Here is a 144,050-nt window from a genome sequence, read left to right as displayed (position 1 = left end):
GCAGCATTTTTGACTTCTTTGAAGAGCATCTGGGTCACTCTGTGGTCGGGGAAAAGCTCCAGCTTTTGTGTTAGATGCATTCTGAAAACACACACACACAAAAGGTTGGATAAAATTCTATAAACGGCACACGGACCACGGTGCTTCACGTGAAGTCTCTACACGGCGGGGGGAACCATAACACGGTGACACCGCGTCAGAGGAAATCTCCTCCTAGGAGGAAAAAAAGGATATCACAAGGTAGTAAAACGGCAGTCAATAACATAATCATCCAAAATAAATCATACATATATGTAAGGCAGATATTATTCGACAGATAATCCCACGCTAAAGTATTTAGCATAGTACCGGAACCTATGGTTTTACACGAGTTTCCGTACCGAGCCTATTTCTGAATCGGACCGCCAGCTGTCAAAAATCACAAAAATTCTTCCGTTTAGCAACGGTGGACATGTTTCAGACAGTTTTCCTCTAAATTAACGTTTTCCCGCGGTTTAAATTCTCGAGTCTAGTCGTTATGCGAGATACTCTAAAGTCTAACAGCTAGCTCTGGTCTGAACTTTTCTGTTTTACACCGTGTTTCGTCGTCAAACATGGAGAAATTTGAAGGCTACATGTTCACTGCTCTGTGCAGCACCAACTTCTTAATATCCTGCCTGCTGTTCTCCAGAGTGACCCGCGAGCAAAGGGAGCCCTATATGGACGAGATCTTCCACATCCCCCAAGCTCAGAAGTACTGCCAGGGAAAATTCAACGAGGTAAAGTGTGAGTGATGAGGGTGAGCCCGCCATTATCAGGCGGATTAAGGTTAGCTAAGAGCAGCGGGGCTTTCGATTAGGGTTAATCTCCACACTGGGCATATAGGGCTGTATCAGTATGGTATGCCTGTCTGGATGGGTTATATTTGTTGATGTCACGTGGGCCAGCTTTAAAAAGAGCAAGGGTCTTTGTGGTGAAGTGAAGCTTAACTTCTCAGATCTGTATGAAGCTCTGTAAACCTTACATTACTAGACTGGTCACTGGCAGAGACTGACAGTGAAAGCAGGGTGTGTGTTAGAGGAAACTAGGCTAAACGATGGTGTTTTAGTCAGGGATCCATGAGAGTGAGAGTTTTCTAAAAAGTGTTAAAGCCTTGCAGAGAAAAGATTGGGGTGGTTATCATTCATCACAGCCCTGCCTGGTTCATATGCAGCAGAGTAACATGATGCCTGGGTCCTAGCAGATGCCTGCGAGGCTCCAGGAAAGTAGGACAAGAGAGCAGTAAACGACCGCCTTGGCAGCCCAAAAATCCTTGTGGCTTACAGCAACCACTAAAGGAATGAAATTCACATTTTCATTGGCTAAGTGGTTGTCATCAGGGAATACACTTTCCTCCTAGCAGCCAGTGGTTGCAAGGGAGTTGGCAATCAGTCTCTAGGACTGTCTGACAGGGGGTTGTCCTTTCCTACAACCAGACTCATGTTATGCCTGCAGTCTACTGGAGCCTCTTTCCCTGTCTAGGGCTAAATAGATAAATAATTGGATACAAGCATAAAAGTAGTTCTCCTATAACACATCGTACGCATATTAATGCATGACGTTTTATTAAGTTCAAGATAAAATGACATGTTTAAGTGTGTTGTATAAACTGTTTTGAGCTGTCTTTGTTTGGTGAGGGGGACGTTAGTGCCCGTAGTGAATCTGGGAGTTTTGGATTTTACGGATTGGTAACGCCTACCCGGAGTCAGGAGTTCAAACAGATGGGGACTTGGATGAGAGCAGTCTTTGATGATGATTTGGGGCTGTTCACAATGTCTGTGAGGGAAGGAAGAGAACAACAGTGTTGGTGATTCTCTGGAGGGCCTTTTTATCTGCTGCTACGAACCCCATGTACCACAGTGTAATGAACTATGCTCTCAGCGGTGGCTCTGTAGAAGCACAGCAGGAGGAGCATTTAACTGAGATGATTCTTCCTGGGTATCCTCGGGAAATGCAGGTCCTGCTGGGGCTTCTAAATGATGGCTGAGGTGCCATTGGAACAGGAGAAAACATTAGGCCCATGGTGGATGAAATTTAAATGACTTTATTTCTAAATTTGTGTCGTCACATACTCCATTGGACGATATTCATATGTATCAACAGACTGCTATATCATTTGGGCTGTAATTTTAAGATAGCATATAGGTGAAGTTTCTAAAAAAAAAAATGCTTTTGTCTTGTGGCTCAGGAGCCAGAGCAGGTCGTCTACTAATTGAAAAGTTGGTTGTTCGATGCCTGGCTGTAATAATGAACTGTGAGTGCTGATGCAAACACAGGGGTTTTTTCTTAAATACTTGTATCACAGACTAGCCAAGAAAACTCTGACAGTGCTATGAAATATCCCTGTGGAGGGCCACAACAATAAGATTATAAAGGGATACAATTAATATTGAGCACCGTGAAGCTCAGCTTATTGGTGTGGCCCTTCACAGCAGAAGCCCCCCCACTCCCCACTCAAGAGCCATTATCCGCTCACTCCACATGATAAGTGAACTTTACACCTTGTGCCGTGTTAACATGTTTTTAATTCATGCAGTGGGACCCGATGATCACCACTCTCCCAGGGCTTTACCTCGTCTCAGTGGGAGTCATCAAGCCTGTGGTCTGGCTCACCGAACTGACAGGCGAGGTGGTGTGCTCCACGGCCATGCTGCGCTTCATCAACCTGCTCTTCAACTGTGGCAACCTTTACCTGATCTATCTGCTCCTCTGCAAGCTGCACCTCAGGGAGAAGGTAAGTCCAGGACACGAAGACAAGACCACAAGTGACTTATTTTTTTTTCTGATGTCACATTAACTTCTCTTCTAGACGCGGACAACCTCACGCCGAGTCCTGTCAGCGCTGTCTCTGTCCACCTTCCCTGTGCTCTACTTTTTTAACTTCCTCTACTACACCGACGCTGGATCTACTTTCTTCATCCTCTTCACCTACCTCATGACCCTGTACGGCTGCCACAAGGCCTCTGCGCTGCTGGGCGTCTGCTCCGTGCTCTTCCGTCAGACGAACATCATCTGGGTGGCGTTCTGTGCAGCCACTCTGGTGGCAGGGAAAATGGATGACGCCTGGAGGGTGGAGCATACAAAAAAGAGGGACGAGAAGTCTGCACCGTCTCAGATCCCGCTGTCATTCAGCGGAGCTAAGAGAATCCTGCTTTTCACTCTGGAGTTCCTCACCTCACCCAATCACGTGAAGGCGGTGCTGCTGGTGGCCTGGCCTTACGCGCTGGTCGGCGTTGGCTTCCTGGTGTTTGTGGCACTCAATGATGGGATCGTGGTTGGCGACAGGACAAGCCACGAGGCCTGCCTCAACTTCCCCCAGCTCTTCTATTTCTTCTCCTTCTCCCTCTTCTTCTCTCTCCCCGTCTCGCTGTGTTACCACCGCGTCCTCCGCTTCCTGCAGGCTCTCAAAAAGCAGCCTTTGTTTTTCCTCCTGGTCACCGGCATCTCTTTGCTCCTGGTGTGGAAATTCACCTTTGTCCACAAGTACCTTCTGGCTGATAACCGCCATTTCCCCTTTTACGTGTGGAAGAAACTTTTCCAGAGGCACGAACTGGTGCGTTTCCTCCTCATCCCTCCGTACATCTTTGCCGTGTGGAATTTTCTGGACTCCTTTAAATCACGCTCTCTCTTTTGGAGTTTGGCTTTTCTGGCTTGCCTCGTGGCCGCCACAGTCCCGCAGAAGCTCCTGGAGTTCAGGTACTTCATCGTTCCATACCTGATGTATCGCCTGCACATGCCCCTTCCCTCCCTTCCCAGACTCATCGGGGAGTTCCTCCTGTACACGGCCGTAAACGTTGCCACCATCTACATCTTCATCGCCAAGACCTTCCACTGGCCGGACAGCACAGCAACGCAGAGGTTTATGTGGTGAGGAAAAGACTAAAGTAATCATTTCAGGATTTTCTCCTGTGTTACAGGGGACCAGAACATCTTAAAAATCAAAGCAAAGCCTCTGTTACATCTCAGTATCAGACCGACACGGTCATATCATTTTTATACACTCTAACCACACGGCTTTGTTCAGAATGTGTAGGGTTTTATTCTCCCTACAGACAGAATCAGTATCTCCAGTTTGTATTTGACTGGCGAAAAAAAGTACTTTTCAATGACACTCAAAACACTCATAAGTAAATCCAGTCAGTCAACTGTGAATCATTTCATGACTGAATGAAATTGATATTAACAAAAAATGTTAGTAATAATAACAGTGGGAGATCTCAGTATTGTAAGAGCGCTGGTGCAGATCTAAATCATAATGAAGAATTTTTAATATACTGTACTCGCATGTTGTTTTTACCCCAAACAGCTTTTTTCCCCCTTAAAGCACTGATCCTTGTCAAGGTTAAAAAAAAATAACATTTCAACCTTGGAATAAAAAAATCTGGCTCTCAAATAAATTAGCTTCTTTTGAGATTCATAATTCTGACATAAGAAATGTAACTGATTCAGGAAATCAGAAGATTTAATTTGTAAATTTAACAAAATGTTTATTTTGTTGTGTCAAGTCTACTTATTAGGCTTCCTTGTTTTTGTACGGCAGTTTTTTCTACAGTACTTGTAAAATGCAGTACAACAAAATCACTCTTTTGCAAGTATAATTAAAGAGACCAAAAATGATATAATCGTAATGTAAAGTTTAGATTTCTTTTGATGTGGGATGGTTTTTTTAAAGCATTTTGTGCCAGTGATGGATGCTGACAGAACTTTATAATAATGGGACTATTTGAAGATGTACATACATTTTTACCTCGATATTCACTATGACCAAGCCATATGAGTCCACTGGAGGCGACTAAGATGTGTGTCGAGATGTTCACTGTTAATTTAGACGTTTTTGTTTCTGCTCTTCTGTATGTGCCCTCGTGCTCGATTTGTGGATGTGGTTAATTTTGCTGCTTATTTGTTGTTGTTTTTTTCTTTATATGCACGAGATTTCAATCATAAAATTCATCCTAACGAAAATCCGATCACGTTGGTTTGTGACTCACGCGATCAAAGTCAGTCAAATCTGAATGTGTAATTTGTCGTGTTTAGTTTGAATGCAGTGTGACCTGCGTGTAGGTGTGAACACGAGTAAACGTTGTGCATTGATGCTGTAAGTATGCTGCTCCCATCTTCATTCAACTGTGGAATAAAATATTCAAAATCAAGTCTGTAGAGCACTCGTTTGAGTCTCACGTGAAGATGGACGATAGCATTATATGTGCACTTGATGGTCACTTTATTAGGTACACCTCCCTACTTCCTTGTTGAAGCTTCTTTTGCCTCCTCGAGATGATTTGAGCTTTTTAACATGCTGCGTTCTCCTGCTGGAAGCAGCTGTCAGAAGATGACTACACTGTGGTCATAAAGGAATGGACACGGGTATTTGGGTAGGCAGAGTTAAAACTAAGGGGACTAAAGTGTGCTGAGAAAATATCCCACACATTTGTTAAACTACCAGCAGCAGCCTGAACTTTTGCTACAAGCCAGGATGGATCCATGTTGTCATGTTGTTCATGCCACATGCAGACCCTACCACCAGGTAACGTTTCCCAGTGTTCTGACAGGCGTGTGACCCGGTCTGGCCATTCTCTGACCTATGAAATCAGCAAGACATCTTCTCTGCTGCTCGCTGGACAGTTTCTGTAAACCCTCGAGATGTTTGTGTGGAAAAATCTCAGTCAATCAGCAGCTTCATCCAGACCAGCTGCCACCAATGTTGTTCATTGGGCATTTTTTCTCCCTCTACTTCCTCTGTGTTTCGTGGTTCCACAAAAATGTATGATGAAAACAATAAACACCTTCATTAAACACTTCGTTATGTTGAAGGAACACAACCGAACAGAACTCAAGTCCTTTAGAACTCAATCTAATTAATACTGTGACTATTTCTCCTTATTGACATCAAGTGCACAGAGTTTGTCTCAGTCTGACTCACCGAGTTAACAGATTAGCCAGAGTCAGCCACTAGGAGGAGCTATAATGCAGCGCTAGAGACCCCTCTGAACATGAAAGTGCAATTCATCATGAAGTAAATGAATTCAACATCTGAGTAACACTGGAAGGTACTCAAGCATTAATCACTAGATGTTTTGTTTGAAGTCGGCCTTGAGGAGAGATTTTTAAGGTTTAAACTGAATCAGTGAGTTCATATAAAGGGCCTGACTCTAAGAAACACACTTTTACAGGTGAGCATTGTTATTGTTTTGCTCAAAGAGTATCTGTGATGTAAGATTCCTACTTTTACTAAATGTAGCACCGAGTTTGAGGGACGCTTTTGTCCTATTTCATGTTTCCTGCATGTAATATTTGCAGTGGGTGACAGACTTGGGCTTTTCTACAGAGCCATGCTGCTGTAATAAGTGCAGAATGGTATGGTATTGTCTTGCTGAAATACTAAAGGCCTTCACTGTTAGAGACACCATGTGGATGGCAGCCTATGTTCCACTGTGAGGTATATTTTACGCAATACAAATTCTAATCATTTCTATACAAAGTGAATTTGTTGAGACTTTCTGGGATGTCACCTTTGCACATGGTCATGTTATCAATTAACTGCAGCAGTTGTGCAACATTCAGTTTTCTAACATTACACATCATTTTAATAATGAGTACCCGGGCTAGTAAATAAAAATACAGCCTTTAAATGATTAATGCATTGCATCTTTATGTTTTTACGCACACAGGGTCCTGACTTTTTGGAAACACTGTGGTAACATTAGGGAAAAGGTCAATGCTAATTTAGAGCAGTATTTTAGAAGTGCAGACTCAACTGTAAGAAAGCAGAAAAAACGCATGGCGATGATTGCTCTCCATGTCACCTGTGTCGTTACTGGATTCTAATTACAGTAAGAAACACGGGGCCAGCTCACAGCTCATAAAAGTCACACTGGGATGATTACACAAATGTTGATTGCACAGCTCAGCCAATCTGAGCCTGCTGAAAGGACATACTGTATGTACTGTTGTCTTCAGAGCAGCATTCACCACATCTGCTCGGTCACTTCATGGTTTATAATTGAGTTTTGTTTTTTCACTTTTTCAGGTTTGTCCTCCTTTCACTACGTTGATTTTTTTTTTAAGCCTGCCAATTAATGAAAGTACAGATTGGTCTTTCTCACCAGGGTGTTTGGGCATTTTGAAAATGACAGTCTCAAAGTGATCATTCATATATTCGATTAATTTCCTGATGCAATCAATCAAAGTTTGTCCTTGACGATGTGGAATATCTTATTCATCACTGATTGTGTTTCAGGAAGACCTGACAAAATAAGAAAAAGGTTGGAAATGATTGACACTTTTTTTCTGTCAGGAAACAGAAAAAAAATATAAATATCAAAGTCAAACTGTGACCATTCACCTTTTCCTGCCAGTAAACCTGACTTGTACCTTTTTTCCTGAGTAAAATCTTGACACTGCACATGTGCAGTAGAGCACATGTGAGGATAGTGTGTGGCAAACATGCAAACACTCCTATTACGCTCTCTCCCAGGAAAGGCCTGGAATTTGTGTGACCTTCAAAGTTTACTTTCAGTACTGGAATATATGACTTTGGTAAGTTTTGTGTTTTTATGTAACGTTTCCCAAGTTACCAGATTGTTTGCTTAGACTGTGTTTCACAAACTAAATACAGCTTCAGCTCAGTCTCAGTGCAGCCTAGCAACACACAACTTGGTTCAAAGAATAGGTGTGCATCTGTACACACATATCAGTGCTGCTATTATCTCTCAAGAAGCAGTTTTTAAAGAAGGTAAACAGGTTTGAGGTACAAAAAAAATTACACAAGGACTGGAATGGAAATCACTTTTATGGAGTGATGAATCCAAATTGGACAGTTTTGGTTTAATGATAGAGATAAAGCACTGAGTGTCTATAGCTGTTAAACATTTTTCAGCATCACAATGACGCAAACAATCAATGCAGCAAAAGCACACCAGGAAAGAGACAAACGCACAGTGCAACACTAGGAGTCATGGATTGGCCTCCCCAGAGCCCGGACCTCAACATTACTGAAGCAGAGCGGGATAATCTCAACAGAGAACAAAACAAAAGGGAGTCAACATCCAAAGAAGAGCTTTGAATGTTCTTCGGGAAGCCTGGAGAAGCATTCCTGAAGACTGCGTAAGAAATGACAAGAAAACTGCCCAAAAGAGGCTGTGTTGAAGAATTCACAAGCTTGAAAAACTGACTTTCAAGCTTGTTACATACAAACGAGGGATGACTCAAGATTTTGACAGTATTATAAATAGTGATAATTTTAAAGGTGGGCACCAAATGTGGAAAGTGGACGATATCTCTGTTATTTTATTAAGGACACAATCTCAGTGGCTGGAAAACAGGATTTTTTTCCATTTACACTTATAAGAAGATATTTGTTGGATTGTACACTCAAAATATGCATTTTCTCACAGAACAGAGTTTAAAATTAGTATCAGTAATGAACCTCTAAACCTCCACTGCACTACAAAACGAGCGCAACTCCCCTCAAAGTGCAAAGACTTCACTAACGTTGATGTTTTATGGCGTTTTTATTACAGCACGCTGTGACATCGTATTGAAAAATCTAAAAAGTGTTTTGCACAGTTCTCCCCATGCCTTTTCATATGATAGCCTATTACTCTCTTTTTTTTAACATCGACTATGATATAGAGGTCAAATGCTTGGCCAGCTGAAGGTCTCATTTATCGCTGCGAAGTTTGACGATGATCCATAAAAAGTTGTGGGTAATATAAAGTTTTTACTGATTTTCACATTTGGTGTGACTTTGACCTCGACCCGATTTTCACCAAAATTGAATCAGCTCGAGCTGTTATTGGTATCTACCATCAAACAACATTTGAAAATGATATCTTGAGCAACTGTCGATGCTAGGCTGCTAACAAACAAAAAGCACCTCCCACAGGACAAATGTGCTGCTCGCAACAGTCTTTGTCTCACCAAAAATTGTCTACTTATATGGAGATTTCAGAATCCTGAGTTTCCTCTACCCGACCAAGCTCCTCATGAGAAATTGTTCTGTCTCTTCTGAGACAGAAACACAAGAATAGCAGGAGATAAAATACACAGAGCTGAGACTTGAATTTGATCACCAAGACGATGTTTTGGTATCGCTGAGGTCTATTTATAAGCCCATCAAGTTTTCCATTGTGTCCTCTACTTATTCCAAGAACCCATTACTTGTTACAAATAAGAATCAGTGCAGTCCGAGAAAACTTCTCTTCTTTTTCCAGGTGCTAAATTCAAAAAGTATGAAGCAATTAGAGGCAGACCCTGAAGAAGCTATTAGTATTTAAAGTCAAAGGTGAAGATAAGACAGTTTGCCACTTGTTGATCTGTTACGGTTATATAAAAAGTTAAAACAACAGTAGAAAATAAATAGAGCGAGAAATAAAGGGAAAAAATAATAGGCTTAAACAAATCATGACTAATTCTAAGACCTAAATAAAAACATCGTCTGTCTTTTATTCAACAAGGTCAGCGTGACACAGAGAGAAGTCTGAACATTTTCCATTCCATGCTCACACAAGTACATCACATTTACTGAAAACTCTGAAAATACAAAGCAATCATTTGGAGTAAAATGCAGCTGAAATATGTGAAATAAAAGGTTTATTTATATTAAGATTTAATCATTTACAGACAATAGATGCTCAGTGAAGAGAAGTGAATACGGATGAAATAAAACGAAAAGACAAAACATTCATTTTACTCTGAAAGTCAAAATAAGGTGGAATCCAAGCAGGTGGAGTTGAGCACACGGGTGGAACCAACTGAACCAACTGGGCTGACAGAGAACGATCAATCAGCCTCACTGGCATGAACCTATAAGGTAGTACTACTCAACAAAGAAAGCATTAAAACGCCAAACACAGTTAACACTGGACATACATGTGATGGGATATTAACTTGTCTTTCATGTTGGGCTTGGTTTGCATCCATCGCATCGCTTGGGTGTGACAAATGAATCGTGGCCTCCTTAATCTGTGGCTCTATTAGGCATTTGAGGGGCAGCACATCGCTGCTGGGTGTGGATGGCTGTGGGAGAAAAGGTGGAGGTGGCTGTGGTTTCTGATGAGTGGGCTTGATGATGTAAAGCCTCCAGTGGTAAACGTGCTGTGGTCAGAAATGAGTCACCAGAGTTTTCCAGTGTGTGCTGTTCATCTCTGTTGCATGGTGGCGGGGGGAGGTCGTGATCCACTCTGACACACTGAGGCTGTGAGGAGGGATGCAAAGAACCTCTGTGAAGATTTATCTGTTTCATCCTCATCACTCCTTTTTTTTCTTGAGCTCTCTGTCTGTCTCTGCATTCGTGCTTCCACTTAATGCTCTCAGGTGATTTTCTATTTCAACAAACTCATCTCTTTCCACTCTTATCTCCTTTATTCTGTGATCTATTTTCTCTTCCAGCTGCATTAGCTGTCTTAATGTTCCTTCTTGTGGGAAGCCAAAATGTTTCCCTAAACATGCATAACACTCATGGATCCTTCTCCATGCTTTTCCATCATATAGACCACATTTGGAGACATGAAATCCACCACTTTGGAGCTGGGGATCGGTCCGCCAGGGCCTCACTCCTCGCCGCCGCCTGGCACACAATGCAATACTGCACCTCTTGTGAGTGTTGGGCCTGACCAGCCGGGCCCATGGACTAAGGCTCAGCCACCAGACGCTCGCCCTCGGGCACCCTACTTTGGCCTGGCTCCAGGGCGGGGCCTCGTTAACCCTATCCTGGGCAGGGTGAACTGTTTCCTTGATGTTCTACTCATAGGGGTCTTCTGAATCGCTCTTTGTCTGGTCCCCCACCCAGGACCAATATCCCATGGGAGACCCTACTAGGGGGCAGAATCCCCGGACAACTTAGCCCCTGGGATCCCTGGGACACACTGGGAGGAGGCCCTGGGGCAGAACCAGGACATGCTGGAGAGATATCGCTCGGCTGGCTTGGGAACGCCTTGTTGTCCCCGGGACAAGCTGGAGGAGGTGGCTAGGGAGAGGAAGGTCTGGGCTTCCTGCTTAGGCTGGTGCCCCTGCGACCTGGATCCTGTGCTCATGGATGTGAGCACAGGGAAAGAATCATATTCCTGTTTTCTTTCTGTTTTTCTCTCTTTTTTGCCTTTTTTGGTTTTTAAGTTAGAACAATTTATTTTAGAACTCTAACCATTTGTGCATCAACGTGGTGCATTAGCTGGATATCCAAGTGTAGGTGGTTTGGGGTCCAAGAGGTTAGCTCTCTTCGTGTTTTACCATCTCAGACCACAGATCCCGTCAGCCGTGGGATCCCACTTCTCTGACACCAAGCTTGTTGTGGAAATTAAGACACACACAACCAGGTGGTCTTTGTGATTTTTATTTGCTTTGTAAACAGGTCAAACAACAGTACAGACAGCATTTGTTACCCTGAGGCACTGTAACCATAGAATATTTATAGAGAAACAAACGCCGGATAATAAAAGAAAACTATGAGATCAACATGCAGTCTGTCTGAAAGAACACAATATGGAACCTTTCATCCGACAAGGTCAGCTTGACATTGTCTGCTGTCATGGCTATGTGTTCCTTTTTGATTCTCCTAATTACATATATGCTAGACATGCAATAGTAATGACAGCCGTTTATTACTTTCCTTCACAGTCTTCTTTACATTTATGAGTCTGGAAGGATGCGGTTGTAAATTGCCAAATAACTAGATGGTAAAGACACAGAAACGTTAGAGTGGTCACTGTCACCGAAAATATCTCAAAGACAAGCCGCGTGCCATTCTGGATGATTATCATCACCCTTACAGCAGATGGTTACAAGAGACGTTTCCCTTTTCCACTCTGCTTGCTGTGGGGAGAGCACAGAGATTCAATGGGTCTGAATTAGGAATAATAATCTCTAAAATTTTGGGGTGTTTTTTTTAGTTTGTGGTGATGTGATGAAGAAACACAGCCGACGGTGTGATTGAATTCTTGTCAGAAATGCAGTAAGTGGCAAGAGAGCCAAAACATTTAACTCATTCCTCCTTAGAAACAGCTCAAGGTACCTAATGCCTTCATTCCCAGGTCATCCTATCAGTTCTTGTCTTAATCATCCCATAATCTGGAGATATTAGGCTTACTTTTGAAGTGATTGCCATCTAATTAGCTTCTTCTGTGGATTGAAAAGCACATTACTGGAAACGTGCATAAGTTTTCTTGAGATTGTGACTTAATTAGAGAGCTAATAGCATTTACTCGTGTCTAGAAGGGGTCTTAGAATACATGACCAGCGACCCATTTCACAGTTTTAAAGCCATCTGGATCAGGACCAAATTTCCGTGGGTCCACCTCTCTAACAAGTTTCATGAAATTCGCCTTGGCAGTTTGTGCGTTACTAATTGACAAACAAACAAATGGCACTGAAACCATACCTCTGCCTCGGCTCGCATGCTGGCACACTTAGAGCACAGGAGGCACAAAGAAACAGATGGAGTTACAGAGGACACCATATGCTACCACGTCGTGAAGGAGCACAGGCACGTCTCCGTTCTCTCACAGTGGAAACCGTGCTGGGAAACTTTGCCGTTTAAATTTATAGGTGCGTTGCAAATTAATCTCAGAGTAGGACAACAGCAAGGCTGAGACTGGATGGCAGCTGTGTCAGGCTCTACTGTTGCTAAAGCCTAGATTTTTGGCACGCCACCACTTGCTTGTTATCGCTTATATAAAGGCCAGATGATGCTGGGGAGAACGCCATTATTGCGAGTAAAGAGGTAAAAACAGAAACAGCAAAGAAAAGTAATGAAACCTTTTGGGATCACTGCTAACACTAAAATAACTTGACAGTGAAATAAAAAGACGATTTCTCAGTTTCTTTTTGATGAACGTCAAACATAAAACAACTCTCATAAATCCCTTTCACTAGGTCCGTTCCTTCTACAATTAAGTCATTCTTCCAACAGCAAATTTGGTTATTATGAAGGTTTTGAGGCAATCATGTACTCGTTTGTGCACCACAGATTGCTTACGGTATAAAGATGGACATGGAAACCTATGACATCCACTGGTTTTGAAATTTGAGCCTAGAAAGCAGTCAGGATCTTTTAAATCCTGTACAGAGTATAGAGAGTACAGCATGGATGGAAAACTTATTTTACATCGTGGGCTACATACAGCCCACTCTGATCTTAAGTTGGTTGGACGTGTAAAATTCCACTTTATGTCATTTTATGACATTTAACTGCACAATTAGTTCCTGAGACGTCTTAATACAAGATAAAGAAGTTGAATTTTAACAGCACATCTCAGCTTTTTCTATATGATAAATGAGTAAAATTATAGAAAAAGTTCTGGCAGTTCACTGCCCAGACTGTCCCATTCTTATTAAACATGACGTATTTGTTGATTCAAAGAAAATTCGGTGAAAAGTAGACTGTGAAAAACGGTCACAGTCTGGTGGAGGCAGACTGCATGGAGTGACGAAGTGGACCCAAAATGCAGACACATAGAACAAAACTTGAATGTTAACAGAAAGCGAGCTGTTTATTAAGGCTGGTAAAAACTTTACAAAACAAAAGGCAGAGGTGACGCTAAACAATAACCTAAACTGGGGAAACTAAACATAAAAAACCAAAACATGAAACCTGACGTGGATACAAAGATACCTGGAGCATGGAAACATGGCACAAAGGACGACAGACAACCTGACAAAGACTGAATGAGAAAACACAAACCGAATACACACAGGAGGATAACGAGGGGATGGGGAACAGGTGGGAACACAGCTGGGACAAATCAGACCTAACAAGACAAGGAAAAGCAAAATTAGACACACTGCACATAAGAGAAGGACTTTCACAATAAAACAGGAAACAGAATGGAAAGCAGACACGACAACACAAACTTGACAACATAAGACACGCGGCATGAAACACTTAGAGGATGAGGGAAACTTAAATACAGGGGTAGAAAACACAAAAGGGAATCTAATAAATAAATGAACTTAGCTAACCTGAAGAACTTAAACATAAACATCAACATCTAAATAAACTAAAAACACTGGGTCAACAGACCCAGGAACGTGACAAAAACAGTAACCTTTCTGTCATGTAACTGTTTATTCATTACTTAACTACTTTGGTGTAGCATGAATGGCTGTGGGGGAGGTCTTTATCAGCAGGAAAAGCCCTAAAACGTATAAAAATAAGTCCTTCATATTTTCCAAAGCTGCCCGGTGGGCCATTTGGTCTTAGAACCGAAGGAGCTTCGAGGATGAGAATGTTTTCAAGAAACGTGAAGATGTCCAGTTGCTTTTCTTTCCAAGCTCCTAAGATGATTGGACTAGAGTGAGAACAACAAAATGGAAGTGATGGAAAATGCAGATTAGCAGCTTAAATACCCAGAAATGCAGGCAGAAGAGTGAATACTGCACTTCCTTTATTACCCTTACATGTACTCTTTATTGTCTTAGACAGCTGACATAATACACATCCTACTTAATGCTAGACGTTGCAAAATGCAATTGAAGAGTTGCATTTTGCAAAGTTTAGCGTTCCTGTGAACTCTAAACTCCACTGTGAGTGGAAATATCTTTCCAATTCCAGCCAACAAACAACAGTCATTATATCACGAATGATATGAATGAAGGCAGTCTGCGTGTGACTAAGACTTACTGGTTAATAAGTCTCCGAGCACGCCTTAAAATGGGCTGTCAGCTACTTCAATCATTCCAGTCCAGCGACGATTTTGAAGGTGGGCAAGTGGGGGCCAACTGCCCCACTGCTGCCAACTTTTTTGTCCTTAAAATATTTGTAAAAACTAATTGCTTGTTTGTCCAAAAGCTTCTTATAGTCTTTGTTTTCTTAGACAGGATGATACATTAAATAATTATAAGTATTTTTGTGGATATTTTGTTGATTCACTTTACATATGGGAGATTTTCACACACTTAACTGAAGAGATTTGTGCCACCCTGGCAAGACCTCTTGCCCCTCCTTTGGCCTCCCATGTAAAATTTTCTAGATCCACCACTGGATTGCAGTCACACTTTATATCTCTAATATTTACATAATATTTGGAATTTATCTCAATGATTTAGAAGGGAAGAGCTTAGCAAAACAGGCCACAATGAATTATGCAAACCATTTAAAGACTTAGCATTTGTGAATGCTGCTGGAAGAAGCCCCTGCACCTGCATCGCATTTAGTCCTAAGCTTTGGAAGGAAAGCGTGCTTGCACAGAGAAGAGTGTTGGTGTGCCCTGTTCACTCTGCAGCTGGAAAAGTGTTGTATTCTGTTTCTCTATTAATGTATCCATATTTAGAATGAGACTTCTCCGTCTCAAGGCTCAGCCTGCCTGTGTAGTGGTTAGACCGGTGGAGACCCAGCGATGTTATTCTGATGGAGAGGCACTGAGCAAAAGGGTGAAATAGCAACACCAAGTCAACAAATCACACCAATACACGAGAACTACATTTGAAGTATACTCAGGTAAAAGTAGCTCTCAGTGGAAGCAGCTACTTGCTTACACTGCTAAATAAAAACTCACTTAAACATTACATATGCTGCAGGAAAATTATTCTATATTGCAAAAGCTTATTAAAACTTTATAACAGGCACAGAGCGCATGAACCTGAACACATCAGCTACAGTACGTGCCGTCTCTTTGCACCTTAAAAAAAAACAATTAAAGCACATGAAGAAACAGTTCTATTTATATAAGAACGGTGGGAGTTCAGTGGGCGGAGCGGCCAAAGCATGTGTTTTGTTTTATTAGAGGCACGCAGTAATTATGCAACCTGCCCACATTCATATGAGTGGCGTGACGTCTGGAGAAAGTTTGATGTCCTGCGAGGGACGCGTGGGAGACGCTCAGGGTCATCTGGAGCCGTCCTGATGGCTTCACGTTTGCAAAAATGCAGCTTCGCCGTAAATATCGCACTGAACACCTGACTGTCCTTCTCTTTTTTAATTTTCTGAGGGATATTTAAATGAGATCCAACTTTAGCTCTGTCTCTGTGCCAGGTTGCTAAGCTACAGCCTGTGTCAGGAAGTGACAGGCGAACATAATTACGACCCTGGTTGACAGACATCGACCACAGTGTTCATTAGACATACTCAAGCATTAAGACATCAAGTCTTTTTAAAGGACAAAATCCTGACACGACCTTTTGTATCAACTAATTACCACATTATCATTTGGTGAATAAGTATTTAGACAGTTAAAGACAAAGGAGCTGGCTCTGGTTTGATGTATGGACGGAGTTTTGTACTTATTTCTGCTTGAACTTTCTTGCATCGTGACCATTTTTGTGGCATCATCATCCAAAAGTGTTGCATTTTACTGTATTTTTTACAAATAAATATATAAAGGCTTTATAATGGGTTTACTGCCACGCTTCTCAATTTCTTAGACGTGTCCTCCTCTGAATTCATGGTCTTGATATTTTGCTCCGTTGCTGCTAATGAGCTGTTTGTGTATGTCGAGTGTTGTTTCCTTGCAGTCAGCATTGTGATGTGCTCTCGCTCTGTCTCATTCTCTCTCCATGCTGCCCTCGCTTTGACTGACAGTGATATTAGCACCTTTTCTTTCTCTGCCTCTCTTCAGACTTCAATCATTGCATCTCTTCCTTTGACCTCAAGAGACACTGGCAAAATAAAGCTATTTGTAACAGGCGATGTGCAGGAAAATAGATACAAATGATTTGTACTACTCAGAAATATTCACCTGATTTGGAATCAATCAAATCGTAATGTGGAAAATGGTTTTGTCAGAAAACAATAGCTTAGGAAGCTGTTGAAGCTCAGGGAGGTTCAACAGGTTCAAGGTTCTCCATGAGGTTTAGGAGTGTGTTTATGGGACTTTCTGACCATTCTTCCAAAAGTGCATTTAAAAAAAAAAAGTCTGCCTTGTAGTCTCTCTAATTCATTCAAAGGGTGTGCTGTTGGGTTAAGGTAAATTTGGTCAAAAGAAGATCTGCCATCTTGGTTTGTTCTAGAGACCAGAAACGACAAACAAGCCTGATTGTTCCACTGCCACGAATGTTATGTTATTGAAGCTGTGGTCAACAAGATCCCAACACCACAACCACGACATGACTTATATAGGGGTCAGTGCATCATACATCACTCATCTACACAGGGTGCAAAATGCCACAGCTCGTCTTGCTGGCACTCGGAAGTTTGAGCACATTTCCCCTATTTTAGCTTCACTTCACTGGCTCTCCATTCCTTTTAGGATTCATTTTTAAATTCTTTTACTTGCTTTTAAAGCCCTCCATGGCCTAGCCCCATCTTATCTCTCTGAGCTGCGACAGCCTTATACGCCTACCCGCTCTCTCAGGTCAGCTGATCAGCTGCTCCTCACTGTACCCAGGACTGAGCATAAACGTAGAGATCGTGCTGTTGCTGTAGCAGCTCCAAAACTGTGGAACGATCGCCCTTCAGAGATTAGACAGGCTTCTTCCCTACATGTTTATAAATCACTCTTTACCCTGGCCTTTGACACCACGTGAGATGTTGGTTTTATTTTTAGTTTTATTTTAGTTGCTGTTCTATGTTGTTTTTTAATATAGGGCTGTTTTTATTTTTTATGTATTATGTGTTTTATTTATTTATTTTTGCTGTTTTCTGTTATTCTATTGTTTTTAACTTATTTTCTGTACAGCACTTTGGTTCTGTGCTGGGTATTTTAAAGTGCTTTATAAATAAAATTGGATTGGATTGGATAGCCTCCACCGTGTTTTGTTTTTTTGCCTCTTTTCACTAGCACCTACTCGGCTCAACTCAACTTGACTTGGTTTTGGTCATTTTTTGTCACAGCTCAGCAGCCTTTGTGTTTAAGGAAACGGACCCAAATGCAGACACTGAAGGAGACAAAAACAAGGCAAAGGCAAACAGGGGCAAGAGCTAACTGAAAACTAACTGGGAAAACTAAAAAACTAAGAAATCTGTGACAAGACTGAGGTAACTATGAAAAACTATGAAACAACTATAGCGACTATGGCGACTACTAGGACATGATGTGTGGATTGCACAACACTGGACATTATATTTCTTCATTTCCATTTAATACTTGTACAGCTGCTGTTATTGTGTATATATATATTTATATTTCTTCATACATTCTTATATATTTCTATACTGTGTATTTTGTTGTACAGTTATTTTATTTTCAACTTTAATTTATATATATTTTATCTTATTCTTTCCCAGTTAAATTTACCCTTCATTCTAATTTGTGTTGTACAGTTATTTCATTTTTAACTTTAATTTTTATATTTTATTTTATTCCTTCCTAGTTAAATTTACCCTTTTTAATTTTCATATTTATTTCCTATCTTATTCATAGCCTTTTCTTTTTTCTTTAGGTCACGAGCAGTTGTGTAAGCATTTCACTGCATATCGTACTGTGTATGACTGTGTATGTGACAAATAAAATTTGAATTTGAATTTGATGTGGAGGGAAAATACACAGACGACCTGACTGAATGAAACAGAGACTAAATACACACAGGAGTTGATCAGGGGAAGTGGAAACACATGGGGAAACAGCTGACACAGATGAACATAACAACGTCACAGGGGAAGAGTAAAACTAAACACTGAACAAAGAAACACAAGACTTTCAAAATGAAACCGGAAACATGGAGAGACGTAGACATGACAACACAGGCTTGACAACATGAAACACACAGACAAGAAATCAAGTCACACTGACACAGAAGACAAGAACAGACTCACACAAGGGGACATAGAAACTAAACTAGAATAACACTCAACTAAATCCTAACTGATAACACCAACACAAGAAACAAAAATACAAATTCATGTTTCATGAAGGAGTCGCTCCCATGAGTCATTCTCCCACAAAATGCTACGTCCAGATGAACAGAATCAACTTTTTGGAGATTTACTTTCCTGGATGATTGAGAACGCATCAAGACGAGTCATTCAGTGACTCACTCTTTGACAAATCAGTGCCGTGCAGCCTGCTGACATCACATTTTCAGCTCGAATCAGCTCGCTTGGAACCCTGGTCCACCAGGAACAAAACAAAAGTACCTGGGTACAGGTGTAAAAGAAAACCCTAAAAACCGAGTAGATTCGAGTAATAGTAACAGTGTGAAAAAGTGTTTAGAGGGGGTTGTAGACACTTAGTAATGTATTGCTCTCCTGACCGTCTCCATACATACTAAAAACGATTTGAATAAAAAAACTCAAATTAGGATTCATGACTCCATAAAACCTGCCGATTCAACTCAAGAACTAGGAACAAATTATGCGTTTTTGATCATTTTTGCTATTTTTATTTATGTAGACACAAAACTGATTCATCCCTTGAGTTAGGTCTTTTTTAAACTTGAATGAAAAATCAAACTAATAAAAAAAACAAACCAAAAATCCAAAACATTCCTTTGAAAATATTCAGGTACAAGTACTGCTGTTGAGGCATTTAATGCAAAACTTCAGTAATGGATTAATATAAAACTGGATAAGGGGAAGAATTTGTTGGATTGATGGTTTGCGACTAGATGAAAATAAGCTGGAGTCATCTGTTGTACTTTGTTCCAGAAGAGTTAAAAATCATCTCAATCCCAAAATGTAATCAATTAATACACTAATTTATGGTGGCCATGAGAGGCCAAACGGACTACAACTTAAGAAAACACCAGCAATAAGAAAAACGCTGGAAAAGCACACAAAACACAACGGAAATAGGAAAAAACAGATTTCCAAAAGCACCCGACGGACCAGTTGCAGGAACCAAAACATGGTAGGCGTGTTTTATCATGATTTATATAATACTGATGACGGGTTTTTAGGCTAATAGTTAGGCTAACACACTTACCTCTCATCTTTTCTTTCCTCATAAAACCAATAGATCCTCCACTTCTTTTAAGTGTCTCCCAGCGCAATTCGTAGCATATTTTGGTTCCTGCAACTGGTCCGTCGGGTTATTGTCTCCCCAGAAACACTTCCCTTGTGCTTTTGGAAATCTGTTTTTTCCTATTTCCGTTGTGTTTTGTGTGCTTTTGCAGCGTTTTTCTGGTGTTTTCTTAAGCTGCAGTCCGTTTGGCCTCTCAGGGCCACCGTACTAATTAGCTGTATTTTGAAGTTCATTCAAGGCATAATCTCTTGATGAATAAGTAACACGATGAAAAATATACTGAAAAAATGTTTATCTTTTAATTTGGCCAGACTGTGGGCGCAACAGTAGCATTTAAACAGACATCATTTCTTCGAATTCTTTCCATCAATCTGACTGTCCATCAGATTTTAACCTGTTAAATCAAAAACACAGATTTTTTCCCTTTCATTTCCTCTTTCGCACATAAATATTGAAACTTCATCTGCGCTATATAATTTGACTTCACTTCATGCAGCCAACCCACAATTTCAGGCCTGATTTTTCCACAGGCCAAATGTGAAGCCAACTGAGTGAATTTGTTTTGCAAATATATGCAAATACGGTCTGTAATAAGGAGAATCCATCAGCTAATTTTGTCCGCTTTCTAAATTTACGAGTGCATTTATGGCTAGGGCATAGATGGGCCTACACCTGACATCTATCTCATATACACAAGAGGGTTGATGATGATTGAGTGGGGCGTCTGTGGATAGCAGAGACGCCGTGTGCATGCTTGATTATATCTGTCACCATCAGCCAGCTTTATTATCAGCATAACGCTGACATATTTACAGTGGATGTCTTACTTTAATTTGCCCAAGACAAGCCATTTTAAAATGTCAGTGATGTGTGCAAGGGTCATCTATCTCTGTTGTACCTACAGGTATTCACTTTTTTGTTCTATGTCCCGCTCAGTTATTTCTCACAAGTCCCAGAATGCCTTTTAACAATCCCAGGAGGGAGGGAGAGCAGTTAATATGACAGCACACAGTGAGATATCGTCTGTCAGCTATGAACTTTTATTTTATCCATGATAATTAATTTTTATACTTGGTCTCACTTTTAAATTTTTTTAAATTTATTTTTGCTTAAAATGATGAACACTGATGTATGCTATGTGTCCATATGACACAATATTGTCTGCTGATCTGTACTGATTATTACTTTATAATTTCAGTGTTAACACCCTCTGTGCTGCTTGTCAAGAAGATAATTGGTAATGAATCTACTGTGATTGTTTTATCTGATAGAACATGCTGTTTACCAAAGCGGCAGACCAGAAGGTGACAGCCTGCCAATATACAGACTGTTATATGCCTGATAATCCTCCCAGCACAAATGCAAAGTTAATGGAGGTTTAAGTGAACGAATAATGTTAATCAGGGACAGGAACAGCAAAGTTGCCATGCAAACAGTAGCTCACATGTACGTCCACGTGAATGCAAAGCGAATGCAGCGATTACATAGTTGTTGGATGGAAAGACAGTGAGCAAAGCTGGATGCTGACCTTAAATTCAGGTCAGCATCAGTGGATTTTGCTTCAAGACATGATAAACAGAGAAGTTTTTTGCAAAAGGGTCAAACAATGCTAAACTCTCTTGATGCTTTGAAGCGAATTTGTTTTTAGCCAATCAGTATTATTGTAGGGTCTTTACCTTACAATATAAAGCACCTTGAGGCGACTGTTGTTGTGATTTGGCGCTATGTAAATAAAGCTAAATTAAATTTTATTATTGTCTGTGCAACCAGCTACCAACAGATACCGCTTTAGAGATTTATGAATGCAAAGTAGTCATGTAGTGTATTTATAGTCAATATAAATGCAAACAAACAATATTGTGTTGCAAAAAAAGTTGCAGAATTTGTGCATCTTGCAAGGTACAAGTAGTTGCTATGCTACAGACACAGAGAAATGACTGGAGACTGCAGCACAACCGAAATGACTGAAACTATGTGAATAAACCCCTGTCTTCAAAGTGGTTGCTTTACTTTGTTGTTAGCAAAGAAATGAGATCAAGCTGACAATTAGGTGCAGTTTATTTGTGGTAATACTATATTGAACTGCTATTAATTGGTAAGCATTGCAAATCTATTACTGTGTGTTGCAAACCTGTCACCATTTATGTACAAGAAATTCACATTAAACAGAAGTTCACATTAGCTATAAATTTATGAATTTGAAACAGGAATTCATAAAGTCATTGACAGTTAACTTTTATAGAGGAATCTAACCAATTGATTTCCAATTGGGAACCAGTTGAGTCAAGTCCCCTATTGCAAAGACAATCTAGTTTGCAATGTGTCTGCATTTATAAGTTAGACGCTGAAGCTCCAGCAATACTTTATTGCTCTTCTTTGACCAGTGTATTTGACCAATAATTTATAGCTTAAGCCTAAAGCGCTTCAAACTCTCAAGACTTTATGTTTTTCTCTGTGCACCTTGGAAGTAGGTGACGTTGTGCCACGAACCTCAGCTCTGTTTAAAAACCAGATGAAAACCTTCCCTGCTCACTGCGCATCCATTCATCCTATTTTTATTCTAGTGTGACTGAGCCATTAGCTAGCTATCAGCATAAAGGTTGGAAACGGTGTGGAAACCTTGGGTTTCACTGTAGTAAAGCTAGTAAAAAAGTACAATTCGGTACTCTGAAATACTCTTTGTGCTCTCAGAGTGTTAACTAGTGAACATTAAAAGGGTTACAATGGCAGATGTGTGAGCCCTAAGACTTTAATCAGTGTAATGGGTGCAAAAAAGGAAAAAGAAAAACAATTCATATCTCATTTTATTCATGAGTTTAGTCCATTTTTAGATATTCTTAACTGAGCTGAAATTTGGGTGTAAAAGCCAGGTTTAGTGTAGCCACATCACCAAATGTTCTGTATTGATGGTGTTCTGATTGTTGATAAATAATAATAGAATGAAAAACAGTAGTGGTCCTAAGATTGAACCCTGAGGCACACCCTTGGTTGCACTCGTAGAGCTAGAAGTAATAATTTCTGTCTTTACATACTGAGCTCTGCTGGACCATTTTCAAACCATTTCAAACTGTTTATTCAGACAGTCTGCGTGGGCAAGTATTTTAATATTGTATGACATGTGTGCCAAAAGCCTTTGAAAGGTCAATTTAAAAGGACTGCAAGATTTGTTTTTTAAAAATACACATGGCACAAATACATTTGTATTACGCTGCTTGTTGCATGCAAGGTGATGAGCACCTCGACCATGAAAATTACTGGAGAGTTACAGTTTTGATGGTGTCAGCTAGAAGGAAAGCCAGGCAGTACACACACGTATGAAACCAGCAGTCATATTTATTTCGCAGTGAAGGTGGTGGAACACTGCATTCTTCTTCAGTGCCACTTTTCCCAAAAATTTCACACTGTTTCTCCAAGGTTAAGTAACATCTCTGTTAACAGTAGGAGGAGAATCACTCCTCCGGCTGTAAACAGCTGAGAGACAATCACTTCTCAGCATAACTGCATAACCCCTCTGCTCTCTGAAGCTGACAATATCCGAAAACGCAAACAAAAACAAGCTGCTGGAAATCAGGGATCTCAGCATCTGTCAGAGTGCTTGCAGAGTTACTGGGTGCTGCTGAAGAACAACATTAACCCCCAGCAGATACACACCGCACGGTTGTGTACTTCTGTGTGTCAGGGCATTGATGATTTTGCTGATTGCCAGGTGAAAATACAAACTGAGAAACATTTTTTCATTTTACAAGAAATAACTGCCACCAATCAGAAAGATGACTCAGTAATGGCAACTTTCAAAATAACACAAAAGTTCTTCATGTTCTGCAGCGGTGCCTAGTTCAAGATTAGTGGCCATGTGTCTGTGTGGTTTGTGTGTTTGTGGTGTGGGTAGACTTTCTTGTACTGTAATTATCCTGTCAGATGGAGCAAACCTGATATTAGTCCTAATAGGCCAGGGCTTGAAAAACGACAACAGGGAAAAACACGGAGCAGAAATCCAAACATACAGTCATGTGAAAAATTATACAAGTATACATACACATCATAACAAAAGCTAAACTAATTTCCCCTTGTGAGACAATAAAGAATTTGAATTGAAATTGAATTGAATTGAATTGAAAAATCATCTGGGCCCTAGTAGGTCTTAGAGTTAGGTAAATACATGAACAACATATGAGACATTTAAAAACAATAACTTGGAGTAATGGTTTTCTATATGACTTTATCAGTGTCTCACATAACTGTGGAGGAACTTTGGCCCACTCTTTTTCACAGCGTTACTTTAGTTCATGAAATGTTTGTGGGCTCTTAAGGTCCTACCACAACTTTTGGATTTTGACGCCACCTTGATTCTTTTCTTTTTCATCCATTCTGTTGTAGATTTGCTGTTGTACTCAGGATCATTGTCCTGTTGCATGAGCCAAATTCAGGAAAGCTTTAGGTCAGGGGTGGGGACCTCCAGGCCTCAAGGGCTGATGTCCTGCAGGTTTTAGATATCACCCTGGGTCAACACACCTGAATCAAATGATTAGTTCATTACCAGGCCTCTAGTGAAATTCCAAGACATGTTGAGGAGGTAATTTAGCCATTTAGATCAGCTGTGTTGGATCAAGGACACATCTAAAACCTGCAGGACACCGGCCCTTGAGACCTGGAGTTTCCCCACCCTTGCTTTAGGTGTTGCACAGATAGAGCAGATTTGACTAGAATATGCTAATATAGTAAGGAGTAAATGCCTGCAAAGTGCCCAGGTTCTTTGGCCGCAGAACAAGCCCCAATCATTACCCCTCCACCACCGTGATTGACAGTTGGTGTGAGACATTTGTGCAGACATGCTGTGTTTGGCTTTCACCAAACACGGTGCTGTGCAATATGGCAAAACATCTCCACTTTGGTCTAATCTGTTCAAAGGACACTGTTTCAGAAGTGTTGTGGTTAGTCAGATGCAACATAACAAATCTATTTAAATATGTCAAGTGTTGGAGAGATCCTAATTTGAAGAGGCAGACTGTTTCAAACTTTAGGCGCAGCAATCGCAAAGGCCCGGTCTCTTCTGTGTTCTAGTCTGCTTCTAGGAACAATCAGAATCAGCTGACCTAAGATTTCTAACATTAGTGTAACATACAGACGATTTGTCACGTCCCGAGGCATCCCTCAGGAACGCAAAAGGTAACCTTCCGATAGATTGATGCTCCCGCCGGTAACACACGTTCCAGCCATGTATTCTAGCCCTAAACCTAACCTTAATCCTAACCCTAACCTTAACCACAACCCTAATAGTGTTAGATTGTCTTTTCCAAAGCAATTAAAGTAAAATAAATGTACATGTGCAGATTGAGTGAAAAACGGTTCTCTTGTTTCCTCCTTTTTCCAAACGCGTAACATAAAAATGTGTTGGGTGGCTGAAAGCGTAACATACCGACGATTTGTCACATAGCATACTATGTGAGTGAGAACGTGTTGAGCATTAACATTAACATGGTAACCGAGGCCTGAGATATAAAGTACCAAATGTATTCTGCAGCAGGACACTGACCCCAAACACACAGCCAAAGTCATTAAGAACTATCTTCAGCGTAAAGAAGAACAAGAAGTACTGGAAGTGATGGTATGGCTCCCACAGAGCTCTGATCTCAACATCATCGAGTGTGTCTGGGATTACATGAAGAGACAGAAGGATGTGAGGAAGCCTACATCCACATAAGATCTGTGGTTAGTTCTCCAAGATGTTTAGAACAACCTACCAGCCGACTTCCTTCAAAAACTGTGTGCAAGTGTACCTAGAAGAAGGCAAAGGGTGGTCACACCAAATATTGATTTGATTTCGATTTCACTTTTGTTCATTCACTGCATTTTGTTGATTGATGAAAATAAATGATTAACACTTCCATTTTTGAAAGCATTCTTTGTTCACAGCATTTTTTCCTCAACTGCCTAAAACTTTTGCACAGTACTGCAGCTATTACAGACCTGAACAGACTGCACCTCTCCTTGACCAGAACAACTGCAGTGTGCTAATTATTATTTTATTTATTTATTTAATTTAATCCAACTATTTAAACTTTTGTGTAAATAGGTATGTATGTTTGAATGTGGGTGCTCTCAGTGAAGCACAAGCAAATTTCATTGAGCTGCAGTTTTCACCACACTGTGCAATGAAAATAAAGGTGATTCTGATTCTACTTGTACAGAGGTGGTCACACTTGCTGACGATCAGCTAATCACCTGCATTTGATTGGGATTGCTAGCATCTGGCTGAATTTCTTAGTTTTTCACCCACTACTTCTGCATTTCAGTATATCTTTTACTAAATGAACGGTGCTATATGGGGTGTTGTTGTTAACGTGAGGGTGTATTTACCTGAATTTAAGAGCTGTCGAAGACTACGTTATTTTTTAAATTATGCTTTGATATATAAAACCTCTGAACAGAGAGAAGGTATGCTTTCTTTTCCATAATTGTGGGGTAAAAGGAGAAAAAAATGAACTTTTAACCTTTGACTGGCTCAGAGGGGAAAAAACAACTCACAAAATGTCGTTTAATATGAATATTTATTTAAAAATCAATAGTTCAATACAGAAATAGTCATCTGTTATATGTATTATCAGACAGTCAGTACTTCAACCATGCTTTCTCTGATTAATCACGGTCTCAAAAAAGTACAAGAATTTTTTTTCCATTATTGAGCTTGTGCAAAGAAAACACACTAGAAAGCAATAGAAACACTGACACAAAGTAGATAACGATCAGTTCCTTTGAACAGTTCATTTTCCAGAAGAAGGCATCGCACAATTCCAAAAAGATCAGTCAAAGATTTAAGGCCATTTTGTACAGTTAATTTTCATATAGATTCGTATATTTCAAAACACTCAGTTTTCAACAAAAGGAACTGGTGCATCCTTTGTAAAACTGTACATGCAAACATAGTGCACATTATTAAGAAGATATGACGAGCATACGATACATTATTTGGATATCTTTAGTAAACAAAGATCTTACGTGTGTTAACACCTCACATGATCTAATAAAACACGCTTAGAAAAGGCGCCTCACAGGCACACGCGCGCACACACACAAACGCACGCTCACGTTCGCGCAGTATACATCAAATGCGTTCACACATATACACACTTGTGGCTTCACGAGGCTTGTCAAAGTTAGTGAGCCGTGGCAAAACAAAAACTGTATGGAAGCTGAGAAAGGTCCGAAAATATGATCCTTACTTACATATTATTCCAAAGTAAGAAAATGAAAAGTAAAAGTAGTGCTTAATTTGAAATATTGGAATTTGAATGGCTTGAATTTGTAGTTTTCTGTTTTTTCAAAGTCTAGCAAGAAAATTTCAAGTTTTCCAATTTCCAGAGCTTCAAATTCAATTCTACATTCAAATGTCTGCGTTTCAAACCTGGTTTGATTTTAAAAAGTTGAAAGTTTCTATCCTGAATTTCACTAAACCAGGTCCAGCAACTTTTTGTTGGGTTTTGTTGTTTGTTCATCAGTAAACAAACAACGAGAAAAATGGCCTAAAATCCTAAAATCAGAGAAAAAAACAAGTTTAACTATAAATGAGGAATTTAAATGACACATTTACCTGAATTTCATAACGTTTTAGATTATGGTGACAACATCAAGTATTTAAATCAGCTCATAATTGACAATTTTACCCATATTGGCTGGTCTTTTCATGAAATTTGGTGAAATTAAAATTAGGGAACAGATGTATTTTCCAACCTGGAAAGTTTTTAATGATGAACGTGTGACTACAAGAGGTAGTTTGTTGTTCAAATAGCATGGGTTTAAATCTGGGCAGCCAACTGAAATTGGGATTAAAGCCAAGCTGTTGTTGTAGTCTGCAAACAATTCAAGTTGTAGTTTACATCCATGTGTGTCCAGACTCATATTATGTACAGCCTGTAGCATATCTGCAAGGAATCTAACAGGTGGGCAACTTCTATTAGGATCATCAAATCAGTATCTGACTCATCATCTCCCTGTTTGGCACTGAATAATGGTCAAAAGTGTTTTTGCTAGAAAACATTATATCACAATAAAGTTGACTTTTGACACTTTGGATATAAAAAATCATCATTTATTCCCATTATGAAACATTTGTTGTTGGTGGTATTTTTTAAGTATGAATTATATGGCCAAAAGTGTATTCACAGGTCACAGTGTGTTTGACCTTTAACCACGCAGTTCCACCTTAAGTCTAAGTGGATGTTTGTGTGGAGTTTAAAGAAGCAATATTGTTTTTTTAAAATTGCTTGGTCCACAGCTGTCACCAGAGACAAGGCAAAAAAAAAAAGAAAGAAAAAAGAATGGAAATATATAAGTGACCTGTTGAAAAGGTTTATTCACATTTGCCTCTCTATCACTCCTTTTAGGTTAGATTTTTAAACCGTAGTGTTTCAACTACTGATGAAAAGCTGTATTTATAGGCAGTCCTGGTATTTGCAAAGAGCGTTTCTTGCTCTAGTAGTTCAGGGAACTTTTCTGTCTTTTCAGCAACCGGCTATAGCAAACAAATTCTATCTGCTCCAACAGCTTAGTCCAGGATTTTGCAATGTATCATGCTGTGATGACCTTGAGGTCCACCTAGGGTTTGATCAGGTGCTAACTATGTCTCTGTTTGCTCTGCAGGGACTGATTAGGTGACATAGAACGAGCATAGAGGTGCCCTGTCTAGGCAATGAGCTCTTAATGTTGAATTATTATGCTTATTTATGCTTTCAACTGAGCAGTTGGCCACAAGAAGCCTAAACCAGTACACACACATTCATTTGATAAATTCAGCGAAATGGAGTTTCTGCTACGGTGACAATACATGGGGAAGACTGTAAAAAAGAAAGAGAAATGTGAGAATGCAATAAGAAATGCAGCAATGTACAGTCCAGTCTCACAGCAAAATGTAAAATTGTCACAAAAAATAGTTTGTTCATGTTCCTAGACACAAACTATTTTCTTTTGTTTCGTTTTTGTTTTTTTGTTTTTTTTGAGTGATAAACTGTACGAATTATGTAACTATTTTGCGCCTGCAGCACCTGTGGTTCAGACAACTTAGTAACAATTGTATTTTAATGCAAACTCGTTTGCCTTTTAAAATTAGTAAATGAAAATTTTCTTTGTATATATGTCACTGGATACAAAAATAATATTGTGAAAAGTCCTGTTGGGGAACGTGAAACAACCGTAAAATTAGTATCCAGAAACACAAATCAAAAGAATTTGTGACTATTTCTCAAACTACCGTGAGGCTGCGGTGCAATGTATAGTATTCCAAAGTATGTAAAAAATTCCAGTTACAATTTTTTATTTATTTATTTTTTAGTGTTGCTTTCATGGTTACTCCTTTTTACAAGGAGATGGAGATAGCACATGAATATTAAAATGTTGCATTCCCACTTAATTTAAATATTGTATCTACTGTTGTTTTAAAAGGTTATTTCAATCGACATCCATATCTCAATCCAAATCTCCGCATTCACACACACTTGTGACAAAAATAGAAGACTTTAAATTGGAAACTTGTCGAAACGGTGAATACAACTTGCATGCGTCATCCTCGTTCATATGATTAGCACATATAAATACACATCGTAAAAACAAAGCTGTATCAAAGCTAAAGGTGTAATAAAAATGCACTCAAGTACAAACACACTACACCCACGCAAAGAAAAAATATAGGGAAAATGTGTTTTTCTCTGCATTTTTGACCACTGGGCTCTTTTTGCTCAAACAGTATTTTGTTTGAGAGCAGCTGCTATTGTTTTACACATTGGGCAGGAATATGTGACAACACGATGAGACAAAACCCCTGGGCACGTGCGCATCCTGCTGCCAAGGCAGTTTGTAGCGGAAAGACAGACACAGAGAGACAGGGTAGCCATGTTTCCATTCAACTCTCAAGTAGTGCTACATAAACAGCCAAAAGGATCTTCATTGAGCTTGGATGGGGGATTGATAAGTAAAAAATAATAGGGTCAAAATATGTAAAAACCTAATATGTAGCTAATATTAGCCACATTTTAATTTTTTGTTGACTTCACAGTCATGCTAACAGCATCATTCTTTTAAAATGCTAACATTAAGGCTGCTAGCATGTTCACAATGATAATGCTAGCATGCTAATGGCTAGCAATTAAGCTATTTGAGATACTCACCGCCTTGGCGTGTAAGCATATTAACAGTCACTAATTGGTGGTAAATATAATTTGTTTTTAATGATACTTTTTCTTTTTTTTGTGACTTTAAATGTATAACAACGTTACACGTTAACATGGGAGTTTTCAATCTTTATCAAAGATGCGTGTTAGCTAACCAACTGTGCTGTTCCTTGAGTATTTAGCGTACATTTCTTTAGGATGAACAGAGAGTCTAGGTTTTTTAAATAATTTCCAGTCAAGTTAAATCCTGTATGAAGGTCATTATATTACTTGAACAAAAAAATAAAAAAAATAAATAACTAAATAAAATCCTTCTTATTTCTGATTAGCATAAAATTCTGTTTTTTCAATTAAACTAGCTAAAAAAGGCTGGATGGAAAGACAGCTAAAAGTGACAAATGTAGAAAAGAAAGGATTGAGAGAGATGGACAGATAAGGTTGAAGAAGATAGACGAATGAAGATACTGGCAGACAGACACTCATCCCCCACAGACAGACAGATGGATAAAAGAGGTAGTGCAGGGCCACTATATGCATGCAGTTGACTGAGGCTACACTCATGCAAAAGTTTAATACAAACACTAGAATACAGTACGGTACAGTACAGCACAGTACAGTACGGTACAGAAGGGCTACCAGGACCTGCACTGCTGCTACCTGGCATGGATGCCAGGAGAGAGAAAGAAAGAAAGAGAGTATTACAAGCTTCATATTGAAACTATATAAAAGTATCAACAGTAAAAATCCTCGTTAGCATTTACTGTAAACAATGAGTGATTTGGAGAGAAAGAGAAAGAAAGAAGAAGTTGTATATGTCCAGTTATTTACAAGTGAAATTACTGCTCATTTAAGATCAAGTAACTCTTTCATTTGTCTGGAGACATTCTCTTTAAAAAGTAAGATCAGCCGTTTTATACTGCTTTCCTTCATTTCTTTCTTATTTCTGCCACAATTTGAATTGAGACTCTCTGAACTTTCTTCAAAATCTTTCCAAGCATAAAATAAGCAGGTAAAAAAAAAAAAAATCCAGACAATAACAGGAATGCTTGACAGTGGAAGTAAACAGACTCTCATTTTCTTTTCCTGCCCTCAAAAGCATCACTCTCCTGGCCCGGCATGCAGCTTTCTGAACACAAGAAAGACCACTGTGATCCACAACCACAAGGCATGGAGAGCGGCTTTAAGGAAATGGAAGTATTTCGCGTGACAAGTTCAGCGAACCCCTGACTCCAAAACCTTTTCCAGCCTTGCTCCTCAGATCTGGGTTTGGATGGGTTGCCCAGGTGGTGTGTATGGAGGCGGCGCCGGTGAAGGCTTTATCCCACGGGTCCGCATGTAGGAGAGGAACTGGTCTGGAATCTCAGCCAAGACATCTTTGGCGAGCCGGGCCATGCTTAGGATGTGGTTCCCCGTACGATCGATGTAGTCCCTGAACGGGACAAACTGAAAGGTAAGAGGAGGAGAGAGATGTTAAAAAAGCAGCAGGAAACAGATGTTGGGACAGGAGTTCGTTTGAAGAACAATGCGAAATCAAACATATATAGGTTTTATAGGCACTGCAGGCTTGTCAGGCCATTTCCTCTTGCATGATTCTACGCGTCATAGCCATAAACTCTTAGCTAGCTAGCCAGCTAAGTCAGCATCATAGGCAGTGTAAACAGTGAACCCATTTTGAAGCTTTGCCATTAGCACTTTAAAAATATTACAGTTATTGTTAACCAAGCAGAGCTGATTATTTCCTTATTGATTGTTGGTCCTGTTGTAATTGAATGTAACCCTACCAAATAAATGACTACTATCTGATTTCCATGTGGTTTTACTGTATTTGATGTCGTTCTGCACGGAAACTGACCAGTTAGTCATGTGACCAGAGCTCAAACATCTGTCTGTCGCTTCTAAGACTTTCTGAAGAAAAGCAGTCATAGAAAGTTCTGTCTGGATGAACAAAACTTGCACTTTTGCCATTTCAGGCAATTCAACAGCTGAAAGCTACAAAGCTTTTACCGAAAACGCTGCTTTAAAAATAACTTTATGGAAGTAGGACCAGCCAACTGATAGGACTTACAGAGGTGAAGATATCGGTGAAATGTGTGGGAAGACAGTTGGGTTTTGTAAAGAGGGGGAAAATGAGAGAAGTCACAGAGGGGATAGACGGCAATAAGGAAGAAAAGCGCAGATGGAGAAGAGATTGGGTGAAAGGAAGAGAAAGGGGGGTGAGACAGAAGAAGGAGGGTGAAATATGGTGGGGTGGGGGGGAGGGGGGGAGCAGTGGGAAGAGCCACACAAACGAACGAAGAAAATGAAGAATTTGAATTAAGTAATACTATTCATCTGCTTTTTGTTACAAGTGGGAGATGTACTTGTGAACTGCAAGATTATTTTTGTAAAAGTACAGCTGTACAGCTCACCAGGCTAGCAGCTGCCTGCGAGAAGAATCTCGCAGCCTAATTAAGACGCTGCAGAATCGCCCGGGCGGCTGAAACTCTGGCGTGTAGCTGTGTGCCGATCGGGCTACAGCAAATGTAAAGGTTTCGCCTCAACTGGGGTAAAGAAAGGTCCGAATCTGTAACATCACCTAGCTGAGCAGAACATGTAGAAAGACGAAATGTGCATTTTTTCATCCAATTTTTCATATTTTTCTGAGACTTTTAGGTAATAGAGTCTCCTGACACCGTTTGGGGCTGCTGGAGTGAGAAATTGAGCAGTTGGAAGCTTTGAGATAAGGCGAAAATACAAGCCAGCAGCTACATAACAAGCACCAGTTAGCTCTAGGAAAAGTCAGGGATTACTGGGATCAAATATTAGGCTGCATAATTTATAGTGGTGCTGAAAACATACGTGTATCCTAAAACACCAGTCACCGTATGATCACTGAAGTTGTTTCACTTTGCTGAAATAAATCTTGTGAATCTCTCTCATAATGTCCCTCCAATGGAAGACAAAGTCACATTTTATATTTACTTAATGAGATGTTGTCACCTGCAATCACAAGATCACAAATGGAGACAATTTGTGCTGGAAACACTTGCTGCAGAAGTTAAGCCTCACCATGACACTTGGGGTTATTAGCTTTCTGATAATGAGATCCTGCAGGCTGAGCTGGTGTAATGGTCCCGTACAGAAACTTAGTTTTACACTGCCACCAGGTCTTTTTCTGCATGGAGCGCTTGTGTATGTGTATGTGTGTGCTTGAGCTTGTTAAAAAAAAAACCTAACTAATGAGCGTGGCTCTGAGAGAGGGTGCGAGAAATAAGAGTACGACAGCGGCGGCATAAAGGTCACGGAGGAGGAAAACGTGACTTCTCCGTGTTGCAATCAAACAAGTGGTTTGCTGTGAATGTTCGCTTTTCTTCTACTTCTTTTACTTCGATGCTAAGATTAAAGCTGCTTTGGGATTACCTGCAACCGTGAAGTGATCCCCTGCAGCAGCACAAACAGGAATACAAATAAAAGGGAAGGCAAAGAACGCCTGGCTGAACTGGATGATTGAAGGGATGGGTGAATTAATACTGCACGAAGTACGACTGTGACTTTATACATTAAAAGCACATCTATGTGGCTCCTTTGCTAACCTAAATGACTTTTTAAGAATAAAGAACTAAAGCACACAGGCAGCCGCTGTTGTGGCTATGTCGAAGCCACAAGGGGAAAATTCTGATCTTTCTGCGCTGCACAGGTCCATCTTACATGACTACCTGCAGACCCCACAATGCCCTAGGCTTTTTAAAATGGGCATTAGGCCAGGGGTTAGAGCTGAGGTTCACTGTTCATTCACTTTAATGAGGAAATGAGACTGAGTAAAAGATGGAGGGGATGGTGATTTGGCTCCTCACTGTTACTGGGGAGCCTGCCATTATCTCTTTGTGTGTGCGTGTGTGTGTGTGTCTATTGCCATCTGGGGTCTGCTGCACCACATGGTTGGTTCTGTCTGCTCATACCTCCCAAGCCCAATAAAAATGCATAGGCCCTGAGTTTGGCTGGAACTGGAATTTTGTTGGGAATGTGTACTGCTAAAACATCAGCTCCTGGTTTGTCAGGTGTAAATGAAGTACCTCGTAGCACAGGTATTGTCTCTATCTGAACTCAAGAACTTGATGCTTAAAAAATAAATACAAACTTTTGCCGACTCGGTGACAGAGCTCAGTTGGAATACTGGACTGGGTTAAAACACAATCTCAGCTTCATATAAAGGAATGCGTGGAGTACCAGGGGCACGGAGAGAGGCACTTTAGCTTTGCTGGGTCAGTGTGTGGGGGTTTAAGTGTAGGTTCCCAAGGCCTGCTGGAGGTCAAGGTTCCTGGTGGTTAGGAGATGGTTGGTTGGGCCAGGTCTGGGTGTGGGTTCCAAGGGACCTGTCGGGGGTCTTGGTGGTCAGGAGGTGGTGTGGGATCCCTGCTGGAGGTCCATTCCCAGGAATGGTGCCTGTCTCTGCATGTCTTTTATCCTGTCTTCCTTCTCTCACCCCAACTGGTCGCAGCAGATGGCCTGGTTCTGTCGGAGGTTTCTTCCTGTTAAAAGGGAGTTTTTCCTTCCCACTGTCGCCAAAGTGCTTGCTCATATGATTGTTGGGTTGTTCTCCTTATGTATTATTGTAGGGTCGACCTTACAATATAAAGCACCTTGAGGCAACTGTTGTTGTGATTGGCGAAGTATAAATAAAATTTAATTGAATTGAATTGTCTCGTGGGCAGTTCTGCTCCGTGAGGATGGGGCTGGCTCACACCAATTTGACTCAACTCCACTTTCCAATTAATATTCACAGGCTTTATTTACAAACAATCATTTGGCATGCAATCCCAGTCAGGGGACACCTGTATGACCTGCATTTAATACCCTTAAGACGTCTGTATACTCACTTTAAATATACTGTCACAGCAAAGCCGTCAGAACACAGAATGGACCGAAAACGCAGACCCAAGACAGTGACACAGGTTAGTGTAATGAGGATGAGTAACGATTTAAGAGACTGAAGGCAGACCGCACCTGAACGATGTCCCTCTCGGCGTATCTTCCTCTAGAAGAGATTCTGACTTCATCACCGTCTAATTCAACCATGGCTGTAAAGATTAAAGACAAAACTAAGCTGGCAGCATTTTTTCCTCCAAAAAAATCAAATCAAATCAAGTTTTGTTTTTTTAACCCACATGTTTCACGATCTTGTTGACTTACCATCAAATTCTGCAGGCCCTACTCCCACAATGATAATTGACATCGGCAGGCAGGAGGCCTAAACGAGAGCGAGAGGAAGAACAATTAATATTTCAAAACATTCAAAGCTGTGAAAATCTTTACTTGAGTGTAACACCATGCGTGTTCACCCGTGTTGGACACTGTGGAGGTTTTTCTTTAGTAAACAAATCATGTCACATTCATGTCTCGCAGAACACATACAATATGTGTGATCATGTGTGTTTTCCACCCCCGGAGCGCTGCGTGGGTTGAGCCATCACTGTAATTAATATTAGACATGAGACACTCAACTCGCTGACAACTAACAAATGACATGTGCTCGTGTTGTACGTGGGCGCATTCGTTCAAGTGTCACAGAGTGTGTATGCAGTCCATCGGTGTGTGAGTGTGTTCAGTGAGTAATGTTATGACCTCAGGCTGTAGAAAGATAGATGATGTTATCAAAACATCTCGCTTATTTTTTTTGCTCCCTGTGGTAGAGGTCCTCATTGGGTTTCTAATTCTGCTCCGCTCACCCCCCCCTCATATCTCGCATATATCTGCCCCCTTTTTTTTTTACCCAAGCCTTCTATTTCTCTCGTCAAACCATCAAACCCCCTGTCCTTTGTTGCTTTCACAGGCCCTGAGATGGATCAGTGGTTTCAGAAACATGGCTTACTGTTCATTTTGTTTGCATTCTGTGCGACTCTGGAGCTGGCTTGGACTTGACAGCGATGGAGAGGATGGTGCGAAGGTGAACAACATGCTGGCAAAAGCAGCACAGCAAACACACACTATAACAGAAGGAACTGCTGCCAGTCATGGACGTCATATCAAATGCGAAATTCTATTTTTTATTACATTCCCCTAACTGTGCACAGTTTACATGAGTTTTCACACCTCTGCTCATTTGCACACAGTTTTGTCTCGACTGTAAATGTTTACAATCCAGAGTATTTTTTTATGTTTAAGATTTGGTACACACTTATATCACCAATAACAACAGAAAACTCTGTGACTGCTACCTGTGCACTATAGTGCACTAACTCTGATGTGTGAAAAGCACAGTGTGACTTGATGTACATGCTAACCCAGTATAAAAGAAGGATGCAGCCATGGCGATGTCACCCGCTGGGTTAGATCTCTACATTTTGAAACTTCAAAATTAGTGTTTTGGGAGCCACCACACAGATCTTATTGATGGTTTTTTGAAGTTACTATATTTGGACAAAAGTGCTGAATTATCTTGGTTTGCAAGCTGTCTCTACAAAGTGTACAGACATGCATTGCTCAGTAATAGTCTAATAGTATATTAGAATTTCTCTCAACCGAAGCACAAACCACGCAGCTATAACATTAATCAGATAATCCGTTAAAAATGCCCCAACAGGCATAAACACAGTAGAGAGGTCTACTTCAGTGAGTGAAATTAATAGAGGTGAAGCCTAATAAACACATATCAGAGCCAGCTCCCTGTGTTGGGAAACCTGTCAATTAAAACAGCCATGCTCCCAATCCAATTATCCAGGTGGATGAGCTTTAAAGAAATCATCCCACTCAGAATTCTAGAAATGAGGAAACTATCCACAGAGGCCAAAACTTATTCTTGTATCAGGCTATAAATATGCTTTTTAATGCTATAAAGTTGGCCGTTTTAACTTGAGATTCCATGGATATGGACTCGAGAGGATCTGCAGTTTTTGCCACTTCTGCATTTTCCACTCAGCAGGTTTCCCCCTGTTCTAACCCTCAGTGGTCAAAACTTCCATGATACAGTAATCATCGAGCACAAAGCAATTTTCATCTATTTAGGGATGGGAACATCATCAGTGCTAACAAACTATCTAGAAGTGTGAGAATTAAATTGTTGCACCTTTAGCTAATCAGGGTGTGTTTTGATGTTTGATGGTCGTAGTGTTGTGAATATATGCAAAATGGGGCAGCTAGCATGATGGTCACGGTCAAATACAGCAATAGTTATTAGCAATAGGTGCACACTTGCTGTTTTCGATCCAGAAATTCATGCACTATACAAGAGAGCTGATAATCATGTGGTGTACTAGATGGTGGATTATGAGTATGTATTATATATACAGTTTGTTAGTGAAACAGCAGTTATCTTTATGGCAGCCATAAAGTTTAATTAAGGGATGAATTGCTTCCTTCCTTGTTTGTCGTTCATGTTTTCATTATTTCCTCATTCCTTCAGCCAGTCTTTGGTTTTGAATGGCGTTGGCTTTATTTATCATTATTATAATGAAACTTTTGCAACTAATATTTCTTCAAAGAGTGAACTTTCTGAGGTGCAGGCTCAGGTGTTCACAGCTGCTCTGCACGTCCTTACATTGACAATAGATTCCTTGGTCTGGGCCATGTCTGAGATGACCCCGTCTGTGATGATGAGGAGCACAAAGTACTGAGAGCCATCCTTCACAGATGCTGCGTATCTGTACAAAAACACACAAAGAAACAATTTGTGGTTATTTCTGATCTCCTTACATGTTTTTGTTACAAATACAGCTCATTACTTGAGTAGATTATGCATCACACTGTGTAGTTTAGCGGCTTTATTTAATAAAGAGCAGAAACAGATCTGTGAAAACAGGGTGGTATTGATGCTCTGGATAATAGGATAACCTCATAATCTGTCAAACACATCTTTATGTCAGTTTCACAGATCCTTGTCTTATTAAGAATTTTAGCCTCTCTAGTGTTCCCTTTCACTCCTGTCTGAGTCGTGACCTGATATTATTCCAACTGCTTCAGTTCCTTTCAAGCATCACCTTTCTGTGCAGCAAGCTACGTCTCCATCTCCTAATAACTTTCACTATAGACCATCACAACTCTGTAGATAGAGGGATGAAATATAGCAAAACAAGTCGAGTCAGAGACAGCGAGAGACCAAGGAAGACAAAGTTGATAATTACTAAGCTGTATGGGGGAGTGGAGTAAGAGATAGAAGAAATGATAAATGGGGGCTGTGTTAGCAAAAAAAGAGATGCAGAGGCTGGACTGGACTTAAAAGAACTGCAAGCCTAAAGTTGATAAATAGGCCTTACAGCTGCAGAAAGATGTTACGTGTCCCCATAACAACTAGAGTTTAAAGTTTTTAATGAGGTTATGAGGAGGAATTTATGCAACGTGTTCTGATTAGTTTGGTTCTTATCTCACACAGTTGAACCAGGTCTGAGAGTTAAAACTTTTAGAGCAAAAACAAAGTTAATGATCTGCAGTCTGGCTCGGTGGAGGACAGAAGTTTATGAAAAATGCAGCCTTGTTTACGTCTCTGAAACGCTTAACATATTTATGTTTAAAGACTTGGCGATAGATTTTATGTTTTGAGCTAGAATACATATATATATATACATATATATATATGCATGCTGCAAGCATACATGCTGCAGTTTTGATTGGGTTTGTTATTTGAACTGAGGAGAAGAATATTTCAGGCACAGAACAAAAGCAGCAAAATGAACAGCCTCTATTAAATATTGAGTTATAAAACAGAATGTCAGCTTCACTTTGTTTAAATAACTGGCCTGGCTCTGAGTCAGGGGTAACAGAGCTGTGCTGTTTCTTATTGTTACTATTCAATTCAGTTAAATTTTATTTATATCGTACCAAATCACAACAACAGTCACCTCAAAGCCCTTCATCTTGTGAGGAAAAGATCCTACAAGAAATACAGAGAAAACCCCAACAAACTCCCTTTTCACCCGCTGGGCCCATGTCCTCATTTGAGGTTTGACAGCGGTTTAGTAGATAAAGGTGAAAGGCTTGGACATGAATTGAGCTGCGGTTTGGGGACTGGCGGTGGCTCACGGGCCTGGCAGATCCCCATGTACTACATAGAAGTGAAGAAGTGAAAGAATTGAAAAGGGGAGGGAGGGTGGGGCATGTAAACGAGAACAAACAGCTTGTAGGACTTGGGGAACCTACATAGACGAGAACCGGAAGGAGTGTGTTTGGAGGCGTGGTCCCGCTCCTAAAATTCAGATACTTTATCTCCAATTAACAAGAAGAAACCAGCAGAACCAGGCTCAGGGAGGGACACAAGACACAAAACATGCTGTGGAAATGCAGAGTGGTGTATAAAAATAGAGTAAGTGAAAATTCCAGCGTAATTACGGGGGGATTTAGGGTCAACTGATCCAGCTCTAACTATAAGCTTTTTATCAAAAAGGAAAGTTTTAAGCCTAATCTTAAAAGTAGAGTGGGTGTCTGTCTCCCAAATCCAAACTGGGAGCTGGTTCCACAGAAGAACGGCCTGACAGCTCTGCGTCCCATTCTACTTTTAAATCCCTACAAGCAATCCAGCAGTCAGAGAGAAGCGCTCTATTTGGGTGAAATGGTACTATGAGGTTTTTAAGATAAGTTGGGCCTGAATATTCAAGACCTTGTGCTGAGTTTTTGACTTTACATGAATCTAAAGAAGAGAAGCCACTATGGGACAAACATGCTCTCTTTTTCTAGTCATCGTGATATCTTTGTTCATGACTCCAAATCACTGAAAGGGGTTCAAAAGCTGACTCTTCTAACAGCCTGGGGACAAAATTCTGTCAAAAATTGCGAGATGATCGTCTCACAGTGTGACTGCTGCTACGATCTACAAACAGCGAACAGGAATACAGCATGAAAGAAAATGTTTGTCCAACAAAGAAGAAAATCTAGTTGCGTTGTGGCAGCAGAAGAAGCCTTGTGATTGTGTGATGTCTTCTTCAGATGTCCCTTTACTTTAGTTTGGTAATAGGTGTAAATGAGAAGAGGGGCAGAAAAATGCTTTCACCTTTCATCATCAGTCTACATTGTTGGCGTTTTTCAGAATATGGCAAAACCAGAGTGCGGGGGGTGTGGAGCTGCCTCGTGAGCATACAAATATTTGGAGATTGGCAAAATAATGCGAAAAATAAGATAGTGAAATAGAGAATTTTATGCTAAAAGAAACGTTTGGAAGAGCGAGTTCTCTCAGACTTTTCTATCACCGATACAGGCCGTCCTAGTCGATGTGTTTCTTCACAAGTTGAAATGACTGTGGTTCACGTTTGTGCTGCGTTTCCACAGATAATTTTTTGGTCTGTGGGCTGGGCAGGCCTACTTTTACATGAAAGGTAATGACTATCTAGAAATAAAAAATGATATTTTAAATGAAATATTTATAGAAATCTCCTCAAGATAAACACAAGTACAACCCGTGACACGCAGCTGGATTCTGCTGGACTTCCAGTTCCACGGAGCGTTTACTTTACAGCTGTGTGCGTGTTTGAGGTTGCTCACGCCTTGGTGGAGAGGACGGTCTTTGAATCATTTAACATGTCTGACTTGTTCTCTTTTGCTTAGTGGCCAGCTTCTAGACTTTGGTGTGCTGCTCTTCCTCTTGATGGTAAAGGCGGTTTGTCTGTTTCCTTTAGTTTAATCAATAATAAATACCTTTTGTTTTATTGCCAACTTTGCCACCTTGTCTCCTCTGAACACTTTTTTCTTCCCAACAATCACTGAATATTTTATATGACACATGGGTGTATAACCTGTGACCAGCTGCATCTCCGTGTGGTTCGGCAATTGCAGAGTCGGCGACCTCAGCCAGCTACAACGGATTGTTAAAGCAGCTGCCAAGATCATCGGAACATCTCTCCCTCTGCTACGGGACTTCCATAAGCGCTGCATCAGTAAGGCCTCCTGGATCGTGCTTGACCCCTCACACCCCTCACATGGACTTTTTTCTCTCCTTCCAATCTTCAGACGCTATCGCAGCATCGAGGCCTGATCCTCCAGACTGCGAGATAGCTTTTTCCCACAAGCCATCAGACTCTTGAACTCACTACCGGCTCTCCCACTCCCCCCACCTCACACACCCACACAAACGCCTTTGTAACCCAGATGCTGCTCTATGGACAATCCTGCTCTGAAGAATCCTGCTCATGGTCACTTTAAATCATTCAACCTGTAAATTGTAAACTGTTATCGATCCTTTTACCTTAGTCTTATGTGTATATATATATATTTCTCTTCTTATATTTATTGTTGTCTTTTGCACTGAATGGAACTGAAGCCTCATCGTCTTGTCTCTCTATATTCGGTACTGTATATAGCAGAGATGACAATAAAGTTTACTTTGACTTTGATAACACACACCACAACCTGGTGACAGGCAGTGCTTTTGGGCTAACTATGGAGTTTTCCTGCTGTACTTGGGCACTCAAAACACTTTATACAACATGCCTCACGTAACCTTACAGGCACCTTTTTCTAACATTCACACATCACAGAGCAACTTGGGGTTCAGTATGTAGCCCAAGGATACAAAGGGATGCAGAATGGAGCGCCAGTGATCGAACCGTCATGGCTTTATGCTAAGCTAAGCTAATCAGTTGCTGTCCAGTGGGTTGGAAAGGGCTCAAATACTACATCAATCAGTAATCGAAAATGTGCAAAATACTGAACTCATTACAAGCTGGTTAGGTATCTGTGTTATGCTCTATTTGTATGTGTAAGTACACTATTAAGATGTGAGTAAATTATCTCCCAGATATGAAAAGCAACCTGACGAGAGACCTCGCTATAATTACATACTTGCATGAACAGCTTCTTAATGTATTTTTCTTTTGGAGGACTTTGTCTTGATCGTCCAACTGCTCGTCTTCCCCCGCAGCATAAATTACGTTTCATCGGTACACAGACACAAACAAACACGCAATCATCCGTCAGGCACCTTCTCTGTTTGTGTCCCGAGGTTTTTCTCCTGCACTCTAACTCTTCTTAGCTACATTGCAAACATCTGCTTCAGAGAGCTCATTACAGAAAATCTGAGAACACATGTTGAGTGTCGGAGTGAAATGTACTCTCCGTTCTTTCACGCGTACTCAAATGATATGAAGTTCATTTTAAAGGAAGTGATGACAATTACGACAGCGTAAAACAGCGCGCTCAGCGTACAGAAAAGAAAAACCGAGAGATGTAAATCAGACACTTAAAATCACTGGTGCACGTGTATTACCTGGCCACATGGTTGATAACAGGAGAGAAGTTAGTGGGGCCATAAAGCTGAACCGACTTAAGACTCTGGTAGTAGGCTTCCATTACACCATCAATCCCTGCACAATATGGGTTCTGAGGGTTCCCGTTCTGCAGAGGAAAGAAGAAGAGGGGATTACCTTCCATGATTGACTCGAGATGCATTCAGCAGGGCCACAGGAAGAGGAGAAGCAAGTGAATCATTTATGTACTCTCTAGAGATGGATGTTTGGGGAAATCCCATCCGTTTGGCAACAACAACCATGCCACAAGTAATTAAAATCACCTTTCTTCCTCATTCTGATGCTCACTTTGAACTTCAACAGGCTGCTTATCCGCATGACCAGGTGTACCTAACAAAGTGGCAGGTGAGTGTATCATCAGTCATGACCAGAGATGGGCAGTAACGCGTTACTTGCGTTACTGTAATCTGATTACTTTTTTCAAGTAATGAGTAAAGTAAGGGATTACTATTGCAAAAAAGGTAATTAGATTACTGTTACTTTCCCGTAAGCATGCTGCTTTACTGCGTTACTAAACCGTGATTTTGTTTGTGAGTGTCACATGACAATGACGTAAGCATGTGTGATGCCCGTGGCAGCAACAGACGTATGTAGATCAATAATGGACAATATGGAGTGCAGGAGAGAGGACGACCATGCAGCGTTCAAAGCTTGGAAGTACTGACATTACTTTGAGTTTGATTCTGTAAAAAGTGACAAAAAATATTAGCGTCCTTCATTAGTATGGGAAGAAAACTTCTTTCTACAGCGAAAAATTAAACTTCGAATCTGAGCAAGTTTCTAGCACGCTGCCACGGAAATGTGAAATTCGTAGAGAAACCCCCGGATTCCCCCACTGACATGATCGCTGTGGCACTGGGCAAAGTTCCAGCAGTCCCAATCCTGCTAAACAGGTGACAATAGATTTAAGAGCGACAGGACTCAGTGCTGCTGAATCGTTGATTTTATTTAATTTTGCTGAGTTTTACCTGCATCTTTTTGAAAGAGTGAGAGTCAACACAAAACATTATTTTATTTTATAAGCTGGAATATGCAGAAAATAGGTTTAAATGTTAAACAAATTTCTTCAAGTCAGAGACAGTTGCATATAAAATTTTTGCTTGATGCATAAAGTTAAACGATTACAAGTTTTAAAAAGAGACTTTTTCATTTGATTCAATTTTATATGACGGATTATGCATAAAAAAAATTCGGCTGAAAGGTCTATTGCTTTATTCAGGTTGTGTATCATGTTTTTAAAAAGTAACTAAGTAAGAAAGTAACTAATTACTTTGAAAATTAGTGATCAGTAAAGTAACAGGATTACTTTCTTGGAGAAGTAATCAGTAATTAGTAACCAATTACTTTTTTCAAGTAAATTGACCAGCACTGGTCAGGACCTGCAGTTTATCCATTTTATATCAAGGAACCTTTAAGACAGCGGGATTTACTTTGAGACTGTTGGTTGCAACAACTTTCATTGTCAATTACACCATATATACACTAAAGACATATCTGATATTGCTTTTGACATTTTGGCTGGTTGTATGAAAAACCTTAGAACAGATGGTTCAAAGGTCACAGTAAATAAATGCAACCCTCAAAGGCTAGAATGACCCTCGAGTTATTCAAATGTAAAGCATAACTGAACATTTCCCACAACTCCAAGCTGAAGTCTGACTTTTCCGTGTGACTGGGAACATTTGAGACTCTCGTAAATGAAGACATTTTTTTGTGTTTTTGTTGACAGGAGCTGCATTAAATTCCACAATGTAAAAGAACTGACATTAAAACCTGAGCCTGTCAATTAGCTGGAAAACTCCTCAACTGCTGTGCTACAAATATGCAAATCTCCATAGTACCTGTCAAGCGTATAAATACGTAACACACCACTAAGCAGCAAATGGACCCGGAGATTAAAGAGCATCTACGGTTGTTTACCAGTACAGTGTTGTCGACTACGTTAGAATAATGCAGGCAAGCCACGAATCTACCTTTCAGCTTTGTGAAGTGAAAACCGTTCAGTGTGAATACAAATGAATAGAATGAATTTAAAAGTGTTTATGTAATTGTTTTAGGGAAATAGTAATTTTCCTCTCGTTCCCTCTCTTGCTCTCTCCAACACTAATCATAGGTCACCTATTATAAATGACTCTCTATTAACTGCAAATGGCTGCTAATTGCAGGGTACAAGTCTCAGTCCTTTACTTACCAGAGCAAACTCATGGGACACCCGTCCATCAGGTGGCAGTTTGGCTCCAAAGCCAAGTGCGGGGAACATCTTATCACTGTCGTAGTCCTGAATTATCTCTCCGACTGCCTTCAGAGCCATGGCGTAGGCATTCAACTGGTAGGGGCTCATGTAGTGGAGTGAGGTGGGCTGGGCTGGGTTACCTGTTGTGGACAGAGACAGAATCTTCAAAATCACAAGTAAGTTAAGTCCAAATTTGGAGATTTCCTTCCAGCAAGCACATAAAACAGACCAGGCCATCATGGATTGTCAGAAGCTGCCTGAAGTTGTAAATGATGTTTTACCACTTCTTGATTTTTCGCACTTCTTTGTCACAGAGAGCCCGTCCAAAAATAACCATCCAATAAATCTCTAGTGGTTCATGATGTGTAAATTTGTAGAAAAACACTTGAGTCATGATAGCTTCAGCGATGGAGTTAAATTAGCTGCTAATTACCTTACAGCGGCAAGAATGTGTTGCTTATTTTTTTTGATTTATCTATCCGTATGCGACTTTTTATATCAGTACGTGGGTTGTTTTTAATAAACTGTGGTGGCTATTGAGGGTTTTGTAATCGGCTGACAAGATCAAGTGCACCTCAGCCTCTAACACATTTATTACAACTACAGTCGAAGAGTTTTTATTTCATTTAATAGGACCGGCTCAACAGCCTCAATCGTCCAGCTACTACTGAGCTCAAGGGTAGATTGATAACACAGCCCTTTAATCACGGCCATCATAGCACGTTACCGCCAGGTGTGATGGAGAGGGCTATTAGGAAACACTTGATTCCCCCATCTGCATATATTTGAATAAATGCTCTCCAGGCATTCAGGGCACTCTGTGTGTCTAAATGTGTGTTTATGAGAAGACTCACCATTGGAAGCTGTGAAGTCGATGGCCACGGTGAAGTTAATCTGGGTCCTTGTAAGACAAAAACACAGAGATAGAGATAGTTTAAAAACGTCTGACCAGATTATGGCACTGGATCACCAGAGCTCCCATAATTCAGAGGCTTCGAATTCCCTCATACTGGCACTCAAGCAAGTAGCTGTGATATTTCAGTGAACAGTCGGAAAGCTGCGGATTACCAAAAAACATTAGGATTCATCCTTTAGAGATCATGAATGTCTACTTCAAAGTTAAAGTCGCTGGATTAGTTTTGCGAACAACTGGGAAGTTGTTATCTAAGAGAATGCGGAAGCAGTGAAGATGGAGGAAGACTGAACAAGACCAGGAAAAACAACACACCTCGGCACCCGGGATGAGAAAGTGGCACATCTCGCTTCATCAAAACATTTTTAACTTGTGAACCTGCAGGAACAGGATGTGGTTAGGAGCTCTGCAGGCCCACTACAGGTTTTTTCCACAGCAATCCTCACCTCGCTGCCGCACACACAAACACAAAAGACCCTTTGTCTACCTTACACACGTCTTAAGCACCCAGCAGCTCATCATCTTTGGCGCTGCGCGGGGGGGGGGCAGAAGAAGAGTGAGCGAGCGACGAAAAAGTTCATGACACATTTAATGATCAGCCGACACGGCAGGGGGGCTCTGTAGCTTTTTGGAGCACAGGACAAGCAGGGCGTGGAGCTTGCCCTGACATGTGTACAAACAAGTTTTAGTAACGAAAAATTACCAAAGAAAAAAACAAAATTTTCCCTCTTTGGGCTTAAAAACTACCTGGAAAAGCAAGTTCACTCTGATTTTTCTACGAAGGGAAAAGATCAGTCGCTGCCAGTCAGCTTTTATTAATTAGACTCTGTAGATGGAGCTGATTGAAATCATTGCGTCTTTGTGTGCTGTGATATATGTCGTTATACTTGCTAATGCTAAGTGTCACACTGCTAGCATGAAAGATTGAAATGATGGTAAGTCCGTCATTTGCTTACCTGCTTCACACTTCTGTGCTGTGAGCCTATCATGATGACTTTAACTCTTAGTCCTGTTTTTCAAGAAGCATTCAACTTTTTAAGGACTGTTTCTTACTGTATACATTTTTAACTGCTGCAGGTCAAACCTAGCATGAATGCCCAATATTAGCTTATCACAGATATATCAGTACAAAATGTCTAACATGAAGTTTTACAGAATGAAATCGATATTTGGAGCATTGTAGAAACTATGTAGTAACATAGTCCAGCAAAGTAGCTGCAAATCACATGTAGCTGAGTAGTATAACAAGATGAGGTGGTTTACTCAAGTGCCTTCACTGTGTATTGATAACTAGTTTTTGACGTGTAATATTTATACTATATTTAACCCAAATTAGTAGGAATATCAAGGAAAAAGTGCCTTTTTTCTGATGCAAGTACAGGAAGGCAGTGCCTCCTAAAGGCAAAGCACCAGACCACCAGCTTAAATTATGTTTTCTCTCTTTACTGCCCACCTTATTTCACTCTGTGTCACAAAAATCTGAAAGAGGAAGTCAAGTTTTGTCCCAGTAAACAGGCAACCGGTAATAATAAATAACAAAAAGGGAATGGCAGAAAAGGAGGAATGCAATCCCCAGTTTAACACATCTCGGTGAAACATTAGCGGAAGAAAACAACAATGCCATTGTTGCATCAGATGAGTCAGAACTATGATGTGCAATTTTAAAGCTGCCAAGAAAATAACAACAAAAGCAGGGACAACATCAGAAGCTCCAAAATGGGGAATATTGGCTGAGTCCTTTTCAGAAGTGAGTTGCAATTGTTGAGTCACTCTCATTGATTAGCATTATCAAACCTCCACAGTTTGACTGGGATTATTTTGTGCTGCTGGGTTGCAAAATCTACAGTTAATAGCAGGATACGAATGACGTCAGAGTTTCTGATTTAAGTGGAAATTGTGCTTCATGCTCAGCATCTATTAACCAGACACAAATCTGAGCAAGACTACGGTTTAACTGGCTTTTGATGATATTTCTGGATTGCAGTCTAAAGTTATAAATCTAAATATGAAGACATGAAGGTTGTTAGGCAACATGCTGGTTTCCATGGTATATTTCTTGGTCTAGACTTACATTCTGTCTGTCAGTGTCAGTCGACACACAAATAGTTTTAAACACACACACTTCATAAATAGGCCCTTTTTCTTTGTGCCAAAAATCAGCACACAGCAACTGCAATAAATAAATGATATAACTAGTAGAATATTTCCAACTGCAGTTATCAGCCATTTTTGCACTGAAAGCAAGCAAATGGAGATCTGCAGCAGAGCACTGCTACAGAACAGGTTGAAAAACAAGATTTTCTGGCAGTCATGATAAGGGATTTTCACAGGCAGTGGTCTTCACCACAACATCACATCACTGAGTTTCAGCACAGGGAGAAGAGCTGTGAGCTTAGCCTGTCTTATAAACTAAACCTTATCATTCACACTTCCCTTAACCTTTTCGAGGCTGTTAGCAGCTTTATCAAGTCATTATTTATTTATTTTTATTGGGCAGTCTACATGCCCACCTCTTGTCAGATTCCCCCAAAACTTCAGCAGACGTCTTACTTTTGGGTTTACTTGCTAAAGCAGAAGAGAACAAAGATCCCCTGTTGTATTTGTTCAGTCTGACTTTGTGATAATTGCACAATTTTATTGATGTAATTGTTACAGGGGTGCATGTTTACTTTTTGTATTTTCTCTTTTTGCGCACTACAGGTGGGATGTGGAAAGGTGAGGTGAGGCAATATTCAGGGATAGTGCTTTGTTGTTTTTTGTTTCAGTCAATGCATTATTTAATATTAATGACGTGTACACAGCTACGCACAGCAGATGGACAGTACAGTATGAACAAATACACCTGACAAACATCTGGGAATATTTATTCAGCAGTATTGGCACAGCAGTGGGTTGTGGGTGTTACCCATGCACAGTAAAAAAAATAAATAAAAATAAGATACAATGTATTGTTTTAAAATAAAGGAATTTTCCATATTAAAGTCTTAAGCATGTTTTTTTAGCCAACGAATAATGTACTGACTGAAAATTACAAAAACATTTTTTGTTTTTTTTAATGTATTTGTTGTTTAATTTATAATGTAACAGGTTAAATCACTAAAACCCTTTGTTTATCCTGTCATCCTGTGACAACAATGCAACGGTTTCTTCTTTGGACACGATGTTCTGTTAGAGTTCAACAAGTAATAGCTATGGCTATAAGATATGTAGTATGTCAGCAGCATTCAGGGTAAAGGAGGAATGCCTCTTTACCAACTGGTTTTCTGTCCGTCAGTGATCTTTCCCACAATGACGGAACTAGAAACAAATGTGACAAAACAGCGCACAGCAGGGGGAGCTAATGAGGGTGTCGCGCTTAACATTTAAATAAGATTCCTAACAGACTGAAAGAAGACTGCTTTTCCTCTACTAAAGACATTCAAGGTGCTCGCTGTAAATTATGTTTTTCAGCCTTTAAAAATGATAACAAGAGACAACTCCTATGACAAAATGTCCGAAAATGTTACGTTTTTGTCTTTTTTTTATTGTTAAGGTTGCCGTGAAACTTTATTTCTAAGGTGCTGGCTTTTGTGTAGTTCCACTTTATATCACATGAGAGTATAGCAGGTCAATGTGGCCTCCAGTCTGCCCTGAATCCAACTGAAGAAGAACACTAAATAAGCGACGGAAAGGCAGATAAAATTGGACAAATGTTGTAGTGACTCGGACAACAAACGGTGGCTAAAACCAACAGAAATGAACCTAACTGCCACTGAAGCAAGCCTGTAGAAATTGTACTTGGTCACAAGACAACGTAAAGATTAACCAAAGAATTAAGGCTCTTGGAGAACATAACAATGATGCACTGACAAAGTTACTTGTAGATTGGAAACATCAAAGCTGCATTAGAGAGCTAAACAAGTAAAAAGGCTTAAAGTAATTACATTTTCCTTTGTTCTTGATTCCTTTATTAATGTCTTTGTTCATTTTTAAGCTGTTTTATGTGTAAACAGAATAACAGTGGACTAACAAGATGCATGACAGTATATCTTTACATTAAAAGGTCTATTTAAAAAAAAAATCCCCACTGCAGGAGTCAGCAAGGGTCAGCTTACAATAATAATACAATAGCTGTATGTGATTAGCATATCATAGCTATCTACCAAACTGTTAACTGGAGAGTTTCAGACCATCTATTAGTTTTTTTTAAGTCCTTCTCCAGTGCAAAGTCACAGGGCTGGAGCCTGTCCCAGCTGTGTAAAGGGCAAGAGGCGGGGCACACCTGAACAGGTAATTGATCCATCACAACCACACACATAATTAACAGTTAACTTAACAAGCTTTTCTGTGGACGCTGGGATGTGTAAACACTCACTCCATAGAAATGTTTATTCATTATGACACACCTACTCTAAACCATATTTTACTTACAGTGACCTAAAATGACACCACGCTTCACGAAGGAAAGAAATAACATGTCCCGTCTCTATTAACAATACAACATTATACAGTACATAACACACCCACCCACTACAAACAATAATAATTTAGAACCTTTAAGGGTCAAAACACAGTCCTGCCGAGGGTGTCAAACTATGTCCTTGATCCACTCATGGTAGCAACACGGCAGGAAATGCAGGAATGTGGCTGCAAAGGCTGAGATGCATTTAGAAGTCTGACACTAGCAAACACAAGTGAAACAATAGTGAGATGTACGCAGTAATGTACGCTCACTCATTGCAGATTCAGCACAGACTGCAGCCAGCAGCACTGCAAACCACGCTTAAATTCTGGCAGCTACGGGGCTAAAAGCCACCAACGCTCATTAGCGTTTCTTTTTAAAACCCAGAAAAACTTATAAAGTTGAGGAAAGTCATACAGTTACTGGAACTTTTTTATCTAAAAGTGAGAATGTTCCAACATTTAAAAAAAATGTCCACAGAAAGACTACTTTCCTGTAATACCCAAATGCCAGTGGGAACCATGTATGCATGAGTGCACTGAGTGGCCTAAAAACAGCATCAGAGGTTGTGTGATGTGACTTCTCCTGATGATATGCAAACAGATGTTGCTGGTTGGACAGTATCCATCTGGCTAGAGGAGAGGAAAAGAGGTAAAGCGAGTGAGATGAGAACAGAGATAAACAACCCATACTTGCATTAAATCTGTTAAATTAGCCAAACACAGCTATTGGCAAGCATATTGTACTTGTTCATCTGCAAGGTGCATCGCCCAAAAGTCAAATGTTGGCATCCCTTTCAAGGGTTTTTAATACCAATCTTTGTCTTGATGTCTGCTCTTCTACCTAATGATAACCTCTCAAGCAGAGCCCCCTCCTGCTTCTATTCTGGTTTCAATGTGCAACTCACAAACCAAAACAAGGGGAAACAATATCTGTCACTATGAGTGACAGGGATGCTTTCAAAGACACAACTCAAAATGAAAGATACAGCCAACAATTCATCATTTTATCTTTGTGGTCACAAAGAGAGGCCTCTTTGTTGAAATTCATGGGTGGCACTAATGCTTTATCAAAAGGATGAGGAAAAGACTGAGAGCAGCAGTGCTCTGGAATGAGTTGAAGCTTTCCCTCCCCAAAAAGAAAATCAGTCATTTATGCTAATGTTGCCAGCAGATCAAGTTCCTAATTAGGTCCAAATGAACAATTAGCTGATTGGGATGAAGCTGCAAAAAAAGAGCTATCAATCAGAAGATGAGAGCAGTGGGAATAGAGACGGAGGGAGGACTGAGGCGAGATACGGGAAAACCAGATGAAGAAATTCCTCTGTAGCCAGTCGATCCAGCCCGAGACACACAAAGGATTTCTAGGAAATGTGCGAGAAACTAGCTGTGTGTCCTGCGCTTGCACACATGGGTGTGTTTACATTTTTATGTTTGAGTGTGCATGCTTGAGTGTGTGTCTGTCCACAAAGACCTGGTCTGCCCATTATGCAACTGGAGTAAGTGCAACTGGACCATTACAGTCCATTTAGGTTTCAAACAGTGAGACAGCACTTGGCACTTAATTTAGCCACACAAGCGTGTAAGAGCATCCAGCTCATGCTCCCAAAGCACTGCCAAGTTTCAAAGTGCTCTCTGACTTGCGGTGCTGCTGGGAACACGGTCTTGTTTGTAGGGAGACTTGATGATGCGATTTCTCCATTAGCGGTTTAGCGACAAAGCAAGTAAACATGCGGTATGTGCATCTAATATGGATCTCGTCCGCCCAGCATTCAAATATGACTAAACTGTCTCCCGTTACACAAATATGAGAAATACAGGGATTATACTTACTACTTCTGAATAATCATTTCCACATGTGACTGTAACCAGAACTCAGTTGTGCATATGGTTTGTACAGAAGAATTCTAAGTGTTGTGGGCACGTACAGTCTTCAAATGTATTAAAAAGTTCAATTACACTTGCTGGCTTCTATCAAAGGTTTGGAATTGTACCAACTCTATCACTTCAGCAAGGTCATGTTGTTGAAGCACTTCATATTATAAGGTAAAAATCAGACAATAATAGACAAAAAAACCCCAAATATCAGTTGATCCTATGAGCAAGCCCTTGCGACAGCAGGAAGGAAAAAACAATAAAAAACATGGTAGTCTGGTGCATTTTAACACTAAGAGACCTTTGGCTTGTGCTGTGATCGGTTGACAATAACCAAAGGTTAAATGCAGAGTGGTGTCTGTTGATGCCAATGCAATTTAGATGTCTTTTGGGGTGGAGAATGCATATGTATGAACCAAAAAAGCCACAAGCTTGCTTAAAGCAATTAAACTGTACTTTTAAATTTAACGCATACACCAATAAACTCAGCTGCCTTTCAGACAGACAGACTGGAAATCCACTGCTTTGCACTGCAGCTGGCACTCTTTCTTCTGCTCTGCTTGGTACATGAATTACTGCATGGAGCAGGTTCTGGGTAGTGTGACCCCCAAAAGCTTGCGGTGGATCTCTGGAGCAGAAGACAGTGCCAGCTGCACAGCTGCAGTCCAAGATGACAGAGTTGAAGTCCCTCTGGCTGCGGGACAATATCGTCTCTGAATTAGCAGCTGAATAAAACCGAGGACAATAGATCTATTTTCAGATCCAAGTCAGCCGGTGTGGAAACAGGTTATGGTAAGGGGTGGAGCCACCTGGTTAGCAGCAACTGAACTTTCAAAATAAGAGTGTGAGGATCAGAGTCAAGAGGATTCTTTTTAATGCAGAGAAGAAAAAAATATATAGAGAAAGACTTACCAAATATAATTAGGCATCTGTTAGAATCTGTTAATGCATCACAATTTGTGTGGAAACTCTAATTGTGCAAATAATATTCCACAAACTGCCAAAAATTTCACAAACTGACCAAAAACAAATGTCTAAACTGGTCAGATTTTGCAGCATTGAGTCAGTATAGCGTATTATAGCCAGCTAATTAAAAAGTTAATGAATAAACATTATACAGAAGAAAAAACCCCTAATTTTACTGCAGAAACAGGAGTAAGCAAAATCCCGCGGGGTAGTCCCGGATGGAGGGAATGGATCCATGACAGGACCCTTTTTCCATGGCAAAGAAGTTTCAGCTCATATGATAACAAAGCTACATAGCACACACTGAACTTGGGGAAATGATGCAAACAAGAGCATGTAAAAATAAAGAAGAAGGTGAATCTAGAAAAGAGAAGAAGGAAGTTTGGGATAAAGACTAGCAGCCCATTCACAAGGAAAGGGAGAAATGAAAGCCTGATTGGCTAGAGGCTGTCAGAGAGTGTATGGGATATATGAGAGCTTGTGATTGGCTATACATTGCCGAAAGCCAGAAGAAAAAAAAAGGAAATAAGGTGCTATGATTGGCTCAGTGCCTTAACAGGCTAGACGGAGAGGTACGAGAGCATGCAACTGGGGAAATGTGAAGGCCTAAAATTGGATGTGGAGAGCTTTGAAAGACTGAGATTGGCTAAAAGATTATTGAAAGTCAAAAAGAGGGAAACGAGAGTCTGTGATTTGCTCAGGGCCATTGAAGACGAGATGGTGAGAGATGCGAAGATCTGACATCGGATAGTGAGAGGTACGAGAGCCCGAGACTTGGTATAGGAAGTTATTAGAGCCTGAGATTGGCTAGAAGCTAAGAGCACCTCAGGGTCCTTAAGGCTTGAGGTACAGAGAGGATGACATCAGAATTAAGTCTGATATGTAAAGCATGAGAATCAAATGACCATGGCCCAGTGGCTAAGAGAGGAGGATGAAAAAGAGAGGTCTGAATAATGCTGAGGGATTAGACAGCACAGGAGCGGTCCAATTCTGAATAAATTTAGACACAGAGGGATTGACGTAAAACTGAGAGGAGGCAAAGAGTCTAAAATGTATCCAACTTCAGAACTTTTAACAATAAAACATAAAAAGAGAAACGAAGAGCACTTACTTAAGGTTCTTTTGGCTTTGGCATGATTCAGAAATTAACAGCAGAATTGGGTAAAATCAGATCCGGAAATGCCAAACTGAGGATTGAAACAAGAAGCACTCAGAGAGCACAAACCACCCCCAGCTCACTCTTGGTATTCCTAAGGGAATATCACTGCATTTTCTGAAAATTCCTTTTCTTTCTTTGTGCTTTTTAAATGTAGTTTTGTAGTGCAGTAAAAACAAGCAGACTTTTGTTGTTTGCACATAAATAAATAAATCTAAACCTGCCATCATGTAATATCTTGCAGACTGCAGAAGACTAAAAGAAATCAGACCTGAAAATAGAGAGGTGGCTAACGGGAATGGACTGGCACAACAAAACAAGGATTCTGTACTTGGCTGTGATGTGTGTTAGTAATCACTGTGACTGGCTAATTTTATTATCTTGATGGCATTTTATGTGTTATTTTTATAAGAGAGCTTATTAGAGTAAAAGAATGATTTGCCTGGAATCAGGGCTGTTGATGCTCCGAAGAAACAGATCAAAAATCAACTCGGGTCAGTTGAGTTTCAATTTATTGGCTTTTCCCAGAAGCTGCGTCTCTCACAGCAGAGTGTAAATTGTGGTAGACAAAAACCTTTCTAATAACACCAACACAAAAAAATCCCTTAAGACTAAAATGGCTAAAAGTCCATTTTATTTACAAGAACATTTTGATTCTTTCTTTCCCCACACAGCTTGGTTTCCTGTCTGCGAATGGACCCGGGGGGAACTCTCAGGCAACAAGGCATACGAAAGAAGCCGTAATTCAAATGAAAGCAAAAGTTACCGTTTAATAACTGTGAATATGTCTGTTGTAAAAACTAAGAAATTGACACTGACAGCTATTTCCTTGTGGAGTTTAAAGGGGGGGAGCTGCTAGAGGGGTTGAAGACAAAAAAATGTGAAAAGCAGGCACCACAGAGGATCTGAATGGCCAGATGTTTATGGTTGGGATTATTTCATTAGAAGGTCATCAAACCACAATACAATCAGGGAGGATTCATACCAGTCAAACATGTATTCATGCAGTATAACAATGAACTTAAACATGCATCCAGTCTGAAAGTAGTCTCGCGACGAGAACAAAAATGAGGTCTTGCAACATTCCAGTATTTTCCCAAGTTAGTAGTAAAAGATGACTTTTTAGCAGATAAATACCCAACCACCACCACCACCAGCTAGTCCGTCTGCTATTTACTGCAGCACCAGACAGGCAGCTTCAATGAGTTCAGCGTTACTTTAACTGATGGCGTGAGAATAGTGAGAGTGAACTAAAGCAGCTAAGTTTTATTGTCAGAAAACAAAAACAAGGACGAATCGATAAAGGAGGGAATGAAAAATGCAATGGTGATGCTTTTAAATATGCAACTGTAGAAATGTCATCTATTGTTACCCTTGAGTGTGGCTGCTTTAAAGTAAGCTAAATGTGTCCCTTAGGGAAAAGGTTTCTCTTTGGACATTGGCTGCTTTTTTGTGCTAATTGTCCATCTAGTCTTTGTACCTGACCATTTTTTCCCCTTTGTTAAGCCACTTTACACTGACTTATGAATCATTTAAGCATAAAAAAGAGAGTAGCTCAAGGCACAATCCAGTGTTTTGTCCACTAATTTGCAATTAGTTTAGAGTCGTAGCAAAGAACCCATTTTGAATTCAAAAAGTTTTTAAGAAACTGGACAAGGAAGAAGTGACAGATCTAAAAAAAAAAAAAAAACTACCAACAGATGGTTAATATATTAAATTTATGCCCTTAAGAAATAGGAAAGAAATCCACCAAGTCAACTGATCTACTGTTCACTGAGGCCTCACTGGAAATGATCTCAGTGGAAGAGTAACTGTCAGGAAGCATTTTTTGGGAAAGAAAACAGGGAGAAAGCCATCAGACAGTCATCTGGTAAACACAGTGAAGGCTATGTCAAGGTTTGGGGATCTTATGAGGATTGATGGAATTATAAACACAAGAAAGTACCATCAGATTTTGATCCACCATACAATACCATCTTGGTAGCTTCTGATTGGCAACAACTTCATTTTTCAGCATCACAATGATCCCAAACACACTACCAATGCAATCAAAGCATACCTGTATAGAAAAACTGGCTTTTATTGTGATAGCAATGTCCCCAAAACAATAGTAAACTTCCTTTATATTCAGTATTTGGCCCATACAGATTACATTACCCTATGTTTGCTTCTCTCCCACTCCCTTATGCTCACATGTACTAAATTTTAATACACTTGAGTTCCCAATAAAAGTGCTCTTATTTCCATATTTTTCTGTTTCCATGTCAGATGAAATGACCATGAAGCAGTGACACAAACACAGCCATTAGGACTAATATAAGCCAGCTGTCACTTTGAAGCCCTTTTTCAACCCTTTTTGCTACTCTGCTCAGCTAAAATACTAATGTTATAACAGCGATGACGTCTGAGAAAGAAATCACCATTCATTAAGTTTAGGCAAATGGCTCTGCTGTGATTTCAGCTATATTTATATGTAAAATGATCCTTCTACAAATGGTAGGGACAAAATGTCTTAAGCTTTCTGTTAGCAGCTGACGGCTCGTGGAGGGCAAAAGAGGCAGAAAAGAGGCGCTGCAGTAAAAGTTTTACATTTTTGAACATTAAAGTCTAATTGGGCTACTTTAAACTTTGATTAAAGATTTCTGAAGTTTTAATGAGAATGAAGATTTTAATGTAATCAGGGTTTTTGGGGAGTTGCTACTAGTTGTACTGTAGTTGAAAATACATTATAGAGTTTTGTGCAGAAGGGAAAAAATCTATTTGTTTCCCCACCCACCCAAAAGAACCTCCCAGAATTCCAAGGGCAGCAGGAAAAGAGGAATACACGGAACTTTGCACACACACACACACTTTTCTCTCCATTGACAGTGAATCTAATGTCTGTGTCTAATGTCCTCTTGTCTGTGAGTCTAATGAAAGCAGAGTGTGTGGGCGAGCATTTCCATCACGCCTGGGTGCACGCGGTCAACCCTCCTGAGCAACATACATACACAAGCACATGCACAGAGACACACAAACGAGCACACACGATGGCACGGGGCTCAGGCAAGTGCCGAAACACAATACAAGATTACACACAAGGACACACACGCGTGCACTTCAGAGCCTGAACTCTGTGTACTTGACTTCAGGTCAGCCCATCTGTCAGTCTCTCCCTCTCCACCTTTCACTTTCTTCCTCTCACATGCAAATGCACTTTTTTTTCCATCTGATTCACTCACACTGAGGGATCATTATCTTTGGCACATTGCAGACACTGAGCAGTGATGGGGCCGTTATCCTAGCAGCGACGAGCACACCCAGCATGTCAATTCTCATTAAAAGACTGCAAAACCCGCCTCTCAGCGTGGGCTCGGTGATTGCATAGTCATTGACCTACCCTCCTTTGATGTAGTCCAGGAAGGTGACTTCAGTGTCCACCAGGAATGACAGGAGGGTTACCTGTAGGTGATAACACCTCAGTCAGCCCAAGCGCTGTCGATGATGTAACAAAGTTATTCAGTCTGACACAATAAGAATCTGAAGAAATCATTCCTTACTGTTCCAGAGTTGAGGTATTTTTTCTTCTTTCCTTTCTTCTTTGGATTTACCACCTAAAGAAAGAGCACATTTTCTCCATTAACTTCAAATATACTTTGTAAATCCATCCCTTAATTTGAGTGTAGTTTATAAGTTTAGAAATGGTAACGTGTTTTAAGTATTTTTGCTTTTTTTTAAAAAAAAAACACAAAACTGTCATATTGTCTAGTGCCAGACTGATATAGGATTTTTTTAGATAGATAACAATATTTGGTGATTTAGGCGTCAGTTTTGGATGAGAAGGCGACCAAATGCCACATAGCTGAGAGCAGCCGGCCTGGGTTCGAGGCCGGCCCTTTGCCGCATGTCTTTCCCTCCACTTTCCTGTCAATCTTCACTGTATATGAGTAATAAAGCCAGAAAAAAACCCCAAAAATATTTCACTAGCTGGGCTCACGTCCCATTTATATTTAACAGCGTTTTAGTAGATAAAGGTGAATGGCTTAAACATGAATTGAGCTGCGGTTCGGGGAAGGCCTCAAAGGGGACTGGTGGCGGCTCCCGGGCCTGGCAGATCCCCATGTACGAAATAGAAGTAAAGAAGTTAAAGAATAAAAAACGGGAGGGAGGGTGGGGCACGTAAACGAGAATAAACAGCTTGTAGGACTGGGGGAACCTATATAGATGAGAACCGGAAGGAGCGTGTTTGGAGACGTGGTCCCGCTCCTGGAATTCCGATACTTAATCTCCAACTGGTGATTTAAAATCAGATACTATCATTTTGATTTACTGTCCTTTATAAATGTGATACTGTAACAAACCCATAACAGATTCGACCACATCTCAACACTTTTCAGCATAATTTATTACTGGTTGCTGGATCCTACACACGGCTGCAGTTTTTCAGCCGCCACACACAAACACCAATAACAACAACAGGAACCAATTCATCTGTTTTAAGCTGGCGAGGCGTGATTGCCACTCAGGTGCGTCCGCCTCTCCTGCAGCCAGGCAGCACACCACGCCCCCCCGCCACAGATACCAATAGATCAGCAAACAGCCAATATCATCCAACTACTAAATCAGTCAAGCTTTAATGGTTACACCTTGTAAGCAAACAGTAGCAGATACAGAGAAATGTTAACATTACTTTAAAATAATGTTTCCAGCCCTCTGATAAAAGTAGGCATAATAACTTCTCGCCAACTCCTGGTGGAATTATCCGGCTCTTCAGTTGCTAAATCTGGTAAGAGCTCCATTATACTCAGCAGCTATTTTTTAAATATTATTTTTAACTTCATCTGTGCACCATCTCCTCCTGTGAAAGTAACATGCAATGGACTTTTAGAGTTTCTTCTCCAAAAATAATTTAGTGTCACAGCCAAAAATGCTGTTAAACCATCTCAACAGAGTTTTGGGAAATAAAGGGGCTGATAATTCTCTTCTGATGCATTCCTACGAGCAACAAGCTTCCTCAAATATGACAAACTGCTCATAAAAATACTCAATAGTCTACTGCATGTGACTTACACAAAGGTCAAGGGAGATGTCTTCACTTTATATGCAAACATAACAACATCCTTAAGTGTAATCCGAATTACATTCTGTAAAATTAAAGCATGCTTGGCCCTAAATGCTTCAGTTTATGGGGATAATGTGTGATAGCTGAGGTGACTTTGCAGTATACTTCATATTCCCTTCATCGGTCCTCAGCTACTTCCTTCCCTAAACCAGCAGCTACCATGCTAGGACCATTGCCTTTGAACAGTGCTCCTAACCCACAAAGCCACTGAGCACAGTCATTTCACAGATATCCTTCTTACAATAAACATATTTTCGATGAAGCTGAACCAGCTTTACTTACTTTTTAAGAAGAAGCTTTTCATAAAGAAGAATTTTAAAAAAAAGAAAGAAACACTTTTCAGCTGAGTTCAAAGACTTGTGTGATGAGGGGACCAGACACAACCTGAACTCCTTTTGAATGCCAAACAGTGGATATTAAATCTGAGCTTTATGGTCTAATTTAGCTGTGCCAAGGTTAAACAGGAAGACAGAAGGCCTCGGGGAAACAACATACAAATGTGTGGATTTATGCATTTCTCCTTGGTTCACTTTGGACTGGTACCCGCAAGGACGCATTTGGCTCTGGAGGTGAATTGAAATGTGATTGTGACACAAACACACACACAGACACACGAACAAAATGCATTTAACACTGCAAAGTCTTTGTCTCGCTTGCTGCAAGTCGAGGATTAAGCAGTGTCACGAAAAAGGCCAGAAATCCCAAAATGACTTGTGTGTGTGTGCGCACATCTGAGGACTATTAGGCAAACAGCAGCTGTTTAAAATGACACTCCCCTGTGTGCGTTCCTCTCTGTGTGGCGCCCTGTTAATCAAGAAATGTTGACTCTTCCTGGGAGAAGACAAGCCAGCGATCCGTCATAACTGTCAGAGATTTTGTGTGTGTGTGTGTGTGTGTGTGTCACAGACAGCCAGGCAGAATGGAAAGGAGTTTCGGCTTAGTTTTGGTTCACTCTGTCAGGAGATATTATTATTTTATTATTATTATTTACACTTTTCAAATTTTTCAAGCAAGTAATTTCCCCAATTATTTCTCTACATAATATATGTGGTCATATGGTTCAGTACTTTCTATGTGAGTACCAAACAATCTCAATCCTCCCATTTTATTGCAAAGATATTTTTCGATATTTGCTGTTGCATTGCCTCTCAGTATTATTCAGGATGAAAGGCTGCAGTTGTAATAGAAACTTTTGTGTTTGGCAGCATCCAACAGTAAATTATGGTCAGAGGTTACCTTGTTTAGGTGTAGGCTATTAGCTTGTCTAGGCCACAACACAAAATTTTGCTCTACAAGGGCCTGATATCCACTTACGAGGGCATTATACTGCCACTGTTCTATCAAAATTTAAAACGAATGTCCTCATATGTGGATATCAGGCCCTTGTAGAGCAAAATCAGGTAAAAAGATAATTCTTTGTTTTTACATTCATCAGGTCCCAATCAGCCCAAATAGCAAAGAGAAATTAAAAATGCATGACATGAAAGAGTTCAGGTCTCAGGAGGTTAACATTCAAAGTACTATCCTGTGTTTGAGACAGCTGGCATTATTATTGTGAAATCATTCACGTTCACTAGACAAAAATTTTAGTAATGGCTAAGATTATATAAATGCTTAAGCTAACATAGTGTAACTAATGTTATATCCTGTAGAACCATTAGAAGGATACTTGGTAGCCATTCCTGTTACCAAAATATGACGTTGACACTTTCTGCTCTGTACAGTTGTTGCTCTTATTTACTGTTTACATTATTTAAAGTTCAAATGCTTCTGATAAAGGAGTTTAAGTGTATTTTATTGCAGTACAAAATTGGGCATTGAGAATGCTGTAAATCTCCTTGGATTGGAACTAACTACATTTTCGGTATCATGACATCACACACAGGTTAAATACTTCAGCAGAAAGGTACCGGACAAAAAAACAGAAAACAAGGAGTGAACACTGTAAAACCTGTACACTGGTCTTCATAGGAGCTTCAGCTTTGAATTTAAATACACTAACATTCCTATACATGCAGGAAACACTCACCTCATAGACGTTGAACTGGCTCTGTCCTCTGGACAGTTCTCTGTAGCTGGTGCTAAATTCTCCAATAAAGTCATGACTACAAACAGAAATGAAGAAGAAAGGAGAAAAGAAAGAGCTTGAGAAAAACTTCAATCTTGTCATTTAAATTTAATGTAATTTTTCTAGTTTCTAATCCAGGGATCATTAAAATGCCAAAAACCTAAAAAAGAAGAAGTTAATTAACAAGTTGTTATTTTGTGATTTAACAAGATTCCATTTTGTGTTTTAAGTTTTAAAATCAATATGAAATGATAAGAATCCCAGAAAAAAAACAACATCATATACACCTCAGAGCAACAATTAGGAGGTTTGTTGTTACGGAGGATTAAAGCAGGATTAAAACACTTTCATGGACAAAAATCACTGCCAGCATTTCTTCCCCACTGAAAAAAGATACACTATGGCTCAGATTAGGAGTCACACTGAATAGATTCCAAAGTACAAAGAATAGAGAAATAACTCCCTGTTAAACTACAGCTTGACAAATGTCGCTGCGTTTTCTTTCTGTCTGAATGCCAGCAGCCAGAATCCAGACTCATCATTAAGCAGTCAATCGCTGACGATCGTGTACTCAGCTTTCTTACCTACTGAAAACATAGACTCTGTTAATTATGTGTGACTTAGGGATTAACTGGGTGCAGGAAGCTGACATGTTGAATGTTAATGCAATCAAGACACGAAGTAATAAGGAGAGGCACTGCTGTCTGTTTATCGGTGATTACTAGCACTGAGGTTATCAGCGCATATCAGATTAATATCTGTACAATAAGCCCTGCAAGCCTTACAGTCACACTCAGCAGTTCTGGAAAACTGTCCTGAAAAATGTAAAAATGTAAAAGTAAAAGTAATAACTTTAACAGTTATTACTTTGATCTTTTCTGTCTTGTTCCTGATCAACTGCTTGTGCAGAACATCTTATTAGATATTGATTTGTAGCCCATCTTTACACCAATTAAGCTAATCTGAGCCCAGTTAATCACCTTAGACGACCATATTAAAATGCTCAGCTTAACAGGAGAAATAAACAAGCTTGCAGCTTGAGAAGGAATCAAAAAGTTTTGGTCTCTATAGCTATTTTCTACAGTGGCCCTGAGAGGCCAAACGGACTGCAACTTAAGAAAACACCAGCAATAAGAAAAATGCTGCAAAAGCACACAAAGCACAACGGAAATAGGAAAAAACACAAGGGAAGTGTTTCTGGGGAGACAATAACCCGACGGACCAGTTGCAGGAACCAAAATATGGTAGGCGTGTTTTATCATGATTCATATAATACTGATGACGGATTTTTAGGCTAATAGTTAGGCTAACACACTTACCTTTCATCTTTTCTTTCCTCACAAAACCGATAGATCCTCCACTTCTTGTAAGTGTCTCCCAGCACAAGTCTTAGCATATTTTGGTTCCTGCAACTGGTCCGTCGGGTTATTGTCTCCCCAGAAACACTTCCCTTGTGCTTTTGGAAATGTGTTTTTTCCTATTTCCGTTGTGTTTTGTGGGCTTTTGCAGCGTTTTTCTTATTGCTAGTGTTTTAAGTTGCAGTCCGTTTGGCCTCTCAGGGCCACCATAATTTTCCCCTCTCATAACGAGTATATGGAGGTGGAAATGTGTTTATAACTCATCTTAACATTAGGGACATCCAACTTAGACTGTCTGCAGTCACTCTCAGACCGACTGGCAAATGTTTGCAAATAATTAACAACAATAATTAACAGAAAGCAAAAGATAGCAGACTGACTCCAACTTATTGCCATTTTATCGCAATAGCCACTTTGAAAATAGCAACTGGCTGCGAGTGGCTGCAGACCTGTTGCTATTTTCAAAGCAACGATTTCAAAGGAAAAAGGATTGACGTTCACTGCAAAATGTAACAATAAATGTGGTCATCTCATGGTCTCCAACCACCGTTGTCTCTAGTATGATTGTTGTCATGGTACAGGGTCGTGTGACCCAGTGTTTGAGTTTTATCGTATTTTGTTATTCATTTGTGTTCTAGTTTCATTTTGGTTTATCTAACTAATTTCTACGATGCCTACGTTGCTGTTCTAATCACTTGTTTGTGGATCCTTTTGTGTCTTCTCCCTGTTCTAACTCTCCCTGCTTTGTGTGTCTACCTGTCATGTTTCATGTCTCTGTGGTTCTTGTTGTCAAGTTCGTGGCGTGTCTGCGTCTCGTCATGTTTCCTGTTTATTTTGAAAGTCTTGTTTCCATGTTCTATGTGCTTAGTTTATGTTCATTCTTGTCAGCTGTTTCCTCATGCGTCTCCACTTCCCTGATCTCCTCATTTGTGTATTTAAGTCCTCTTTCTTCCTGTGTTCAGTGTCACGTTGTCGGTGTAACCGTCCCAGTTATGTCTCGTCATAGTCGTCACAGTTTTCACGGTTCTCATAGTCACAGTCATAGACTTAGTCTTCAGTGTCATAGCTTAATCACTGTTTCATAGTCTTGTATAGTAATTAGTATCATAGGTTTTCATAGTGTGTTTTCCAGTTTAGTTGTCTTGCCTGCACTCGTCTTAGCTTTTGTTTTGCCTTCTGACATCAGCTATAAAAGGCTCACTTTTTGTTTAAAGTTCAGTCCCGTTTCCTCGCCTGTGTCTGCTCTTGGGTCCACCTCACTCACACTCCATACGTGACAATTGTAGCATTACACAACTACATATCCCCGAAAAAAAATTCAGTCCAACAGGCCTTGAAGTTTGTACCATTTGAAAATGTTCATAGACTATATAGCAGCAAAATACATGTCTGTAAATCAGATTTTAAAAGCAATAGCAGCAGCACAGGAATGCCAGCATTTATTATTTTAGCTGTAGAGTATTTACACCTTACGTGAGCTGAGTGAAGTGAGCTTCTGGAGCCTGTAATGTAAAAGCTTACATGACAGATGACTTATTACTATAACACTGTAAGTATTTACCTGCCGTCTCTGTCCCAGTCGTACACCTCGATCTTGATTGTTCTGTTAGGAGAGGTGCAGATTAGAATCAGGTTAACAAAACAACTCGTTTGTTTTTTCTGCTGGTGTGCAGCTAAATTTTATACTCCTGGAGGCATTAAAATGCTTATTTGCACCATGCAACATATTTAAAAAGTAAGACACAATGTTGCAAAATGATGAAGTACACCGAGACCAGAAGAATGCCAATTTCTTTCATCGATGTTGTCATGGAGCTTTTAGTGGAAGCAGATCCATTCTGCAGCTTATCTTTATTCCAATACACTGTTTGCCTGTCACTGTACACCTCATCTCCAAATACATCTATTTTCTGCATCCTATTGTAGCTTATGAGCAAACTGGGAGAAAAATAAATAAAAACAGAACAGTCTGCAGGAGGCAGATAATGCTGCGCTATCATGCCATCAACTAATATCTGCAATATGAGGGTTATTTCTGCCTGACAAAAGAGAGTGACACATGGAGGGTGTGTGTGTGTGTGTGTGTGTGTGGTGGGGCATAAAACAAACAGCAAATTAAAACAGAGGAAGCAAAAAACACTCTGCTGGAGAGAATGAGTACTCATATAATCCCAGTCGATTAAGGCTGTTGTTTTCACAGTGAAAAGCAGTTTGGGAGCACGCATGCTGTACGACTTTCTAAACTTGCAGTATCTAATTTGAAATCAAAGCCAAAACTGCACTTTTTCCATCCTTTTTATCTCCCAGTATGAGAAAGAGTGGAAATGCAAACCATCATTAATGGGCCTTAGAGCTGCTTAGTGAGACAGATGGACATTAAAGGAAAGAAAGCTGTAAAGATAAGGAGTGGGAATGGGCTGGCTGATAATGATGAGCACTCTGATGATGAGTGTGTTTCCTGGCTGGCGTAACGTTGTCTCCTGGAGAGGTACAAGTACGTGCTGATCTGTCTGGCATAAATGTATTTTCATGTGTTTATATAGGCGGGTGTCTTATTAAGTCGGTGTTGTGCCACAGCTCAGCAGGAAACATCCCGTCACGGTGAGCTTTGATGATGTGATGAGAAACTGACAGCAGTTTCACAGCCTCAATGTACATGTTTGTGTGTGCGTGTGCGCGTGTGTGTGTGTGCTTGAGTGAGAGTGAGCAAGTGATTGCAGGCCGACCACAGCATCTATGCACAGACAGACACAGTTCCCTATTGTTTGCCAGCCTGAGCTCCCCGTTATCTCTTTTCCCAGACTGTAGAAACACACACTCAACTCCTGCGTGTCTGTGTTTCTGTGTGCGAGTCCACTGAGCTTCCTGACTCTTCTATTGATAAGGCACGCTGTGTCTCACCTCATCCAATAAGCTTACTGGACCAAACTTCAGATCGATGCTGCTGTCTGTTAGTTTAGCTATGTTAAAGCCTGTTGTGTGCCCTTTTCCCACACAGCTGCTATCGACACAGGAGACGGGACTCACACGGCTGTCATAAGAGAGGCACACACTTTTATCTGCTTTAATCTGCTTTCTCACTTGGACTTGGACTTCTGCTGAGATGTAAAGTAAAACAGATGTTGCACAACAAATAATTACACATAGCGATGTTTCTTTAATATATTCGAGGATATTATGCAAAAATCTGTCTGCTTTGTCTTTATGCCTAAATTGTAAAACTTTTAAAGGGGACCTATAATGTTCCTCCTTATATTCTGTCATATATTTACTACTAATATGGTGTAGATATTAGTGGGCAGCATGGTGACACGGTGGTTAGCACTGCTGCTGCACAGCAAGAAGGTCCTGAGTTTAATTCCACCATCAGGCCGGGGTCTTTCTGTGTGGAGTTTGCATGTTCTCCCCGTGTTTGCGTGGGTTCTCCCCGGGTACTCTGGCTTCCTCCCACCGTCCAAAGACATGCAGTTAGTTTGGGTAGGTTAATTGATCAATCTAAATTGCCCATAGTTGTGCATTTGGGAGTGAATGTGAGTGCGAATGGTTGTCTGTCTCTCCCTGCGACAGACTGGCGGCCTATCCAGGGTGTACCCCGCCTCTCGCCCTATGACAGTTGGGATAGGCTCCAGCGCCCCCTGTGACCCTGAAAAGGATAAGCGGAAGCGAATGGATGGATGGATATTAGTAGTTCAGAGTGCTGTAAATGCTCACTTTCAGTTTTTCTCCTCTTGGCTGTGCAAGAGACATGCTCATCTTTGGCAAAGTTCACAATTTCTTAAAAGAAAGCTGAATTAAATGCTGGGTAGCCTTTTAAGAAGAGGACTTAAAACAGCTTGTTTAAAGATTCAGAGGCCTTGAGACCCACTAGCCCTCTTGGGTCGCCAGAGAAAAATGGATCTCCAACTGGTGGGTGAGTAGTTGCTGGCTGTCACCAACAGGGTGATTGCTGTGACGATCCCTGTTGTTGCTTTAGTTGCTTACAAACTGCCACAGTCACCCAAGCTTTATATAGAAGACACCGTCAGCAAAGCGATAGTTACAAAATCTGAAGCAAAGCAGAAAAGGAGCAAAAGCTTTGCCTTACTACTACAGTTTTAAGGCTTTCATTGCACTTTTCACAGATTCACCTGGTGACTCCAAATGCAATCAAAGTAATCCCCTGAAAGTTTTTGGTGCATCACTGTAAACCACTTTGTGACCAATTTCACACTAGCCACTGACAGCAACCTCCAGCAATGCACACTTTTCCCTAAAATCAGTGTTTACCAGCAGATCACTGACATTTCTCTAAGCCTGCATCCTGTAGCTTTAGCGGCTGCTAGCAATTATTCACCGACTGATCAACATTTTCCTCTAGTGACCACTGGTTGCCAGATACTTGCAAGCAGTTCTCTAGGCCTGTGTGACAGGAACAAGACATTACATTAGATGCTTAAAGCTGTCCCTTCCCTGCAGAGTTGCTTTGATTCAAACAGATTACATCAACATGAGCAATGTCATTGCTTGCCTGAAATTTTAACAAACATCTAACCAAAATATGTAGATATCTTAAGGAGTGGACTCACACATTTTTGCCTCCGGTCGAATACGTATTCCTGCCATTTGTTCAAATAAGCTCATCTTTAACCTGTTAGGCCCCCGGGGTTTTCTGAGCTTCCTGCTCGAAAATAAAATGCCCAAAATAAATGGAGTATTTCTCTGCAATTACAAACTCTGTGTATCAAAATAAAGCTAACATTTGTGAGATTTCATCAGAGGTGTAAATATTACTGCAGATGTTACTATGTCAAAGGTACTGTGACCCAAACATAGAAACATTTTAATTTCCCTCGCCTAATTTTTAAAAGTATTTTCTAGCATATAACACCTTTGAAAATATGCTTTGGTTCACATTTAACTCCAGAAAATCACGTAACTGTTTGGTGTCTTCGCTTTGTCTGGTGGTTGTAGAAATGGTTTATATGAGATTTTAGCTGAGATTCAGATGTTTCTGTGGATGCTACACATGTCGAGACTTATATTTCTGACCTTGTGTTATAACCGATTAAATGCGATCTCGTCCCTTTTGCCCCCGGTACTGGGGTGCTTAACTAGTTAAACTGTTTCATCACCAGTTGTTTTGCAAAGAAAAAACAAACATCAGTTTCTAAATCAATGGAAAATTGTAACATATAGTGTGTGTGAGTGTGTGTGGGGACTGAATTGTACAAAATAAATGCTGGGGGCAGACAATGAAGAAATGCTGCTCTCTGGATCTTTGCTTCACTTAATCCTGGTATGACAAGAACATTTCTAGCAGTCTGTTTCTTGTGCATTGACCCCACTAAACTAAATATAAACCCGACCACCAGAAAATAATATGTTCTTTCTTCCAAAGGGACTATGAAGCATATTTCTGAAAGCATCGTTTGGATGACACATCAGTCACTGGCTTCATTTAGAAGTCAAACCGCTACGCTGCTTTCAAATGTATAAACATGAACCGACTTTGATGAAGTAATCTTACTATAAAACATGACAGTCAAACACTTTTCCAGAGGAAAACTAAATCATGCATCTACACTCATCAACTTTTCCCTCCTGCTGAAAATGACAAATGTAATATTTAAGCTTGGCAGCTGCAAATAGTTTCATGCATTATTCATTCACACTGTACACAATTTAACAAATGCAAATTTCCTTACAAAATACAGTAAATATATTTTCACTGTCACATTTATTTACATCAATTTCAGGATTATTTCCAAAATAATCTTACAATAAGGGACCTCACAAATTAATCATAATGAAAACGCTCTATGATGGGCAGCTTCTGTGATTTAAAATGAACCCTAATAAAAAAGTGACACAATAATGGACGCTAATTAACCCCTATAGATAATATTGTTCTAATATAAACAGATGGGAGAGAAAGTAAGGCACAGACACCCATGTAATGTATTAGCACTACGCAGCCTGAAGAGGCCATTAGACAGTGAAATCATCAGAGGTGCATGTATTACTGAAAATGGCATTTTGCAGTGTCTTTCATACTGAAAAGAACTCCCCTGGATGATTCAGATGGCCGTCTTGGTCGCTGCATTGTACTTAACCTGCCATAATAGCTGCTGTCTAAAAAAAGAGACATACCTGTCATAATCACCGTTGCAAAGAGCACGAACGGGGATTTTAAAAGCCTGCCAAACGGGGTTCAGTGTATTCTTCACCACCTCTGTCTTATGGCAGATGGTAAACCTGCAGAGACAACAAGGAGGAGAGGCAGTGAGGAAAGTGCAACACCTGTAAAGCCAAAACAGCTTAATGGTGTTTGTCCGAGTAGTTACGATACTATTTCCTGGCTTTGGTTTACTGCTGCTATCACTGTTAGACCAATAAGCTCTATTCCTTACTACATATATGACGGAAGTACCAAGATAAAGAAAATGGATAACAAGAAGATTGATTTCCATTATTCTGCTAATTTATTTACACTGGTGTCATTTCAGCTCAGCGGGAGAGTCATTACAGGTTACCAGATAGTGTCATTTACGGTCATGCTACTTTTTCCTTTTTTTGCTCTCAGGCTCACTTTGAGCTCACCTGCACACATCTCACATGTGAAGTGGAGCTGACAAGACACAGGTGAAGTGAGGATAACAATAATCGAGTGGATGACCTGTTATGTTGAGAGCAAGCGAGAGGCAGAAAAACGGAGAAGGAGGAGGTTTGCAGTTAGTTTGCAGAAACACTAAGAAAAGCTGCTGGCGTTGCAGGCACTAAGTACCTCCACACTGTTCTTAGCTTCCTCCACGCTACGGTAGCTCTCCCCCTAGCAGCTGGGGCGCTGCTGCAAAGGTGTGGCATAATAAATGCAGACGACCACAGAACTGAGATGTATAGATCAGCCCCACTGTAACTGACTGTCCCAATTTACCCTGTCAGACGGGGCATCTCTATCTCCAAGATTTTGCACTAACTGGACGTCACATGTATTTCGTACATGTTAGTGAAATGTAGCACAGGGATGACTGTTGGAGTTTCCAAGTTTGTTGCTCAGAAACCCCAAAAAAACAGACAAAAACAAAACAATATAATATCATTTTAATCATTCCTATTGTGCTTTCGAGCATCTCTAGCTCCTCATCGGCAACTTTCTCCTTATTGGCAAAACACTGAAACTCACCAAGCCACCAGGGCAAGGCAGAGCACAGAAACAGCAGCAGGAGAAAGGAAAAGATGGATTTAAGAAATAAACATAAACAGGAATAAAAACAAGAATATTCAATTAAAGAGACATCCAGCTAACTTCCTGCCACTTTGAGTGGAAGAGTGTGCACGCTACAGTACTTTCCTGATACTCAAACACACAGACATAGAGGGAAAAAAAGCTAATTTCATTAGTCCCTCAGCTAGAAAGTGGACTTGGTATCTCCCACCCTCAGAGCAGAAGGCTTTATCTGACTTGTAACACACTGCAGGATGGAGAGGAGTGTTCATGGGGCGCTCTGGATTGAAAACACGGATGTGCGCACACACACACACACACACACACACACACACACACAAAATCCTTATCCCTGGATCAGTTCAATACCTATTGCTTCCAGATGCACTCACATACATCTGTGCACTCGTTGCTCATGTTAGCGTCTCCACATGTCACTCACATAAATGCTTAAACGGGCAGGATGGCTTTTGATCTGAGGCAAATCAATGAAAGCAATTTCCTTTGGATGCAGGGAAGGATTAAACCAGACCCGGAAGGGGAGAGGGCGCAAAGGGGGCGTGAAGCAATGAAGAGAGGGGAACTCACGTGCCGTCCTCGTTGCTCCTGTAGAAGACCAGGAAGGGGTCGGATTTGCCAAAGAAATCCTTTTTGTCCAACTTGTTTCCACAGAACTGCATCATCACTGATTCCTAATGAGCAGAGAGTGAAAGGAATATATTAAGTCAGGGCGAAGGCTGAATTTTCTGATTGCAGCATCGTTTATAATATGGGTTTCCTCTCAATATGACTATGATAGCACAAAGTAATTGTAAAGAAAAATAAAAAGATCTTACATGACGATAGACTGATCCAAAAACTGTATTACTTATTGTTTACAGTTGTGTTTTATTGACTCTGCTAACCTCGGTTCTCTATTTTGTGGGCTTGGGAACTGCATGAAACAGATATTCAAAGGTTCAAAGGGAGCTCGAGCCAGTTCAGCTTCTTGCCAACACTAAAAAGAGGTATGCCATTTTTCATTTAAAATTAAGACCGACATTCAAACAGCTGCTGTAACTGGGGAAGCATCATTACAATTTTTGGACCTGAAATCCATCCAATCGTGACTCATAAGGCTGAATCGAATAACCGTCATAATCCATTTAGCTTATTCTGCTAGCAGCAGAGCTAGCATACTATGAAGGAAACAAAGAGCACAGGGTCAGACCTTTGAGGGAATGCTTCCTTTCACATTGTTGTGATGTCATAGTTTTGCAGCATGGAAAAAACCTGCTGATGTGGAATAAAAAAGGAGGGGAGGGGTTAGAGTTACAGGGGTTTGGTTTTTGTGTGTCCATGCTGCTAAACCACGAGATCACAGCAAGGTGACTGGTCACTTACGGTGTCGAACCTGGACCAACATTAATTATGATGACTCAGGAACAACACCGACACGGGGATATCAGACTGTGCCAGTATAAATTATTCAATCTCGGCAGATGACAAAAGTCAAGTATTAGTATTATGTGGAAAAAGGAAAAAGTTGGATTGGTAACTTTAATTTTCCATAGTGCCTTAAGCACTTGTACAAAGTGAAACATGCAGAGAAAACGGACACATGCAGCATTTAGCAAACAGAGGTAGAAGTCACTTTCTCACCCTGCAGTTGTTCAGCTCCTCAGCTTTCACAATAATGGTCCCGCATTTCTTCCCTGGAATGCCTCTGTTTATGATACAATACAGCAAAACATGAGATTACAGTCACCAACAGCGTATTTGTCATCACCACAGTATTTTGTCCACATGTATTCTTCCGCCTACACTTCAGGGTCAAATGACAAGTTGAAAAATACAGGAAGACGGCTCATGTTTCCTTACTGGAGCTGCCATCAGAGCAGTCTATACAGTCGAAGGGCAGTCAGTGAAAACATTTAGCTTGTTTGATAACAGTGGCACTGGTTTCTAGACATCCCGCATAAGGGTTCAGGCGGGACTGTGACCTTCTCACAGCAGGAAGGGGACTTCCATGTGTGTCTGAAACCACTCCCGTCCTGCACAGACACACGGTCAGTCTTATTTCTGTGTGTGAAAATGTGTCAGGTTTGTTTGTTTGCTCACTGTCAACCACAGGAGACAGACGGAAAGCTTCTTTTCTGAAAATGAACCCAGCCAGTCTTGAGATGTTTTTCTCTCATCGCAGTTGATTACACACTACGTATTGTTGCTACAAGTTTCCATGAAACACGCCTTATGTTTTATATTGTTACCAATATTTCCATCTATCTATCCATCTTCTACTACCTATCTGGGTCTGGGTCATGACGTAAGCAGTCGAACCCTTAGCGTGCCCTAGGTCTGCTTTGCAGCCTCCTCCCAACAAGATGCTCGAACACCCTCCCCTGGGAGATCTCAGGAAGATATTCTACTGAATATTTTGATATTTTACTATTCTACTCAGATGCCCACTGAAGGGTTTTCTGATGAGGCTCACTGAGATTTGACATGGCCAATCTTAACACATACAACCTGGCTAGGTGCTGCAAAGAGTCCCTTCCCCCAGGATGGGGTCCAGAGCCGTGCCCTGGTATCCCTGTCCTAGACAGGGTAACGCATCATAGTAGTCTTTGCAGTTGCAATCACCCGGGACCAGTTTGCACTGGTTCACTATACAAGGGGCAAATTCCACTGACAACATAGCTCATGGGATCATTCGGACACATAAAGGCCCTCAAGCACAATAAAGTAGCAAATCATGGAAGCGAGTGATTAAATTTGATTAAGCAGACAAAGCTGTTTAATATCCGTGATTGTCACCTCTCAAATTTGCTGATACTCCTATGATGTATTCCAGAAGGTCAGGAGTTTTAGATTTACAAGCAGAGCTGGGAGAAAAACATCACGTGCATGTTTTATTACCTCATTTCCAAGATATACTGTTAGCAAAAAGGTGTTTGTGATTATGTGCTGTTTGTGTGCGAGTCCACGCGTGAATCAGCTTCTGCTCCTGGGAAGGGCGCAGAAGCTGTAGCAAAGACTGGAAGGTGAGAATAGGTGATGCATGTCGGTGTGGGTGTTTTACGTGTAAGTGCTTTCTCTGCATAAACATCAAGGTTTTCAAGGTGAAGTCACCATTTACTGTACCTCCTCCTCCCAAACAAATATGCTCTTTAACCAGTCCCACTGCACACACACGAGCATGACCAAAAACTTTCAGTGTTCTCGATTTTGGCACTGAAAAAGTTGAACTACACCTACATTTATTTAAATATGTAACAAAATGTGGGCTGAGAAAAGGCGACACATGCAACGCAAACAACATATTACCACCTAATCAAGCCAACGTAACCGATGCATTACCAAACAGAGCACAACTCCCATTTATGTAGTTTTCTTTCTGATCCTGGCAAATGCAAGTCAATCATGTACTCTCCTTCTAGCTCTGTGGACACCCACCCAGCTCCTCATGGATTTGCGGTTACTTGCTCTTGACTGCTTATTATGTCAGGCAGCTTGTCGATAACTTTGAGTGTTAGCTGCTTGACGACCCTGGAAATGTAGTGTTAGATTATCAGCGTTTGAAAGCTTTGCTGCACCTGGAAATGAGTGAGATGAGAGGAAAATTATGGTCTGTAAGATGCTAAAACTCTCAGTAGGTTTGAGGGCTTCACGGAAAAACTAATAATAATACTATGGATAAATTTTTAATCATAAGGATTGCAGCAGAGAAATCTTCTGTTCTCCCTCGCTGATGTAGTAAAAGCACGTTCTGTGTGCATGTGAGAAAGCGCAGGATGACATAATTTGACACAGATTTTGAAAGAACCTACATTTCTGACAAAGAGGAATGTGATGAGCTCCGCTATGAGACACTCACCTCACTGGGAAAGACTCTCACAGTCATTAAGTCAGCTGAGAACTGGGGTCTAGGACCTCTGTGTGAATGTAATTCAAATAGTCCTTCTCTATTTCACGTGCATAACGGGCCGAGAGTAAAATGTTTTAGAAATGGATTTATCAGATCCTATGGAACACCATATGGTTGTTTCAGAGACTATAAAGCGTAAAAAAGAAAAAGAAATGTAAAATTAATATGTAGTTTTTCTTCTTTTTATCCAGGCAGCACACAGAGGTGGGTCTACACAAGACTGAGAGGACTGTGACAACGAGGATGAGGCAGACAGAATGATAAAAATAAAGCCCTGATTCATCCAAATGCAACAAATTTAATAATGTTTGCCACTACAGTCTCTTTGGCTGCTTGGACACCGGCAGTGATTCTTAGGGGGAGTTTAAAAACGCTAAATTGTAGCCTAGCAGCTGTATGATGAAACACTAAACACAATCTAAATAGGCTTGTATGTAGTCCAAACACAAGAATTCCAATAAGGAAAAGCTGGGGAAAAACACACCTTTACAGATGACATTAGCATAGAGATGGAGTGATCAGGAAGGATTAGAGCAACAGAGAAAAAAAATCAATAAAGCAATACTGATCTAAAACAACAGCCTGCTTAAAATCCCAGTAAAGCCTCCAGCAGAAGTGACCTCATGAATTTTAAGTATGATTCACACGCTTTACTGTTTTGTTTCCGCATGAGCGATGATGCGGAACGTGTACAAAGTAGTGTCTTTGGATTGTTAACATCCTCTTGTAAATGACTGATATCTGAATCGCTGACTGCAATTATGCATGTCTGCTCAAGTACACATGAACAAATAGCACTAATGATACCCAAAGAGGACTTGAGACACTCTGATTTCAGCAAATCAGAAGCCACGGAAAGACCCACAGTGTTCCCACTCACAGACCTGAGAAGGTTTTTTAATGACTTATAGCTTACTCGCACCTAACGAACAACACTGCCAACAAAACTGCATTTCCAATATTTCCACTTGACTTTGGACCCCTTAATCTAATTTTCAGTAGTTTCAGAATAACATGTAACAGCTCTCAAGTTCCACATATCCAAAATAATTACTTCATTTACATAGATTTCCTGCTCTTTGTGCTACGGTTTGACAGTGGCAGCATGAAACAATAAAAGCAGAGCAGAGGGTTGTTGGCAAATTGGACATAAAAGAAGAGCTAAGCTAATTAAAAATGTTCAGCTGTGTGGGTTCCAGTCAACTACAAAATAGAGCATCATCAACCTTCATCAGCACCTCTGTTAAATCATTTACTGGCTTTAAATAATGATTCAGCTTCAGTACACAAGTCCCAATATTTTTGGCTATTTCATAATGACACCTTAGTACTTTGCAAAGAGGAAAAGCAGGATTTGATATACAAATATTCACAGCATAGTTACAGATTTAACTTTAAAACATGCCTATATCTATAAAGTGTTAAACTAACACTACACATTAACTGTACACGAGTACATCTTACTACAATGATTATAGTAATGTAACTCCTCCTAGACAAGATCACCAATCTGGATGAAACTTACTATATAAAATACAAGTGTCCCTTATTATCAACATATATACACATAGCGCTCAAATCCTTGCAAATCATATATGTACATATATTATGTGTAGATGCAGATTTTAAAACCAGTCGCAACATTACGTGTACGTTAGGTTTATGCATACGTTGTTGTAAATACGTTTTGCTCAACTACAGGGCTGCCAAAAGTTTATAATAATAATACAGGTATACAGTATATAAATGTAATAAAACACTCAGCCTGAGCAGTTATTTACATGATTATTTGATTTAATGTACGTAAGTGATATTTTGAATTTACTGGGATCTGAATACCCACTAGCGGTGTGGAAAAGTGTTTGCCCGCTTCCTGATTTCCTATTTTTTTTCGCATGTTTGTAACACTTAAATGTTTCAGATCATCAAACAAATATTAGACAAGCAAACCCCAAATGCAGTTTCTACATCATCAAGGCATTTATTATCAAGGGGGGAAAAATGCAAACCTACAAAGGCCTGTGTGAAAAAGTGATTGCTCCCTAAAAGTAATAACTGACTCTATATGATCGTCAGGCTAATCACTAAACAGGTGGTTGAATTTTTTTTGCCTTAACAGCGGTTGAACAAACACAAGGTGATTCTTACATTGCGGTGAAAGTTTGTGTGTAGTCATAATTTTTCCACATGAGGAACAACATACAAACACTTCATCGCCTACCAGCTTCATGTTATTGGTTTTGGGATTCAGCGTAACTGAGCTCACACGAGGTGGGACGATGGTGTAACAGAAAAAGGAAAACGCAACACAAAGTTGTAAAACTCTCGATCACTGTCCATACAGCCCATTTTACTTGTTGTTACCCTCTCACTCTCCATCATGTCGTCTCACGGCAACAATACGCATGAGACACTCACATAGACACCCTCTATGATAAGTGCCCAGGATCGGTGTCGCTATGACAACTCTTCCGAGCTAGGTCCCCTCCGGCGGGACATCGAATTGGATTCCCATGCTCGTTATTTTCCTAAATGCCTGCTCTCGCTCCACTATTTCTCAAAAAGCCGCAATCATTATTCTGACAGAAATAAAATAATGCGCGGGTGGCAATCGAAAGGATTGCATAGTTACAATAGATGAATAATGTATCCCACAGTTGTGCCTTACATACAAACGCATACATGCACAGACACACGTGTGTGACAGATGTGATATAGAGTTGGAAGCTCAAACTCCTCCAGTACGATATGTATGAAAATGACAAATTAGCACAATATGGGTGAAACGACAGCGTATACTGATGCTCGTGTTTCCTGAAATCAAGTATAGCAACACAAAACAGTCTGTGTTTAAATGAATACACATCTCTGAGCTCAGCCTCTCTCGTGCTCCAAACCGCGTTCCTCTTTTTTAGTTTATCAAAAACACCTAAGCTGAAAAGCACTTCAGGAGCATCTCTTCTTCTGCGTCTTCCTGCATGCGTGTGAGTGCGTCTATGTGTGAGGAAACGCTGTGAATCCTCTAATCAAGACACACGGATATGCAATCAGTGTCTGGCAAGAGACAGCTAATTAAGACTGGGCCACTTCTGGGCTGTACGGTGTAACGCACACGCATGCACGCGCACGTCATTTTCATTATATTCCCGACGAAGGTGGACTATCTGAATGAGACATCAGTTGTCATTATAAAAACATCAGGATCTGCCTATTCTTGGTCATGCCCCGACATGCAAAGAAACAGTCGCGCACGCACTTTCATTGAAAAGAAAGCTCATAACTATAATTCTGCTTAACAAAAGGCACACTGACATCAAATCCATGTGACACCAAAGGCAGATACACTTTCTTTTGTCCTTTCTTACAAATGCTCACAATCAGGCTTGTATTCACAGCTATCAGCCTCTGAGTGTGTGTGTGCATGTCTTGGTTCACTTGTATTTAAAATTGTAGACTACTTGGCTCTTCCATAGTTCATCGGGGCTTCTCTGTGACCCTCTTCCCACTTACAATGAACACCGAGATCTTCTTTGAGGGAACAAAAGTGTCAAAAAGAGCATAAGCAAGTGTGTGAGCAAGACAGAAATAGAGAGTTCTGGAAAGAAAAGAGCAAAGGGGAAGAAAAAAACTCCAAAGTGATAAAACTGCCTTGTTGATTATTCAAAAATATTCAGGAAGCAACAGGATCAGTGCTTCAAATGAAAATGGTATTAGTAATAAAGTCATGATATTTATGAAATCAGGGGTGGTCTCATGCTAATTTTATCCAACAATAAGACTAACAGACTCATTAATTTATGGAGTTAAAGGTCAGAAAAAGCTATTGAGGGATTTACTAGCTTTAACATGTAACTCCTGTTTAATATAAAGAAAATTAAATTTTAAGTAAATCGAATTAAACTTCTAAGTCCAAATAAGCCTGACATGATCTATAATATCTTTGCCATATTATGAAAGAGTTTGACATTTAGAGAAATGCACATATTGTTAGGTTCCCTGGGTTTTTTAGTCCCAGTGTTTTGAGTTTTTTCGTTACTTTATGTATTTCCTGGTTTTTCTATAAACTGATATTCTAAAGTTTTGTTTCTCATTTAGTTCTGTTCTGCGTTTTATGTTGTGAGTCCTTTATGTATTCCTGCCTCCCTTGTGTTCCGGTTTCAGGATTTCTGGATTTTATCTCTGGTAGAGATGGGCAATAATGCGTAATCCGATTACTTTTTTCACGTAACGAGTAAAGTAAGGGATTACTATTGCAAAAAAAGTCATTAGATTACTGCTACTTTCCCATAAGTACGTTGTGTTACTGCATTACTAAACTCTGATTTTGTTTGTGAAAGTGTCTCATGACAATGACGTACAAGCGTGCGACGTCCGTCCGTAAGTTTGATTCTGTAAAAGTGACAGAAACATTAGCGTCTACTGTACGCTCTGCATGGGAAGAAAACTTCTTTTTACAGCGAAAAATTAATCTGAGCAAGCACCGAGCACAGTGGTCCCCAATCTTTTTTGCACCACAGACCGGTTTATGTCCGACAATATTTACACAGACCGCCCTTTAAGGTGTCGCGGATAAATACAACAAAATAAACCAGTACCTGTACCAAAAAATAGAAGATTTACTAACACACGGGAAAAGACCGAGGCAAACCGAGTTAATGATAAAAACGATAAAAAACAACGCTGAAAACCCTGAAAACCATAAATTTCACACCTCTCGCGGCCTGGTACCAAACAACGCCGTTACCAGGGGTTGGGGACCGCTGACCTAGCACACTACCACAGTAATATGAAATTCCCAGAGAAACCCCCGGATCCCCCCACTGACATGACCGCTGTGGCACCGGGCAAACCTCCCACTCCTGCTAAACAGGTGACAATAGATTTAAGCTGTGTTTTTTGCTGTGTTTTACTTGCATCTTTTTGAAAGAGCGTAAACACAAAGCATATTTTATTTTATATGCTGGAATATGCAGAAAATGGTTTAAATGTTAAAGAATTTCTTCAAGACTGTTGCACATAATGACATTTTTGCTTGATGCAATGCACATAAAATTAAAAGATTAAAACTAATAAAACTATTTTTAAAAAGAGACTGTTTTCATTTGATTCAATTTATATGATGTATACTGGCAACAAATAGAATTGGGCTGACAGGACTATTGCTTTACTACGTAACTGGTAACTAATTACTATTTTCACGTAACTTGACCAACACTGGTCTCTAGTCCCTTTGTGTCAGTTTTGTGGTCATCTAGTGATTCTGGTTTTAGTTTCTCTGCTCTGGGTTCGATTCTGGTTTATTGGGTTTTGTTTCATTCCTCGTTATAATGATCATGTTTCCCCTGTATTCTCTAAGTAATGGTCTGCTTGTGATTCCAGGTTTTGTTACTTCATGTTGTACCTTAGTAATCTTTTTATTTTCTGGTTCTTCTCGGTTATGTGATATTCAGTCGTCATCCTCTGCATCTGTATGTGTCCTGTCCCATCTCAGTGTTTACCTTTCAAGCCTCCATTTCTGTTTCCTTGTTAAGATCATATATGTGGATCTGTCACTTGTTTAGTCATTTCCTGTCGTTTCCCATTCCAGCTATGTTTATTGTTCCCTTCGGTGGTCCCTGTCTGTTTCTCCAGTCTGTCCCTATGGCTTTCTGGGTCTCTGTCTTGTTTGTGTGTGTGTTTGTTTCTTTTTTTATTTTGATAGTCTCTTGTCCCATGTGTGTTTGTTGAGTTTTGCTGTCCTTGGTTCGTTAGTTGGATTCTGTCCCCCAGGTGTCTCCATCTGTACTTATCTCATCTGGGTATTTACGTCCTCAGTTTTCTTCTGTTCGTTGTTGCGTCGTGCCTCATTCTATGGTACTGTGTGTGCCTCAGTGTTTCCCTAATTCTGTTTCCTATTGGATTACTTTGGAATTACTTTGAGAAAAAAAACCCAAAAAACAAATAAAAAACCACTTTGGAATTTGTTATTTGAGGCCAGCAAGCAATAAATGCTCATTTTGTGTCGTACTCATGAATCCCCTGCCCTCCATCCTTTGGGTCCTAAACCTGCCTACCACATAACGTCACATGACACCTACTGGGTTTTTATATCATATGTCCTTCATACAATAATAATGAAAAAGACACAAAATGAAACAGTGAAAGTGATAAAAATTAAACAAAAAACATGTTCAAACAATAAAATAAGTGAAATAAGAAAATCCACTGTGAAAACTGTGAAACTAAAGTGAATTAAAAACAAAAAGTCAAAATGCAATAACAATAAAAACAGATTAGAAAATACAAAAGAGATGTAGAGTTTTCAAAATAAAGTGCGAGACGCCGACTGGAAATGTCCTCGGCACGAATAGAGCATTAATGTGTAAGTGCAACAGTTAAGAATACAGACATTGTATTAATGTAACAATCTAAGATAAGTGTTCACAGGCCATAAGACGGATAGAGTCTGTGCCAGCAGAGGTCTCGGGCATCATTAATAAGGCCAGCTGCAGCTGGGAACAAAGTGTTTTTGTGGTGAGAGGTTTTGGCTAAGATGGGCGGCAGGATATATTTCAAAAACACGATGTCCGAGGTGGGAGAGATCAGCCATAATGTTTCCTGCTCAGTGTCTTGGAGGTGTGCAGGTCCTGTAGAGAGAACAGGCAGTAGCTGATAACCCTCTCAGCAGAGAGGATGATAGTCTGCAGTCTGCCCTTTGCTTGGCAGTTAAAGCAGGGTACCACATGGTGGCACAGGACGCGAGCATAGACTCAATTATGGGGGTGTAAAAGTGCACCATTATTGATTTTGGCAGGTTGAACTTCAGTCTCTGCTGGGCTTTTGCCGAGACAACTGACGACTCAAGGTCCTGGATGATGATGGTTCCCAGGAAGCAGAAGGACAAAGCGTTAACTGCAGAGTCACACATGGTGATGGGAGACCCGCATTCCTTCTGGATGCCACAACAATCTTTGCTGTCTATCGAGCACCGTGTGCCAAGTAGTTCTGCTACACCGGATAAATTCTCCAAGTGCAAAGGTAAAATACATAAAGAAAGTAAGAAATACTAGCAGCATTTAACACTCACAGATTAAAATGTTCTTCAAAAAAGCATAAACTGCTTTCATAAAAATACTTCTATCACATTTCACTGGTACGACAGCATGTACTGTCTAGTGGCTGTAGCTTTGTAGCTTTGCTGTAATGCAAATATGAGAGTTGTGTAAATATTCTCCAGAGGCCCCTGGCAAGAAAGCAAATTAGAATCTTTTTGGAAATGTCAAGCTTTTCCATTAAATTGCTTTTGTTCTATTGAAATTAGAGGTAACATTTTTCTAATAATGGGCATCTCTTGAAGTGTTTATGGCATGAATATGGAGCAAGGAGAGGCAGTGCTGCATAATATCTTTGGACAATTTACCCCAGTATGCATCAGTTTGTTTACATGCGACCTGGTAATGAAATTTAAGTCAGAGCACTCATGTCAAAGTTTATCATATTGTAACGAGAAGGGCTCACGAGGTCTAAGAACCAGGAAATGAGGTTTGTTAGGAGGGTAGCGGGTGGCTCATTAGTTAGGGTAGGTTGTCCAATAATCAGAAACTGACTGAGGCGGAGCAGAGTGGACGTGGGTGAGAGGCAAAGGTGATAAACTTTGTTCTACTTTTACATTAATTATTTAAAATGTGTTTCTTATGTTTTTGTAGCCAGCAGTGAGGTCAGCTTTAAAATGTAGGCAATCAGCTGTTCAATCTGTTTCACAGTGAGCACGTTTTATACCGTCTAATAGGACACGTTATCCCAAATTTATTTTTATTATTATTATAATTATATTATTTTTACTTTTCATATTGTTATGAAATCTTAGGTAAGAAAATAGTTGTTAGAAGGTTTTTTGTACGCTTTATTAGTTTACTCAAATGTGCATTTTAACTTTAAGATCTAAATAATAAAACCCCTAAATATTAATGTTAAATACTTGTTTTGTCTGCTCTTAAAATTAGAAGAAATCGATGAAAATGAACGTGACTTATTCAAGAAATTATACTTTTGCCATTACTGCTGTTAAAGTGACCCCTCCTGATGGTTCTAGTGTAAAGCTACAATCATTATTATTACAGTAATGATATTTTATGATAACCTCTTGTACATATACGTTGAGTTAGGGAAACTCTAAAGAAGGAGGAAAAAAGGCATGTTGTCCACTTATGGTCACTGATTAAATGTATTCATTATTATTTAAGGTTTGGAGCTCTCTTTATATTATCCTCTCTTGATAATGTAAACCTGTACTAAACTTCCAAATGTGTCTGTCTTTCTTCTCATTGGCAGCAGTTTGTTTGCACACAAGCAGAAGCTGCACCTACACAGTTCATCTGTTTCAGCTGTTTGCAATATGGCGGGTGGATAGTGCTACGTTAGCCGAATGCTACATTAGCCTCACCATTGCTGCACTTGATGATGCGTTTTGCTTCTTGTTGCTGGTTACTCTAAGTGTCTCTCTCACACACCCACGTGCACACACTCCTAAATGCCCACTGGAGTCACACTGAACAATGCAATATGTTAAAATTGTTAAGCCCCACCCCCACCTCCTCCGCCTGTCATATCAGGCTGCAGGTGTGTGCCTGACTGTCACTTACACCCACGCACATATATAAATACAGACAACCTCCAGAGCCAGGGAACAGCTGTGTGTCCTGCCCCTTCATTTTTAATGAAAGTTGACAGTTTTCCTCATTCTGCACCAAATCACTCTTGACCTCTTATAAATGGTCGATATAGGTCGCACATGTGAATGTAACAAACCTGTTTCATTCAGCGTTGATTGTTTTGCTTTTTTCTCATCTGCATATATTTGCGAACCGTGGCACAACATATGGAGAGTGAATGTCTTCAGGACCTAAAGCAACCAACCTCCACATTTTACACAGCCCTGAATATCAAAGAAAGAACTCAATTCACACCCCATAATTTAACTTTTCTTCCACAAACTGCTTTTGTGATAACCAAGGCACACTTTGCATTTGATGTACTCGAGTAGCAAAACAAAGGAGGAGGAGTAACATCTCTATTCCTCAACTGGTTTTAACAAAATGTTAACAAAAAAACAGGCGCCGAATATTTTCCAATATACACATCCATCCGTGGCGCAGCTGCAGGGGAGGCTGACACGCCGGAGCTCCATCAGCTCATCACGCCTCCCCTGTATAAAACGTGCTGGGACCTGAGGTTGGGGTTGTTGTTGTTGTGTGTGGGACACAGCTGAAAAGCTGCGGCCGTCTGTTGGAGAACAGCAACTGGAATAAAAAGTGTTAAACGTGTGAACTATGTGGTCGGGCCCGTCATTCATGCCACAGTGGTGCCGAAACCCAGGAGGTGGCATGGCGGAACCACAACAGGGCCAGCAGTGGAGGCGCAGGCCCGAATGGTGGGCAAGTTCGCGGCCATGCAGAGGGAGCAGGTGGCCAGGCGGAACAGCTGCAGGACCGGTCCGAGCGTGGGATGCAGCTGATAATGAGTCTGGCAGCCTGAGTCGGTTCCTGGCCGACCCCCACGTGTTCTGGAGGTCAGCGCGTGGGAGGAACCTGCCCAGGCCGAGTCGAAGGTCTGCATGCCGTCTGGACCTGCTCATAACAAGCCGGAGGTCCGCACCCTGAAGCGACCTGCCCAGGCTGAGTCGGGGATCGGAGCGCGGGAGGAACTGTTCTGCCTGACTCGGAGGTCGCCATGCCGTCCAGTCCAGAGGCGTCCTCGCCAGAGGCCAGCGCGCTGTCTTGACCTGCCTCAGTTCCGTCAGAGGTCAAGATGCTGTGTGGTCCTGTGTGGCTGTATGGCAGCCTGCCAAGCCGCCTGTGAGCCCCGGCTCGTCACGCCAGCCGCCAGCCGCCGGACCCACCTCGTCAGCGTCGCTGGTGACGAGGTGGGCCCCCTGGTCAGGTCCGTCATTCATGCCACAAGGACATTTGAGAAAAATGAGAACTTTTATTGCGGCTAGTTTCTTACACCACTTCAGAGGATTGTTTGAGGGTTAAGAGTTTCTTCTGAGGTAAGATTATTTTAAGGGGCTCATCTTGTCCCCAGAAATATAGCCAAGCAAACATTTTTGTGTGCGTGCAAATGTAAATAACCAAGAGAAATGTGGAAGCAGGAGTTCCTGGAGTTGAGCTTTCAGATGAGACAACATAGTTTTGCACTCACTTTCTCTCTCGCTCTGTGTGTGTGTGTGTCTGAACTATATGTGTGGACCACTGCAAATACATGCACTCTTTATATCTCTGTCTTTCCTTCTTTCCCTCTCCATGGGAAACCTGCCTCTGCAATCACCATGGCGATTCCTATTCAACAGGATGACAGTTTTGCTTTGACGTGAAGAGAAGATATGGAGTAAGCACACACACGCACACACACAGGTTGCCAGGTTCTTGACAATGTTCCCTGTTATTTCTCCCCTTAACAACGCTCTTTGCAGATCTAAAGCCTCATCGAGGCTTCAAATGAACAAGCTAATTGGATTAAAGAGACACAATTGAGAGAAAGCCAAGTGGGCTTTCTCATGAGAGAGAAAATATGTAAATAAGAGGAGGCCACTAGAGCAGCATTGTGGACAAGAGTGATAAAGAACCATAACAAGACTGAATTAGCTGCTTACAAATACAATAACGACAACATGTGGATGAATAAAAACAATGCAGGTTTATTTGTTAATGTGACAGCGGTAATCAATTAGCCACTGTGGCTGTCAATAATCAACAATGTATTTAAAAAATTAGCAAATTAGCCGAGGGAAATATAATGTGAAGAGACACAAAGATTTGCTCTCGCTCATCTAGTTTAAAGAGTCAAGAGTTCAAGCTAAATATGTCATTTCTCCATTTCTCTCTGATAAAAACATCTTTATGGTGATTTGTGAATCTGGGCTGATGCCACTATCATCAGGCCTGACTAAAATTTGCACTGTGGATATAACTCTGCTAGTGCCCCTGTAGTTCATGCGACTTTTGGTCAGATACTCATTGAGATGTCTGCGCACTTTTTTCTGCTACAGCTATCTGAGCTCCTACTCACCCAAGAGGTTTTTCCAAGCGACTGCCCAACGATCCGACTACCTCTCCCAGAGTACAGTGGGCTTGGCCGAGAAAGTCCTGCAGAGTCAAGGAGAAAGAAGTGAGCCAACACATGTTTTTTGTCATTCAGACATTGCATTACTCACAAACCTGACCTGCTGATCAATACAGAGTCCAACCCTAAAGGCCCAAGTCTTTTCAAATACCACTACCTTCACCTTTGATAGATCATATTAGCAAGAAGAAACTGAGCCTTCCTCACACCTGCCCCAGTGTGCTCCTCCACTTCCTTGGGAAATTAAACTGCCTTCACATATTGAAGCTTTAGAGCTGATACTGAGAGAGCCAGAGACGAGAGTGCACCCGCAGCATCCTAGAAACCTCATGGATTTAAAACAATGATAAGTTGCTTTTCAGTGTCAAAAATGACAAGCCTTCAGAAAACATAACACCCATAAAACACAAATTTCTCCCATATAAATATATCTAAATATGGATTATAGAAACATGCCTTCTTCATGGGTCTTTAACTGGGGGTTTGATCATTTGTCTTTGTTAGATAGTATCTCTAATATTTGACCAGAGCAGCTCCAAGCACCACTAACATATCGGATTCTCTTTGGTCCATTGATTAGCCTCTCAGCTTTATCTCTTCCCATCTATCTCATCACAGTTACATTCCTGCAGCCACACAGTGTCAGTCTGCTATGAACATATTTGTTTTGGTGGAAACGTGTGCCGAAATTAGACCAAAATAATAATGATGATAATAATTTCCATCCACCATGTAGAGGTGAACCCGTAAATCCACAAATTACCTAGCAACTGTGGCTGCTGCCTACATGAGGTCCATCTGAGAACTGGCTATATGCAACTAATGGCTAAATATATAACAGCATGAGCTAGAAAAAGATTTAATGAGAAAAATAGCTGTGTGGGTGTAGCCCCTTTCAGCACTTTTACAGAAAGAAATGAACTATTTTATGAGATCCAAAGAACGAGGGAATGTGAGCAGATGAATCTAAATCTACATCTTCAAAAGGATTATAACCATTTTTGGGGCGTATCTCATGGCTTTCTAAAGCTCATATATACAATTTGACAAGACTGTCTTATGACCAGTTTTATCACCTGCAGTATTGGAAGATAACTAGAGGGAATTAACTATTTAATTCTGGCAAGTTTCCTGCTGTTTAAAAGTTTTAGGCTTGAAACTCTGTTGACTTATAGGCTCAACTGTCACTGTGGGCTTTCAGGTTTCTTGATTTCTTATCAATACACAATCGGTGGCTTTACAATAAAAAACAACACATGTTTATATAAAAAAAAAACCATAGGAAACATACCATAATAGCTAATTTCAGGCAGTAAGCCAGTAAAATACTATGTTAGATAATAATTAGCAATTACTAAACTCAAAAAAACAGCTCAAAACAAATGAGAAGGGGATGTTTTGCTGATGGATCATTGCACAGAGAAATCTGCTTCTGTCCTGACAAAGAAGGAATCACAGCTAAAAGATCTAGAAGATGAGCCTTGTTTAAAAGAAGGACACTGTTCATATTGCTTTTCCATCTGGTGATATGAAGCTTGAAATTCTTTACCTGCAGTTTATATTTAAACTATTTCTTGTAAATGATCAGAAAGCAGATTAAAACAATGAAGAGTACCAGTGCTTGTTTCTGCTACTGCACATTGCAGATGTGGTACTAGTGCAGTTTTACTATTGAAACAATTAAATATCCCATGATATTGAACTGAAATCTGGCTATTTGTTATGATTTTTAAACCAAAGCCTAAATATTAAATATATTTCTTTTAGCCCTGAAATTTTTAGTAGCTACCTCCTACATTAAAAAAAGCCAATCAAAAAGCACACAGTCAATATACTGTACTTATTGTACAAAAGACGCCCTATTTTTAGGGGAACATGTTTCAAATTTGGTTAATCTCATATGGAACGACCCAGATATATGGATAAAAACCGTCCTGGACACACCAACATTGAGTGTTTTATTTCATCCTTACTCTTTCTACTTTTCCTTCTATATGCCACACTAGTTCTCACCCGGGTCCCAGCTGAGTCCGCAGCCTACAGCTCCCAATGTTAAAACACCATCTAATGGGTTAGCTCTCCGGCTTCCCCCATAGGACCCGCACCAAGGCTCCTGTCTCTGCCTGTATGAGATTATTGATTTCAAACGAGTGAGCCAAGGGGGAGCAAATCCAGAGCACGGAGGGAAAAGAGAAGAGTGAGAGAACAAGGGTATGGCAATGAAATGGGATAAAAAGGTGACAGAATGTCATATGGAGAGGAAAAGAAAAGAGAAACAGCTAGGGGCAGCACAAGAGGAAATGATTGCATCCAGAGAGACATAAAATAAGAAAAGAAATATCCTGAAGGGAAATATTAAGAGACTAAACCTGCATTGGAGACTGTGTTTTGCACTGTAGCACCCAATTTATCTCCTTTTATTTCATACACTTGTCATATAAACGCCAGCAGTACATTTGCAGTCTTTATAAATGTGAGCAATCAATTTTAGAAACGATGTTCAGCAAAACAGTAAGTGATAAGGTAAAGTATATGGTTTTTTGGGGTTTTTTAAAGGTCAAAACATAAAACACAATTACTGTGGCTCTGCATTAAAATCAGTGTGACTGTTGTACTTCCATTTGCGCCTATTTAGCCAGAAGCCACATAATGATAACGCATAGCAGTTTGTTGTAATTTAGAAATGGTTAAAAAAAAATCTACTTCCTTTCAACAGGTGCATGGGGATCTTAATGAAGGTGAAATATAAGCCTGGGTACAATGCCTCCACAAAGGTTCCAATCACAGCTATTATATTTATTTGTATTAGCTTATAACAGGGCTGAAGAAATACCATAAGAAAAGAAAATAGATCATTTTGACAAACAGTGTTGCTGGAGGGAGAAAGCAGTCCACATGTCCTCAGGCATTTGTTATTCTTAATCAAGTAGAACAGAGGACGCGTTGGCATTTAGATGGAGTTCAGTACACAATGCTCCATTTGAAGTGTACAAAAATGCTAACATTATTTCTTCTTCTTTTGTTTTTTTACATCACCATAAAGGGTATGTGTCTGTAATATGCTATGCAGGCAGACTTGTTGAGCTGGATACTAAACGCTACGCAATGATAAGAACTAATGGCTCCAGTGTTTCACCTTGGGGAAAAGCAACATTGGCTGTTTGCAGCTGTGCTCAGAGGTAGACGTTGACACAAAAGTCAAGTGAGTGAAGGTTGAAAAGCAAACACACTTTCCAAAAAGTACAATCTGAAACAAAAGAGTCGTTCAGAGTGTGTAAGACTGTGGTCTGCTTTCACCTGCTGTTTGGTTACAGTTGGAGAAAACAAATATTTGGTTAAATTGAAGTAAAGACTTTGGATAACCTTTTATAATCTTTAAAACATGAGATCTAGTTTTAAAATGCTCACCTATTCTACATTACTGGACTGACAAGTTCATAATATAAAGTTCAGTTAAAAACTATCCCCCGCCTTCTTGATTTCTTAGATTTTTTCCCATGTTTGTCACACTTAAATGTTTCAGATCATCAAACAAATTTAAATATCAGAAAAGGATAATAAAAGAAAATACAAAATATTGTTTTTTTAAATTATTATTTCATTTATTATGAGAAAAAAACAATTCCAACTTACCTGGCCATATGTGAAAGACTAATTACGCTCTAAACCTGATAACAGGTTGTGCCACCCTTGGCAGCAAGGAATGCAATCAAGCGTTAACTGTCAGTGAGTTTGAGAAATTTTGGTCTACTCTTCCGTTAAGTCGAGTTGGGGAGTTTGAGTGGGGAACTCAAGGGTTAGAACAGGTCACCCACTGATCAGAAGGTTGGTGGTTCAATCCCTGGCTGCTCCATCTGCATGCCAAATATCCTTGGGCAAGATACTGAACTCCAAGCCACTCACCGATGCAACCATAGGAGCGTGAATGTTAGAAAGCACTTAAGCATAGAAAAAAAGTGCTTGTATAAGTGGATGAAGGAGCTAAGGTGTATAAAGCACTTTGAGTGCTCAGGTAGAGTAGAAAAGTGCTATTTAAGAACCAGTTCATTTACTCCTTTGAGTCATTCAGAGGTGGACTTGGTCTATTTTGGATCATTGTCCTGCAGCATAACCCAAATGTGCTTCATCGAATCTGTTCTGAAACATGCAAGTGTGACAAACACAGCAATGTGTGTGGTTATGGTAAATCCCTTCAAAACAGTAAACAAAAACTGGCAAATGGGAAGAAAGCACTGAACAGCTGTGTGTTATGGAAACTGAGTGAAAAAGGAGAAAAGACAGATGTGTAAAAATGATATCCACTCTGTCATCCTCAGCTCCTGTTTTAATTGCCGTCCATCATTTTCACTGCTGCTGTGACTTTCTGTGACTTGGATAGTCAGGCTCACGTCATTGTCCTGTTACTAGAGCAACCACCATGCTCAAACGTGTCTAAGATATCACCATAAAGCTGATGTTATAAGTACAGGTGTGTGCAAACAAGATTACACTGAAACCCAAGCCACTGAGATATATACACACACAGTGAATCTCACTAAATGGATCAAAGTGATGCATGTAAACAGCTGTTTCCTAAATCACTTGTTAAAGTGCAGACTGATAATATCACTCATGTAGAGAAAAGACAGTTAACAACAGGAAGACCAAGGCAGACTGGGGTGGACATATTTTAAAAAGAGACTAAAAAGAGCAGATATGAAAGAATATACAGATTCTGCAAATGAGCATGCTGCATCCATTCAATTCAATTTTATTTATATAGCACTAAATCACAACAAGTCACTTCAAGGCGCTTTATATTTTAAGGTAGACGCTACAATAATACATACAGAGAAAAACCCAACAATCATGTGACCCCCTACAAGCAAGCACTTTGGTGACAGTGGGAAGGAAAAACTCCCTTTTAACAGGAAGAAACCTCCGACAGAAAAAAAATGTGCACACACACATCTGAATATGCGAATATCAAGATTTTTAATGCCAATTCTCTTGTCACCTTATATTGTTATGTATAGACTTTGGTAAACAGTCCATGTAGACAGCCATCTTTTAAAACCTTTGCTGTTTTTGTGGTTTCTTGTTATGCATTCAACTGTCACTTTCCTGGGCACACCTGTTCAACTGCTAGTTAAGGTAAAGATGGAATCAGCAGAAATTCAATGCATTTAGATGTGTAGACATGGTCAAAGTAAGCATATGAAAGGGGAATACAGGTGATTTAAGTGACTTTAAAAGTTGCACAGTAGTTCCAGGTGTGAGTGTTTCAGAAACTGCTGTTCTACTGGGATTTCCCCACACAACCATCACTGGGGTTTACAGAGAATGGTGAGAAAAAAAACTATGAGTTGGTCCCTTGTTGTGCCAGAGGTCAGAGGAGCTTGTTACAAAGTATCCAGAAGAGCACACTGGGTACCACTTTTTTCAGCTAAAGGTAGGAAACTGAGGATACAGTTTGCATAGGCTCACCAAATTTGGGCAATAGAAGCTTAAAAGAAACATTGCCTGGTCTGATGAGTCTCATTATCTGCTGTGAGTTTTACATGGCAGGCTCAAAATCTGGCATAAACAACATGAAAGCATGGCTCCATCCTGCCCTGTATAAACAGTTCATTCTGGTGCTGGTGATATAATGGTGTGGGGGATATTTTTCTGGCACCCTCTGAACCCCTTAATATTTACCGAGCACCATTTCAACTCCATAGCCTGAGTACCGTTGCTGACCTTGGCCATCCAGCAACACTTATGACCACAGCGTACCAATTTTCTGATGGCTGCTACCAGCAGGATAACACACCATATCACAAAGCTCAGATTACCTCAAACTGGTTTATTGAACATTACAATAAGTACATTGTACTCAAATGGCCTCTACAGTCATCAGATCTCAATCCAATAGAGCAAAATCAAATCAAATCAAATCACTTTTATTGTCACATCACATGTGCAGGTACACTGGTACAGTACATGTGAGTGTACTGTACCAGAGTGTACTGTTCTTGTGTGCGAGCTTCACAAGCAACAGAGTTGTGCAAAATACAATAACGTAAAACAAGCAAAATATAAAAATGGCTAATCTAAAAAGTAATAAATATATGTACAATATGTAAAGGTATATACATTACTGAATGTGTATACTAAATATGTTTTTCTACGTGTGTGTGTTTGAGTGTGTATATAGTATGTATATACATGTTTTACAAATGAAATAAAGTAAACAATAAAATAAGATATATAAAATATACAGAGGTTGTGAAGCACCTTGGGGATGTGGTGAAATGGGAGATTTGCATTATGGATCTGCAGCAACAGTGTGATGCTGTTATGTCAATATGGAATAAAATCTGTGAGGAATTGTTTAATTTATGCCACTAAGAATTAAAGCTCCATGTCCGATCAGGCTGTACCTAACATAAGGGCTACATTTGTTCGGCATAAAGATATATTCAGACTAAACGAAGTTGAAATTGAATCATACAACTCTAGCTGGCAAATTCATGAATTCTAAATTCATTCATTTTGTACTGACACATATTTGCCTTTATTTATTATTTATTCAAGTGTGGCCTGAACACACCACAAGTCAGCAGACTAATGACCGGAGTACTCTTATGTGGTTGGAAAGAGTCTAATGACAGGTAATGACATGGTCAGCATTTACGTTCACAAAAACACAAAACAATACACAAGCACTCACGTGTTTCGACAGGTTGGCACTCTTCGAATCGACATCATACCTGCAGAAAAAAACAAAAACACACTGAATGCATTAGAGAGTGATGGAGGGTGACAGGAGCTCAGCTGGGAACACAAAAGGGATTACAGAGAGGGTAAATCAGTAATGGGGTTAAGCATCTTGTCACGCAGAATCTCAGCGGAGGCTCTGGGAATTCACTTCCCAGCTTTGCAGGATCACAGTCATCCTCTATTAAAATGACACTAAATGGACTAATTGGCAGTCACACGTATAGCTGCGAGGCCATACATGTGAACGACTGAAACAGAAACGGTGAACTACTGACTTGCTAAGTTGAGAAGTCTGTCCTCGTTTGTTTTCATCTCTTTTCATTACTGTCACACACGTCTGAACAGTACTCACAACTCTCATTCCTCAGTTTCACCTGGCAACCTCTTAAACACACAATATTTGCAGCGAGACAAACTTCTCCAGAAATAGCCCCTCCAGCTCTGAAGAATGGGAGGCAATCAGGCAACCCATTCACTCAGCAATCTGAGGTCATTTCACAGCTCAGGTCATTTCACCCACCACTAAATATGGATTGGCCTCTGCTGGGTAATGCAGTGGGGGAGAAATGCAAGGCAATTTTGTTACCTCACATGGATGTTAAGGGTGATGTACAGTATATACTGTGTGTGGCAGGATTCTCTTTTAATCCAAATCCAAGGCATAACCAATATTTAAAATGTCCCATGTCCCATTTCAACTCAGTGGGACATGGGACGTGCTTTATGTCTAAGATTGTATCTTTTTAGCTGTTTAGAATGATATCGGTATATGCCTCTTAGCTTAGGGAAGTGTAAAATTAAAGACATATATCAGTGCACTGTTCTTCACAGTGAGCCCTGTGGAACACAATGCACTATCATAATTCATAGTGAGAGGACATACTGTAGTATTTCATAACCTCTGCTCCGTAACTGTTTTGTTTTCATAGAGATCTCACTCCCATAAGCCTGAGGGACTAAACATTCTTCAATCTGTTATCATCTCAGACAGCGTTACCCTTTGCAGGCCAGCAGGACCAGCGACATACAGTCGTTGATGAGAGGAGCAGCAAGGCAGCACACACACATCCGGGGACCGTAGACATTGTAGCTTTTGAGGTTTAAACCTGCACTATTTCTAATGGCCAGCTGAGGTCAACTTCTATAGTTGGAACGTCTCATTATATAAAACTCTTTTTGGGAAAAGATTTCACATTATTCAATTTTCTTTGTTCCCAAAGATTGTTTCTTGGTGTAAGACTGCAGTGTCCCTCAGACCAAAACCAAATCACAACAAGGCGGCGACAGTGAAGACCCTCGAGACTTCAAGGCTTCAAGGCATGACTTTCACTCAATGGGAGCATCACGGTGGCTATCTTTTATATACAGTCTATGATAGACACATTCACCAAAACAGGCACACATAGGAGTCTCACACACGGATGCACACACTGAATGATACTGAAAACGGCACATAACCTACTCGCAGACCCACAAAAAGCCAGAGTTCTGTTTGTTTTTTCCCTCAGATGTCCAGTTCCATTCAGAAAACCACTCAAGAGACACAGAGTTATGCATTCATTTATAATCACATAACCAATGAGCAGACATAGATGTCCTTACATGTCCCCATCTTTCTATGAGATGTCATTCTTCCAATAGATTTAAACTTGCTCTCCTGATATTGCAAACACAATGATAAGTGCTAATCCAAAACCTGCACATCTCTAATGTAAGAGAGCAACAGAAGACAGGCGGGGAAGACACTAAAAAAGTCTACATAGAGCCAATAAGGCATAAATTTAGTTTAAAGATCATTTGCTTAGGAAGCTTGGGTTGCAGTGACATAAGCGGTAAACACCACTCACCCAGTTCCATTCATATATGCTCGCGCAGTAATAAGAGTAGTAAACTTTGGATCATCGGAGTCTCTCCCATCATTCAGCTCATCTTCATTTCATCTGAAATACTACAACACTCATAAGCAAATAACAGTTCAATAACTGAGCCCTACAACGTCAGTAAAACATAGAAAGTAACTTGTTTGTGTACACATGAAAGTACACCGGGCTGTAACATGGTGTGGAACACAAGTGGAGCAGCCGGACTAGATATGAAAGGTTAAATCTGTCTATTCCTATATCACACCCACCATCCCCCCGAAACCCTGGTTGTTATGGCTACCCGCTAAACTGCACACAAACTCGCAAACACATGCACCCAGACACACACACATTGTCACCATGGTCACACATGTGGCAATGCACACACAAATTGCACGCATCAATTTGGGTTTTGTCTCTCCACCACAAGACCCTGTGACACACCTCCTGTACATATGAGCAACCAGTTGTACACATATGAGCTCAACACATTACTCCTGGCTTAACGTGCAGCCGTAGTCAAGAGCAGATATGAAATAGAGACCACATTTGTTTGGGTTACAAAGTCACATTTGACGTCTTTGTGTGTGTCTACCTTGTTCTTTCCCTCCGTTTTGCTATCTATCATGAATCAACTAACATCGACGCAGACACACTAGCTCCTCTTCATGGGAGAACTTTGAGATCCCGGTGGTGCTGTCGCCATGGCTCCCTGCTTTATAGATTAGAATATAAATAATAAAGCCACTGAAAGCCCCATCCAATTCAGTAACAAATGTGACCTGAGAGCCACATGAGATGGAGAATCCCCTCACCTAATCTAAGACTCTACAGATAGAATCTTTTGCCTCCATGGAAAGAAACAGTAAAGAAGTATGAGACAGCTGTGCTCATAACACATGACTTAGTCATCAGGACATCACCAGCAGAAGAGAATCAGAGCTGTGTACTAGTAATATATGAGACAAGACAGTCTAAATCCATGCATTAGATACAGTATATAAAGACTGCAAACTATGGGCAACCGTGGTAATCTGCTAGGAACCAAAGCAATTACAAGGAGGCTTCTGGTGCAACACCCACCCACCTTTCACAGGAGCTGTTGCTGCTGCTCCGACCTCCTACTTTCTTTGCTTAAGCATGGAGGGGTGGAGAAGCCTCAGAACCATAGAGATGGAAATAACAATCATCTTTGTGACTATGGTAAAAAGAGCCACACTTACCACTTAGAATTTTTCATTTCAATACCTCTCAAAGCTTTCATGAAAGCCAAACCAATATTCAGTGAACCATAACATAATCCATATCCAAAGTCTTAAATCCAAGTTCAGGAACTAGTCATGTCACAGTGATGCAGAAACACACACATGCACGTCTACATGTTACTTACAGGTCAAACCGGAGGTTCTGTCGCTCTTCAAAGAAGTAGTCCAAAATGAATTTCCGAACAAAGTCTGGGTTTAGCGTGTTGTCAATCACCTCTGTTCTGCCAAACTAGACAAAAAAAAAGAAAAACAAAAATTAGGAGACAAACAGTTTGGAAATCATTCAACTTTTTACAATTTACAAGTTTACAAACTATAATATGTGAGTATACATTTCTGCAACTCGCCACGCTTAAAAGCTCTAACCTTGCCCAAATCACAGCTTTTACCAGCACTTTATGACACTGCAGTGACTCGTGTAAATATTGTATCCACCTGCAGGTTTTTCCTCAGGAGACACATTAGGCGAGAGGCTTGTTACAGAAGATTACGTACAGCTTTAGTGTAATGAATGCACCGCAGCTGAAGTATCAAGTCAAATGGGGTCAGTTGGGTTCCGGTTTGGCATTTAACTCAGCCTGTTAATAATGCATGCAGATGACGGGCTACTCAGATCTATGAATAACTGCGAATGATTGGTGCTGAAAGAATTGCCCCCTGATTTGCATTCATGAATATTTATTGTAAAACGTATTGTTGATGGCGGCTCGATCGTAATAAAACGTGCATGCGTTCTCTTAATAAAGTGGTGGCTGTTGGTTATTTCTACTAACTCTCGAGCACTACTACATCACAAGCCTTTCAGTTTACACTGTAAATCTTCGCGTCATTTCCAGATACCTGAACTGTACACTAGCAGGCAATTAAATCTCACAGCATCATTAGCCTAGGCCTAATCAAAGAAACTACATTTGCACATTGAATCTCTTCCCTCACTGAATCACTAACATAACATGCCCCAAATGCCACAAATGCCGGACTGAAAACATTTGTATTGTTGCACATTGTGTATTATGCAACACTTTGGTATTGCATTGATGTTATAAATATTTTATAAGTACTGTGAGCTGTATTTAGAGTGTAACTACACAACACTTTAATATTTTCTACTTTCCTCGACAATATCCCGTAGCTACTTAGTATTTAAAAATACTTACAGGACATTATTTTACTTCTTTTGTCTGTTGGTCTTGCCGAAATATATACTGCACTAATATACTGGTAGAGGCTAGGGTGCATACACCAAACAAGTGTTAAATGTCACCTTTCTAACTTGTAAACCACAGCTGAAAGTAACCAAACCTTAAACTCTGTGTATATAAGAATGGTTTTAATAGAGCTAGTCTTTTTATTTTGGGGTGTGTTTTGAGTTTTTTTTGGCATAGGTAACGTACGTAGGCCCAGCCACCACTTGAGTCCAAATTGAAAAATCTCACCTGCTACTGGAAATGAAATTTTGTGCAGATGATTCATCGTGACCCTTTGACTTAATTAAAGTGTTACCAACAGGCTGATATTTGTGAAAAAGAAAGCAAACCCTTTTTCAATGCCAAGGTTTTATGACTCAGGATATGACAAAAAATGATTTGGTTTAGTTTAACATCCTCAGATGAACAACAACACCTGGCAGATTATAGAGTATCGTTATTTATTTTCCAGAAACAAAACTGAAATGTAGAAGCTGTGCGTGAAAAACACCGCGTTATGTGATAGCTTGCAGAAACACGTTTAGCAGCAATAACTTTAGATAACAATTTTCTGACTTTATCAGTCTCTTATCGTTATGGAGGAACTTTGGTCCACTCTTCTTCAAAACATCGCCTGAGATCACTGAGGTTTGTGGGTATCTGCTAATGCAAGACTTTCAGTGCAACACCCTGATTCTTTTCTATTTCAGCAATTCTGTTCTGGATTTACCGTCGTTGCTTAGAATCACTGTCCTGTTGCTTTAGCTGTCGGATGGTTGCACATCTGACTGTAAAATACTTTGGTGTACAGAGTTCATGGTTGGCTTGGTGACTGCGAGGAGCCCATGCCGTGTGGCTGCAAAACAAGCATGGTTTGCACATTTGCTTGATAAGCAAAAGGTTGCTGGTTTAATTCAAACCAGAGTAGCAATTCTCTTTTAGGGGTTGTGCTGGGAAGGGCACCCGGTGTACAGACAGAGCTACCTGCTAAGGTGACCCCTTGTGATAAAGGAACAGATAAAAGTAACTTTTATTGTTATGAACTTTAACCGAGCGCTGTGGAGTCTGAGATGTCAGAGCAATACATGACTGGCCTTGTGGTGAAATTGTTGGGGCATCCACTCCTGGGAAGACTAATGAATAATCTTTCTCACTGTCCACTGTTTCCGACATGACCTTATAACCTTTCCCAGAAAGATGGGCAGCAAGAGCTGTTTCCGCTCGTGTCTTCCTCCTTGGAAATGTGGCAACACATACCTGAATGTTCCAGACCAGCAAACTACCAAAAAGTTGTGTTTTCTTAGACACAGTTAAGCTTGTCGATGATCAGCTGATTAGCAGCACATGACTGCTATCTACCCTTGTAATTACTATTCTTATTTCCTTTTGCAATCTGACTTGGCTTGTGTTACACAGATAACAACAATGTATAATATATTGTGGTGTTGTTGTTGTTCATTTGAGGTTGTATGTAATAATTTTAGAACCTGCTAAGGATCAGATCTTTTTTTTTTATTATGTACTGAGGCATAAAATGTTAAAATTAAAGAGAGTACACTTTAATTTTCAAATGACAGCAAATAGTAAATGAAAGCTAGTAAATAAAGGCTGTCACACACAGTTGAGGAGGACTTCATCCTATCACTTAGTTTTGTTTGACCAATTTCAGCCAATTTCAGAATCAGAATACTTTATTGATCCCTAGGGGAAATTGTTTTTCGTTACAGTGCTCCATTATAAACAACCATTAACAAAGACAGACAATATACTAACTAAGAATAGCACAATATATACAGGCATATATATACATAAAGGTCACTTATTAATAAATAGCTGAAAAAGGAAGAACATGTGCAAAAAGGGTGTAGCTGTTGCCGTAAACAGTGTGTTAAGTGGATATGTTGTACAGGGAGATGGCCACAGGCAGGAATGATTTCCTGTGTCATTCAGTGGTGCTTTTCGGTAATCTCAGTCTCTCACTGAACGTGCTCCTGTGACTGACCAGCATGTCATGGAGTGGGTGGGAGGTGGGAGGGAACATTGTCTTTATCTTGGACAACATCCGCCTCTCCGACACCACCTTGAGGGAGTCCAGCTCCATCCCCACAACATTACTGGCCTTACGAATCAGTTTATCAAGTCTGTTGGCATCTGCGACTCTCAGCCTGCTCCCCCAGCATGCAACAGCATAGAGGATCGCACTGGCCACAGCAGACTCGTAGAAAATCCTGAGCATTTTCTGGCAGATGTTGAAGGACCTCAGTCGCCTCAAAAAATAGAGACGATTCTGGCCCTTTCTGTAAAGTGCTGTGGTGTTTGTAGCCCAGTCCAGTTTATTGTCAATGTGTACTCCAAGGTATTTAAGGTAATTTCTAGCAACTATGCAAATAGAACTCTGTTTTTTACATAGTGTGTACATGGAAAGATAGCAGTGAAGTGGACAGATGTTTAATAAAATGTAAGGAAATGTTTCAAACCCGGTTTGCACACACTCACCTCTCTCCACTCCCTGTTGCCCATGGCTTGTGTGTAGAGAACACATACTGTAAAAAGAGGCACATAAACAGTAGTTTTAATCATTAACTCCTTACTAACACTCACTTAGCAACTGCCCAGCCATTTTAGTCAGTGTCTACCTTATAATCACGTATAATATATAAGAAACGGGCAAGCAGTCTAAATAAATATTATTATATTGGTATTTAAAACCACCTTTTAACTATTTGACAGGTTGGCTGATGAATAGGAGAGCCTTACTTCATAAGACAGCATGCAAATAAAATAAAAAAACAACTAAAATGTCATGGTATTTCATGGATCCATTAGAATATGACTGATAAGCCATAAATGCTTGAATTAGAAATATATATTAAAAAAAGAAAAACATCAAAGCTCCTAATAGTGTTATTCATGAGTCCTGAATATGTGCATTATATTTGCTGGTTTCAGATTGTGAAAGACATAATTTTGGGTGATTTGCAATTTCTCTAAACAAGAGAGTTCTCTAAAAAGCAAATTACGCAGCTCGCTCATCGTATACTTCATTCCTCGAGGCCTTTGATGTTCTTTGATGAGGATATGTACACATCCAAACACCCACGCGGACACATAAAATGTTGATTTTGCGTCTGACAGAAACACACTGGGGATATTTTTGGAGGGAACAGAAAGATTTAAACTGATAACAAATTTGATACCAGAGAGCATGTGCAAAAAGGCCTGTATAGATCACTGCTCTTTCGATTTTTTAGGTATTTTTTTTACCACCGAGTGACATATCCAAGGTGTCGTTCAATTTTCAGGAACTTTGACATCCTGTTTTCCCTCTCTCCTTCACCTCCTTGCTCCTTCCTCCTGTCAGGCTGCTTCATATCAGGGGGCTAAAGTCAGTGAGCTCAGCATAATCACAGGTGCTACTCAGCATAAAAGCAGTACTAAATTTATGGTTAATGCCCATGCTTCCTCCTCCTAATCACTGTCATCTTCATCACTGTACTCATCACTGCCATCCTCATCACCTTGAGTCATTTTTAATCCATGCACATGGGAATGTGCTGACATGCTCTGTTTTGCTTGCTGACAACGTGTGTGTGTGTGTATTAGTGGTTCATTACAATAGTCATCGCAATATCTTATTTTTATGATATGACAACAATCGCTGTTTCATTTTAGGGAGAAATCGATCTCACCCTACCCTCACTCCCAATGCACACTCACCCATACAAGCACACTCCTCATGTGACTCATGCAAACAAATAATGTGAATAAATGTCTTTTAATTTTTTAATTTTTTCATCTCTAGTAATTTAAAATCTTGCCAACAAATATTTTCTTGCTGCATTTTATTTTGAAAACTAGAAAAGCAACATTTCAGCGTCAAACTTCCAGCTTATTCGTGTAACACTGGCATCAGGTCGGTACTGCAGAACTGTAAAAATTTGGATTGGTGTATCCCTAGATAGTCCTCTTTGTAGCATTAAGAATAACTAAACAATGGAATATCAGTTTTAAATATCTTTTTCTTGGCATGAGCTTAGTTTTCATATTGGACAGCAGGCAAGGTGACCCTGAAGTATGGCTGCTTGAAGTAAATATGCTATGCCTTCTTAAAAGAAACAAGATATTCAAGTACTTTTTTATGCAGTCCCTGCTTAAACTGTCTGCAGACACATTTGTCAAGCCAGCGCTGAAGCACTCCTTCAACTTTATGCAGTAGCCCTGACAGTGTTATTACATTTACTTTAGCTGTGGGAAGAGGAGCGTGAGAATTGCCGCCCATTCTGTGAATCTATAGGGAGAAGCTTTCAAGCTTTCAGGCTTTGTGTATTAGTCAGCCGTGCCTCAAGCCAAGACAACATATTTAGTGAGAAAATACACAAACACAGATTGACTCACAGCAAAAGAAATGAGCTTTGTTCATCTCCAAATTAATTGCTTATTTCATTTCCTTACAGCGCTCCCATAGCCCTTATTTTTCCCCAATTTTTTCTCCTGTATTCCTAACACTGTTCCCTTTGTTTCCTCTCTTTATGCAAATCAAATTAAAAGCTTACAGACACATCATGGAAATCATCAAGGAATCCCCTTTGTTTCCTCTTTATATTTCACTGACGCAGTGAAAAATATAAAACTAACTAAAACATGTTCTTAGTGAGCGATAGAGAGATGTCGTCTTACTTGGGTCTGATTTGGAGAAGGTGTCCCTATCCAGCAGGTTTCTGTGGAGACACAATATGGAAAATAATTAGAAACACAGTTGCCTTGGAAAATGAATCCATGCTAACACACTGACTATTTATGTTCCCGGCTTCACATTGTGTTTACAGTAAACCTGCGAAACGTCCTGATGAGGTGCAGGAGTACAAAAAATATAACATCCAAAGTGCTGTGTAACCACATTAGACACCATGCTGCTTATATTCACAGTTAACATATACAGTACAGACAAAAATAACCCGAGTAATTACAAAAGCTTTTAAATGATGATTTTATTTATTAAGGAGCAATTGTTGTCATATCATAAAACAATATCCAAAGCTACTTTGCACTGTGTGGAAAAGTAACTGCTCCCTAAACCTAATAACAAGAACTGCAATCAGCCATTTGCAGTAACTGGCAATGAGTCTTTTCGCTTCGCTGTGGAGAAATTTTGGCCCACTAATTCTTTGCAGAATTGTTTTAATTCAGCCACACTGGAGGGTTTTGAGTATGAATGGCCTGTTTATGGTTATACCAAAGCATCTCAATTGGATCAAGTCTTCGTTTTGCTTTTTGAGACATTGAGAGGATCTGCTGGTCTGCTTTGGATCATTGTCCCCGCTGCATAACCCAAGTGCGCATGAGCTTCAGAGCATGAAGCTCATGCGCACTTGGGCCATACTCCTTCAGGATTTTCTGCAAGTCATCCTGAAGCAGCAAAGCAGCCCCAGATCACCACACTACCACCACCATGTTTGACCGATGCTTTGATGTACTTTGTATGAAATGCTGTGTTAGTTTCATGTCAGATTTAACAAGACACAAACCTTTCAAAAAGTTCAACTTATTCTCATCGGTCCACAAACTGACTCCACATTTTTCAAAAAGTCTTGGGGATCAAAATGTTTTCTTGGCAGATGTGAGGCGAGCCTTTATGTTCTCTTTGGTCAGCAGTGGTTTTTACTCCCATGGCCATTTTTGATCAAGTCTCTTGCTTATTGTTGAATCATGAACTCTGACCTTAACCAGGGCTCTAGAGTGTGACCAAATTAGTGGTGCGACTAAAAAAAATATATACTGTTCGGGTAACAAAAAATAAATAAAAAAATCTCTGCAACTCTCTGTGTGGTCAACAACAGACACACATTATGCCCCTATCGTGGACTAAACCAATCAGAGATAGTCAGGGGCGGGACCTCTCTGATTGGCCGTGGTCCAGTTGAAAGTGCATTTGGAAGAGGGAGGTGAGTAGCTTGAATAAAGCAATATCGATTCATTAAATCCTGAATTGACTTTTAAATATAACTGTGTTTTGCCAGAAACGCCAGATTCTCAGATTAAAGCTCACAAAACTATTTCAACAACCACCAAACAGCAAATGAGAGCAGCTACACGGATTCCACACAAAGACGTAAACACAGAGCGGACCCGACGCATCAGAATCAGCTTTCTCTTCCTCGGCTTTCTCACCCGACGGCCCGTACACGGTCACGCTGTCGGGTCCGCACTGTGTTTACGTCTTTTTGCGCTGATTCTGAGCTGCAGGTTTTGTCTCTCCAACCAAAATTCACCGAGCCAGCAGCAAAAGAAGCAGCAAACTACGCTTCACATTTGATCAATTTCGTCATGAATTCACTCTGACTTTTGCTGTTTTGCTTCCACCACGATAAAAATCACACTTCATGCACAGCTCTCTCTCTGTGTACTTCAAGAACAATTTCTACAATATTGACAAAGCACTTTAAGCACAAGATTGTTAGTTAATAATTTAGAAATGAATATTGTCTGTATGGACTGCAATTTCCCCCCCAAAAAAGTGCACATGTAAAACTGCGGTGTTAAGCGATGCGGTTGAAAAATTTGAGTGCGCCTCACTTTTGTGCCGGTGCCCATACCAAATAGTTAGTCTAGAGCCCTGTTAACTGAGACAACTGAGGCCTGCAATTCTTTAAATATTGTTCTAGGTTCTTTTGTGACTTCCTGGATAAGTTGTTGTACCTGCACTCTTGGAGGAATTTTGGTACTCTAGGCTGGCCGATCCTCGAAAGCTTCATGACTGTTCCAGATTTTCCTCCTTTGTGGATAATGGCTGTCTCCATGGTTCCCTGGGAGTCGCAACACTTTATTAGCTCTTTACTAGCTCTGGCAGTAATCAGGCCTGGGTGTGGCTAGTGAAACTGAACTAAGTTTTCAAAAAAAAAACCATAGTGAATCCAAATTAATATGATTTATTAAGGAGGGCAATAACTTTTTCACATAGGGTCAGGCATGTTTGGATAGTTTTTTCCCCCTAAATAAATCAAGTTATTTGAAAATTGTGTTTTATATTTACTCTGGTATATTTTTTTCTAATATAAAACACATTTTGATTATCTGGAACATGTAAGTGGCGGAAATGAGCTTCCTCCGAAGGGTGGCTGGCCTCTCCCTTAGAGATAGGGTGAGAAGTTCAGCCATCCGGGAGGGGCTCAGAGTAGAGCCGCTGCTCCTCCACATCGAAAGGAGCCAGCTGAGGTGGTTCGGGCATCTGACAAGGATGCCTCCTGGGCGCCTCCTGGGTGAGGTGTTCCGGGCATGTCCCACCGGGAGGAGGCTCCGGGGCAGACCCAGGACATGCTGGAGAGATTATATCTCTCGGCTGGCCTGGGAACGCCTTGGTGTTCCCCCGGATAAGCTGGAGGAGGTGGCTGGGGAGAGGGAGGTCTGGGCTTCTCTGCTTGGGCTGCTGCCCTCGCGACCCGGCCCCGGAAAAAGCGGATGAAGATGGATGGATGTAAGTGTGACAAATATGCAAAAAACGAAGAAATCAGGAATAGTGGCAAATATTTTTTCACAGCACTACCAAACACAAACGCTTTAAGTCTGGAAATGCACGTATTATTATCCTCCACGTCAAATACCTGAAAACCTTTTGATGGTTACATCAACAGTTAGAGAATAAATCCACAATAACAACACAACCGCTAGTTTTTACAACTGATAATAGAGGTTCAAACTTTTAATGGGAATTCAGTCTTTATGGTGCTTCACTCCTTGCTTCAAAAACACCAAGTTTGAGCTAATCTTCTCAGTGATGACTCATTGTAGTGTGCAGCCCTCCAAACTTGTGTTTCAGCCAAGATGGGCATTAATACAACCATGAAGAATTTATGCCCCCCCTCCTCCAACAAAGAAAAAAGCTGGGCTGATATAAAAACAGCATGACAGCTTATGATTACTTCTGATTTCTGAATAATAAGATCGAGGATGCTGAGGATAGTCGCACCTGGAGAGGAGAGAAGAAGAGATCAGAGAGCAGAACAGGACACGCAGGATCACTAACTTGTCACTTTGGTGAAATCAGCCTGTACAGAGCTCTGCATGAATAGAAATCTTCTTCCCAATCACTCTAATCCATGTGACATGCCCCGGCTGCACAAAGGGCATGAAAGATATGGATAATGTTTCCCATCATCCTTTCAATTCCAGGGCTTGTAGCAGACTTTTAAAGGCTCTAAGACAAAGCCCTGAAACCATCGAGGGCTTAAGAGTATCAAGGCTTCGAGCTGCTTTCCAGTACCAGCGTTGCTGTCACAGTTTTGTTTCTTTCAGCTCACTTCTCTCTCTGTTTCTGTACTTACACCTCTCTGTCTTTCTTTCATGTGAACCTATCAACACAATCTATGACATTTTTCTCTCTGTCTCACTCTTGCGTTTGCTCTAAAAGCAAAAAAAACCCAACCTCTTGGTATCCCGGCAGTCCTTCCTGCTTGTTTGCTTCTCAGCTCACTCTGTCGCTCATTTGAAAATTGTAGCCTCACTTATGTCAGAGCATTTACTGCAAATGTAGCACACATAATGATTTGTTGTCACTCTGACGCGGTTATTTGAACTCGAGTATGTCAAATTACAGGTTTCAGGTCAGATTTCTGTTTGAGTTTCCTCCCATAATCCACAGACACACAAATCAATTATATGTCTGATTGCTTGTTTTGTTGTCTGTCCATGGTGTGACTGCAGCGGCCTCCCCAGTGACCATTTCTACACGACCACAACAATCCAGCTGAGATGTTTACAGGGCGGAAACAAGTCCACCCATAATCCTTCATCAAAGCAAATGACTGAAGCTACTCCTTTAGGTATAAAACACCTCCGGTTACAATGATTAACCCCGTTCAACATAACAAGAAAATATCCTGTGGTCTGTTGCAGGTGAACACAAACTCTGTGTCTCTGATCAGAACGTCTGTCTATTACAAAAAGATTTAAAAACTTGAGTCAGATATTTTTATGTCTCCACAAATGCCACCATTCAACACGGGATATTTTCAGCAACACAAAATCTGCTATTTGGCGGCATCTTTGTCGATACACGCCTAGACACCTGCCTAAATCTAGTTTGTCAAAAATGCGCTCACAGCTGAGCTGCACTAATTAGATCTCACATGTCAGAAAAATTATTTTTGCTAATGAATTGTGTGCTTTGAATTCTCTTTAGATCACTGAAGGTATTCTTGCTGATTGAAAACTAAAGTGTCAGTTTAATGGATTTTAAATGGGCTGCTTTTAACTGCATCAGTCAGCACATAAAATTGAGAATGATAAAAATGAGACGACTGTTAAATGACACAACAAGTGTATTGGTCATAGTCCCTTTTACAATAAAGTAAATAACTATATAAGCATTACTGTTTTGATCTAGCTGGTAGGTGCTGTTACTTAAAAACCTTAGAAATTGTCTGATTTTAGAAGACAGCAATGTAAAAACTTTATGTTTTTAACTGAAACAAGCAAACTAAAAAGTGCAGTTGTTCTGTGTTTTACTGGGCTTCACATGAATAACTCACTCCCATTTAGTTATAATGAAAACATGCACTGTAATCTATAAAGCAATCCAACATTGATTAATTTTGGAGGAAATGTCAAATAGTGCAGCAATATAAATTCTCCTCAGGCCTGTGTTTGTGTTGTCGACAGTAAATAAAATCCAAGTACATTTATTTCCAAAGATTTTAAAGCAAATAAACTGGATGAACTGCAAGTTAAAAACTAAATGGGCACTGTTTAAGTGCCCATTAATGCAAATATCTGTTTAAGACAACCTGTTTAAGATGGCGCCGAGTATGGCAGCCTCGTCGCGAGCTCCCCCAAGCAACAGCTGTTTTTTGTGTTTAATTTTACTTTTTCTTTATTTTTTCACGAGTAGCACATGTCTCCTTGTGTACGACCGACAAACCTTACTGGACATAAAAGATGGACTTTCTCATCACTTTCCGGAGTTCAAGTTTTGCAACACGGACCCTCCGTTTGCAGACCCCCCATTCATCTCACCTGAGACGCCTTTGTTCTGGGCCCGTGGAGGCCGCAAACGCCGACGCAGAGGGAGAAGATCTGGCGTTCTGGTTCGACTGAGACAGCGCACTAACAGACCACCGTTACCCAGTTTATTACTGGCTAATGTGCAGTCTCTGGAGAACAAGCTGTGCGAGCTTCGGGCACGGATCTCATTCCAGCGAGAGATGTGGGACTGCTGCGTGATCTGCCTCACAGAAACCTGGCTATCGGACAAGGTACCGGACTCCGCAATACAACTACCGGGGTTCTCTGTGCACTGCGCGGACAGGTCACAGGAGCTTACTGGGAAAAGCTGGTGTGATTATGCGAACGTGCACCCGGTCAAATCTTTCTGCTCACCGGACCTGGAGTACCTGATGATTAAGTGCCGGCCATTCTGGCTACCGAGGGAATTCACAGCAGTGATTATTACGGCTGTTTACATTCCCCCACAAGCCGACACTGACCGAGCACTCAGGGAACTGTACAGCGCGATCAGCAGTGAGGAAACCGCACACCCAGAGGCGGCGTTTATCACGACCGGGGACTTTAATAAGGGTAACCTGAAGAAAGTCTCACAAAAACTACACCAACACATCCATTTCAACACTCGTGGAGACCAGCTTCTTGACCACTGCTACACCTCTTTCCGGGATGCATACAAAGCCCTCCCCCGCGCCCCATTCGGCCAATCAGATCACCGCTCCATCCTGCTCCTGCCCGCCTACAGGCAGAAGCTGAAACAGGAAGCTCCAACCCTGAGGGCGGTGCACCGGTGGTCGGACCAATCGGAGTCTATGCTGCGGGACTGTTTTGATCACGCGGACTGGGAAATGTTTCACGTGGCTGCTAAAGACATTGATGAGTACACAGACTCAGTCTGCGGATTCATCAGAAAATGCGTGGAAGATGTCGTCCCATCCAGAACAGTTAAATCCTTCCCAAATCAAAAACCCTGGATTAACGGAGATGTTCGCACAGCACTGGCGGCACGGAGCACCGCTTTTGCCTCCGCGAACACATCGGACTACAAACACGCACATTACCAACTCCGGAAGACGATCAAAGCAGCCAAACGTGAGTACAGGGACAAGGTGGAGCAACATTTTGACAACCCTCGGAGTATGTGGCAGGGACTAAACACGATCACAGAGGGAAAACCAGCACACCGCAGACCACGGCCTCTCTGTGTGAGGATCTAAACATATTCTACGCTAGATTCGACACAGCGAACACCACGAGACCGGACAGTGTGCGCACCGCGGATGACGTCAGTGCGCACACTGTGTCTGAGGAGGATGTGCGGAAGTGCTTCAGGAGGGTGAACGCACGCAAAGCTACTGGTCCGGACGGGATTCCCGGCCACGTCCTCAAGTCATGCGCGGCTCAGCTGGCTGGAGTGTTTACACACATCTTCAACCTTTCCCTCTCTCTGTCTGTAGTCCCAGCCTGCTTCAAAATGGCCACCATCGTCCCTGTACCCAAATCCTCCACCATCTCCTCATTGAACGACTGGCGACCCGTAGCCCTCGACCCCCATCGTGAGCAAATGCTTCGAGAAGCTGGTCAGGAACTTCATCTGCTCTGCACTACCCGACTCACTGGACCCTCTACAGTTCGCATACCGCCACAACAGGTCTACTGATGATGCCATAGCCCTGACACTCCATGCTGCCCTGTCACACCTGGAGAAGAGAGACACGTATGTGAGAATGCTGTTTGTAGATTACAGCTCAGCATTCAACACCATCGTTCCCTCGAAGCTGGACAGGAAACTGCAGGATCTAGGACTGAGCAGCTCCCTCGGCAGCTGGATCCTTAACTTCCTGTCTGACAGACGCCAAGTGGTCAGACTGGGCAGCACCACCTCATCCCCCATCACACTGAACACTGGTGCTCCACAGGGGTGTGTACTGAGCCCTCTCCTGTACTCACTCTACACCTACGACTGCACGGCCACTAGAAACTCCAACATCATTGTGAAGTTTGCGGACGACACTACAGTGGTGGGTCTTATTACCAACGGTGATGAGACGGCCTACAGGGAGGAGGTCAGCGCCCTGACCCACTGGTGTCAAGACAACCATCTCACCCTCAACGTCGCAAAGACAAAGGAGTTGATAGTGGACTTCCGGAGGTGCAGAGGAGTACACACCCCCATCACCATCAACGGCGCCGCTGTGGAGAGAGTGAGCAGCTTCCGCTTCCTTGGTGTACGTCTGGCTGAGGATCTTACGTGGTCAGTACACATAAACAAAACAGTGAAGAAGGCGCAGCAGCGCCTCTTCTTTCTCAGGAGACTGAAAAGATTCGGCATGAGCCCCCGCATCCTCAGGACCTTCTATCGCTGTGCCATTGAGAGCATCCTCACTGGATGCATCACCACCTGGTACGGCAACAGCACCGCTCACAACCGCAAAGCTCTCCAGAGAGTAGTGCGGTGTGCTGAACGGATAATTGGAGGTGAGCTTCCCTCCCTCCAAGACATCTACAGGAAGCGGTGCCTGAGGAAAGCGGGGAGGATCATCAAGGACTCCAGTCACCCCAGCCATAAACTGTTCAGACTACTACCATCAGGAAGGAGGTTCTGCAGCATCCGGTCCCGTACCAGCAGACTGAGAGACAGCTTTTTCCATCAGGCCATCAGACTGCTGAACACTTCATAGACACCTCACCCTCACTACTGGAACTTCAACATTATGCACTCCATACTGTATATAAATACCACTGTTTTGCACATACCAACCTCTGTATATTTTATATATCTTATTTTATTGTTTACTTTATTTCATTTGTAAAACATGTATATACATACTATATACACACTCAAACACACACACGTAGAAAAACATATTTAGTATACACATTCAGTAATGTATATACCTTTACATATTGTACATATATTTATTACTTTTTAGATTAGCCATTTTTATATTTTGCTTGTTTTACATTATTGTATTTTGCACAACTCTGTTGCTTGTGAAGCTCGCACACAAGAATTTCACTCACATGTACTGTACCAGTGTACCTGCACATGTGATGTGACAATAAAAGTGATTTGATTTTTGATTTGATATCTATAAGTTCAAACTAAGCATGACAATGGAGAAACAGGGTGATTTAAGTGACTTTAAATTATCGCTGTGCAATATGACCAAAATCTCATATCCCAATATAAGGCATTTATCGTCCTGACAACGATATAAATCACAAAAATTTTACACTTTCTGTAAATTCTGTGAATCTCGGGCAGCTCGACTTGCGTGAATTGTTTTCAGCTGGACGCCGTGTACCTGGAGTGTTTTGACCGATGCATGAAACTATACATTTTTAGACATAAGTTGTAACGGCCGCCGTTTCCTTTGTGAGTATTTATTACACAGCGTGCTGCGGGGAAAAGCCTGTTCTAACGTTTGGGTCTAAGCTTTATTTGGAGCACCTGACGGCTCTTTTTTGCTTCTCATTAGTGAACTCTCTCCACACTCTTTTACATGACTCTTGCATAGGTGGTAGAAGGTCCGTGTCAGACTTTTCATAACCAAAGCATGTCCATGCTACAGAGGTAGCCCCTCGTTTAGAAATAAGGTCCTCAATTTGTTTTGACTGGTCTTTCTGTTTGTCATCGTTTCAGTTTATTTTGAAAAATCTCAACAGGGTCTTCCGCTTTATTGTGAAAGGTTTATGTGGAAAATAAACAAGCGGACGGCAGAGCCACGTGCTGGGTTTACTGTCGTTGTAAAAACAGTCGCTTATCCATCCGTAGTGTGGTTATTTTAAATATAAGAGAAAGAAAGAAAGAAATATAGCCACACAGTGACCATCAAAACAATGAAAAAAATATTGCCGTAAACGGTTTATTTTGCGACACCACAAAACAAACGATAGCGTAATATGAAACGACAGACGTTTTCATACAGTCATAAGATACATAGCGTTATATCGAACAGCCCTACTACTTAGTGACTGTTGGTGCCAAACAGGCTACTCTCAAAAATGCTGGTCCACTGGGATTTTCCTAAACAAACACGGCTAGGGTTTACAGAGAAGGGTCCGATAAAAAGAAAATATCAAGTAAGCGTCAGTTTTCTCGAAGAAAATACTCGTTGATGTCAGAGGTCAGAGTGCTTCCAACAGTAACTCAAAAGCATTCATTACAACCACAGCACGCAGAAGAGCACCTCTGCGAGCACAACATATTGAACCTTGAAGCTCATGAGGAGACGAGGAGAAGAATGCTTCTTGTGTCAGGTAAGAACTGAGGCTACAATTCACACAAGCACACCAAAATTGTTGCCTGGTTTGATGTGTCTCAATTTCTCAATTGCTGTGACATTTGCATGGTAGGGTCAGAATTTAGTATTATCAACATGAGAAAAAGCATCCATTCTGCCTTAGTATTGATGTATTTTATGGTTATTTTATAGCTTTTTTTCTTAGTCTTTTATTTCTAAATCCCCTTAATCACGTAACAAAGCAACTAACTCAGCTTTGCCCTTTCTGAGCTCATGTATTACACTGATTATACCACTGCAAGCACAACTCATTTATTTGATAAATGAATGAACTCATTTGAGGATTAGCACACACTTCTTTTTTTAAACAAGCAGTGCATCCGTCTTCTGAACCCTTAGGTAAACAGAGAGAAGCACAGGGAACACCGGGAAATAAATATCCTTACAAACAAAAGAAAATAACAAACAAACAAAACAAATAAATAAATAAGGACATGGTAGTGACAATTATATCCTTGCCCTTCGTCAATTCGTTTTGAAGTAATTGTGAGGCCTCACAGCAGAGCTGCTCATGCTCATTTAGCACAGTCTTTAACACTGTTTAAAGAATATTCAAAGACTCGCTTTTTTCTGATTTAGCTCATTCAAGATGGCTTCTTAAGCTGTCAAACTATAACTAATCTTTATTTAACTAAGGAGACAAGGAACAAACCACTTTCACCGTTTAACTATGGTGGCCCTGAAAGGTCAAGTTTCATTTATTTTTGTGGAGTAGGCTAGTAAGGTTAAATTACCTCACAACCTTCTGTCCACAGACTGTATATAAAATGGTCATTGCCAATTAGTTTTGACTCCACATTCTGACGCCTCATTGTTAGTCCTCTGGGTGACACAGTATTATCTTTTCATAGCCAGCATTGAGCATATTTGGATAAGAAGGTGAAGTGCTAAGTTACCCAGTAACGCCAGCAAGCTAGGTTAGCTAGCGACATCTCTTAATCCTGCAGGTGAACAGATACACATACCTGCTAATTAGTGCCCGGTAACAGAAAAATAAAATGCTACAATATTAAATATCCCAGTTCAATGAGTGTTACTATTTGTTAGCTAATTGCATTTTAATGCTCTTAAAGGCACCAGCACCATAGTCAACAGCCAAAGGTATGAAACGCAAGGCCTACTAACTATTGGCTACAGCCCCCTGTGTGGCATGCCCGGCAATCGGCAGCAGTCATGCCCCTAACTTTAAAGATTAACCAAATCCACACAGGTGTGAGCTTAAAGAATTTCCCCAACCTACATTTTTTATGAAGGCAGATTATGCTAGGCTATAGTGACTAGCCATGTTTTTGTACGGGGCAATTAATATGCTATTTAATATTAAGTTGGACATTTCTTCTGAGAGGTGGACTGAGATGGGCCTCAAGCAGCTGTTGGAACAACTGCAGTTTTTGGCACTAAGGTACACATCATTATTAGACAGCTTCATTATCTTGAGGGCACCGGGGGGCAAAAATGCTTTTTAATGCTGTAACGTTTAGCATTTTTACTTACAGAGGTGCTCGCTCTTGGAGCCCTCCTCAAGTGGCCATTCGAGGAACTGCAGTTTCTGGCACTTTTGCAGTTGTTCCATTTTCCAGCCTTGTAGTTTGATGCTTGGTTCTGTTTTGCAAAGTGATTCATATTACTTCTGATTCATGATGTGTTGGTGACTATCATAAAAACTCAACAGAAACTACAGGAAGAGAACTGATGCATTTAGTGATCATTAACTATTTAAACTGGCACACTGTAACGGTACCTTTAGCTGGAATTACAGTTTCTACTTCTATGTGTTACCATTTCCTGACAACTGTATTCCCAACTGGCCACAAGGGTTCAAAGTGCAGCAGCATGACCATTACTGCACACGCACCCACAAGTGCTGCATGTAGTCAGTGTTGTACATACTAAAAACAAATGTGTCACAGCCAAGATCATAACAACAGAAGCAAGCCACAGTCACAGTGACAGCTATGTCATCCCGTGTCTGCTGTCACAATCACAGGCGGTGATGGTGAATGGTGAATCAACTCTTCTTCTTTCGAAATAAGTCGGCGCGGCCACAGCCTCCTCTCACTGTAAGCAGTGTGGCGAGGTAAAGCAAAACAGTCCTCTAAGAAGTCTTATTGTGACTTTACGGGGGCTCCGCAAAACACCCATCTACGAATAAACCTAGACATCAGATGATGAACACACACATTTATGCTATAAAACACTCCCACCACTGCAATAATGTGTCACCATCTGTCTGGGAGTAATTTTCCACGCGGAGTTGGAGGTGTAGTTAGGGGCACATGTCCGAATAGAATATTCAAGAGTTGAATCTGAGGCTCTACAGACTGACTGCTGCTCAAAGCACATCACACATGGTGGCACTCCAAATGGGCTCCTGGGCTCCCCCTGCATGCGTATACTCTGTGAGTGTGTGTGTGTGTGTGTGTGTTTTCGTATGTGTGATTACGTTGTCAGGATTTCCACTTCAGAGGATAATGTGAATGAGTCATGGCTCGCTCTTTTTCCTCTCGCTCCTTCTCTCTTTTTATCCAGAGGCAGACAGCGGAAAGCGAAAAGCTGCCATCCGAGTCACAGAGAGGTCTGCAGGAATAAAGACTCAAATAGTGTTTGTATTTTTAGCATAGAGTTTCCCAGAAACGCTCATCTCGTGGCAGCTATTTGAAATTTTGATTTCATGCTTTTATTTTTGTAATTTAAATGTTTACATTGTGAAGAAAGGAATAAAATTCTACCACTGGCAAAAAAGCGCACCTCTCATTCCCCTCTCAAAATATTGATTTCTACAATAAATTTCCCCGAGGCTTACCACTTTGGGTATGTTTACAGCTTCCTCTCTGTGTCATTCTTCTTCCCAAACACCACCTTTGGCATCTGCACTAGCTCCTAGTCATTCTGCTGCTTCTCAGGGATGCAAAAGTCATTTTCTTGATTCCAGATTACAAAACAAATCAGAAATGTTTAAGTGAAGGAAATGCTCAACCCTTCGGTAACTTAGTTACTCCTACATGTGTTCATTCGGTTTTTTTTCTTTTTGGAAATACGGTTATTAAATAACAGTAATCTTTTCACTACCTCAAAAGAACTGCTGCATAATAAATCCTGCATGCCCTACTAAAATAATCAAGATTTCAGCTGTAAAATTTACTTTTCCACTGATAAAGGTCACCTGGCCATTTTCCATGCAGTCACCTCTGTGGCTTTATAGAGGTGATGGCCAGTACAAGCAGAGGACCACAGATCCTCCCAGTTTAATGACTGTGTTGTTGGACGCCTACATTTCTGCCTTTTACCAAAATCAAACATTTAAAGCTTCAGAATTGGTTAAATGACTACAGCTGTTGTTACTTTTCCTTATTTTTTGTACATGTATGTATGTTATGCTAATGCATTTGTGAATGCAGAGATCCCTGTTATGCACAGAAGCCCCACCCACTGGCTGTTCAGGCAGCCAATCAAAAGAAAGCTCTCCTTAATAGGAAAGAGGGGGGAAAAAAAGCTGAAACAACTGGTTTCAGAAAAGCAGATGAACTGAGGACCCGACTGGTATAAGATCAAGGTTACCTTTAAAAATCGATGAGTGTAGGCGAGTCATTTTTCGTGGTTCATGTAACATCTGCTCAGGAAAAAATGCTTATTAAGTACAAAACAGAAATGACTAGCCAACAGATAACGTAGCTTTAACACTACTTTGTTTTGGGGTTTTTTTTATTACTAGTATAGAAGTGAAGTAATGAGAAGCTTCTCTTTTCTAATGTATTTCCTGCAGCCGGGACGCTGCACTAATTAAAACGCTTATCTGCATCACTAATATGTAACTAAAAGTATCATAGATATTATGAATTTACAATTCATGTAACCACCAGTCCCAGTGGTATCAAATTAGTAATCACAACAAATCAACCTACAGCAGAAAAATAAATAATGAACTGCTCTGTTGATAACTCATTCATTATTTAAGCAATCTATTCCAAGCCAGTCCAAGCCAGCTAGTTAAGTTTAGGCACCAAAACTACTTAGTTTGAATAGGAACTATTGTGGTTTGGGTTAAAATATGCCCGTGTACAACATTAACCTTCACACTGAAGACCTTCAAAGTATCTAGACAACACCAGTTTTTACCAATTCTCTGCAGATTTTAAGGTCCAAGCGATTAACTAAAAAAATACAGCAAATTTGCCTTATGGTGATCTCTTGGGGCATCGTCTTAGTAACATCATGTATTGATCTCTGATTAATGTTTGCATTATGTAACGCTAACTTTACAAAACTTTACATTGTGAATATGTTACATTTATGTTATAAATAAAACCGATGATGTGACATCATAATATAAGTTCAATTATGTCTCTGTTATGTTAGAAAAACACATCACATTTACAATATTCTACTTTTTTTTGCAACATTGCAGAAGAGTCTCCATGCAGACTGGTTACTTTGACACCACAGAGCCAGAACATGACTGATCGAGGATTTCTAAGACTGATACTATTATCAATATTTGTTGATTTAAAAATAAAATCTTCCAATATTTTGGACGATATATTTTTCTTTTAGACATGAAACAAACAGATTTCCCCCATATTTTTATGTGGATTGGATTTGTTGGATTACCATCTGCCCGACTCTGCTTGCAGTGAGTTCTATGGTTGGCAAAATATTCCCCCACAAGGGTGTTTATCCCACCTGTCCTTTTCAAATTTTCATTCATCGGGTCATGATAAATCCAGGTACCGATAGATCAATAAATAGCTAATACCTTGCAATAACAGCTCACTGATAGATTGGTCAGACTCTACACAGAGCAATGTAGTCACGACTGTCACGACTTACACACAGACTGGTTACTTTGCAAGAACATGACTGATGGAGGAGCAATGTTGTCACGACTTACAACTTTTGACCAGATTGACTTTTTAACATGCAGTTCTGTTTACTTTAGTTTCTTAAAATGCAACAAGAATCATATAAACAAAGTTGTTGTTTTTTTTCATCAACTTTAGTCTCATGCTCTAACCCTCTGCTGCACAGATTCAAAGTACAACTCACATAACACGAGCAAAAGTCACAGGCAGGTATGACAGTGTTGATCTCAGACTGCTGTCAAACCATGCCTCCTCCCTCCTGGGGGCAAACGATAGCAGTACAGTCCCCCTGCCATCCTGGCCCTGCCTCTGATGCATCACCTGTGACAGCTGTCAGTCACTGCAACAGGAAGGGGAAATCTGATATACCAGATGGATAGCAAAGACTATTTTTTAATGCTCATTTCCCACTTCAGCCTCCCTCTAAGCATGTAAAAACACAAAGGAATAACTTTTTAAAAAACAGGGGGAGAGGAGAGGTATGTCACTGTGACAGACAGAGAGAGAGAGAGAGGGTGAAGCAGCATCTCCAGCTAATGTGACAGCCCTCTAATTATATGATGAAGCTTCAATGTGGGGTCAGAGGGGGGTTATTGCTCTTTGTCTCCTACCTACACAAACTGGAGACACACTCCTGTGAATTTGCTCATCGGGGGTGGTGCTGGTTGAAAGCAGCATGATAGTAGGAGTGTGGGGACAGTTACCATGGCAACTGCCGAGAGCCAATTGGGGCCACTTGACTGAGTTGACTGACAGTTGCTGTATTGCGTTGTTTTTGCACCCGACTCAACGAGCGGAGGGATGCCATCGGTGCTGAGATACGTGTGTCGCTCACCTTCCCCACCTTCGTTTTTCTCACCTCCACTCTCGGGTCTCAGCCTCCCTTTCCCCTTCCCTTTGATCTATTTTCTTCCACCCCTCCGTCCTTTTCCCACTTCCCCTCTTCATCTCCCCCCTCCTATTTTTAAATGAACAAACACATTCCTAGTGCCGGCTTCAGAGGCCGCGTCCCTGACAGTGTGTTACCTCTACAAAGCAGCAGCAAAACCCCTTGGGAACCTTGCAAGCCTGTCCAATGTTACAGAAATAAATTGGGTTTTTAGCCCACTCGATGAGGGCAGAGAGAGGAGAGGAGAGGAGAGGAGAGAGCACTACACTGGGAAAAATACAGGTGTTGAGTGAAAGAGTTACATACTGAGAAAAAAAGAAAAACAGCAATCCATCTAATTAGCCGTCCCAAACTGTGAAAGCAGCAGCAAGCGGAAGCTTTTGTGTGTGTGTGTGTTTCAGACTGTGTCTTAATCTGCTCTATTTCTGTCGTTTGGACTCTATTTGCAGTCCAGGCTTAACCACGGGCACAGAGAAAGAGAGAAAAGTTGAGAGGGAGAGTGTGAAAAGAGGAGAGGGGTTTAAAAGCCACAGAACATGGAGGTGCAGAGAGCAGCGGCGGCGGCGGTGGCTCGAGCTGGAGCTCTGAGGCTAAGGTTTTCTTTTTCTGTAAATGATACCATCATCTCACCCCAAGTTTTCTTTTCAAATTTTCAATTTTGGAGCCAAAAAACAGGAAATCCAAGCAACCTTGTGAATCAGTATTTACGCTTGACTTGCAGTTTTTGTTTTTTTCCTCAGTCAGTCTAATTGTCTAATTAACTTAGAGTTTAAATGTCATTTTGGATGAAGACTACTGTAAATTTAGACAAAATATTGAACTTTTTGTCATTTTATCATCATCATCTTTCTGATTAATATTATTTTTGCTGTTGTCGCCTGCCTCTCGTAGTGCTGTCAGTTATTGGTAACACATTCAACAAAGAGATTTTTCCACTCTGAATTTCAAATGTGGTTTCATGTAAAAATAACAATTAACAGTTTCCTACCGTCCAGTTTTGTTTTTTTTTAAAAAAACATCTGCTTTAACAGTCCCATGTTATCACACATTTCCATGACACCTTACAGTGCAGAGTAATTGTTTAACCCGTGTGCAGAGTGTGCCTTATGTCAGCCTCATTATGTTGACTTTACAGTCAATTACATGACATGATGTGACAGCAGACTGAATGTCTTTTTCCAGGACAGGGACTCCTGGAAAAAGACTGAAATCCCACTGTATGAATGAGGAAGCAGCTCCTTTGAGCTATACTAAATGCCCTAAACTATATATAAGTATACTTAAAACAGTGCTCCACTTCAAATGAGGAGGCTAGATTAACTTCTCCACCTCCAAATATTCCTGCTGTGATTCAACAGAATTGTATTTCTGAGGTTCATTCGTTTCAGGTTAGCATCCACACCACTGTGCAGAAACTGTTTACACATTGGTCTGGCTGAATAGTGTTACTCGTTTTCTAGATAAGTACTGTTTTCCACCTTCCTTAATTACAACTTCCCATTATGTGGAGTGAGGCGTTGCCATGTTAAAACGATAGTTACTGGTCTTCTCTGAAAGTCAGAGAGTCTGGTTGGGAGCATCTTTTGGCGTTGATGGCGCCTTTATAGACGTACAAGCTGCCATTTCACCTATACCATCAGAGACGTAGTTATTCTCCACTATAGTCTGGAGGACACAGTGTCCATATTTTCTAAACAGAATTTCAAATTCCAATTCGACAAACCGCAGATGAGTTTTCCACTTTGCTCAGTCATTTTAAACAAACTTTGGCCGAGCCGAGCAGCATTTCTAGATGTTCACATAGGTCTTCTTCAGTCCACAACCTTGTTCTAATCTGCGTTTGTGGCTGCACGGTGAACTGTGTTCACAGCCAGTGATTTCCTGAGCCCATGCAATGACTTCCATGACACAATCATGCATTTAATGCAGTGCTACTTGAGGCCCTGAAGATGATGATCATCAAATACTGATTTTCAGCCTTGCCACTTGCAAACAGAGATTTCTCCAGATTTTTATAATCTTTTGATCATATTATGTAATGCATATAATAAGACATTCAAAGGTTTCACAATTTTACATTGAGGAACATTAGTGCGAATTCTTTTTCCAAAATTTGTTACTTCTGTGAAACTCTAAATCTCTAAGATGCCCCTTTTATACAACGTCATGTTACTGACCCATTGCAAGTTAACTTAAGCAGTTGCAAAGCATTCTTCTTTTTGGAGATACAAAATGGTGTCATTTAGTAAGGGAAGTTTTAAATGTCTGGCTGACTAGTCTCAAATATCCCCACTAGGGCTGGGCTATATCATACTGTTCACGGTAATACCTGTGTAATTTTGGGCAACGATAGAAAAATGAAATATCACGATAGAATATGGGTAAAACGCGCATGCGCAGTGCTTTTGTTTACATACGCACATGGCGGCGACGCAGAATGAGAAGAGCGAAAGCGGATCGTTGAATGAAACGGATGAACCAGAATTGGTTTGTAAAAATGCTGCAACTTCAGTGGTGTGGAACTGGTTTAGCTTTCGTCCGTCAGATACACAACAAAGTACTATTTTTGGTAGAGCGTGCTAGCGGGCCGTCGTTATTACTGTGTTGTTTGGAAAATACGGCACACTTAAAATCAATCCTTTGATTTTTCTGAAAATCGACAGTGCCCCTTATAATCCCGTGTGCCTTATGTATGAATTCTGGTTGTGTTTACTGACCTCGAAACGATTTTATGTGCTACACGGCGCTCGAAGAGCAAAGTCATCCATCAGCTCGAAAATCTGTCAAATGTTTCAGTACGACTTTGCTAAGCTACGAAGCCACACCGTTTGATGGATTGTCGGAGCATTACGGCTATCGTAGGCAGGAGCCTCGCGGAGTGATACGTACTGTGCTTCAACATAATATTACCGTATTGTGTGTGTATAACCTCTTTTTAAGTTCTGTGGATATTATACATGGTTATGCTGAGGATATGTCGGTCAATTTCCACTGGAAATGCCTTTTGGTTAAACTGTCAAGGAATTTGCATTTGCACTGTTAAATTTTTATATAACTGCCGCCCCAGCAGACCACACCATAAAAGATGGCTGAGGCCACCACAGAGTCATAGAAGGTCTTCAGGAGTGGGCCCTCCACTCCAAACGACCTGAGTCTCCGCAGCAGGTACAGTCTGCTCTGCCCTTTCCTGTAGAGGGCGTCTGAGTTATGAGTCCAGTTATATCGTCAGTTATATTGTTATCGCAAATTTTCAAATGTATATCATGATAAATATATTTGGTCATATCGCCCTGCTCTAGTCCTGAGCATTAATTCCTGCTCTGTTTACTCCTTCTTTTCTCCCTAACTCTCTTCCTCTCTCCTTTCTGTCGTTCTCTAGGTTTGACCATGACCTGAATAGGCTTTGTGCAAACTACACCATCTCACTGAACTAGTTACAGTTACACACATGTAGACACGCACAAAACCACACAGGACATCCTGTGTATGGTCCAGTGATTTTCCAGTTCAGCTACTCCCGATGTACACTGCCTCACTGATGCACAACCTGTACTCACATGCACAACTGAACAGGAACTACCCAATTACTGTATTAATACTTCAGATTTAACAACTCTTCGTACATCAGCTTAATAACACACACAGGCAAGTCGGCGATACTGAGACAGCGCTACTGTAAGGGTGTAAATCTAGACAGTTCTTGTCTTAAAGAGTCAACTATAAATACATCAGAACAGTACTGCATAATCAGTACGAAAAATGGCTACTGAAGAATATAGTACTTACGTACATACGTTAGGTTGTCTATGCATGAAAAGGGTGGGGGGAAAAAAACATCTTATAAATGTAAGATGTGATTTTTCACAACTAACTATGCTATCCATAAATATCCAAATAAACACAGTATGTGCTGACAGTGTAGTGCCACAAGGAAAAACAATTACTACCAATCCTGGCATATTACAGGAGATCTATCGTGCTTTTTCTTTGACTCTGTCATGCATTTACAGTTACCGTGGTCAATACTCATATTAGTTTTGAACAGTAACCAACAAGTAACCACTGAGTCAAAAGCTGAGTCAGGCTTCAGGTTACTCTAAATGCTCTGTTTCACTGTTTTCTTCCCCATCTTGGCCTTGCATTATGTCATAGAGATAGAGGGCATCTAAGGCACAGCGCTCAGGCTGTGAGCACAGATGCCCTGCCCATCTGCTCAGTCAGCCAATCACAAGAAGGCTGGCTAAAAAAAAAAGTCTCAAAACTACAGAAGCACAAAAGATGAATAAAAATTTCTTAAACTCTGAAATATGGCCCACAATAAAAATAAACTGAGCAAGACAGGACCCGTTCAAGCAAGCATACCAACAGCTAGAAGGAGCAATAACTGTTATCCACGAGGTTAACATCAGTTTTCTTATAAATGCAAAAGCAATTTATATATATTATATATAAACTGGCACAAATGGAATCAAATGTAACACTTAACAAATAGAAATGCTAAAAATAAATTAGAAAGTGATTCCAAAAGAAAAGCGAATTCTTCTTTTTCCTGTAAGTGCAGACCTGCCAACCCTGAGCCAGAAAAGCCACCGTGAGCTGTGAGCTGCTAAAAGACTCGAGTGTTTATGCTGCGGGAAACCTTTTCACCTCGCTGGGAGTGCTCTCATTAAATGTTAATACCAAAAATAATGCTTAATGGAGCTTTAAGGGCTTGTACCGAGAAGCGAATTCTCCTATTATCACAAGACTGCTGACAGAGAGGAAGGCTTTGCAATTTTTTTTCTCCCCAACAGTCTATTTAAAAATGAATCTGTAAACACTAAAATGGTTTAGAAATCATGGGGTTTCCATCACCGCGGGATTCACTTACTGAGTTTATGCACGTGTGCGAGTGTGTGGCCACGCTTAGCAACAGACCAGGAATATTCTTGGAAACACGTGGAGCGAGAAGAAACAACTGGGCATGCTCAACCGCTCTCAACAGGTCGCTGAGCACCGAGCTACAGGTACCTGCTTCTTGTCTAGCTCTCCTTTGTGCCCCCCCTTCTCATTTTTACTGATTTATCCCAAAAAAATTTTCATTTGTTACAGAGCGTGAAGTAAAGCACATGCTGGCACAATCAATCCCCCCCCTCACGGTTTCTCCCTCACACACACACACACACACACATATTGAAGGAGAGCATCAGCAGCTTGTATTCTCTCTCTGCTTCTCTAGGAGGGATGCCCTAATTCTTCCTGACAAGGGCTGGGAGAGCCAAGAGAACATCTCCACACACACAAACACGCGTGCCGAAATGTGCCACGCCACTATCACTCACGCACGGCACACAGCTACACATCTGTGCTAGTGGCATTTTACCTTAATCGCCTTTGTCACCGCTTTCAGTGCAGTTTAGTCCAACTTGGCTAGCTTCCTCCATCAACACATGTCGCTGGCCTACGTATGACCGCAACTGCTAAAAAGGAATGAAGGTCAAATGTTTTCACCCAATTGAGAGCCGCCGAGCGTGACGTGCTTTGTCTGATAATATATATTAGTTTTAGATCTTTACGATGCCGTGTTTTGTTATAATACAGCAGATGATAACGGAGGCTCGATCAGATAGAAATTCCTTGTGCTTGTGTTAGTGTGTTTGCGACTGATTAGCGGTGTGTAATTTTCCATGCACACGTAGCGAGGCTACCCAGAGCTGGTGTGGGGGATAAGAGTGAGGAAGTGAGGAGGATGGAGGCATTTCTCTTTCTTTGTGCAGTGCCAACCTTCTTCCTTTCCCGTGTGTGTGCATGTTAGCTTCTGCCTGCTTGCAGTGTTATCAGTGGGGGGGGGGGGGGGTCAGGCTTGTGTTTGTGCATGTGAGAGAAGACATGCTTGGATGTGCAGGCTGAAGCTGGGGGCTTCTACATGAGGGAGACAGACAGGGAGAGCAGCAGCATCCCTGGAGGAATTCAAGCAGCCTCTATGCTATGTGACCAGGATGGAGATGACTTCATTAGGCCAGTCAGTTTCTCTCTCCCTCCCCCTCCTTCTGTCTTTGCCTTCCCCTAGCTGTACATAAAGCTGCGAGGGAGATCTACTGTATGTCAAGTAATCTTACTTGTCAAATAGTCCAAATCTGGGTCGCAATAGCAATCTGAAAGCTTGGCTTGTTGTGTTTTTGTGAGACAGCATGGAAAAAAAATCCCAATCTGATACAGCCACTTCTCCATCCAGATATCAAACACACAAAATGTCAAAAAAATCTAATTGGCCGAGCAGAATCCACGGGAGATGTTGTGATTTGTTTTATTTTACCTTTATGTCCCACAGGAGGCGACTGACATCGGCGTGGAAATAAAATGTCAGAGCATCAAATGTGACTGAATTTTATATGTGTGTGCTGAAAATGTCATCAGCTGTCTGACTGATGGAGGGGGGGCACAAGGCAGCACAAATGCCTGCAAGAGTGTGTGGGCAGGCGCGACTGGTTAAACACTTTGAAATGCATGTGTGCACATACAGTGTGTGTAATGTAGGTGTCAGCCCATATGGAGTCCTTCAGCTGAATGGCTCCATATGGGCTTTTTTTTTTCTGTACATCTAGGGAGTTGCTGATGGATGACTTTGCTCTTCTCTACTGTTCTTTGATGGACCATTGAGTCGGTACTTTTATTGCCTGTGTCGACCAGAAGGTCAACAGGTCTTACTGCATAGATCTTACTGGGACTCAGTCTCCACTAAATAATTTCAGGAAAATGACATCTTAATGAAAAAAATCAGATATAAAATGACTAAAGAACAGCTAGAAGCATGCGAAACAGTGTAAACGTCAAGTATAGAGTCAGCTGAGTCCATAAAGTCAAGCTCAGCTACAGTCCCAGCAGATGACCTGATTACTGTGATCTGCTGTATATGAAAAAGAAAAACTCGGTACATGTTAACATTTTCATCTCAGTTCCAGTTTTGAATTTTGAATGGATAAAATTATTGCTGTTTTGTTTTTTTGGTTTTTTTTAATACAGCTACTGGTTCATCTGGTTTTATAAATCAAGTGTACCCCTTTTCCTTTACAGTGCTGCAGAACACATTGCCTCTTATAGGAAGGGGCCAGCAGGGCGAGCAAAGGCGAACTCACAATTTAAGTAAATGGAGGCACTAATCGGCAAACTCCATCTAGAAGAAGTAAAAGGTGTCTGCAGTAAAACGTGTTGCCTGAGACTGCATTTCATTTCCAGATCTTTAAGTAGCACTCAACTGAGGCCTTATCAGGGTGTTAGCTTCACTTATCCACTGCAACTACCCTGCTGGTTTATGACCATTCACAAGTCCACAGCCACCTAGGCCTTGTGTTGCCTCTGTCGCCCCCAGCAAACATCTTGTGGTGCAGGCTGTAGACTGGCAGACAATGGTGCTGGTACTTATGAAACGGGCTTTAAGTCTGTACTTAATAGCTTAGACTATAGAAAACTCTGTGGCCCCCAGCACTTCTTAATTATCATTTTTTAATTTAAACTTTATTAAAAGTTTAAGTAAATCCCCAGGAAACAGAAACTATATCAGGTAATGAATACAAATGCTAAACAACTTACCAAAATAGTCATTAACATTTTTATTTAAATTGTTTATTATAAACCTGCCTACAGTTGAAACTTTGGAACCCACCCCCACCCCAGCTCTCGTTTCACATGCTTCTAATGTTAACAGTGTTACATCTGTTATGCACATGGATGGACACTGAGATCCCAGAGCCACAGCAAGACAATGTTAGCTTTGCTTTATCATAATAAATATCCTGACACTAAATGTGATAAAAAAAAAAAAACAACTGAATATGGTGAAAACAATTTTAGACATCCCTGCTAGGAAAACACAACAAATATAAATTCCTGCAGAATGAAACCGCAACCGGGTCATGGCAGATGGCTGCCCCACCCCGATCCTTCCTGTTAAAAGGGAGTTTTTTCTTCCCACTGATGCCAAGTGCTTGATCAATTGATTTGGGGGTTTCACTCTATTGTTTTAGGGTATTTACCTTACAATATAAAGGTAAACTGTTGTTGTGATTTAGCAATAATAATGAATAAAACTGAACTAAATTAAAATGACAATCTTCCTTTCACTTTAGTGATCCTGATTCAACCCGCTTTTTCACAACTCCAAAGTGACTTACCATCATTTCTTCCTGAGTCCATGAGTGACTCGGGAATAAATAATGTAATCTTACAGCAAGTTGCTGGTGTTAAAGGTATGTGTGTCCTTGAGTCCATGTTTTATCACCTCCATTTAAAATAACACCACAGCTGTCCAACCTTGAGGGTCAGGCCATCATGTACGCTTATTTTCCCTTCACTTATTACTTCAGTCAAGTAGTACATATCTGCTTTCTGTTTTTAATAATGTGTTTGTGTGTGTGTGTGTGTGTGTGTGTGTAGCCCTTGACCTCTGCCAGTGACTTCTCTTAACTGTCTCCGTCAGATCTTTATCAATGCATTTCTTCACCCTTTAGCTTCCCAGCCAGATTCATGGTGCAGAGGGATTGTATTAGCGTGCAGCTTGCATGTTGTGTACAGTACAAATACACACACATGTTGCGGCACTTTGCACATACGCACCTGTCGACTTGCATAGCAAAAAAAACCAAAACCAAACTAAACACCCACAGTGAGCAAACAACAGAAGAACCAAGGTCGATAGTAATTTCCACAGAGTGCATAAATCTTTACTGACTTGAAAGCTCAAACCTGATTACAGAAAAGCACTTCGGCCTATAGCTTGCATATGAGACACTCTCTCGGATGTATATTAACACACTGCGAGAGCAGCTCAGAAAATACTCAGAAAACAGAGCCGGGGTACAACAGAGAAGACAAAAGCATTACTTTCCAGTAGCACAGAAAGGGTTTCTTCAATACAGCTTTGTCTCAGTGATTGCCACCACCACTGTGTTCTCATCCAAAATCATTTGCGCTCCCCGCTGTTGAGAACCGCATGTAAACAGACGAGGGGAGAAAAAGTGATCGGCTGCTGCGTCACTGCACACACACAGTCTTTTGTGCTTTTTGCCGGCATTGAACCAGCGCGCAGCAGGCAATTCCATCTTCCCTTCAAAGTGATGGTTGTCAGCGACGTCTTCAATAAGAGCACTATTATGCGAGCTCTATGGGGCCAAAAAGGTCAACGCAATCACTTCCCATAGAAGGAGTGGGCGTGACCACCCTGAAAATAGATAGCCAAGAGGGTCGTGACTTGTGATGTTAAAGGGCGGGGCTGCTGGTAAGTGGTTCACGAGTAGCGCTCGGAGCAAAATATTAAGCCGGGTGGTAAAATATTTTCCTGTAGCAAGAGAAACAGCAACCCACCTTTGTCCACAACAGCAAGAGAAGCACAGGTATAACTAATGATAGTAAAAGCGATGGAGACATTTAAAAAAAATATACCTGAATCCACCTGTGCACTTCCTGTTATGGCAGGTCAAAAGATCTTCAGGACTTTAAGAGGGGCTTTAAAGGCGCCGCATGCAATCCAAAGCACACGTCTTCAGGCGGTGTTACATTTTAGCTACACTTTATCTCAACAAATATCTTCACACTAAAAACTTTGGTGATAAGAGTCTCATCATGAACGATAACAATTTCAGACGTCACTGCCAGGAATCCACAACAGAGGAACACACGAGTTTACATCTTAACATTAGTCATCCTTTCTCTGGGGGGGTGTTGATGATCAAGAATGCGTTCATAGTGGCTCAACTTTGCAAACTCTTTCTTGTGTGATCCAACCTACATTCTCCCAACCTACTTTTCATCCTTTTCTTGGCAGTGTCCCAATAACTCCAAGTGTCTTCCCTCTGCTTGCTTCTGATTCAACTAATTCACTCTTCGCCCCGTGTCAAAGCCTTGTTTCGTGTTATTTGCCCTCTCACAAACGCTTTGTGATCAATAACACAATATGCCAATAAGGAGAGCCAAATCAATCCGTTTTCCTTGCCTTGGGGAAAGATTACTGCAGACTGGAACACAATATTCATCTTTTTCAATCTTGGTGAAAGTTCAATAAAATATTTGGGTTGTCCTAAATCATCATTGAAAACTTTTAAAAAAGAGGCACAAGGCTTAGCAACAGAGTAACCTGTATGTTTCACGAGAGAAAAGGATTAAACCTGGAGAAGGAAAATGGTGAGGCGGTCTACAACTTCTGAGGAATGGAAATGTGGACCTTACTTTTATATTTATTGCTTAATGTGACGGTAAAATGCAAACTGCACAACTGCTGGTAACAAAGTGACAGTGACACAATACAAGCAACGGCACAGAGAGCATGCTGACACTAAGCCAGTAGTGAAGAGCTGACAATGATGTTAAAGCTCACTTCTAGCACTGCAGCCTTCACTTTTTCCTATACCTGTTTCTACAGCAGAATCACTATGGCGATGCTGGGAAGTGCTCTTTGGGCTGGTTTCAGACTCCGGTGGCTTTGTGTTTGTACTGCACTGAAATAAAAACCTCATGTGTCCTCATTATTATAAGAATTTGTGTTTTTGTGTGGTAATGCAAACTGGTAAACTGGTAATTCTGCAACAATGTATCTCAGGCCTCTTTACAGAGTAATGTAAAAGTAATCTAACGAGCAGTGTATCAAATTACAAACACCATTTAACACTCCCACTATACGACTAACAAAAAGACTAACTTATCTTTTCATAGCATTCATTCCAGCCAGAGAAGTGCCAGATAAAAGTGGTAGCGCTAATGCAAGATTGTCAAACATCAAAACAGTATTTCAGCGTACGCCTGCAGTAGGCTGCTCTTTTACCGCTGCTTTACTGTCCTTTCATATACACAGCTATAGATAACATATTGTCCTAACATTGTAACACTCTGACTAAGCAGAACTGAGTTTGCAAAGCCATTTCATTCTCCATCAAGTCTATGCATATGAAGTAGTGATAAAGCTGTCAGCACAAGATTTTGTGTGTATATATAAACAATATTCAATCAGCATAGTTATTCAGGTGCTGTTGCATCAGCCATGTTGGCAACAGAAGGAGCTTTTTAAGTAAGTTTAATGAAAAACCAAGGAAGGTGATGCAGTTTGATCTCGGTGGCCGTCTTTCTGCAGTTTCAAACTGTCGGTATACACTTGTCAGCATATACTGACAACTCTGCTGCTAAATGAGACCTCTAAAAATAAGAGAAAAGTCAAGGTTTCCCCTAGCTAACAGAATACAACTGACCTCTTGCACAGCATGGCAGGTAAATTATTACCTCACCTGTCCACTACCAGCTGATTTGAGGCTATATGCGCTCTATGTGGGACGCCTCCATTCTCCCATTGCTGCTTAAGCAATAGGTAACAACATGCTACCAGTTCCTAACAGCACTTAAGCAATGGACACACGGTAAAGGTTACATCTGAACTCAGTGTGGGCTCTGCCTCTAACATTAACTGAATTTACATTTTGTTCTTTGATAAACAAAAACACATTTCAATATTTCTACTAATGTACTGAGAGCACAGCAGTTATTGTGAATGCTCAGTGTGGACAAACATTACATTGTATCATGGGATTAGCCTTCCCGTTCTTACAGAGAAATACCAAAAGCTGCAGGACTACTTGTGGTTTAAAGCAGATACAATAACACATTTTTTCAGTGAATCCATTAGGATCACAGCAGTCATGTGTCCCAGCCTTCGGGCCTATACAAATATGACCTTATTTTCAAATTTGGCCTCTTTTCACATTTCAAAACAGTCCCTATTTAAATGACGAACAACCTGCATAGACATGGCAAACAGTATGTTAAGATTCATTCAGATGCAACTGTCATCCATGAAACAATACATATATATATATATATATCATGAAGGTGCACTGCCAATGTTTTGCCAACAGTGATTAGTGTAAGTGCTGCATTTGTCCTCTGCATAACTATACAAGTAAGCAGGACAGAAGCAGATAACTGTTACAGTCATAAGTTACAATGTTTGCAGTTTAAGACACCTTTTTAGCATAAACTGAAGAATAGGATAACATATACTGGGTTGGCCTACTGGACCAATATATATGGCTATTAGTGATCAGCTAGTTGTTGATATTATTGTTTTTGTGAGAAGGAATTTCATTATTTTTGTTGCTGTCCACTTTGTCCTCAAGTCCACTGCTGGGTCGGACCGCATGGTTGAGCGAGAGCTGTGATTAGTACACATCTTGTATGCAGTGGCTTGGAAACCTGCCACTGTGTGGTTGAAGTTAAGTACTGTTGAAGCATCAAAGTGTAAGTCTCACCAGAACGTCTGCTAATCCATGCTAGGTCTACCAGTGGTGTGCTGCTTTGTATTTTTGATTTCTCTAATCACCATAACGGTATACACCCTAATAATTTATTAGGATGCTTTAACTCTGTTGATTTAGAGACTGCAAGCGCTGCATTTATTATCTGTTTGCATCATTCACATCCTTTGGTTTTTGTCCAGTTTAAAACTAAATATATCCCACCTAGGTGATATTTAGCAAGTGGGCGTATGCAGTTCATCTCCTCACACATAGCTCTTTGGATATTATATCAGCAATCGCTAGTATAGTGCTGCTAAATTACCAGTAATCATCATGGCTGGATGGAACATTTTAGCACATTTCCCAACCCATATACTTGTGCAAACAAACTAAAACACTGACCCTACAGTTAAATAGAAAGCAAGTCGTCTGTACTCAACAGCACTCTATTGACTCACTACACATTTCTCGACATTATAAGGCTGGGACAAGCTTTACAAGCAAAGACTTTTTCAATACACTTTAGAATGTTATAAGCTTATGTCTGGGTTTGTGTGCTAAAAAACAAACAAACAGGTGTTTGCTGGTCAGATCGATAACTGTAACAGAATATCTGGACTTGAGGCCATTCACCAGTATACAGTATGTGCGGACAGACAGGCATGCTTGTGTGCTTTTGTGCAACACAGTAGGCAGAGTTGGTAGCGTACTGATTCTAGCTGATACCTCGGGCTCTCCCATCGATCAGCCAAATGTCTTCAGCACACTGCTGACTCCGAGCCGTGGTCTTATTTCCTGTCCCCATAGAATGGGAGCATTATCTGAATTAGTCAGGATTGCAAGTGAAGAGAGTGTATCAATATTTTTGCAATGGTTATGTCAAGACTGACTATACAGCAATTATATGAAGAGATCTACTTCAAGCGCCAGTCTCATCTTCTTTTCTTGACTTCTCTCTTGCGTCATCTCATTGCAGCAGGTCGTTCATGACTCAACGAGTGTCTCCCAGACGTTTGCGTTAGTTTGAGCAGCAATTAAACATGAGTGCTGAAAACGATGACTGCAGAAAACCAGAATGGGCATCTAAAGCTTTTCAAGAATTTGCACTGAAAGGAATTCAAATTAATTCATCATTAATTGGTAGTTTTTGCACTCACTGCCATTAAAAAACACCAAACCCAAGACTTGCAACCATGTTTAACACATTGCAATCCACACTGTCTGATATCATGACCACTCACTCGCATTGTTCTCTCTTAAGCCACTGTCTCACTCTAACACCACCCTACACGCACAGAGGGGAACCTAAAAGTAGTAACCATGGCAATATTCAACACTGCCCACTGGGTCCACTTACAAAAACTATTAAACAACGCACAATGTATATGGTTTAAGCTCACAGAAACATGTAACTGTAGCATTCCTGCCCTCCCTTTGGTCAGAGGTGGGAGGATAGCCACTAAAACACCCCCCGCCCCCTGGGGCTGTGGAGCTGGGTGACTCAGACATTTGCAAACTCTGACAAAACATGTTCATATATACAGCTGGTAGATGACATTATCCCTCTGTTACTAAGGAGATGAAACCTTCTGGAAATACAGTAGCTACAGTGTCTGAGGCACTTGGGTAGCACTTCTACCAGCAGCATCACAACAACTTGTAAAAATTTGGAAAAAACAAAAAAGTAATCTCTGTGGAAACAGTGCTCAAATATAGTGATGTAGCGTCACGGTGCTATGGTCAACTTATTTGGTTAGTATGCTATGATCCAACAAAATTCTAATTGGTTTGACAATTGGAAAACGAGGTAGCCCTACACCAAGAGCCTCCAAAGAATAATCCATTATTTTTAGCTGTGGGTGGAACGTGTGGTTACATTGTAACCTGGGTTTTCTGAGTAAGAGACCATCTCTTCATTCCATACATAAAGAATATGTAATGGAGTGGAACGATAGCCTCGATATGATAGAGAACAGACAACCTGTGAAAAACACCCCCACAGTCTCACTCCTGTGGGATTGCTGGATTACTGAACTTTCACTCAGAGCTCCAAACGCAGTTTTCAGGTATGTAAAGAATATGTACATAAACCTACATTCTTTAAAATGGTCAGCAGGGGGCAACCCATCTTGCTCTATAACCGTAAGCCAATCACAATTAGGCAATGAGCATCTGGTTTCACAGTCATATCCAATTTTTCTTGCCTAGTCGGACTTCAAAACACCAAGATGGAAAGTGATCGCACGGTGGCTACATCCAATCATAATGCATATGCTCAAAATTAATTTACACTATGTCAAAATCTCCAGTGAGGCTGTATTTTGTTAAACCAGATGGGCGAAAATTTTAGTAAACACAATAAAAATCTTACTGCTCAACTCCCGACAAGGTATAGCTTCCAGAAATAGTAAACCAACATACATCTTTTGGGATAATTTGCCAATCTCAGAATCGGCCACCACCAATACACTGGATGTTGTGCCGGTATGATTTTAGTCAACCGTCTTTGGTTGATCACAGCGTGAGTAAAATGTAGCAAGTTAAAATTCCAATAAAAATCAATAACTGACCAAAATTTGAACTTTATTACTGATGAAATTACTGTAAATGATAATTATTAAGACTGTTAACACTTTTAACATTGCTTCTTCTGAAAATTTCAACTTATTGTAATGTGACCCAAGGTACACATTCCGTGGGCAGGTCACCAGTCTATCACAGGATCAACACAGCAACAGACACTCTGACAGCCACACCTCTTTTTTGTGTTTGTTTGGAAAAGCCACAACAATGCTCTGACTATGCAGAGTTACACAACAGCATTTTCAAAAGTGGCTTCACTTCGCTTCATCCTCGGTGTTGAACCTGTGAACCTGGTTTTTTAGTTTCTGGAAGAACTTCTCCTTTTCAAAGAACATTTCTGTTAAACATCTGAATAATTGCGGATTTACATATTTCATATATGCAAACTACACAAACCTCATTTTATCAGAGGAAAATCTTGAACCTCCAACACTGCACCAGTGATGACATTCATCTGCTTTACCGCTTGTATCAGTCTGTCCTAGTCTAAACACTTACGGATCTATCAAGTCATGACAGAGGACATCACTGACAGTGTCTATTTCATTTGACGGCGGTCTCTCTGCCTGCCTCGCACTGGGGCTCTGGAGAGCATGTGTCTGACCCGTGAGGCACACAGCCCCTTGGGTGAAATGTCTAAGATGTCTGGATCTAAATGTTTATGAGCAGGCTGAAATGACAAAAACTGCTTTAGCTGTGCCAAAATAATGTCCTCGTTTGACAGGTGACCGAGCAGCAGCAACTGTCAGCTGTCACAAACTGCGATAACAACACCAAACAACCGGGCAGACAGCGAGGCAGCAAGAAAATCCCAATATAATAAGCAATAACACCTTCTAAGGTGTTACTGCCTAATATATCTTTGGTATCAAATAACACGTTTATACTTCAAGCTTCTGAGCGGTTGTCCCGTTTTCTCTGGTATTACCATGTTATGTAGATTTACGGAGTCAGGTTGGTTTCGTACGTGGCTTATCACACTTAATTGGCTCTATAAATTTAGCTAATACTGCAAAGTTAGCACGTCTTCATAAATGACTCTTTGCTAACCACAGCGAGGTTGCCATATTTCATTAACTTAATCTCTAACAGCCCCGTGTTTGCGTTGTCCTTTTTCATTAGCAGTCATAACTAGTTTTGACAGCTCGTAATTGACGCAAAAGTGAATGATTTCGCTAACACAAAGTAAATGTAATTTCTTCACGCCATAAACTGAAGAGCAGATGCGACGTTTTCCTTCCAGGTGCTGTAAAATCCGCCGAACTGAAACTAAACGCAAACTTGCTCGGAGTTGAAGCCCAGGTGACTTCCAGCTCGGTGTTTTTTTTCTCCCTCGTCTCCCTGTCAGACTTAAAACCAGGTAAAACACACACACACACACACACACACACACACACACACACACACACACACACATTCCCCTACCTGCAGGACACCGTGATTTCAACTTTGGTTGCAGGAACAGAAGGGTTGAGCGGGTCGAAATCTACTATCGACGCCATGCTTAGGAAACTGTTGTTCATCCTGTCGATTTTTTTCCTCCTTTTCCTTTTCCCCTTTTACTGCGGTCCTGCCCCTTTTTACGAGCGCTGAAGGAGGATAGCGAGAAACTGTGTTTGCGCCTCCTCGGCGAGAACTGGAGCAAAGGTGCCAGAGAGAGAGGGGCTGGAAGATGTGATGTCACACTACTCTCTCCTCTCTGTGTGTATTCCTCTCTTTCTATCGCCCTTCCCTCTTTTTCTTTTATTTTCATTCTGCCACACGCTTCCCGTCGGTGTCTTTCTGTCTGTGTCTCACTCCTGTTCAGTTCTGCTGACTTCTATTTCGGTCATTGAATTTCAGCAGCCTCACATTTACAGGCATGGAAGTGCTGACAATGATACAATCGCCAATTACGCAAAAAGAATAAATGTGTCATGAAAAGTATTTCCTGTGCATGTGTGTGTATGTGCACACACACACATATTTCCCCTGGCCCTGTCTCAATACTCTTATTCACACCACTTGAATTCAGTTTAATTCAGTTCAATGTAGGCTTTTGGCTGAAACACCCCTAGCCTCGTCTTCCATGGCCGCATTAACCTCTTAAGAGGCCTAGGGCAACAACATCCCCACTTCACCCTCACCCATCAGCCCTAGGTCATATCATTAATATCGTTTAGCTCAGGCTTGTGAAAAGGCTTGTCCATACATGAATTCTTCTCTCAAGGTAAAAATATCACTTAACTTCTTTCCCCCCTTCTTTATATATACATACCGGGTGAGGCTGTTACCTACAAATGGGGTTGGCATCTTTTACTACAGTCACACAGTGGTTGGAGACTATGGCACCACCTGAAAAAGAAGGGAACTAGATCTGCAACCACTTGCAGTCAGCTGCCATCTTCAAATCAGCTCTGGTGCATTAAGATGGCAGTAAAATGATAATAAGACAGTCCAGTCTGCTTACCAGTTACCAGACTGAATGGGGTCAAAGTGGCAATACATGCAATCTGTTCATGATAATATGACAATTAACTGTGATAAATTGTTAGAAATAACAAATCTGTTGTTGGCTGTTGCAAATCTGTTACCGTCTACACAAACAGAAATTCACAATCGATCCATCCTCTGCTGCTTATCCATATCAGGGTCACGAAATTCAAATTAAACAGAAATCCATATTAAGTACTTATATTCAGAATTCAGCTAGAATCTCAAAGAAATACACATTCAGAAATTCGAGCCCGTTCTCACTCCCGAGGCGTAACATCCCGACGTTTTGTCACGTCCTGCGGCGTTCCTGAGGAACGCGAAAGGTGACCTTCCACGTTGTTATGGTACGCCGCGGTTTCCAGCCCTGTACTGCAGCCCTAAAGTTAACCTTATCACTAAGCCTAACCATAACCTTATGCCTAACCTTAACCATAACCTTATGCCTAACCATAACCTTATTCCTAACCTTAACCATAACCGTATCCCTACGCCTAAACCTAACCTTATCCCTAAACCTAACCATAACCTTATGCCTAAACCTAACCATAACCGTATATCTAAGCCTAAACCTAACCTTATCGCTAAACCTAACCATAACCTTATTCCTAACCTTAACCAGCACTTTAATGAGGTGAAATAGTGTTTTCTAAAGCGATTTTAAGGGAAAAAGCGAAGATGTGTAGATTGAGTCCAAACGGTTCTCATGTGTCCGCAGTTTTCCGATGTCGTGACGTAGGAACGCCTTGGGTGCCCGAAAACGTAATATGTTGACGATTTGTCACCTAGCGTAAAATGTTACGATTTGGGAGTGAGAACGGGTTGGAAATTCTGGCACAAATACTGGCAGAGTTGCTGATTGCAACTAGATGATTGTAGAAGGTCCAGAACTCCAGGCACCAATTGAATCTATAATGACATAAGCACTGGGCAACCTTGCTTTTATATACACTATAATGCCAAAAGAACTGATTCAACCATCTAAATCATTGAGTTCAGACATTTCAATCACTTTCATGGCTGCAGATATATAAAATCAAGACTGCTTCTACAAACATTTGTGAAAGAATGGGTCACACTCAGAAGTTCAGTGAATTCCAGCTTTGCACAGCATGGACCGTACAACAAGTCCAGTCAATAAATGTCCTTGCATTTAACTATTAGTATTATAACAAAGTGGAAGCAATGGGGAGCGAGAGAAGCTCAGTGACAAAGTGGGAGGCCACATAAAATCCCAAATAGTATACGTAGGTCACCAAATTTCCGCAGAGACCTCCAAACTTCATGTGGCCTTCAGATTAGCTTATCAATAGTCCCCAGAGATATTCATGGAATGGGATCCCATGGCCAAGAAACTTTATCCAAGCCTTACATCACCAAGTGCAATGCAAAGCGTCAGATGCAGAGGTGTAAATCATGCCACAACTGGAGTCTAGAGCAGTGGGGATGTGTTCTCTACAGTGACAAATCACGATTCTCCATCTGGCAATCCAGTGGACAAGTCTGGGGTTGTTTTTCAGGAGTTGGGATCGACATCTTAGTTCCAGTGAAAGGAACTCTTAATGCTTCAGCATACCAAGACATTTAGGACAATTTCATGCTCCCAACTTTGTTTGAATAGTTTGAGGATGCCCCCTTTCTGTTCCACCAGGACTGAACACCAGTGCACAAAGCAAGGTCCATACAGACATGGATGAGCGGGGTTGGTGTGGAAGAACTTGACTGGCCTGCACAGAGTCCTGACCGCAACCTGATAAAACACCTTTGGGATGAATTAGAGCAAAGACTGCCACCCAGGCCTTCATGTCCAACATCAGTGTCTGACCTCACAAATGTGCTTCTGGAAGAAAAGTAAAAAATATCCATAAACATGCTCCTAAACCTTGAAGAAAGCCATCCCAGAAGGGTTCAAGGTGCACCCTATGGATTGAGAATGGGATGCTATTTCAAGTTCATATGCATGTAAAGGCAAATGAGTAAATACTATTGGCAGTATACTGCTGGAGTATACATAATCCAACCATCCAACCATGCAACTAGTTGCATAGTGACTCAGCTTGATTGCAACATGATGGAAAATGTGTTTGTATTTATTAAACACAAGCTGAGGATGTTGCACACACAATACAATGCTCACTTTAAAGCTTCAAAACCAAACTTCACTAACAATCCCAGTAGTTACATTCATTTTTTCATAACATTCATTGGTGGCAATTAAGCTGATATCTTCTTATTTTATTGCTTTCCTGTGTGCCTGTCAGCTAGTCACTGCTATTTTTTCTCTCTTATCATTTCCTTGTCTCGGCAAGACTGCCCTTTTTAGTACATCACGTGGCTTTTGCATCATGTAGTCCTCAATTAATTAAAAAAAAAAACCCTGTAATGGCTGCTGCTTAAGTTAAATTTTATTATAGACAGACCTCACAAAATCATTTCAGTAGGTGTTGGTGCTCTTAAAATATAGATATGTGGGAATAATGACAATGGAGAAAGGTTTATGCAAAAATGTTCTCCCAGAAATGTAATAGTTGTTTGACGTAACTCTGGTTCTACGAGTATGTGCCAAGCTCTCTGACAGGCTTCAACATAAATTGTTTGTAATAGCCAGATATCAGTCTGCAGCCAAACCTTGGCTTTGTCCCTGTCTGTCACAAAAATGAGCAACCTATTGTAAAATGACTAAATTATCATGACGGAGTCCATAAATGAAGTCAGTATAGCAATATATTGACACAAGCTTGGTTATAAAAACATAGAAAAGCATACCTAATGCCAATGAATAAATGTGACAAATGTTTAATACCCAATTAAACCAGAGAATTCTTTTCATTTTATTATTTCGTTTTTATTTCTTGTAATATTTTTTCACATTCTAAATCCAATTTCTGAATATTCAGACAAATTTAAAGATTGTTGTTCTTTGACCTGGTCCATTTTAAGCTGTTATATTATCATGATTGTGTGAAATGGGCTCAAAGATGACAATAATACTAATTATGATTTGCTATGTGATTTTTTTCAGCATTATATCAAACATAAGTTTTATTATGCCAGGAAAAACGGGCATCAAGCCTGCATTATAAACAGCACGTGTTGGGATTTTTAGCTGAGATACAGACTAAAGGGCATCTGCAACTTCAAGCTTGAAGTCAGTTAACTACAGTATTTGCTGTAAGTGCAATAGCAAATCACTGGATAGGACCAAATCTCCAACCCCCCCTTTTTTGTCCCTGGTGGTTTGAGTCCCCACAGATTCGTTGGCTGTTTTGTTCCCTGTGGATAATCCAGCCTTCATGTCTGTCTGTGTGTCTAGACACACACTCTTCTAGTCTCTGTAGTCTGTGAGGAGATTGTTAGTGTTATTATTATTAGTGTTTGTGAAGAAACATTAATAACTGTCTCACTCTCTCTCCCCCTTTCTCCACGCTAGGAGGATAAGCATCGGATTTAATTAACTGAAAGGGAGACCCTCCGCTAGCAGAGAATAGAATGACAGCGTGATGAATGTGAAGGGATAAGGAGGAGAGTCGCAATATGAGGACACTGTGTGATGAGTGTGCGATTCCAAAAGTAGCTCTACAGTACTTTGAATGTTTCTCTGGAGGTGTGTATATGTGTGTGAGTTTGTAAGAGTTTATCAGGAAACACGTGTGTGCTAGTAAACAAGGCAGCAAGGACACAAGATAATGAAAGGAATGTCACAAGGCCGAGTGCAATGCATATTTTTAAAAAAAGTGTCCACTTGTGGTATATATCACATGAGTGTGTGTTTGTGAAAGCATCGTGTTGAGATGATGGAGTCAGAAGATTTTAAAATGATGCATCCTGGTATTAGTCAGTGTGTTTACTGGCTACTTCTCTAAATATAGCTGTCTTACACACACACACACACACACACACACACACACACACACACACACACACACACACACACACACACAGAGACACTGACACGCCCTGAGTTGGATGTGCAGCATGATGGTGAAAACTATTACAGCACCTTTGGGCAAACATCATACCCCTGCCCTGTGTCCATGTGGGCAGTGCGGTGGATGAGTTCGCGCGCACACACACACACACACACACACACACACACACACACACACAAAAGTGCAAGGGCAAAAATTAATACACAGGCACAAACATACAGTATTTGCAGGTGGCACAGAAAGAAAGACAGAAGCTCAATGTAGGCGCAAACATCACATCATCACCACAAGAATGAGCACCACAGGAAGCAACACTGTCTCAGTTATACAAAAGCACACACACATGCACGGATACACAAAAAACTTTTCAGTCCATGCTGTCAGAATGATGATATCCATTAATCATAATTGAGCAGCTGAGTCCCTGCGCATGCATAAAACATGAAGCCAATTGTAACCAATAAATCCCCCACATATAGTAATTTTTACACACAACTGTGTTACCAGCTATCCATTCCACATGCTCGTCTCATCGAGGGTCACGGGGTTACTGAAGCCTAGCTCCACTGACAGTGTGCAAGAGGTAGGGTACATACTGGACGGGTCAATGTGCTCACCATCTATCACAAACTAACAGACGCACACACGCAACCACTCACACCTGCAGCCAATTTAGAATCACCAATTAACCTAACATGGACTGTGGGAGAAAGCTGCAGCATCCTGAGAAAACCCACGCAGGCACAGGAAGAAGACACTAACCAATGCATCTCTATTAAAGCACCCACCTACATACTGTACAGTAACCACTGGTGTTCATAGACGCATTAGTGTTTTAGTATTTTTCTTTTTCCCTTGAGTAGAAATGATTGTAATTAACAGAAGAAAAGATATTTCTTTTTTATACTAGCCCACGTTTCCATTTCTAAAAAAATCTCAAAATCTCTACCCAATAGCTAGTGTTTTAATAGCGTTTTAAGGTGTTTTAATAGTGTTTTAAATCTTTATAACTTTAACAAATAGAAAATTTGGAAGAAAAGCATCTGGACTTCTTTAAGTTGCTTGAAGATGTTTCACCTCTCATCCGAGAAGCTTCTTCAGTTCTAAGGTCAAAAGGTGGAGAGTCCTGGATTTAAGCCCTATGGGAGTGTCCCCCCAAGAGGGACATGGACACCCTATTAATCCACTAACTAATCACACGAGCCAAGGTATGAAAACAGGTGTAGGTCACAATCAGCCAGGTTTTCGGGTGAACCCGCTGTTAAACCTAGCCCCACCCTATAATGTGATTTCCTGAGGTCATAAGGCCCAGGATGTGAGTGGGCATGAAGGTGTCTGGGAAGAGATCTCAAAACTGGATTATAGATGGCAGACAGTTGGTGTTGTAAACCACCGCCTCTGTTCAAAGATGGTCGTTCACAGTGGACATAGATGGCTTCTTTCACTCCTCTTTCAAACCATCTGTCCAAAATGATGTCCCTCTTGGGCAGGGGTGCCCAATCCCAGTCCTCGAGAGCTACTGTCCTGCAGCTTTTAGATGCATCCCTACTCCAACACAGCTGAATCAAATGGTTTGATTGCCTCTTCAGCATGCCATCAAGTTTGGCAAATGCCTGATAACAAGCCATTCATTTGATTCAGGTGTGTCGGAACAAGGATCCATCTAAAAGCTGCAGGACGGTAGCTCTCGAGGACTGGGATTGGGCACCCCTGCTCTTGGGGAACACTCCCATATGGCTAAAATCTGGGACTCTGCACCATTTGACCTTAGAACTGAAGAAGTTTCTCGCATCTTTTCTTTCCAAGCTCCTTAGATTACGATGACCTGGATGACTGAGAACCTTCACAGAGATTGCGTGAAAGTCACTTTTTTGCCAGTGTTTATTTACTCTCTTCCTTTTTTTTTTTTTTTAAAAAGTGGAGTCAGAAGCGTTCACATTTGGATGAAACTGTGAAGCACAATGGTTATCAGGTAAAACTAGCAAGCTAGCAAGCTGCATCTACAATCTGCATGAGCCCGTCACATGGATACTCATACTTGCTAAGTAGCACAAAATAATATAAAAGTAGTAGTAGTAGTAAAAAGTAACTAAAATGAATTACTAGAATATCACAAACATGACTTAAGACACGCTCTTAGTACAGCTAAGTATGGTTTAGCTTTCCTTTTCCATGACTTGAATTAACAAAGATAAAGCTTAGCTGACTAGGTTACAAACTGCCAGCTACACTCACTTGTATTGTATACACCTGCCAGTCAGTGTGACGGTCCTATAACTCCAGTGTTATAAGTCTAGTGTTTAGTAACACTTAAACCTGTGAGTTAAAAGCCTCTTCACCCGAATGGGGAAGTTAGCAATACTAACCATGGTGTTCATGGTGTACTTTGCTTGATGGATAAAGCCTCGTCAATCACAAGTCGCTAACCAATGAGTGTTTGGTAGTGATGTACCAATATCATTTTTTAAGCTATAAAAAAGCATTTCATCATTACCCCCAGCAACATAAAGGTATTTTCTATACACATTCTCGAGTTTTCTTTTACTTTCCCCACATTTTATCACCTAATTAGCGTCATGCTAGCATGTGCTGTCCCGTTTCACTGTGAGATCAAACCCTCACTCGTCAACCTCGTCTGTCACCTGCAATTTTTGACATAATGTATGTATTAGCTTCAGTGATGACCCCTTAGCAACTTGGCTGTCAAGTATTAGAGTACGTTTTACAGTAAATAGGAGATAATGCTCATCTATGTTTCTCTTTCAGCTCAGGAATGTTGCCCCTGTGAAACATCATGTGTGGTTATGATGTGCTAATTGACTCTTCACTGTACAGGGTTCAACTGGAGAATTCTCTGGGTTTAATAGTCACTGACATTTACATAATTCATAGTGATCTGCACTCATACAAAGAGATCTACAGTAGATGATTCAATTCAGAGTCCAAGTCCATTCTGTCAACAAGCACTTTACATTCTCAATATCTCACTGTTGCCCTCTTTTTATTCACGATCACTTGCCTAGTTTCCAACCTCTCTATTCTCCAAGTGGCTCACAGTGTCAAAGCTTTTAAGCCACCGCTCTCTAATTTCATGCTAAAACACTTTATAGACGTATTAAAAATGTTGTTCTTTCCGGTCTATTTTGCATCATAACCGAGATCCACTGAGATAGGGTGATTTCTGTACTCGCATTAGGAGAGGAGGCAGCAGTGGCTCATCAGTTCTGGTCATAAAACAGGGGCGCCGGTGGAGGATTCACTCTGTGGAAAATGGAACTTATGGTGGTGAATATTGACCGTGTCCTCCAGATCCTCATTGCTGCTGAGAAAAACGTCTTTAACTACCAAGTGGTGGGTTTCCTCACCCCTCATCTTGTCCTGCTGATTCAGTCTTTAGATTTGTTTTCATATGGCTTTAAAAGAAATGAAAAGCACATTAGGTGCTTTAGGTGTTTGGTTTTTCTCCCACACCGCATACTAATCTACATTCTTCTTACCAATCACGCCCACGTATATTTCAGGAAATCATCCAAAGATAAAAACAGAGAACTGCCTCTGGTCTCCCTCTGGTATTCCACTGCTTATTTTAATTTAATTTCTTGACCAGTGTTGAAGAGGGCAAGCCACGAAGAGAAAAAGCGAGATCTCCCCCCTCGCCCAGGACCATTTCACAGACAAAAATGAACTGGTATTGGTTGTAATCCCTGGATAAATACAGAGCACATGCAGCTGCAGAAATCCCATTATTCAGACAGAATTAACTGTGAAACAAGAGCATCTGCTTAAGGTCCACACATCACCAATCAGTGCGTTCACTGAGCAGATTAGAGGAGGATATGTTATCTGAACTCATCATACATTACGTTGCAATTAAACTGAAAGTGGAATTCCCAGTCCGCACCTTCAGCCTGACAGATTGTAATTGATTTCTGGTGAAACCTGATCATCAGGGTTGTACTTTATGTGACAGTAACTCGGCTCTTATTAAATTCCGTAAATTCCAGAGGAGCTGGTAGGACAGAGAGCCGGTGTCAGGTATAAAAACTGTCTGGTTGTTTTTCAAAAACTAGTCTTTTGAAACAGCAGCAGTAATACTGTCTTGTCTGTGGTAGCTGACACACATGTTATCATTCTAGGATGTTGCAGACATTGCAGTCTGGTTATGTTTTACTTCCTTTAAAGTGTGATATTTTTCTACAAACAAACAATCAGTCATAAAGCGCCGCGTGATGCATGACTCCTTTCCGTGTGAATTCCCCATTAAAAGCGCTGACCTGTCTTCCATGCCACCTCAACCCCAAATCTGCTGGAGCATCCACATGAATGTGTCATACCTGACATTACAGTATCTGTCAGAATATTATGTAGCTACATGCATACTTCTGCTGCATGCAGTGGCTTGTCGCAAATTCATAACTTACAGACATACAAGTTAAATTAATTACAAGTTGCAAATGTTATGTAGTTAAGTGAGATCAATCATCCACTAGCCAGTTTGGGAAGTCTGATTTTATTTGAGAATCTCAAATGAAACATAATCAATTCCCTGTCAAAATAAAAGCAGAGAAAGAAAATAAGTTAGGCTGAGTTAATGAGGTTGAAAGTGGCATTGTGTGGGTGTTATGTCATCTGATTGCACTTATGAGGCGTATTAGTATGAAGTGGAACAGAATTAATTGTGTTCAACACAGGACATATAAGAAAGTGTCAGACACCGTTCCTCTGCCATGAGGCCAGTTAACACTCTGCTGCTCTCACTACCTCTGAACATTGAATATCGATCCTTCTATCCCTCTTTACATTATTTTTTTTTATCTTTTTTTGCCTCCTGCTTTATCTTTATCAGTACACTTGAGGCAGTCTGCTGCCTGGAGTTATAATTAAAAGGCAATTGAAATAAGCTTGTAGACAAATAATGACTTAATGGGTACAGAGAGGAAGATACTGCACAATGTATATATCGCATGTTGAGGACACACAGTGTTTAAGATTCTACACATTTAAAGTCATAATTATTCATAGAGCCATAGGCCAATTTATTCCATCATCCAATGGGTCATTTATTTATTCGCGGTTTTCTTTTTGTGGAGTTTGGATGTGGGTATTGCCTGAAATTGTAATTAGTCATGACAGAAATGATTAAAATAATACAGAAAAAAAGCCTCATTTGTATGCACATCAAATGAAGCACAGTCTCTGTGTTTACCTACTCAATCACTCAGGTGTCATTATACAGTACTACCACCATGTGGTCACAACATATTAATACACGATTTAAAGAAAAAAAACAAGACAGACATGAAGCTTAAAAAAAAAAAACTTTTTTAAATATTAAAATTTATTTCCACGCTGCAACCGATCTTAATCACTTAAAAATTGTACACAAGAGAATCAGCAGGAATGAAACGGCGTATTTACACAAGATGAAATTTACAGCCACATTTCAAAATATAATATTACAATTAGAGGGATAATTACGATTTTAAACAGCCTAGGAACACTTACAGCTCATCTGGTTTCTAGGGGATTATTTAGTCAATGGGACTGAAAACCGATTTCTGTACTCGATTTAAACTCTTGTGAGACAGAGGGAAAGTCAATTCAACTCACAAAATAAAAAGATTTTTCAGTGCAATTACCTGAGTCCCATTGACTTTACCTTTGCTAACAACTTCTACCTCGTGTATCCCAGTAAGAGCAGCAAATTTATTTAACGGATACTTGTGAAAGAGTAGTTCAGGAGCAAATGTTTACCTAACTTTTTTAATGAGGGATAGCCAACATTTATCAGGTAGTGATTTCTCAGTCACTGCATACAGTTCAGGATTAATTACAGGCACTGATAATACCTCTGTATATGGAGTCAGTCGTCTACAACAGCAAGATAACAGAGGTATCAGATGGAAAGAGTTCAAAAACTTTCAGTGGATAAGACACAACAGAAAAATCTGAGAAAAAATAAATAAATAGTCCTAGCATTTTTACACATTTGACAGACTGAATGTTCTTTTCAAATGCTTAATTGCAGCACATGTGCAGTTTACAGGTACTAAAACAGCAGAGATGAACAGTAATATACAAGAAACTGCCACACAATTTGGTTGGAAAAACATGCACATACACACACTTGAAGAAGAAATGCTTTCACAAGACTGTAACTCCTACCGTATTACATGACTTGGGAATTACAAGGTGCTTGAGTCTATCAAGATGAATGATTTACAATCACTGACTGTAAATCAGGACTGCGCATGGCATATGACGAATGTTTCATAAAAGCACTTGCTGCCAGAGCAGTGCTTCAGCCATGCAAGTGTCGTACAACTATCGAAGACAGGCAGAGAATTACGCTCAGTGGATTACCTTAACATGTAAAAATAATGGTGAGTACAAAGTAAAAGACCAAGAGATGCTTTATAAAAAAGTATCAACCAGAGGATTGAGAAACCGAGCTGATGGCCGACTATAATCAGAAAAAGCTGTTGAGTTGGAAATGTGAACAAATGTTCATTATTACCTGTTCTTAAATGGTTATCCTGCTCAGTTCTTTTTTAAAAACCTGTCGCAATGTGGTACCATACACATTCAAAAATGATCACAATCTAACATTTAGTAAGTGTTTTGCCACACACAGAATCAATGTGCGGGCAAATGCAATAAATAATAGATTTGCTGCTAGCTAGCTAGCATATTTTTCCGTATGTTTTTGAAATTTTAAATATAATTTAATGTTCAAGTAGTTTCATAATTGAGCTGTCTCGTTACAGAAAGACAGGGCAGGATATGTTTTCTGGACACTGTGAAAAGTATCAGCTAAACTAGCTAAAAGCTAACTAGCCTAGCAGGTACTGTTAGCCTTTTAAGCTAGGAAAGTTAACTTTATTTTATGTTGTTCAGATTTATACAATTATAGATTTATATTGTTATTTAAAAATACTACATTAGACTTTGAATTATCATGGGTTTTAAAATGTCTTTCGCTGTTATGTCTTATGACAAAGTAGCCTTTTTCAAAGGTAATGTTTCAGCAGATAAAAAGCAGAGAGTACTATCTGCTTTTTAAGGCAATATGTAATGTAGGAATAGTACTATTCAGCTATGATACCTGCAGTTTGTTTTATTTTATTTCTTCTTTTTTTTTAAAAGCTTAATCCTGACTAAGCCTGGGTAAA

General features: G+C 40.6%; 4 protein-coding genes across 10 annotated transcripts in view; 1 reads left to right on the top strand and 3 right to left on the bottom strand.

Annotated features, from left to right (window-relative positions):
- The window catches only part of tprkb (Tp53rk binding protein), a 2,622-nt gene extending 1,867 nt beyond the window's left edge, over nucleotides 1-755 (bottom strand). The window contains exons 1-2 of one of the 2 annotated variants that reach the window (XM_063501425.1): nucleotides 657-755; nucleotides 1-81 (exon numbers count right to left, since the gene is read on the bottom strand). The exon at nucleotides 1-81 is cut by the window's left edge and continues 61 nt beyond it. In XM_063501425.1, coding sequence (XP_063357495.1) covers nucleotides 1-80 — 80 coding nt within the window. In that variant the 5' untranslated portion in view covers nucleotide 81; nucleotides 657-755. Of the gene's footprint in view, nucleotides 182-656 lie in introns of those variants that run through there. The other variant, XM_063501424.1, reaches the window with a different exon arrangement.
- On the top strand, nucleotides 415-5,168 carry alg10 (ALG10 alpha-1,2-mannosyltransferase). The gene is made up of 3 exons (XM_063501423.1): nucleotides 415-758; nucleotides 2,555-2,752; nucleotides 2,828-5,168. Exons 1-3 carry the CDS (start codon nucleotides 594-596, stop codon nucleotides 3,887-3,889), a joined length of 1,425 nt encoding a protein of 474 aa, XP_063357493.1. The 5' UTR covers nucleotides 415-593; the 3' UTR covers nucleotides 3,890-5,168.
- A 21,242-nt stretch (nucleotides 5,169-26,410) lies between these two features.
- LOC134647131 (copine-8) lies at nucleotides 26,411-132,094 on the bottom strand. The gene is made up of 20 exons (XM_063501323.1): nucleotides 131,903-132,094; nucleotides 100,267-100,307; nucleotides 98,086-98,132; nucleotides 94,528-94,631; nucleotides 91,226-91,265; nucleotides 84,478-84,554; nucleotides 71,166-71,229; nucleotides 70,113-70,216; nucleotides 68,450-68,554; nucleotides 63,882-63,923; nucleotides 60,924-60,999; nucleotides 57,333-57,386; nucleotides 57,173-57,234; nucleotides 45,298-45,344; nucleotides 44,402-44,583; nucleotides 42,171-42,298; nucleotides 37,521-37,623; nucleotides 35,177-35,234; nucleotides 34,991-35,064; nucleotides 26,411-31,450 (listed from the first exon to the last, which is right to left on the bottom strand). The coding sequence occupies exons 1-20, from the start codon at nucleotides 131,998-132,000 to the stop codon at nucleotides 31,262-31,264; spliced, it is 1,695 nt and encodes a 564-aa protein (XP_063357393.1). The 5' UTR covers nucleotides 132,001-132,094; the 3' UTR covers nucleotides 26,411-31,261.
- A 9,275-nt stretch (nucleotides 132,095-141,369) lies between these two features.
- The window catches only part of LOC134615976 (kinesin-like protein KIF21A), a 45,514-nt gene continuing 42,833 nt past the window's right edge, over nucleotides 141,370-144,050 (bottom strand). For all 6 annotated transcript variants that reach the window (XM_063460691.1, XM_063460692.1, XM_063460693.1 and 3 more), the window contains one exon: nucleotides 141,370-144,050. This exon is cut by the window's right edge and continues 849 nt beyond it. The gene's annotated coding sequence lies outside the window, so the exon portion shown is untranslated.

The sequence above is a fragment of the Pelmatolapia mariae genome, linkage group LG17, assembly GCF_036321145.2.
Source record: "Pelmatolapia mariae isolate MD_Pm_ZW linkage group LG17, Pm_UMD_F_2, whole genome shotgun sequence".
Classification (NCBI taxonomy): Eukaryota; Metazoa; Chordata; class Actinopteri; order Cichliformes; family Cichlidae; genus Pelmatolapia; species Pelmatolapia mariae.
The sequence above is the reverse complement of the archived record's forward strand: the minus strand, read 5'-3'. Positions and strand labels throughout refer to the sequence as shown.

Coding starts and splice junctions, on each gene's coding strand:
- LOC134647131 (XM_063501323.1), bottom strand. CDS start 132,000: ATGAACAACAGTTTCCTAAGCATGGCGTCGATAGTAGATTTCGACCCG. Junction 98,133..100,266: donor CTTCTCCAAATCAGACCCAA/GTAAGACGACAT, acceptor CTCTTTTTACAG/TATGTGTTCTCTACACACAA. Junction 94,632..98,085: donor GCAACAGGGAGTGGAGAGAG/GTGAGTGTGTGC, acceptor TTTTTTGTCTAG/TTTGGCAGAACAGAGGTGAT.
- alg10 (XM_063501423.1), top strand. CDS start 594: ATGGAGAAATTTGAAGGCTACATGTTCACTGCTCTGTGCAGCACCAAC. Junction 759..2,554: donor GCCAGGGAAAATTCAACGAG/GTAAAGTGTGAG, acceptor TAATTCATGCAG/TGGGACCCGATGATCACCAC. Junction 2,753..2,827: donor AGCTGCACCTCAGGGAGAAG/GTAAGTCCAGGA, acceptor CTTCTCTTCTAG/ACGCGGACAACCTCACGCCG.